This window comes from Budorcas taxicolor, chromosome X (assembly GCF_023091745.1).
Source record: "Budorcas taxicolor isolate Tak-1 chromosome X, Takin1.1, whole genome shotgun sequence".
In the NCBI taxonomy this organism is placed as follows: Eukaryota; Metazoa; Chordata; class Mammalia; order Artiodactyla; family Bovidae; genus Budorcas; species Budorcas taxicolor.
The window spans coordinates 17,417,241-17,534,194 of NC_068935.1; the positions used below are offsets into that span (position 1 = coordinate 17,417,241).

The 116,954-nt window shown below is 41.9% G+C and overlaps 1 protein-coding gene across 1 annotated transcript; it reads right to left on the reverse strand.

Annotated features, from left to right (window-relative positions):
- Positions 1-7,281: 7,281 nt before the first annotated feature.
- GUCY2F (guanylate cyclase 2F, retinal) lies at positions 7,282-105,291 on the reverse strand. The gene is made up of 18 exons (XM_052663733.1): positions 104,565-105,291; positions 91,737-92,038; positions 78,437-78,791; positions 76,978-77,062; positions 73,032-73,128; positions 65,203-65,334; positions 58,104-58,193; positions 41,996-42,172; positions 39,304-39,460; positions 33,801-33,950; positions 29,751-29,899; positions 26,395-26,558; positions 25,413-25,605; positions 20,994-21,168; positions 16,954-17,052; positions 13,933-14,027; positions 7,463-7,551; positions 7,282-7,369 (listed from the first exon to the last, which is right to left on the reverse strand). The coding sequence occupies exons 1-18, from the start codon at positions 105,289-105,291 to the stop codon at positions 7,282-7,284; spliced, it is 3,324 nt and encodes a 1,107-aa protein (XP_052519693.1).
- Between the last annotated feature and the right edge of the window lie 11,663 nt (positions 105,292-116,954).

Consider the following 116,954-nt stretch of genomic DNA (forward strand, 5'->3'; position numbering starts at 1 on the left):
CATTTATACAGTTAAGGGTCTTATCCCAGGAATTCTAAGAGGTGTTCCTAAGGGTCAGGGCTTGTCCTTGATAACTCAGATCTCTTTTTGACTTTGTAAGAATAGCCCCTCTTTTCCTAACTAGATGGAGAATTTAGGAAGATGGCTTCTCCTCTCTGGACCCTAATATACTCTTCCACATTTCAACAGGGTTGATGGTCTCCAAGGCCCTCCAGCTCTATAACTCTATGTGCACATTCGTTTGTTTGGAATTAGGTCACCTTTGAAAAATCTTTAGTGGCATCTAATTTGCAGTGAGCCAAAGTCAGAATATAGATTAGTGGTCACCTCTGCTCTCAGTGCCTCTTTGAAAGAGATTTACTATTGCTTGGCCAGGAGCAAATCCAAACTGGAAAAGAGGTAAGATAGCAGGGTTTTTACAAACCACTCCAGAGAAACCCAAACAATTCACAAATAACAGATCTATGTTTTTAAAAGTTACCTTGTATCTATGTCTGTGATCTACCTATCAATCATCTTGACCTGAGAAGATGACATGGACCAGAGAAAGGGTAAGAGAGAATCATATTGCAGATTCCATTATTTTAATGGGCTAGAAATAACCAGCCAGGTGGGAAATGTGCTTGGTTAGGTCAGCCAGCTTTGGCTACAGAGGAGGCTAAAATAAAAAGACAAATCCATTGTGGCCTTTTGTATAATTAATGCTTACTGAGTTTTCAAGTTACATTCAATGCTTGATGTCACATAGATGTGACCACCCAGTGTACGAAGTATTACCATTTGGCTGTTTGCCACCTCCCACTTCTTGCAAGTAGATTCCACTTGGATTAAGGACAAGAATGTGATGAGATGAGTAGCCAGGTAATAAAATCGTTTATACTAAGACATTGTAGGCAGAATGGGAGTCCTTGGAACAACACTTTTTGGTTGAGTAGCTTTGTGTAGTAAACCGAGTTACAGATAGGGTAGATAGCCATCTGCTATCTCCTCCTGCTTAGCTGCTGCTGCTGCTAAATCATTTCAGTGGTGTCCGACTCTGTGCGACCCCATAGACAGCAGCCCACCAGGCTCCCCCGTCCCTGGGATTCTCCAGGCAAGAACACTGGAGTGGGTTGCCATTTCCTTCTCCAATGCATGAAAGTGAAAAGTGAAAGGGAAGTTGCTCAGTTGTGTCTGTCTCTTAGCGACCCCATGGACTGCAGCCTACCAGGCTCTTCCGTCCATGGGATTTTTGAGGCAAGAGTACTGGAGTGGGGTGCCATTGCCTTCTCTGCCTGCTTAGCTACATCAAGTGAAATAAGAAACAAGTGGATCACTGAAAGCTGCCCACAATTTAAACAGATTCACTTCTACTGTCGAAAATAAGAGTAACACTGCCAGCAATAAAAGTATCACGGACAAATTTGAGAATCAGACTGACTTCAGGTATTCTTTGGATGGATGAATGTTATAATAACATGTAATAATCTATGAAGTGAGCCCACACAAGAATGATAAAATAGAATAAAGGATCTAAAGGGATTTTGAATAATTTTCATTTCCTTTGTGCCTTTCTGTGTTTTCTAAATTTTCTACAATGAACACGTATTGCTGTTGAGATCAGTAAGGAAAAGAAAAAAACCTGAATGGATTTAAATAATCCCCCTGGGATGACCATTTTGTTACGTTACATTTGTAGAGTACAGTAAAACTTCAAGTAAGCAGAGCCCAACTTGTAGTTCATCAGCATTTGGCTTTCTTTTTTAAATAATCCATCTTGAGAAGAAGCAAATCACAAGAAAACAGGCAGATATAAGAGATGTGATAAAAAACTAATTTAAATATCTATTTTAAAATCTTGTCTAAATTGTTTTCCAAGTTGTTTTGTACAAATGAATATAGGTTACTTAGAAAAACATCATTTTCAAAAAATCATTTTGGTCCCTCTTAACCACCAACTCAACCTCCTGTGTTATTAGCAACAGACGAATCGGGAAATAATTGGTTGTCTACAAGAATCAGGCTATACTCCACTAAATAAATCAAATGGTACCTGAAAGTAGAATGTTTTTCTTTTCCATGAATAATTAAAAACATGAAGGCAAATTGAAGAAAGCTTAGTTTTGGTCAATGCAGAAGGCTTTAATGAAAAAGAATCCAAGTAAGGAGGGAGTGATTTTAGATAGAGGTTCGTGATAGAATCAAGCAAAGGAAGATGTGATCACAACCAAGACAGGACTAGCAAGCTAGACAAGGTAGGCTTGGCTGGTATGCTGGATGGACTACAGAAATACCAAGGAGGGAACTAGAGGGTAGGTAGGATTAGATCCAGAGCTAGCAATCACACTCTTAATCTTATGGCTTACTAAACACCATGGCTGGTCAGTCCTCACTTTACATGTTCAGCCCAGGGACTAGACAGTTCCTAGGGTTAAAGCACTAGACCATGTCTAGGAGAATCCTCATCCATAGTGCCTACAGGTGCAGCCTCATTGCTCCTCCCTTGCCCCCCAATCTTTCCATATTCATAGAAGAGGGCAGTGCCACCTCCTCTAGAAGTCAAGTCATGTATTGAGTTGATACTTTTCTTTGAAACTTCCCTCAGGCTCTGCCTCTTTCTAGAAGCCTTAAAAGTTCAGCTTTGGACTGACCCTTCTCACCGGTAGAGGATGATATGTCATGTCTCCTCCTCCTCTGCCATGTCTAGAAAAGGGGATTAGAAACTCAGTTCAAGGAGATTGAAAGGCAACTTGAGCCTTTTCTGCATCCTCTTGAAGAGCTTTAGCATAGTAAATAGACCACCCCGAGGCTGGGAGAAGTGAGCTTCTGTGAAGAGAGAAATAGTCCAAGGGTGCTTTGACTGAAGACTAAGGGAAAACTGCTGGGAAGAGCTTTTGACTCTAACCTCAGATTCAGGGTGAGTTGATAATGGAAAAATTAAATATTAGTGAGAAAGGTATCAAATTATACCTTAGGCATTTCTTTCTTTGAAAAGGCTTGTTCTAAAAGAATTAACTGCTTTACTAGCTGATATGTTTGGGTTCAGCTGTTTTAATAAAGAGATTATTTTTTATAATAAAAGAGAGGAAAAGCTTGCTTAACTATTTTAAACATGCCTGTGACTTAAGCCTTATTGCTTCAATCCACGTGACTGTGGCAAGCCACTGCCAACAACCCCTTGAAAGTAGACTCTGGAAAACTAAAAGCAGAAAGTAAAAACAAATGTTCAGAGGGATTTATTTTAAGGGCAGGGTGGGCAGGAAAAGGAAAGGGAAGTACCACACTTTAAGGGGAATTGCTCAAGTCAGTCTATGACTTCTATATCTTTTACCCTGACAGTATCTCTTACATCTCTCTTGCTCTGTCAATGTTCAGAATGTGACCATGAGACCCAGTGAGCTACTCATCTAGCAAGGACAATTCAGTTATGTTACCTAAATTCTCCTTACTTAGACAACAAAAGAGACCATGACAGTTTTGGAAAGATTTTGAGTAATAAGGGATCAGAAAACAAAGGAACTTCTTTTTAGCCCTCAGTTATCCAAACAACACAATTAACCAGACCCTTCTCCCCACTCCTCCTGCCTATGCATTCCAGAAAACTGAGGTCACAGTGCACTGGGATTCAGATGTATGTATGTTTGCTGGAAGATTTTTTTTCCTGGCACTAATCGCATAGTATCTGAGTTATAAATTATGCTCATTAAATACTTTCTAGAGATTCAAATGAAATGAAAAAGAAAACAAAGTGCCTCCTACTTTTTTCTGTGAAAACAGAGTCCTTCTTATCTTAGTCCAAGTAGGGCCTGCTATTTTGGAATGACTAAACTTGGAGGTGGTTCTCTGCCCTTCTTTAGGGTTCATACTCATTGTATACATTCAAATGGCCTTTTGGGAATAGATGTATAGTGAGCAAAGCTTATTAATGTTATTTCCCAGGGGCCCCCTTTCAGGAGAATTAGGCTTGAGTAACCCTAGAGATTGGTCATCCTCAGAGGTAACATCGTTCACTAATTTCTTGCCCAGACAGGTCAATTTGTTGAACTGGAGCAAGCTTTTCCATTGCCTCACCAAGAGAAGATTCCAGTCATGGAGCCCTTCACTCCTGGGTGGGAGAAAGAGGAAACAGTAAGTATACCTTCCCCATCCTAGGCCTTTCATAGGATTTCAACATGAATGATTCCAACCCTGCAATACCATGCTACTCCACCAGCAGCTTGCAAATTGCTGAACTTGCCTGGATCATTGAACAAATAAACATCATTACATTTGTCAGGATTGCATAATTACAGTTGCATAATGTTGCTATTAACAAGGTTTTTTTTAATCAATTTTAACACAAAAGAGGAGGCATATTAATATATAGGTAATTCTTAATTAACTAATGAGATGTGTCCTAAACATTTATAAGTCAATGATTTGGAGTTTGGAATGCCTTGCTGCATGGAAGCTGTTACATATGTGGTGGTCAGGTTTCTAGGCCAGTCCACAAAGGCCGATTTAACCCACATGAAGCAGAGTTGTATTAGCTCTCTGGCGGAGGTCCTAGGTCTTGAGAGCAGAAGGAAAAGCATGCTTTCTTCCCACTCTTTGGGTCCAAGGAAAACCCAAAGCATAAGTTTTGAAAGTAGGGTAATCTAAACAGACTTTCCCACCCTCATACTTGTTTTCACCCTTCTTCTATCTCCTAGGGATTCACTGCTTTTGTCTCGTCCCAAGGCCTCCACTATGATCCTTCATTCTTCAAAACTGCCATCTTCTTCATTTCTCCTAGTCCACATGAAAATGAAAGTTCCCAGTCCTCCTGAGCATGAGACTCAGTTCAACTTCATTATAATATTAGATGAATTGCCCCTTCCTCTCCAAAAGGTATATCTATGGTTTATCTGGGCTTCCCTGGTGGCTCAAACGGTAAAGAATCTGCCAGCAATGCAGGAGACCCGGGTTTGATCCCTGGGTTAGGAAGATCCCCTGGAGGAGGGGCTGACTCCCCACTCCAGTATTCTTGCCTGGAGAATCCCATGGACAGAGCAGCCTGGCAGGCTGCAGTCCATGGCGTTGCAAAGAGTTTGACAAGAATGAGCAACACTTAACTAATGGTATATCTAAGAGGAGGCTTGTCAATCCCACATTAACCACAGTTGATGAAATTTAAGGGAAAGTAAACAGATAAAGTAATAACCTCGAGGAAGTTTTAGGAAATGGTAGATATTGGAGGACAAGAGGAAGGAGCTATAGTAGAGAGCAGGGCACAGACTGAAAGGCAAGTCCTGTAGTCAGTTCACCAAAGTTATACCCCCTTTCTCAGGATCTTCCTTCCCTCTCTATCTGACACCACAGTGCTCTCTAAAGGTTTTCAAGTTTCTCCTCAATGGCTCCCATTGTCTTGCAGGTCTTTAATAAGCTGGGGCTATCTCACTAAGGGTCAACCTGAAAAGTCAGAAAAAGTTGGAAACATTCTGGAATAGGGGGTGTTACTGGGTGACAGCAACATAGAATATTTAAAGAGAGGTAAGTGAAATGTCTGGGAAATCTTGGATTTAGGTCAAGCGTTCTAAAATTTATTGGGGGTGCTCTTTTTGAGGATTTTTGAGATTTGCACAACCTGCCAAGGCCATTGTGGTCAATTAACATGCTAATTAAAGCCCAAGTGCTAATGAGTGTGTGCCTGCTCAGTCACTAAGTCGTGTCCCACTCTTTGCAACCCTGTGGACTGTAGCCCACCAGGCTCCTCTGTCCATGGGATTCTCCAAGCAAGAATACTGGAGTGGGTAGCCATACCCTTCTCCAGGGGATCTTCCCAACCCAGGGATCGAACTTGTATCTCCTGCATTGCAGGCTGATTCTTAACCACTGAGCCACCCGGGAAGCCCATGCTAACGAGGCCAGTGGTCAAATTCACTTCTGAGCCAATTGGCTTCAATCTGTCCCATAGACTCACAGCCCACAGCATCTTCCCCTCTAGCAAGGCGACCCAGATGAGTGAGTGTAAATGGCCTCAGTCACACCCAGCTGCAATGCTGGGAAAGCACTACCCAGCACACAGCCAATGACGGTAAGCCTGCTGCAGTGTTTTCTGCTGCCAACTCCAACACAGTCTTAGGAATGCATAGGTTCTTGTACAGTACCTCCAATGCCCATGCCACCCTACCAAAGGGAAAACCCTTCAAGAGTTTCCAAACCCCTTTCTGCTGTGAGAGAGAGAGTAAGAGAGACAAAGACCAGTTCCTTATCTGCTTATACTGGTCAACAGAAAAGAACAGAGCCCAGGCCCAGGTAGCAGGGTGGCAGAGGGTGGTGCGGGCTGCAGGGCAGCCATGTGCTCAGTACAGAAGGTTTCTGAAGCATAAATGTTATAACTCAGAGAGGGTACCTGTGATCATCACAGAAATGAGGATACCTTGGCTTTCTTAGGAGAAAAGCAGTTATAATAGCAGACAAAGTCAACAGAGGCCACTGGGAATAGAGGAAGTATATGGCCTTTGGTCATTGTGTAGCAGCTCGAACTGTGATTATTCTGGAACATGTTAAAAAGACAAGGAAACAGGAGTGTGTGGAGACACCGTAAAATTTACTTTAGAATCTTGTGATTTCCAAGGCTATGTGGAGGAAGCGATGGTCTGAGGGTCAGTGTCTCCATGAAAGAAGGAATAAGAAAGCAAGATAAGAGAAGAGACACTGACAGGAGCCCAATAAGGCACTGGCGTCCTCTGAGAGAGATACATGGGGGAGAATCCTTGATAACTGGTCTGTTGTTTTTGCTTGGGAATGATACCCTTCTTGTCAGGGAGGAGAGACGAAGGAAACTGTCCTGAATTCAAGCCAGGCAGTTGAGAAGTTGCCAGTCTTATTTTGGTTGGTAAGACCAACCTCAGAAGCAATCGGGCAGGGCTGCCAGAGGAAAAGACATAAGCATCTTGTCGTGTGGCTTAGATAGAAGAGGATCTCTAAAGGCCTAAGGTGGCTCACCATGTGGCCCAGGTGCTGGACAGTGAAAGAGATGGGTGCACCTGCCTGAGAACTGGATAACAAGGCCAGCCTTGTTAACATTCAAACACGTTATCAGTGCAGGAGGCAAGGATCTCTCTCAGGCTGGGGCAGCCAACCTCCCTCTGAGGCAGTTCGCTCTGCAATTGGCCTCCTCACAAGGTTTTTGCACAACTCAGGGAAGCTTGGAATTTCGCCAGCTCCATCACACTCTGCCCACAGAGTGTAGGCTGACACTGGCACCCATGCCAAAGGGAGCCCCAGCTTTGAAAGTCTGGCCAGCTCCTGGGCTCTGTTTCCCTGCTGGCCATTACCTTATGGCTTGTTTCTCACCAGCTGCTTTTCTGCTTTTCTTCTTTGGAAGGCTGCAATCTCTGCTGGTTGAAGGCCATGGCCCACTTGCCTGTGGGGCAGGAGCAACACAAAAATAGTTAGCGAAGAGTATGTGGCAGAGAGGGGCATGGGAAGATGCTAATTAAGTGTGATCTCCACTTACCCATCTTTGCCCACTGGTGGGGGCACAGGAAGGGGCTTCGTGAAGCCCTTTTTCCCAACCAGCCAGAAGGTCTCTTCTGTGCCTTTGCCCTTATTAGAGAAAAGATGGAAAATCTTAAAGGTACTATAACCAATTTTTCTAAAGAAGTCTTTCTGGTCAATAGGAACGGAATGTCTACAAACATTCCATTTGGCTCAGAAACTGCCTCTGCTTTCCCCTTGTCCCCACTCCCTGGCATCTTCCTTCCAATATGGCTTCTTTGTCATATATACCCAAGGCTCAGACATGGAAATGGCAACTCAGTGTTCTTGCCTAGAGAATCCCATGGACGGGGGCAGGGGGTCCTGGTGGGCTGCCATCTATGAGGTTGCAAAGAGTTGAACATGACTGAGCAACTAACACACACACACACACACACACACACACACACACACACACACACAAGCTCCATAAGCTGCCACCGCAGCTAGATAAAAAGCAAACAGCATTTCAAGTTGTCATCCAGATGTTTCGCCTACCCGCCACCACACAGCTCCATCTTTGGGAATATGTGGCTGTTTCACTTCACAGCTGCCAAAGAGCTGTATGTTCAATTGAAGATTTTGTCTGTCATTTTTGCCCTCATCTTTTGGCATTAGTCAACCTATTGTTTTGGTACCCAGAGTACATACATTCAGAGTCCACCTCCCCCCAACCCTCCACCATCCAGTGTCTCTCACAAAAACCAAAAAGAGAATAAAAATGGAAAGCACACCATGCAACTTGGTTCTTAAGCCCAGGGCACCCTGGCTGCTTTGAGAAGTCACCATTTCTGCAGTGTTTCTTTTCTTCCTGCCAAGGGAGTCTTACAGGCAGAGAGAGACCCCAAGGGAGGCCTCCACCTACAGCCCCACTAGTCGATTATCAAGAACCACAGGTCCAAGAAGAGAAAGCAAATGTAAACTCAAGTTCATTGCCCCAGAGCCTGAGAGATGACTTCAAAAGAGCCACATTTTCTGCCCCTGCCCTACCATCCCCTCTTCTTCAATCAGTCCTCCTCAACAACATGGTTCTCTCTCCTCCTTTCAATTCTGTTTTGTCTGTCCTCTGATTTCCCCCAATCCATAAGGGGAAAATGTGTTTACTAAGACTGAAAAAAGTAATGGGATGTGTTTCCAATTCATTAATCTGAAATATGGTCTTACTCTCAGCAGATCTTATTTGGAACAGTTCTAAATTGCTTAACTTAGAAATTCCAATTAGGTTTGCCCCTTTAAATATCAAATCCATTATTCTCTATTTTATATCACATGTATTCATCCCTTAACAATCATGACAACAACCATAATAATTATTTAATAATTATTTAAATAATTAATATTTAATTGGAGAATCTCAAAACTTTTCACAAATATTTGGTTCAAGACTCTGAGCAAGCCCTCTAGGAGGAAGAGAACACCACAACAGCCCAACCTCCCTGAACAGACAGCCAGCCCACCCTAAGCCCACATAAGTGAACTATTTGGGACCAGAAGAAGTGAGCAGCTTGAAAATATGCTCATATCACTCATTCTTAAATTTGTTTCACCCTCATTGTGCCTGGGCTGAAAATACAGAGAGGGATCTGTCCTCAAGGAGCTCATAGTATAGTTAAATAAAAACAACTATCAGGCCATGTCTTGGGCCCTAAACAGAAGCTCAACTCTTCTGCCTCTTAAGCAGTTTCTTTTCCTCACAGAATCTAGTTCAGCATCTCATATAGAATAGGTGCTCAATAAACAGAGACTATTCCATTGCCTGGCATTCTAATCCCTTGAGTATTCTAATCCCCATGGTGTCACTGGACCTCGCTTTGGTACAACATACTCTCAAAACTTGATCCCAAGCCCCAGCCATAGTCGACTGTTTTTCTTGAGCTCTAGAAGCTATCAGGGCAGCATGCCAATACCCAAGGGAACTTTTGCAGATGCCAGGACTGTCCAGATATTTGGGTGAGTCCTGGGACATGCTGGGATGCCAAAACTAATGGTTGCAAAATAGAATGGGAGTGTTATGGACTCAGGCAAGCTTCCAAATCAAAGAATATGCTGGGGAGCTCCAGGGGTGCTCTGAGGTTTTGGAGCCCATCCAGGAGAATTCTTAGAATCCTAGCTCTCTGTTTACCCACCCTACTCCAAAATTCTGCTGAAAGAGAGAGTGGGGAAACAAGTAAGCAACAACTAAAGCTAAAGTGAACTCTTTGACTCAGCATCAATCCCTAGGCAGTCCCAGACACCTCCCAAATAATAGCACCTTCCTTTGGCCCGACACTTTTAAGACATCTCCTGTCTTGTTTAATCCTCATAAAAACTCTGGAAAACAGGTTTATTATTAACTTCATTCTGCAAATGGGGCCCTTGTTTATGATTATAAAATGACTTGGCATAGGTAGGACTTTGATCCCAACTCTGCTAGACTATAAACTTTATTTTTTACTATGATTTTCTATATTTTATTGAGGTGGAATTGACATATAACATAGTGAAGGACAGGGAAGCCAAGTGTGCTGCAGTCCATGGGGTCGCAAAGAGCGACTGAGCGACTGAACATCAAGCAAACAATTATGTTAGTTTCAGGATCACAACAATAAGTCTAGTTAACATGTAGTTAAACTCCGAAGTTTAAATGTTCGTCCCTCTCCATTGTATAGCTTTTCCCACACACTGGAGTCAAGGGGCAGGTCTAGTGACCAAAAAGCAACTGTTGGTAATTTTAAAGCTTGCGATTAATGAGCTTCCTGATAATCACAGGTCAGAAGAGGCCTCTATGTTGAGGAATGGAAGCACAAGGAAGATGAAGTTACTTGTCCAATGTCACACGTTGAGTCATCTATGGGACAAGAATTACAGACCAGACCTTCTGACCTTCATGACTCTGTCAATACAACTTCATTACTTCTTAGCTCAATTGCTGGTATGTAAATATCCACCTCTGGCAAAGACAACAGAAACCACCTGAGAACAACCATTTGGGAAAATCTTTTTAGAATGTAAATCCACCTGAGAGGCCCTGGCAAAAGCATGTGATAAGCCTGCTGCTGCTGCTGCTGCTGCTGCTGCTGCTGCTAAGTTGCTTCAGTCATGTCCAACTCTGTGTGACCCCATAGACACCAGCCCCCTAGGCTCCCCCGTCCCTGGGATTCTCCAGGCAAGAACACTGGGGTGGGTTGCCATTTCTTTCTCCAATGCATGAAAGTGAAAAGTGAAAGGGAAGAAGCCGAGACATATACAAAGTCTCAGCAAGGAGCTTCAAACTTGTCAGGAAAATGATAAGTGAAGCAGGACTCATTCATGTAAGAGAAGAGGTAATAAGATGATTTATCACCAGGCTACTTGGAAAAAAATACTGCAAAAAACAGAAATAGCCAGTTAAGCACTGATGATTTTTGTGCCAGTGTGGTAGCTCAGCTGGAAAAGAATCTGCCTGCAATGCAGGAGACCCTGGTTTGATTCCTGGGTCAGAAATGTCCCCTAGAGAAGTGATAGGCTACCCACTCCAGTATTCCTGGGCTTCCCTGGTAGCTCAGACAGTTAAGAATCTTCCTGCAACGCAGGAGAGCTGGGTTCGATCCCTGAGTTGGGAGGATCCCCTGGGAGGAGGGCATGGCAATCCACTCCAGTATTCTTGCCTGGAGAATCCCCATGGACAGAGGATCCTGGTAGGCTATAGTTCATGGGGTCGCAAAGAGTTGGACACAACTGAGCGACTAAGCACAATACAAGAGGGGGTTGGAGTGGACAGTGGGACAACTTCCTAGAGACCATGAGCTTCTCATCTCTCAATGTGTCTTCTTCTAACCTTCCTTATTTTGGTGTCTCTCTTTGTACCCCTCACCCACCCAATTACTCAACTGCTCTGTGTTTTCTTCTCTCAGCCAATCCAACCCACATCTTTGATCCCACTAAGAGAAACAACTTAAAGCGTCATCACTCCAATGGAGAGGGGATAGGGTTGGTGGGGGAGAGTGTTGTTGATGATGGATCCAAGCCTTGAGCTTAAGAGAAGAGGCTCAGATGGAGGAATTTTAAGCATCAGCCAGCTGGAAGGAGAGGATGTTTTTGGCCATCAACTTTGAAATCACACCTGGCTCCCCATCAAATGTGGTCCTTCTGAGCCATGTACTAGAGCAAATCCTCAAGGGACAAGGAATCCTCTGTCCCCCTACTAGGTGATAGTCAATACCTTTCCCTGGTTGGGAGGAGGAGGCTCAGAGACAGAAAAAGATCTCCCCTCTTCTTCCTTCCTTCCTTTGGGTCTTACTTCTCATCCTTATCTTTCTTCTCACTGGCCCTTCCTTTCCCCTCGGGCACTCTCACTTTTTCTCTCTCAGTATCTCCCTCTCAATCTCTCTTCCTCAGGAAGCCCCTGATAACCCGATAACCAAGGCCTGATGTGGCTGGCCTTAGGGGGCAGCCTCTCGCTGCCTCTTCCTCCAGATTCCCTGGGATAGGGGAAACTGTGAAGTTGCAAAGGGCCCTTTTGAAGCAGTCCTACTTTTGTCTGTGAACCACCCAAAGTTGTGATTACTCCTAACCAGTATGGGGGCAGGCAATAAAAATCAGTGGGGGGGGGGCGGGGAGGCGGTGAAGGCATATTTTTCCTTTTCAGTTGCATAAAGTGGCACCTCTTCAGTCCTTAAGTTCTCTCTTAAATGAAGGAATTTGTGTCTAGTAACATTAGGGAGGCAAGCACTTCAGGAAACCAAGCCACCTTTGTCCTCCTCTGCCAAGAAATGACCAAATATATAGAGGGATCACAAAAGCCTTGGGTGACTTGATTCACTGTCCATGTAATATCACCACCCCATCATATCTTTGTGTTCTCTGCAGAGGTGGGAAAGAAACCTCTGTCCCCTAATAAGTGATCCATTCCCCCTGCTAGAAGACATTAAGGATCTATTGGAAGGGACAATCTAGGATTAGCCATAGAAGGAATTAACTGATCAACTATAATCAGGCCTTTCAATCTTTGACTTCTGAAACTCCTTTATATGTAAATTGCAACCATCTGGGGAAGGCATACCAGTGACAGAAATAAATTATGCATCACTCAGTGCCCAGATTTTGCTTTGCTGGAGATTTTGGCTTCCTTGATGGCTCAGACAGTAAAGAATCCGCCTGCAATGAGGGAGAACTGGGTTCGATCCCTGGGTTGGGAAGATGCCCTGGAGGAAGGAATGGCAACCCATTACAGTATTCTTGCCTGGAGAATCCCCATGGACAGAGGAGCCTGGTAGGCTACAGTCCATGGGGTCACAAAGAGTCAGACATGACTGAGCAACTAAACACAGAGAATAATCACTGAGAAAACAATTTTCATGCACAATGGTAACATAGAAAGACTACTAGGGCTTCCCTGGTAGCTCAGTGGAAAAGAATTTGCCTGCCAATGCAGGAGACATGGGTTCGATCTCTGGTCTGGGAAGATCCCACAAGCAGAAGGGCAACTAAGCCCATGTCCCACAACTATTGAGCCTGTGTTCTAGAGCTGGGGAGCCTCAACTACTGAGCCCACATGCCCTAGATTCCATGCTACACAAGAGAAGCGACCGAAATGAAAAGCCCACATGCTGCAATGAAGAGTAGCCCCAACTCGCGACAACTAGAGAAAGTGACAAAGACCTAGCACAGCCAAAACTAAATAAATGAACATTATTATTAATGAAGGAGAAGTCAGGCTTCCTGGGTTATGGCTTGACTCTGCTATCAATTGACTATGTAACCCTGATCAAATTACTTCACTATTTTGGGCCTTGGCTCTTTATCTGAAATTTGACGGAGTTAAATGATCAAATCTCTAGAGTCTTTTACAGTTGGGACCACCAGGGGCCCTAGGGCCATCCAGAGGAAGATAAAAAGAATCCAGTGGAAATGGTGAAAAAGAAAGAGATATTAGTCTAATCCTGAATCCTAGATCAAGTGATAGTCCTCACAAAGAAAAGGTGCTATGTTTGTCTTTCATCAGAACTGACTTCATTCTTCCTGGTCCTTGGGGAAATAGATAAAGCTTCTCTGTACACAGGGGATCAATGTTGGGAATGAAAAATGCGAAAGGAGGGCCACCAAGCCAATGGACAGAAAATCCAAACTCTCCAGTAGCGTAGTTTAATGAACAACACCTGGCACTGCCAGATATTAAATGAGATGGAAGTTAGACAATGTAAATAATAATGCAAAATTCTGGGCAATTTTTTAAGAGAGAAAAATGCAACTCACAGTCTGAAAAATGCAGAGGGACTTTTAACGATCCTTCTCAAAGCAGCCATATTTTAAAGAGATGAAAATTGAGGCAAAGGGAATGATCTTTGCAGAACCACACATGGAATTGAGAATTCTGCCTGAATTACAGCTCTGAGTCTCAGACACCCAGGTAAACTCTTTCAGCAGACCATGACCTCTCCAGTAGCAGGTGTGTTCAAGTGGTTTGACTCAAAAAACAAAAGGACATTATACCTTGAGCTCTGTTCTTCCTCGAAGCTCCACTTCATAGCCTTCACCCAGGGTTCGAAGAATTGTCACTGTGCTATGACTGACGTGGATGCGATAAGCTGTAAAAGCAAGAAAGGCATGACTTTGGGTCCTTCAGGTAAAATCAGTGAGAGAATATTAATGTCGTAAATGCTCCCACTTCTAAATGGACAAGACCCTAAACAAATTCCCTGAGAGAGAGAGTACACTTTAGTTAGGGTTTCACAGGAGGAGGTAAGGGGAAGGAATGGTCTTCCTCACCAGGCCCAAATAAAGCATTAACTGTAGCACCTATCAGCCTCCTAGACACTATCTCAGATTAAAGGCCATGCAATAGAAATGATTGAGATGAAGAAAACAGCAACCACTACTTGCCCTCAGCTGAAACGTGATCTCCTCTGAGGGAAGTTACAGTCTCACAGGCTGCTGCTGGGGCTGAACCCTCAAGGTTGGCATATCCTACTTAAGAGACAAAAGGGTATCTTTTCCACACACATCCATCCAACTACCTTTCAACACTGCCGTACTTAAAATAAGACATCAATGAGAAATGTCCCAACACCTCTGCCAACATTGTGTGGTGACTACATCTATAGCTGTCTTTTCGGCAGATGCCTCTAGCTGTGTACACACATGAATGAATGATTTTCCAACTAATACCAACTTAGGATAAGAGACTGGGGAACTATGACTAAAACATCTATTCAGAAATGAAGTGTAATTCTTTGGTGAAGAGCAATCATTTAACTGAGGTAGGATCCTTAACTGTCCTGAAAACTGTCTTCCTGTGAAGTAAGATCTTGTTCAGGCTGAGCAGTAAATAAAAGTCCAAGACAGTTCCACACACACTTTGAGAAAGTATTGAGGCTGGCCAAAAAGTTCGTTCGGGTTTTTGCATACGCTCTAGTAGAAAACTTATTGGCTAACCCAATAATTATTTTTCTTTCATTTATTATTTTTTGTTGGAATATAATTGCTTTACAGTGTTCCCAATAATTCTTTTAGAATCTGAGTACAATCCGAGTAGCATGGCATGAGTGAAAAGAACGGCAAGAAATTTCTGCTGTCTTCTACAAGGACTTGCCTTCTCTTGACAGCTCAGTATTGTCATTTGTGTCTTCCTCACTACTTCACTCCAAATGCTTCTTAAAAGTCACCTAGTGTGTCCCTAGCTAGCACTATGTGTGACATTCCACTAGCATCTAGTCATGAGGGAATATCTCAATAGAATAATCCTACTGATGGGGAACGCACAGTTCAACACAGAAAGATAGCTGATTCCAACCACCATCCAGTCATGTGGCAAGGAAGATCACTCCAGGGCTGGGTCACTAGTCACTTCCATTTTAGAATCAGTAGATTCAACTGAGCATAAAAGAGGTGTTGATTAAACTGATTTTTTAAAAATAGACCAATGATGCATCCTAATCTCATATCCAACACGAACTTAGAAGCTACCTCCTTATAGGTCTTCAGTCAGGAGCAGCACTTAATATCACGTTTCAGTCACCGTCATTAGCTTCCAGAAAAGCACTCTAACCAGCTTCTGTAGTACAGAGACTACATATGTACACTTCTCCATATCCCTCACAATGCCTTCCTTACAGAGTCAGTGCTTCACATACATCTGCTGTGCATGACTCACTCATGATCCACTTTCCGCTCTCAGCTCTGTATTTCCAACATGAAATGTGTGGAGTTTCCCTAGTGCGGACCAGAATATGACTGCACTGTTCTACGGGCTTACATCAGTCCAGAGAACTGTGCCAGTTTCACTTCCTCCTGGGTTGCGCTTCTAGAGCAAAGTTACGCGCATGCCGCAGTTCCTGGATGACTACTCCCATGGCCTCTGCCATGTCTGCGGCATTTGAAGACTTTGCCAGATGTCAGAAAATTTATTCTGACAACAGCTTCTAAGTTCCGTGCTGCCTCCTTTATCATGGCTGCATGGGCTAGACTGACTAAGACTGGGCCTATTGTACAAGTCTGTTTCGGCACATGAGTGATGAGACGTGGGGTCAGACAGGGTACCACCCACTGTGATAGAGACCACCATATCATCAGGGACTAGGTTGCATACGCTGCTGAAGTTTAAGAAGAGCTTGTCCTGCTTAGTAGCTGTCAGAGCCAGGGCTGCTAAGGGCTTAAGTGATTTTTTCTAATATTTAATCCATGAAAACTGTATATAAAATCTATTGTTGTCTCTGTTTTTTTATACTAGCTTGAACAAATCACTTTGCCTATGATACAGGTAAAGCACATTGTGATTCTGACATTGCCTTAGGAGTGATAGGAAATAAACAAGAAAGTGTTGCCAGGCACAGACAAATGGCATAATGGTTTGTATGGTTTTCTTCTCAAAGCAATAGGGGAGAAATGGCATCTTTGATACCATACCTGGTTTGATAGAAGCTAAGAGTTTTATATACAGGCACGTTGAAATTATTTCAGAATTCCAAGCTCCTCAGATTGAAGCATTATTGCTAGCTAAATTTGAGGGTGCTTTGATGAAGCCAGAACTCCTGGGGTCCTAACTAGTTCAAAAAAGGACTAAAGCAGGAAACATCAGCTGGTTGGGAGAGAGTTGACTCTGGGTGTGTCTCTACAAACTAGTTGAAAAAACAATGTCAGTGCCTTTCCTGTTTCTTTTTTCAATATGATGCCCACACACCCATCAAGCAAGCCAATTTTTTCCTTTACCCGAAGGATTTTGTTGTTGTTGTTGTTGTTGTTTTGATCAAATTGCTGGCTGTTTCAGTGTCACCTAGCTACAGCTTCATTTCTAAAACAAGAAAGGTACATGTTCAGTCCAACATCACCCCCTACTGGTTTACCATTAGAGACAAAAACCTGTGTGTTACATCCCCTTAAGATTCTCAAATTATCTTTTAATAATTCTTTGAAACATTCAAACATCTCTCTGCTCTCTTTCCCCTCTCTTGAGGAAGAATCACTTTCCCAGTAGCAGGAGATTACCATCCCATTCATCCCTCTAGAGATACTCACGTAACCCTGTTGATTCCATCCGAGAAGCTGTGTTCACAGTGTCTCCAAACAAGCAGTATCTGGGCATGGTGAGGCCCACCACTCCAGCAACAACCGGCCCTATAGAGGAGCACAGGTAATCAGGATTATAGTCATCAGGTATGAATCCAATGCTAATAGAGGGACACTGCCAAGGGAAGGAATGTAGCTGCATGAAAGAATAAAGTTGCCACTACATAGCTCTGGGACTCTGAAGGAAATCTTATGGTGAGTAATGCATTCTTTGCCCTATAAAAAAACAAATTTATGACAATGCAGAAATGATTACCCTTCTGATTGATGTCTTTGTTCCAAGTAACAGTAACACCCAAGATGCTTATATCTGTCAATAGGGACAACCAAGCATTAAACCCAATAAGGAAAGCCTGGGCAGGGATTCAGGATCCAAGCATGTTTGTTTCAAGGGAAAAATGTGAGTCTTTCTTGTGCCTTAGGGTTGGAAGGAGGTATCCATGGGGCTATCTGTCTCCCAAATTGTGTCTATAAAGAGAATTATTGCTACGACAGTTGGAAAATCTGAAAAGAAGTATAGTTGACATTCAATCATCTGTGTAGTATATAAAGATGATCTGAGAATATTTTCTATTTGCCCTTAGAATGGTTTTTGCTTTTACATTTTAATACAACCATGCTAAATGTTCAGAGAATGAACATTACTTGAAAGAAATTTCAGCAACCATACTGAAAATCTAGTTCAAAAATATCTAGAAATGTCTCAACTTCACCTTTCTGGTCTCTAAGTGAAAATTGTTCAGCATTATCTTTTTGCTGTTTCCTGAGTTAGAGAAGGGCTTCCCTAGTTGCTCAGATGGTAAAGAATCCGCCTGCAATGCAAGAGACCTGGGTTGGGAAGATCCCCTGGAGGAGCGCATGGCAACTCACGCCAGTATTCTTGCCTGGAGAATCCCCATGGACAGAGGAGCCTGGCAGGCTACAGTCCATGGGGTCACATAGAGTCGGACACGACTGAGCAACTAAGCATGCACACACAAAATAATTTTGCTCTAAAAAATTCCTTCTGGACATTCATTTGTAAGAATAAAAGTTAAAAATTGAAACATGTATACTATCATGTAAGAATCGAATCACCAGTCTACGTCCGATGCAGGATACAGCATGCTTGGGGCTGGTGCACGGGGATGACCCAGAGGGATGTTGTGGGGAGGGAGGTGGGAGTGGGGTTCATGTTTGGGATCGCATGTACACCCGTGGTGGATTCATGTCAATGTATGGCAAAACCAATACAGTATTGTAAAGTAAAATAAAGTAAAAATAAAAATTTAAAAAAAAACTACAAAAGTTATGTTTCTCATTATAATTCATGTCTCACCCATTAAGAAGCATTCACTGAGCACTGAACTAGACACCAAGGGGAATAAAAAAGAAATGTATCATATAGCCTCAGTTCTGTAGGAATTTAGAGCTTAACTGAAGAGAGGAGACTACCAAACCAGAAGCAATTAAGCAACAATCCAAGACAATGTATGGTTGAGGCAAGATAAATGGTACAGGCAGAAGTGCTCTAATAGTTTAGAAAATGGGAGAGGGGTTGCTTATTAAGGCTTGGTTCAGTCCAAAAAGATCCAATGGAGAAGGCAGGATTTGATTTAGATCTTGATGAGTGAGTTGGATTTGAGTAGGAGAAAAGGGACAAAAATCAAAGGTTTGTGGTTGGGCTCGAGTTTGGAATTTTGGGAAACTCTTATAGAGCGCAGTCTGCTTAGTTCAGGTGCCTGGGGAGAAACTAGAGACAAGATTGGCTATTGGGTTGTACAAGATGGTGGACCTTGAACCACTAGAGAATTTTGAGCAGGGGATTACATAATGAAATTTCTTTTTCTTTTTTTCTCACATCAGTGTATAGAATGCACTGAAAGGGGAGAAAAGTAAAACCAGGGAAAACAGTTAAGAGACTATTACAGTAACTCAAGCACAAAGTTGTAAGTACTGGAAAGGAGGTGATGATAGAGGGCAAAAAGGAGGGATAAAAGAGAGACATTAGGGAAGGAGAACCAACAGACATGTTGAGTGTCTGAAAACCATGAGAAAATTAGCATGTGGGCCTGGGAACTTATGCTGGTTTGTGGGAAAAGATGACTTAAAGTTTTAGAAATGCAAGGTTTGAAGTAATGGTAAATCATCCAAGAAGAGTTGTGCTGAGGGGAGTTGTTGATGTGAAACTGAAGCAGCAATGAGATGAAGGCTCCTGTTTAAAAGAAAAGTAATGAAAATCACCTATGTGGCTAAGCATTCGGGATATAAACATGAGTAAGATCTGGTTCCTGCCATCAAGGAGCTTATAGTCTAATGGACAGACAGGCAAGCAAAGATAGATTATGATGATAACTATGAGAAGGATGGATAGAAAGAAGCAAGAGTGGAAGCAAGAAGATGCTATGGCAGTGATCCAGGCAAGAGATGCTGGTGGCCTAGACTTGAGTAGTGAGAGTCAAGAAGAGACAAGACAGAATCAAGAAATATTGAAAAGGTAAGACTTAGTTGAATGGTGAAGGTCAGGGTGAGGGCAGAGTCAAGGAGGATGACTCTCAAGACTAACTGGAATAACTAGGTGAATGGTAGTGACACCAACTGAAATAGAAAATAAATACAGGAAGGGGAGATCATTTATATAGGTAGAAAGTCATTCTGTTTTGGATGTGTTGGTCTGATGTCTGTGTGGAACATTCAAATGGAAATGCCAGCAGTAAGTCTGATATACAGGGCTAAAGCTTAAGGGAAAAGACAGGTGTTAAAGTTGAAGAGTTGGAAGTCATCAGTACATAAGTGGTAGTTAAACCACAGACATGGATGAGATCACCCAGAAGAGCATAGTAGGGGAGAGAAACAGTGGATGAAGGATAGAACCATGCCAGAAGGCTTTCCAGGTGACACACTGGTAAAGAATCTGCCTGCCAATGCAGAAGGTACAAAGGATGCAGGTTCGATCCCTGGATGCAGAAGATCCCCTGGAGAAGGAAATGGCAACCCAGTCCAGTATTCTTGCCTGGAATATTCCATGGACAGAAGAGCCTGGCGGGCTACAGTCCCTGGGGTTGCAAAGAGTCGGACACAACTGAGCATGCACACAGACAAAGACAGATGAGATTATCAGACAATGGTAGAAAATGAAAGCCAGTTTGGCATGAGTTGAGAAATGAATTCAAGGTCAGGACATACAGAGAGCAAGGAGATCACAGCTCGGAGTTTTGCAGAAAATGTGGGAGCAGTTAGACAGCAGGGATTGCTAAGGGAGCCAGTAAATGAAATGGACCAGAAGCATTCAGAGAGTGAGGAGCAGGTCATAAAAGCCAATTGGGGGGGAATTGTCAAGACTACCAAGTGCTGCAGAGATAGGGGTAGACTAGGACTGGGAAAAGTGATGAGGGCTGAAGCCAGATGGCAAAGGGTCTAAAGAGGGAGTGGATAGTGAAGAAATGGTGTGATAAATGTCAATCATCCTTCTACAAAATTTGGTAGGAAAGGGATGAAAATGATGGGAGAAGAAAAGGGGCCTAGAAGAGCAAAGATAAACAGGAGGCAAATAGAAGCTAGAAGATGAAAGGCCTGAGAAGATACCTGGGAATGTATAAAGACAGATGGAAAGGGTACAATGAGGGGGCATCCTGAAGATGTTCAAGCAAGTGAGGAGGGAGGTGGGAGAATGAATACTCCAGGAGTTGAGACTTCAACGAATTAAAGGAATGATCCTTTAAATACTACACATGCAGGCTGGTCTTGTATCATAAACACGGAGATGCTGGCTCTAACCAGAAAGGTGGACTGGAAGGGTTTGGTACTTAGAACAAGAGCTGCTGCCCACTGGGGTAGGGCAGGTGCTGGAAGGAGAGGAAACTTGGGGAGACGAAAAGGAATGAGGCAGCACTAGACACCTGGATAATCCAGCTGCCGATAATCAGGGAAGAGCTACCCTCTTCCTCCTGTTTCCAGCCTTCCCTTGAAGTGCATAATGTTTTCTCCCACTTTAGCTGCTGGTTTGTTACCTGAGTGCAGGCCTATTCGAATCCGGACTGGCACCTCTGGCATGTGCCGCATCTTGAAGGTACCCACAGAGCTGAGGATGTCTAGGGACATGTTTGCAATCTCGGCTGCATGCCTCATGCCATTCCTCTTTGGGAGGCCTGAGGCCACCATGTAAGCATCTCCAATGGTCTCTACCTGGAAATCACGGGAAATAGAATGAGCAAGTAAATACTTTGTGTGTGTGTGCGTGTGTGAGAGCATGCATACATGAGTGCACGTGTGACCTTTCATACAGGTAAAGGGTATGATGGACGCTAAGTGTTCTTGTAAAGTGAAGAAGTCAGAAAGAGGCTCTCAGTGCTTCACAGGCCTGGCTGCACAGTAGAATCACTTAAGAAACTTCATTTAAAAAATACTGATGTTTAAGTCTTACACCTATAGATTTTACAGTTACTTCTCAGGTTCCTGTCTGGCCCTAATGAACTCTCTGGCTCCAAATAATTCCTGGGGAAGGGAAAGGGGAGATTTCTGGGACTGTCCATGGATATTCATTGGGGAGCACCCTTGGAGAAGGTGCTTTCCCAGCAAGCATTTCTCTAGACCATTTGGGTCAAAGAGCTAGGGTAGCTTTAAGGCAAATATAGGGAAAAGGAAAGGAAGGAAGTGAAACAGTCTGTTCCTTCTGCTTTGCCTTGCTAATATGACAGTTTTGCAGCTTCCCCAGGTGTGAGAACTGTCTTTTCCCACCAGCTCCCCGTCCTAACACTACCTCTCTAAGGAGCAGCAGTACTAGCCCTCCACTCCTTGCAGGCGGCACTTAGAACTGGACGCCTGTGAATTAAGGTGACTCTGTGCTCCTCATCTTCCCCACAGAAGTGTATCCACTCTTTCTAGTGACTAGTAAGGTGAAGCTTTGCAAGTAAATCCAAAAGATAAGTAAGCTGAAGGGATGTCTATGAAATGGGCCAATCAGACTCTGCTAGTACAAGTTCCACTCAGTTAAAACTCTATGTTCTCCTAGATTCCCTTAAAAACTAGGAATAAAACTACCATATGACCCAGCAATCCCACTACTAAGCATATACCCTGAAGGTGAAGGTGAAGGTGAAGTCGCTCAGTCGTGTCCGGCTCTTTGCAGCCCCATGGACTGCAGCCTATCAGGCTCCTCCAGAAAACAAAACTGAAAAAGACACATGTACCCCAATGTTCACTGCAGCCCTATTTACAATAGCTAGAACATGGAAGCAACCTAGATGTCCATCGACAGATGGATGGATAAAGAAGCTGTGGTACACATAGTCATTTGAGTCAGTTCTAGTAAGGAGGATCAACCTAGAGCCTATTACACAGAGTGAAGTAAGTCAGAAAGAAAAACAAATATCATATTTTGACATATATATCTATGGAATCTAGAAAGAAGGCACTGATGAGCCTATTTGTAGGGCAGCAATGGAGACGCAGGCATAGAGAACAGACTTGTGGACACACGGTGGACAGGAGAGGGTGGGTCAAATGGAGCCAATGGGAATTTGCTGTATGACTCGGGGAACTTAACCCGGGATTCTTTAACAACCTAGAGGGGTGGGATGGGGTGGGAGATGCGAGGCAGTTTCAAGAGGGAGGGGACACAAGTATACTTATGGCTGATTCATGTTGATGTGTGGCAGAAACCAACACAATATTGTAAAGCAATTATCCTTTAATTAAAATGAATAAATGTTTTAAATGGCCCCAAAAATCTATGTTCTCCTAAATAACTGCACTCACAGGGCGCCATGGTTAAGAGCATGAAACTCTGAAGTCACACAGCCTTGTTTAGAATCCCAGATGCACCTTTTACAAATTGTGTGGCCTTAGTCACATGACTTTTCCCCTCTGTGCTTCAGTATCCTTATCTGTAAAATAGGGATAATGAGAGCACCCACCTCATACAGCGTTTTAAGGACAAAATAACTTAATAAATGTCAAAGCAATTAAAACCTGCCTGGGGGATAAGTGCCAGCCATTACCATCATCATCATCACCATCATCATCATAGCCAAACTGCCGTGTCTTGAAATAAACCATAGGACTGTGCCTATGACTCAGTTCCAGATAAAATTTAGTACTTGGCAATCGGCTCCACATTATGACTTTCTATAGTGATCCTTCACACCTATGGGGCTTTGTACCTCAGGATGCTTCCATTCAGGGCCTCTCTTACCTAATACAATTTGAGAAAAGGATTCCTGCTCTCAGATAAATAAGCATACCTGCTCACACAGAAGACGGCAATGGTACAATGCAAATACTATATGCACGGGAGGGAGAAACTCACTGGCTGGCTATTATCATTGACTGGTGGTTGATCCTTCAGCTTTACCGAGTCAGTCACCCAGGAGACCCCAGGGATATGGGTGAGAAAATTAGAAGGACAGGGAACATGGGTGCTTCTTGGCCTTGGTGTGACACTGGTGTGGGGAATATGGGTTGCATAAATCAGAACAAGGGCACAGAAAGGGTAGATAAGGCATAGAAAAGGTCTGGTTAAGATGGAGTGGTAGTAGGAAAACTGAAACTGAAAACAAGTCACCAACTTCATAATTCTGCAGCAGCCTTCTTACTTCCACTTCAGATTATCAAGTGCCAGGGGAGGCGATTCCAATTTTATAGGTAAAGAAAATGAAAACACAAACGGATTTGGTGATCCGCCACTGGTTCAATTTTTATTTCCTCTGTACTGTGTTGTTTTTATTAAAAAGGACTGACTACTTAGATGTAATTTTTGGATTCATATAGCCCTACTCTGTCCTGAAAACAGCCCGCTAGCTTCCTACTGCAGCCATGAAGTATCAAAATACCTAACAGCCTCATTCCCAAGACCCCCAACAATTGTCTGAACAGTATCAGCTGGATTGATTAAACTCGTGGCTGTGTTACCGCCCACACTGAATCATCTTTGATTTTAATTTCAACTGAATTAGCTTTCAGTGATTTGTTTTTCTCTTCAGGCTGCTTGAATTCAACAAGTTAAGACAGGTAGTCTGATTCCATGGATTTTTCCTGCACCATGGTTTCCACGTGTGCTTCTTGATTAGTTTGCAGCTCCTGCTGATTGACAGGCATGATGCCTGTTTCTGAGCCCTATTTAGGCAGCTTGGCCTAGCCCTGAGGCTCTCTACTTGACCTGAAAGAGCCCTGTCTAATCTGAGATAGACACACTGCCCTGTGTGTGATTTGAGAGTTGGAACCTTTCAGGCTACTGTGAAGGATCCAATGAATGGAGCTACTCATTCTCCAGCTCCAGCTGGGTTCCTGGGACAGAGGAGCTGTCTAAAGTGTGGGATGCCTGGGGCATCTTTTTCCATCACTAAAACAAGTTTCGATGTTGCAGACAACATGGACATGTTCCTGCGCAGCTATGAGATTTTTAGTCATTTTTCTGCCTAGAGACAGGGCAACACATACAATCAAGAGGAAAAAAGCATGGCACCAAAATGAGTGAATATAGTCATCTGTTCTCCACTCATCTTCTGCCACCTTTGACAGAAATAGTGGAAAGTGACACGCTGGAGGGATCAGGGGAAGTGGGAGCAGCAGGTTGCTGCTGCTGCTAAGTCGCTTCAGTCGTGTCCGACTCTGTGCGACCCCATAGACGGCAGCCCACCAGGCTCCCCTGTCCCTGGGATTCTCCAGGCAAGAACACTGGAGTGGGTTGCCATTTCCTTCTCCAATGCATGAAAGTGAAAAGTGAAAGTGAAGCCGCTCAGTCGTGTCCGACTCTTCGAGATCCCATGGACTGTAGCCCACCAGGCTCCTCCGACCATGGGATTTTCCAGGCAAGAGTACTGGAGTGGGGTGCCATTGCCTTCTCCGGGGAGCAGCAGGTTACAACCTCACAATTAATCACTTCTTGAGACCTCAGACCACTAGGTGGGCTTTAGGTTACCCTGTAGCAATCCCAGAGAGCCTCAGGTCCAAAGTTGAGTTTCCTCCTGTATAAAAACAGTACCTAAAGGAGGGAACCAAATTTTAATAGCATGTATTATATATACACAAAATTTCCCAAGATGAACTTAGTCATCAACTATGGGCCAAACACTAACACTTCTGTATGCCCTTCCATGCCTGCCCTGTGGGTACTTGGAAACTGAAGAACAACAATACTTATTGGTCTCAACCTCTTTTTAGTCCCAGTTCTAGAAAACAGCTCAAAAGAAATCTGACCAGCAATCTCTTGCTGTGTTGAGCTTGTTATTTTGAAAAATGTGACATTATATGCATTTTATTTGGCCTTCGTTTTCAATGGAGACCAATGGAAGTGGTATACTATTTAAATTTTAATTCCTAAATAACAGCATTCGATAAAATTGCATCCCTCCTTCAATTTTGGAGTACACACAGGTGGGCCTCATATCAAAATTGCTCTCTGGAACATATTGTCCTGCTAAGTAATGTACCTTGTAGACATCATGACTGCCAATGATGGCATCAAAGAGGGTGTACAGGTCATTGAGAAGATCCACCACCTCAATGGGCTCACTCATGGCTGAGATGGTTGTGAAGCCCACAATGTCGCTGAAGTACAAGGTGACCAAGTCAAAGCCCTCCGGTTCAACTGTGCAGCCCTTTTTGAGAGATTCAGCAACTGATCTGAAAAGCAGACACAGACATTCCTCAGAGGACACAGGCCTCCCTCCAGGCCACATCTGCTAGAACACAATTTCTCCAAAATTCACTGCCAAGTAGGTAAGAAGGAAGAAAATGTCACTGGGATGCAAACACTCTTTCTTTCATTTATTTCACAAACAGATATTGAGTGCTTACAATGTGCCAGGCAATGTGCCAGGTGCTGGAATACGTCATTGAGCAGAGAGTCCTGGTTTGTTCCTTTGTGGACTTTTTCCAACTCTCTATCCTTCTTTCTCTGCTTCCCCCAACCCACCCACTCCACCCCACCTGGGGGCACGAAATGTTCCCAGGAGGTTGCCTTTGCAGGAGACTAACTTCCCTGATTATCTCCTAGCAGATCATGATAAGGTGACTTGAAAAATTTGGAAATGGTAGCAACACATAAGGCTCCCACTCTAAGGAAGGAAAAGCCTAGAAAAACAACCCAGCTACTTCCCTCTAGGAGCTCAAAAAACTGTCTCCTTTTAATTGGTCAACTTCCAGGCAAAGTCATGAAATGACAAATAGAAAAACCAAGGCATCAAAAATGTAAATGACTAGCATGATCCACAAGAAGTGGAAAATTAGGAAGTGTGCTCTGCTCCCTGGGTTTTCCAATTCTTTGATTTGAAGGTGTGACTCAAACCTACTGGGAATAGAGAGGGTACAGGACATGGGGAGGGAGCAGTTAGCTGATTGGCACTTTTTTTTTTCTATTTTTAATAGAACACACTGCTACAAGCATTCACACTCCTCAGGTTTCACACATACGGTGGTAGCATCTGTGTCAGGAGCTTTTCCGTTTTCTGCTTTTCAATTTCCAGCTCTTCAGTTCGCTCCTGGATCAAATCTTCCAAGTTGCTAGAATATTGCTCCAGCATCCGAAGCATAGAGTCAATAATATTAGTCTTCTTCCCTTTATTGAAAGTTTTAAACTGGAAGTAAAGCAGAAAGAGAGCCAGAGAATTCTTACTCCTTAAACTTAGAGGTGATGGAGCAAGACCCTTTATCACACATCCCTTCCTCTAAAATGCCAAGGCAAGAGAGGTAAAGCCATGTATAAATAAGAAAAGTCACTTCTCACTCTTTTGTCACCCTGGCCCATTCACAGAGCTCTTTTTCCCTGAGTAGTTCTTCCCCTACCCTTCTGGTTCTTTCAAGTCTAAGCAAAGGTGCTCTCTGGTCAGTATCCCTCAGTTCTGAGATGCTAACACATAAGCAGTGAAGTGAAGTCGCTCAGTCGTGTCTGACTCTTTGCGACCCCATGGGGTGTAGCCTATCAGGCTCCTCCATCCATGGGATTTTCCAGGCAAGAGTGCTGGAGGAGATTGCCATTTCCTTTTCCAGGGGACCTTCCCAACCGAGGAATCGAACCCAGGTCTCCCGCATTGTGGGCAGACGCTTTACCATCTGAGCCACCAGGGGCCACTTCAAAGGCAAGAAGATTTGGTCTGGAGCTCAGGCCAGTCGTGAAGTGGGATAAGGGAAAGAGGAGGGCTCTTTTACTCTTCTAGATCATCAACCTACAAAACTATACTTATCTTCTAATGCCACCATGTTACCAGTACTTGGACAGCTGGAGGTTCCTTGACCTCTTAAATGTGACCCAAGATCTACATTTTTTTTTTAAATGTTTGTTAGTCACCCAGTCATGTCTGACTCTTTGTGATCCCATGGATTGTAGCCCGGCAGGCTCCTCTGTCTACGGAATTCTCCAGGCAAGGAGGCTGGAGTGGGTTGCCAGGGGATCTTCCCAACCCAGGGATCGAGCCCAGGGCTCCTGCATTGCAGGCAGATTCCTTACCATCTGAGCCACCAGGAAAGCCTGGTAAGATCTACATGGTAAGATCTATCTTTATTTCTTACCATGGGGCCCAAGAGTAATGGTGTCTCCTAAGACTTGGCCTTCATGTCAGGGTCATGTAGAAATTCCACTGGTCTTGCCCCTGATCCTTTAGACGTGGCTGCATGCCACAGATTTGCAATGTGCCCTCCTGGGACCCTGTTCATCTACAGGGACAAGGAGTTTGTCATAACATTGGTTCAGTTCAGCCACTCAATCGTGTCCGACTCTTTGCAACCCCATGGACTGCAGCACACCAGGCTTCCCTGTCCATCACCAACTCCTGGAACTTGCTTAAATTCATGTCCATTGAGTCAGTGAGGCCATCCAACCATCTCATCCTCTGTCATCCCCTTCTCCTGCCTTCAATCTTCATGAAGGGTAGCCCCTCCTTACTGCTGTATTCAGCAGGCAAAAGGCTGGGTTGACACCAAGAGACGACTGGTGGTAATTTTGCTCAACAAACACCTAGGAATCTGTCCCAGTGAACCCTTTTATACACATAAGGGTTCACATGTGTTCTACATAGCACTCAATGCCCCAAGGCTAAGCTTCCTTCTGAGCCTGGTCTGCATCTGCCTGTCCACCGAGGTCCTGTTGGTAATCACAAGAGCAAACTCAGATGCTTTGGTGCTCAGATGTTCAGTTGTGTCTGACTCCGTGCAACCCCATGGACTGTAGTGTACCAGGCTCCTCTGTCCATGGGATTCTCCAGGCAAGAAGACTGGAGTGGGTGGCTGTGCCCCGCTACAGGGGATCTTTCCAATTCCCCTATTGCCTAACCCAGGGAGCCTCCTCCTCTCCCCATTTCAGTTGGATTAGCTGCAGGGATTGGGGTGGCATTTCAGTGAGGGCAGCCCCAAGCCATCCTGTTTGAAAGTCATTTACATTTTTGATGCCTTGGTTTTACTATTTGTCATTTCATGACTTTGCCTGGAAGTTGACCAATTAAAAGGAGACAGTTTTTTGAGCTCCTAGATGTGCACTCCTTCTATCTTTCACCAGCTTCTCTGCTGCCTTCTGAAATAACATCTCTAGCATCAACACCAGGGTGAATGCTTTTCTTCCTGCCTCATGGTAAGTTTTCAGAAATTTGACCTCCATAATTCTGTGCCTTTCCCCTGCTACTATTGAACACCTGTCTGAGTGTCCTCAAGAAACTCAGCCAGGCTAATGGAGGCATTCTGAGCTGGGGACATGGATGACTTAATATTCAGGGCCCCCCAGGCTTTCAATCCAACTCTTTCTGTTTTCCACCTCAGATACCTGCCACTCACTGAGCATCTCAGTGCGGTACACCAGCCAGGTTCAAAAGCCTCTCCGCCACCGCTGACAGAGCACTCCCTCAGTTTCGGTATCCTGTCATTTGAACAAAGCCCTCAAGTGCATGCTCTGACATAGGAACTGCACCTTAGCAGGGCTCTCTCTCCGCTCCTCATATTCCCTGTGGAATCCCGACTTCTAGGGCAAGAGTCAAGCTCTTTAGAAACTCAGTATCTTAAGGAGGGAACTTATCACTTTTCATGTACTTTATTGCCTCAAGTAGGGCTTCCCAGGTGGCTAAATGGTAAAGAATTTGCCTGCCAATGCAGGAGACACAGGCTTGATCCCTGGGTAGGTCCCCTGGAGAAGCAAATGGCAACCCACTCCAGTATTCTTGCCTTGGAGATTCCATACACAGAGGAGCCTGGCAGGTGACAGTCCATGGGGTCAAAAGAGTCAGACATGACTGAGCACATGGGGCTTATTGCCTCAAGCAGTTTCCTAGGAACCAAAGGAATCTCCTGCTTTTGTACTCCATGTTTGCACTTCCTTCCATCCTGAAAACCCTTTCAAACTCCTCATATTTTTCCATACCCTCCCAAAACAATCTGGCTTCACTTAAATGAGATACGCATCAGAGTTCTCTGGAGTTTCCAAAGCATCTACTCCAGGATCCACCTACTCCTTCTACTAATGGTCTCAATGACAGTGCCTTGCAAATGCTTGGTGGTTCAAGTTCATCTTTGAAAGGTCAGTTAGGTCAGATTGTGGATGGTATGGAGCAGAGGTTCAGATACAGGAGAGACCAAAATGAATCCTAATGCACTTGGGGGATGTACTGGAGATGATCCAGCACCAAAGGGCCTTCAAATAGCCAGTTCCATGCTTCATCCCCATGATGAATGCCTTCTTCTCTTGCAAGAGGGTCCTTCCACAGTATGATGAGAACCGAAGGAGTTCGTCTTGGTAGGCTGGCTTCAAGATGGCTTCTGGGCAGTGCTAAGCTTCACAGAGTCCTTACCTGGTTAAATATTTCATCAAATGTTGGTCGTTGTTCTGCAGCCTCAGCCCAGCACTGCTTCATCAGCTGGAGACATTCTGGGGGTGCATGCTCAGGAGGAACCACTGGTCTGTACACTGGAGGAGGCTTCTTAAGTCTTTCTATGATTTCTGTCAGGAAGCAAAAAAACAAAAAAGGTCTACAAATTGTGGGGAAAGCACCAAGATTTGGTAAAGATAATTGAGTTTTAAACAAGAACGACGTCGGGCAAGAGAAATCACAAAAAGGCCATCTATTTCACTTTCTCCTTAGGTGGCCTGAATATAAATTATATCTGAGCAAAGGCTCTATCAATCAGTCAAGAAAGGGAGTGAGAAACTATTAATAATTAACTGAGGTATTTGGTATCATTTAAGCAGGCTTCCCTGGTGGCTCAATGCCTGCCAATACAGGAGATGCAGGTTTCATCCCTGGGTCGGGAAGATCCCTTGGAGGAGGAAATGGCAACCCATTCCAGCATTTTTGCCTGGGATAGCCCATGGACATAGGGCCCTGGTGGCCTACATTCCATAGGGTCGCAAAGACATGACTTAATGACAAAACAACAAAAATCATTTAAGCACAGCTTTGTTCTGCTTCTGCTACATATTATTTATGTTTTGATATACAGTTGATTTACAATGTTGTGTTAATTTCTGGTATCAGTTCAGTTCAGTTCAGTCGCTCAGTCGTGTCCGACTCTTTGCGACCCCATGAATCGCAGCACGCCAGGCCTCCCTATCCATCACCAACTCCCAGAGTTCACTCAGACTCACAGCCATCGAGTCGGTGATGCCATCCAGCCATCTCATCCTCTGTTGTCCCCTTCTCCTCCTGCCCCCAATCCCTCCCAGCATCAGTCTTTTCCAATGAGTCAACTCTTCGCATGAGGTGGCCAAAGTACCGGACTTTCAGCTTTAGCATCATTCTTTCCAAAGAACACCTAGGACTGATCTCCTTCAGAATGGACTGGTTGGATCTCCTTGCAGTCCAAGGGACTCTCAAGAGTCTTCTCTAACACCACAGTTCAAAAGCATTTAGTTCTTTGGTGCTCAGCTTTCTTCACAGTCCAACTCTCACATCCATACATGACTACTGGAAAAACCATAGCCTTGACTAGATGGACCTTTGTTGAAAAGTAATGTCTCTGCTTTTCAATATGGTATCTAGGTCGGTCATAACTTTTCTTCCTAGGGGTAAGTGTCTTTTAATTTCATGGCTGCAGTCACCATCTGCAGTGATTTTGGAGCCCCCAAAATAAAGTCAGCCACTGTTTCCACTGTTTCCCCATCTATTTCCCATGAAGTGATGGGACCAGATGCCATGATCTTCATTTTCTGAATGTTGAGCTTTAAGCCAACTTTTTCACTCTCCTCTTTCACTTTCATCAGGAAGCTTTTTAGTTCCTCTCCACTTTCTGCCATAAGGGTGGTGTCATCTGCATATCTGAGGTTATTGATATTTCCCCCGGCAATCTTGATTCCAGCTTGTGCATTAGTCCCTCAGTTGTGTCTGACTCTTTGTGACCTCATGGACTGGAGCCCACCAGACTCCTCTGTCCATGGAATTCTTCAGGCAAGAATATTGGAGAGGGTTGTCATTCCCTTCTCCAGGGGATCTTCCTGACCCAGGGATCAAATCCATGGAGATCAAATCTCCTGCATTGGCAAGCGGATTCTTTACCACTAAGCCACCAGGGAAGCCTGTGCTATACAGTAGGACCTTGTTATTTATCCATTGCTTCAATGATCTAGCTCCTTTCACCCATCCCCAAATATCTAAGCCTTTCAATCCCCACAGTAGACCCGATTAGCCCCCACTGAAGGCCCAGGTTATGGGCCCTGCCTGGTCTCTAGGGGAAGGGAATTAAGAACACCATTAAATCATTCAGGGGCTCATTGGGATCCTCCTGGCTGCTAGTACTTGACTTCCACTCTGAGTGCAACATTTACTATGTATCAGACTTTGCATGGTCTCTCTGCTTCCACCTCAGCCTTCTCCAAACCATTCTGAAAACATGAATTTGGCCATGTCGCTTTTTTGCTTGAAATCTCTTTATGGATTTTTATCACCCACAGGATAAACATCCAAGCCCTGACTATCTCTTCAGCTCATTGCTTATCCCTAGTCCCCTCTTCACACCCTTGACTCTCACATCCTCATCATGAACCAAACCTTGCTGGCACCACCAGTGTGTCTTTCCTACCTTTGCCTTGGCTATAACCCTCCAGCAGTATGGCTTTATACCACATAAGAAATATCACCTAGCCTCCATTAAAGAATTTCAGTTGTTGCCTCTGCTCCTTGTGACATGACACTTTCTGCTCTGCTAACTCAGGCTGGCCCATACAGTGATGGTTTCTCCATCACATCTCTTACCCTGGCCCCAGTGCAATAGATTCCATGGAAATTGACCCTATGGAGTGCAACTGCCCCACCCAACTCACTAGTACAGGAGTCTCTTTCTCAGAATACCATCAAGTTCCCTTGTCCCTGTGTCAGAACACTGACAAGTGAACTAGGTCACCTCTGTCCTTAGGCCCAGCATGGTTCATGTCCTTGAGGAGCTCACAGTTCAATTGGAAAGATAAAGAAGGACCAGCGATATAAGTGCTCTAGCAGGCATACGCACAGGAGAGCACAGAGGGGACATCCATCCCACACTTAAAAGGTCAGAGAAGGTTTCCCAGTGAAGGTGACGTGAGTTGGATGAGGCAAACAGGCAACACATGTGGAGGCACCAAGGTGGGAGAGAGAGTGATTTCAAGGCACTGCCAGTCACATAGCTTAGCTGGAGTATGAGGAATGATAGAAGATAAGCCTAGAGATGCAGCTAGGGACCAGATTGTGTGTGTTACGTGAGGAGACTGGGCTTCATTTAACTTGTGATGAGGAACTGTTGGGGAGGGAGTTTAGGTAGAAATAAAGCTTTGAGTGGGGCAAAATACTACTAAGTATTTTAGGTTTGGTTTGATTTTGCATTTTTAAAATCTTGTATTTTGAAATACATTTAGACTTCCAGAAAAGTTGTAAAAAACTAAAAGTACAATAATTGCCTATATCTCCTTTACTCAGCTTCCCCCTAATGTTAGCAACTTATAAAATCACAGTACAGAGGAAGTTAATATCAGTACAATGCTTATTACTAATCTAGAGTCTTTATTTGAATTTCATTATTTTCCCCCTAATATCCTTTTGTGTTTGTTTCACAACCCAATTCAACATCCATATCATATTTCATTGTTCTGTCTCAGTCTCCTCCAGTTTGTGATGGTGCCTCATTCTCTCCCTGTCTTTCATGACTTTGATACTTCTGATGAGTACTGGCCAGTCAGAATGCCTCTCAGTTGGGCTATGTCTGATGTTTTCTCATGGTAAGATTGAGCTTATGCATTTGGGGGCAAGAAGACCACAAGGGTGGTACTGTGCCCTTCTCAGTGCATTATGGCAGGGGAGACACGATGTTCCTCGATCACTTTAAAGCAATGTCGTCAGGGTCCTCCACTAATAAACTTACTATTTTTCCATTCCTAATTATTTAATATCTAGTGAGCTCATACTTTTAGAATATGTCAGCATCCTGCTTCCCCTCAAACTTTTGCCTGGTAGCCAAAGATTCTGATGGGAGATAAGGATGAAAGACTACAGCAGGTCACAAGGAAAAGGGAGGATTCTGACATCCAGGAGCATCATGGAGGGGGCACTGAAATCTCTGGCAGGGGGTATCTGAAAGGAATGGTAGGGGGCTGCTAAAAAAAAAAAAAAAGCTAACATAAAAGTCCTTTAGGCTCTTGGCTTATGTCAGTTCGGAAAAGGACCAGCTTCTTGGGTGGGGGGAATTCCTTCCAAATGCCTAAAGCGTTCTGGCTCCAAGTGCCACCTGCACACAACACAGGCTGCTTGCAGACCAGCAGGCAGTTAGCACAAACACAGGACCGTGTTCACGCTTTTGGCAAATCACAACAGCCTAGGTTGCCCTGACGACCTGGATCATGGTGGGGTCCTGGTACCTTTTTCACATCTCCTGCTTACCTTTGGCAGGCAGATCCATCATGCAGAATGGAGTGCCCCGGACCATCACTTCCTGCATGATGATGGCAAAGCTATAGACGTCTCCTGCAAAAGAACGTAACCTGCTGCCCCTTGGGGCTCTCAACAGTTCAGGGGCTGTCCACAGCAACTCTGAAAAGAAAGCGTTGTGTAATGAATCTAGGGAGAATTAACTGACAGCATTTGCAATGCCCTCGAGGGCTCCAAGGGTGCTGTTTTATTGACTGCTTTATATTTTTATGAAGACAGACTGGCATGCTAGTGCTGCCCTCCCGCCCCCAGGGTCTAAATGTATGAATCTAGGAATTACTCACAGCAAAAGCATACTACTTTCCCCACCCCCAGGAGCATACAGGCAGACACAGCAGAGGTGTGGGGAAGGGCACAGACGCTCGAAATAGAAAAACTATCTGGTGCTGGCTTTCTTGCTCTGTTGAGCCTGCAAGTAGCAGTTGGCCAGCTTCCAGGGAAAGGCGAATGCACTGCCAGACTGGTTGCCATGGATTTGCTGTGTGCTGAGATCTACATGTGTCTGGTAATTTGAATGTGCTGGGGCTCAGGGATTCACAAGTTGATTTCTCCAGGTCTTAACTGAGGATTAGAGGATCCCCAAGCCTCCTCTGTTCCTTGCAGAGCAAAAGGGTGCAGCAATTCCTTCAACTCAGTTCCACAATTATTTACTGAGGATTTACTATGTACGAGGCACCGTGCTAGGGATGGGGCAGTGGCAGAGATGAATTAGACTTTGCCTTTGCCCTTGCAGAGTTCACAGACCAGTTGGCAAGACACACATGTGTACCCCTAATTGCAATACAACAGCGATGGTGATGTGGGCCACTGTAGTGTATGCATAGTCACTCAGTCATATCTGACTCTTTGTGACCCCATGGGCTGTAGCCCATCAGGCTCAGCTGTCCACGGGATTTCCCAGGCAAGAATACTGGAGTTGGTCACCATTTCCTTTTCCAAGGGATCTTCCTAACCCAGGGATCGAACCCACATCTCCTGTGGCTCCTGCATTGGCAGGCAGATTCTTTACCACTGAGCCACCTGGGAACCTCTATAGTGTAAGGAAGGAAATCTATTAAAAGCCAATATTAAGCACACATTAAAAAAATATAATCTCTGCAGGTGATGCTAGTGGTAAAGAACCTGACTACCAATGCAGGAGTTATGAGACTCAGGTTTGATCCCCGGGTCAGAAAGATCCCTTGGAGGGCATGGCAATCCACCTCCTGTATGCTTGCCTGGAGAATCCCATGGACCGAGGAGCCTGGCAAGCTACAGTCCATAGGGTTGCACAGAGTCGGACATGACTGAAGAGACTTAGCATACACATGCATGGGAATCAGAGACTCAGAAATTTGGGGGCAAGTTTCCTTAAGCAACATATAAAGAAATACCGATTAATAATGGGAATGTTTTACATTGAACGATATGAAATTGCTGTTTCTGTAGCTCAAAAAATGGTTCAATATTGGCAAGTCCATGAGATTCGAGCTAATAAAAAAAAAAAAAAACTGAGCTGATCAAATTATTCCAGGAAGGCTTCCTGGAAAAGTTAAATCTTAAAGGAGCTTGTTAAGAAGGTCAAGGATGCAGTTTCCTAGAGCTGAGAGGGTAAGGGCTTTGCAGGGAGAAAGAACAGTGCGTGCAAAAGAACAAGAGGTAGAAAGGAGCAAATTGTGGATGGGAGTGATGATAAGCAGATTAGCTTGGCTGAAGAGAAGGGCTCTGTTAAGGAATAATGAGAAATGAGAAATGAGGTTGATGAAGTGGGGGAGGGAGGGTGGCTGGAAGAATGAGGGCAGGAGGTGAGAGGCCCCGAGAGCCAAATGAAGGCATCTGGAGTGAATACAAAAGGCAGTAGGGGTGCTGGAGCTGGAGAGGGATTTGATGAAAGTTGTGTTTGGGAAGATTAATCTGGCAACCTGCACAAACTGGATTGAAGGAGGAGAGAGGCTGGAATCAGGGAAACCAGCTAGAAATTATTACAGCAAGAGCCAGAGGTGAGGTGCAAGGGGTGACAGCAGCAGGATGAGGACCGAGATATATACGAAGGTTAAAATGGACAAGGAAGGGACAGGGCGCTCCTCCACGGGAGAGAAGTGGAATAAACAACAGGCTGACAACCAGACAGGGAGGCTGGAGAAGACTGTCTGTTGAGGGTGGGGGTGGCGGGGAAAAACACTGGCTAACTTTTCAGCTTGTCAAATTTGGGGCATTGGGAAGAGAGTCCAAAGGACAAGGCCCTAGGAAGCAAGGAGGAGGATAAAAGGTCAGATTATTTTGGTTTGTTGCTGAAACCCAGGAAAGAGAAACTCACCCTGGAAATTCTTATTTGGAGCCCATTCTGATCTAAATGGTGGTCCAGGAAATTCTAGCCTCACCCCAAGCACATACTCATCTCATTTTGTCTTCCAGGTGTCCCCAGCCATTGTCCCCCAACTCCCCCGCCCAAAATCGGAGAGTTTTGCCCATCAGTCACCTTGCCTAGGTGAACTGATGCTTGCAAATAAAACGGAAAAAACCGAATAATACTTTAGTCAAAGGAATACATTACTGACCGTAGGGTTTCAGGCATATGTTTGTTGGGGGGGGGCAGGGAAAATGGTATGCAGCTGCTTGTTCCTGGCATCCTCTCCCTCTGCACACTTAACAGCACAAGAAGGGAAAAGAGGACACAACTCTCGGTTAAAAAGCTGGGTGATTAAATACAATCATTACCAAACAGTATTTTCAGAGAGCACTTACATGTATGTTGTTAATGGCTAAAATGATTTTTTTGCACTATACTTATGTAATTGAGAGTAGGCAGTAATGAATCCACTTACAACATGCCCCCATCTCCCCCTTCCCACTCTAGAGCCCAGTAAGAGCCACTGCCTATCATTAGACTTGAACTCTCAGAAAAAAAAAAAAAAATCACTTTGGCTTGTTTTGTGTTTACTGGAACCAGGGCTAACTCATAGCCCTGCTATGGTGATAAAATCAACCTTGGAGAGCCAGTGATACGATACAAGAGAACACAGAGCAAAAGTTAAGAATCCTGGGTTCACAATCTCATCTGGGTCACTAATCAGCTCACCTTCCTAAACCTTGGCTTCCCCATCTGTAAAATACAGATTGAGCCAGACGATCTACAAGGCCTTCCAACTGTAAGATTCGATTAGCCCTGTCGTCTAAGGTAGGGAGCAGCAAGTTTCTTTATTTCTTCCATTCATTGATTCAACAAACATTTATTCCACCAGGTATGGTGAAAGGCACTGTGGGAGGCAAACTTATTTCTTACCTTCACAAGACTTATAGTTTAGGGAGGGAGAGAAGACAGCTAATTAAACATGTATTACCAACAAAATGTGGTATTAAAACAAAGTTCAAAGCCTTAAAGGATCATAAAGAGGATAATTTCACCAAGCCTAAGGAAGCCTCTTGAATCATTTGAGCCTATTGGAAGGAGTAGAATTTAGCCAGACTCAGAAGAGTGGGTAAAAGTGGGAAGGGAAGAGTGTTCCAAGCAATGAACAAGGTATATGTAAAGTTCTGGAAGTAAGAGAGAACCTAGTGCAAATAAACAACTGGAAGGCGGTCAGCACTGCTGGAATATAGAGACAGTGGTTAAGCATGAGAGGTCCTCACGCCAAACCACGACAGACTTGTAAGCCATGTCAAGGAGTTTGAACTTTATCCTAAGAGCAATGGGAAGCCATTCAATGAGTTTTGGCACAGCTGTAACATGATCAGATTTGCAGTTCAGGAAACTCCCTCTGGCTTCGGTGTGTGAAGAAGGGATTGAGCATCCAGATTGCCCTTGCAATTTGGAGAATGGAATGAAAGTGTAAGAGGGAGAAACAGGTAAAGAGACAGACACAGTACACCAAAAAAAAAAAAACAAACAAACAAACAAAAAACCACTGCAGGTACCCTGTCCTTACTCTAAAACTAGAGTTTCGTAAGTTTGAAAGTTGCCAATCTGTGAGTTAAATGGAATTCTAGGAAGCTGGACATTGTGTTTTATTTAATAGGTGAGTAATTCTGATAGGAAGATAAGTACTTCCCACTCGGCAGCTGTCATCCAAACATCCTAGTCCTAACACCGGGCAACTACTCCAAGATTTCAAATTGGGATTAGCCAGATAATAACCACATGATTCAGTTGTCAACAAGAACAGGTCCACAGAGAGAAACAGAGGGAACAAGAGACAGAGACAGAGAGAGACATAAAGAAAGACAATAGCACGTGTTTCTATTGTGATTACCAAGAGCTTCAAGTCCTTTAAAGTACTGATGGTCAGAGAAAGAGGAAATTGTTATTAAATGTTTTCATTTAGCTGGGTACAGGAGCTAGTCTTCAGAAGATCTGAACTGATGCTGCTAAGTAGGTGCACGATTTGTGCAAATCTTGAGACTCAGTTATCTCATTTGTAAAATGGGCGAGTTGGACCAGATGACTCCCTAAAGGCTCATATTCCACTGGCTTTATTAGGCGCAAAAATGACATCACTGATGACTGGACTGCGTCTCTATCTGTGCATGTGTCACTGTGTGTCCTTCAGTCTTCATTTCTCCTATAAAGTCAGCAATTTTAAAAGTTTTAACACCAAAGATTCTTTTAAGAGTATGAGTATATGTTGTCATTTTGCATCTCTTTCTGTCTCTTTTGGGTTGTCTGCTTTTCCATTTTTGTGTTATCATTTCCCCTCTTCCCCTTTGCAATACTGCTTAAAACATTGAATGTGCTACTTTCCTATATTTATTTAACCCTATTCATTTTCTTTCCTTACGTCTTTCTCTTCCTTCCTTCTTCCTTTCCATCAGTTCATTCCCTCCTAGCTCTCACTCACTCACTCCTAAGCCCTGAAGTCTCAGATTTCTCCTGTTTCTTTGATCTGTTATGACCCCTACAGGCATTGTCTGGTGCTGCTAAGGGTGCACCAAATAGAAGACAAAAACACAATATGGGCATTACAGCCAAGCCTACTGATTTCCTAGAAGGCCATAGTTCGGTCTGACGCCATCCCACACAAGCCCTGGAGCATTTACTTGCTGGGGGGCCCCCTCTTTGCTTCTTCTCTCTAGAGAGAGACAGTGAGGGTAGGCTTTAGTGACATCCCATTCCAGAATGGGCTTTGTGGGAGTCCAACTACCAAATTACCATCCATTCAATCTGACAAGTATTTATTGAGCACCTACTGTGTGCCTAGCACTCAGCAAGTTCCTCCAGGGACACCTAGGGTCTCCAGACAATATAACCTAATCCTGCCACAGCAGGAATTCAACATTATTGCACTGGCTTTGTTCAGAAGGCTGGGCTGTGTGGAGATTACGGCCTGCAGATTTCATTCAACTCCTTTGGCTTGGAAATGAGGCTGATTTTCAACAAAAGTGAGGAGTTGAATCAGCCTGAGGCTTTAATCCAAGGCATGCTCTCATGTGAACTTCGGAGTACCTTGTGTGCGTCACAAGGGCACAATACATTGCGTACCTTCTGCGGAAGGTTCCTCTTGGGAGAGTCTTAGGGTTTCCAAGATGTCATTAAAGCCATAATCTGTCACTTTGAGTACAAAACGCCCATCCACCACACAGTTCCGAGACTTCAGCCTCCCATGAGCAAACTCTCTGTGGTGTAAGTACTTCATGCCCTGCAGATTATACAAACAAGATTTATTTAGCAATTTATTTAACTGTTTTGTGCTTCTAGAGCCACTTTCTGAGATTGTTCACAGCTACTATGTTCTAGAATTCAGCTCTTTTCTCTTATATGCAGGCAAAGCCAAACTTTTGACAACAAGAATTGTTTCCAGGTCCCTTTTATCGCTAAAATTTTACACTTTGATGAAGAATCATATTTTGTGGAAGTAAAGAACTGTACATTATGGCAAGATTTATTGGCATTTCAAACACAGGATGGATCTATACACATATAATTGCCAAGAAATTAAAGATTCTGATCTTCCCCCCAAAGGTCTAGCCCAACTCTCATCCACTACTGGCAGGAATGGAAACTGACACAGCCTTTTGGGTGGGTAATTTGGAAACAGCAATCAAAATTGAAAGTATGCACACATACCCTGTGACCTGGGAATTTTACTTCTCCAAATGCTTGCGCATGTACACAAGGAGACACACACAAGAACGTTCTTTGCATCTCTGTTTTATATTATATAATTGGATATATAATAAATAGCTATCAAGAAGGGATGTCCAAATTGTGGTACATCCAAACTATGAAATATTTTGCAACAGCTAAAAAAATAACAAGATAAACCTGTATGTACTAATAGGGAACCATATCTAAGCCACAAAGTAAGTGAAAAAGAGGAAGTTGCAGAACTATGTGACAGTATGTATTTTAAAGAGCAAACAAAATCTATAATGATGTAAATACACACAAAATGAATTGCAAGGCTCATCACCAAACTGCGATTAGCAGTGATGAAGTTGGAGGGAGGATATGAAAGAGGGTTGAGTAATTGTCAATACTTTTCCCATATATATTTATATCATTTGACTTTCCAATTTAATTGAATATGTTTTTTATAAATAGACTTGTTTTATGTTCATAATTTATATAAAATATATAACTTTCATAAAATATGTAAGCATATAAAATATATGCAATTTATTTTATGTGTCTTTATAATTTAAAATAGACAATAAATAAGAAAGCCGAATACTACGCAGTTTGTTCAGCAATCTTATATGACATTCAAATGTGATGTACTGGGACTTTTTCAGATGACTTTAATCATTCAAATACAAATTCACCCATATTCTAGTGCAGTAATCTCAGAATTGTTTATGCTGAGTCCTTTTCAGTATCTGGCTCTATTTTGCAACTTGACACTCCTTTGTATGTATACATTTTACATCTTGCACCCTGGAAATTCTGTAGTCCCCAGTACTTCCAAGCAGAGTCTACAGTGGGTGAGATTTCTCCCAAGATGCTTGGGTTTCATTCATCATGGGCCTCAGAGGACTCATTCAGAGAACTCTCCCTTAACTCATGGGATTTTGCTTACGGAGTGAGTGGACAAAGTATTAGAATAGGAATTAGGAGATTTAAATTATATTATCAGCTCTGCCACTTAATAGCTGGTTGATAAATATTTATTGAGCACTATGTATGGTAGATACTATATTTTTTTAAAAAAAAAAACCTCATTTTGCTTCTCAGAGCCTCCATAAAAGGAGGCTAATCACAATTCTTTTATGCAAAATCGGAACAAAATAATGTCTATAAAGCTACCTTAAAAAGGGTTAGGCCACAATACAAGGGTCAAGACTTTGGTTAACATACAGAAAGCTCAACCAATCATTGATTATCCAGATCAGCTCACTACAGGTGCACATAGACACAATTTTCATATCATTCCAGGGATTTCATGGATTCCACTGAATTGCACACATGGACCCATTTGTGAACCCCACTGGCTGTTAACAGTCCTGGCCTCTGAGAATGGAAGTGCTGCCTGAGAGAATCAATGGTCTTTTTGGCTCTTGGTCATGCTGAGTTCCACATCTGTAACTATGGCATAGACCTATGTAAAGACCTATCACCTATTTCTAAACTGAACCACCTTCTAGAAGGTGAAAGCCAGGAGATGGGGCTAAGTAGAACTAAAGAGCCCAGGAATGAGCCCACCCCCACATCCAGAAAGCAGAGGAATGGGAAGGAAGAGGAGTGCTTAAGGCAGAAGAGTGCTCAATGGCTATAGGCGTGCGTGCTCAGTCACTTCAGTCATATCTGACTCTTTGCGACCTCATGGACTCTAACCCACCAGGCTCCTCTGTCCGGGTCTCCCAGTAAGAATACTGAAATGGAGTGCTTCTCCAGGGGATATTCTCCACCCATGGATCAAACCCACATCTCTTGCGTCCCCTACACTGGAGGCAGATTCTTTACCCACTGAGAAGCCCAATGGCTATAGAAGTACAGATAAATCTGGCCCTCAAATTGGTAGTGGGGGGAACAAACAAATTTTTTCTTTATCAGGACCTTATAATAGATATATAAAACAAATAACAAAGGTGCTGTGAGAAGAGGTGGGGGCCAACACAGGGAAGGAAGGTGGAGGGGTGATCCAAGGAAAATGACCAAAGGAAAATAAAACATCCCAAAATATTGAAGCTTTAATCTATGGGGAAAATCTTGGATTTTCAGTCTTTCCATTAACCTTGATGAGATCCAGCAGGAGTGATGATTTAAACATCCAATCTAGTTTCACATCCTGATTCATCAGTATGTCTTCCAGGCTCCTTCGGGAACAGAATTCTGTCACAATGGCAAACATCCCCGAATCATAGAAGAAGCCCACCAAAGGGTTAATATTCTCATGACGCAGGTCCTTCATCTGGAAACAGAGGGAGAGAAGAGAGTCACAGCTGTTCTGTCTCAGTTGGAGTTGGGGCCTTCTTCCTGTTTCTTTAGGGACTCTTGACAGAGTGCAGTTCAGTGACCTAGAAATACTAAAAAAGGTTAGAACAGTAAGAGGTGGAATAGATTGCTTTTCTGTGAATATTCATCCAGTCAGCATCTATTAAAATAAATAGCTTCTATAAACATCAGGCCAAAGCTTATAAAATTTGTTTCAGAAGAAATATTTAGAATTTGGACAACATTTTGCCTTTGTATCCATTCATTTTTTTCACTAACATGAGAAACATTTAGGGTGTCCTAACAATGTCCAAGGCATAGAATGCATGCTAGTGATACAAAGATAAACAAACTGAAATCAATGCCCTGAAAGGGGTCATATTCAAAGAGAGGTGATAGACACACAAACTGACTGACGCATTTCCATGTGAAATGACTTTTATCGAAGGGAGAGCAGGATGCTAGTGGAGCTCAGATGGGAAGTGTTTAATTCAGCCTTGGAGGTCAGAGAAGACTTGCCTGAGGAGGTAATGTCTGAACCATCATGAAGGGCAAGTAAGAGCTGACCACACGAAGGTAACGTGGTGGCAGGGGGCGGGGCACCCAAGAGGAAGAGCATGTTATGCTGAGGAAACTGCAACAGGTTTAGGGTGGCCAGAACACAGTGTACAGGAAAGAATATGAGGCATGAGGCTGGAGAGAGAGACAGGAGCCACATCCTGTGCAGCTTTGAGAACTCTACTATAGAATTCAAAATTAATATTATGGGCACTAAACGATTAGTATCTATTATTATTAATATTTAATGGGGGATGAGACAGAAAAGCGCTCCATGATTACTTCTAGATTTCTTCTTGGATTCCTGGATAGATGGCTGTGATATACCTCAATATAAGGAATTCAGGAGGTTTCATAGTGAATATGTTGGTACCCCACCCATATTCCCTTTACCGTGCATCTCCCAGCTGCTGTAAATGTTAGCTGATCATTCACAGTTGCTCCATTCTCTTGAAAATTGTCCTAGAGCCCAACACAAAGGGGAGCTATCTTACTTGAAATGTTAGAGCCCACCCACAGATCCCAGGTAATGACTGACTGACTGGGAGTGGTACAAAAGTTCAACTCCCTAGCCTCAAAGGGGAACTCATGGTATAACTTGTGTGGCAGTATTTCTCCCATAGGATCATAGTGAAGCTAGTCTCAAGCTGAGATCACATACTTGCTGAGCTTTTACTTCTGCCTTATCCTGCATTCCTCTCCCTTTAACTGCCTTACTCTGCATTCCACTCCCTTTCTCTTGAGAGCATTCTTTCAATGAGTAATTTGAACAAGAATTCCCATCTCAGGCTCAGCTTTTAGAGAATCTGACCTAAGAGAGTGGGAAACAAATTTTGGGTGATGAGAAGACTGATTAATTCAGTTTGAGACATGTTAAGAATGAAGGGCCTGTGGAACATCAAGTTGGAAACATTTCAAAGATGGCTAGAGATAATCAGAGTTTGAAGCTCAGGAGAAAAGTGTATTCTGGATAAATAGACCTGGGAATTGTAAACATGTAAATGGTAGATGAAATTAATGGGAGTGAATGAGATAACCCAAGGAAGTATATAGAATAAAAAGAAAAGGGAGGAATTTCAACATTTAAAGGATGAGGAAAGGAAGAACATCCCACATAAACACTTAGAAATGGGACTAAAGAGAAAGGCTTATTTAGAACATTATGAACACCACAAGAAGAGTTTCAGGAAGGTGAGATAAATGCTGGAAGGAATTTCAGGAAAATGTGATAAATACCAGAGAGGTCAAGTAAGATGAGAACAACTACACCTAGACACATCATCAGAGAAGGCAATGGCACCCCACTCCAGTACTCTTGCCTGGAAAATCCCATGGATGGAGGAGCCTGGAAGGCTGCAGTCCATGGGGTCGCTAAGAGACACACACAACCGAGCGACTTCCCTTTCACTTTTCACTTTCATGCACTGGAGAAGGAAATGGCAACTCACTCCAGTGTTCTTGCCTGGAGAATCTGAGGGACGGGGGAGCCTGGTGGGCTGCCGTCTATGGGGTCGCACAGAGTCGGACACGACTGAAGCGACTTAGCAGCAGCAGCAGAAGAAACATCATAATCAAACTCCTAAAATCTAAAGATAAATTTTTGCAGGCAGTCAGAGAATATACAAAAACCTCTTCATCATTAAAAAAAAAAAAGTTAGAGTCAAAAGGACATGTGTGAAAAAACCTTCAGGTAATATGAAATCCAATAGTAAAACATTTAATTCTTTCCCTTTAGAGTCAAAAGTAAGACAAGGATGTCTTCCTTCACCATTTCTACTCAATATTGTATAATAGTATCAAAACATTGGTGAGAAAATTTAAAGAAAACTTAAACAAAGATCTGTACCACATTAATGGACTGGAAGACTCAATATTGTTAAGATATCCATTTTCCCTAAATTGATTTATAAATTCATATAATCCCCCATGAAAAATTCCAGAAGCGTTTATTAAAGTAATAGACTAGTAGATTTAAGAACTTATTGAAAATTAAAATGAACTACCCTAACAAAAACAATCTTGCAAAAGAACAATTTGCAGAGCTTACACAACCTAACTACAGGACTTACTCTAGAGCTATGATAATCAAGACAGTGTGATATTGGCAGTAGGATACACTGATGAGTTAATGAAACAGAGTAGAAAGTCCAAAAACATACCCACACATATATAGTCAGTTAATTTTTCATCAAGTTGAAAAGTTAATTAAATGGAGACAGGAAAGCCTTTTGTAAACAATTGTTACTGGAACACTGGATATCTCTATGGAAAAAAAATTAACTGTGACCACTACTCTCAGTCCATATACAAAACGAATTCAAAATGAATCATAACTCTATATCTAAAATCTTGGAATAGGCAAAGATTTCTGAGCCACAAAATACAATAAAATAATAACTTGGATTTCCTCAAAATTAAAGTTTGCTCATCAACAGATACCATTAAATGAATAGGTCACAGATTGAGAAAAAATATTGTAAAACATATATCTGACCAAAAGCAGGATATATAAAAGAATATCTACATGTCAACAATTAAAAGACAAAACTCTCAATTTTTTAAAAATGGGCAAAAACATAAAAAGACAAGTAACAAAAGAAGATATAGAAATGAATTATAAGCACTTGAAAGGGTGCTCAATAACTTTAGTTATCATGAAAATGCAAATTAAAATCACAACAATAAAACATTTTCTACACACTGGAAAGTTTTGCAGTATCAGAAATCTGTATCAAAAAGACAAATGTTACTGAGAATTTAAAGCAACTGGAACATTTGTACATTTCTAACAGGAGAGTAAAATTTTATAACCAATTTGGAGAACTGTTTGTGCATTTCATGTAAGTTATACTTACATCTACTCTATGACTCAGACTATTAAGTATTTACCCAAGAGAAGTGAAAATATATGTTCACAAAAATACTTGCACAAAAATGTTTATAGTTGCTTATGAAAAGACAACCCAACACACGAATCATCAGAAAAATGCAAATCTAAATTAAAATGCAGTATCATCTCCCACCCACTAGGATGGCTACTATACAATTTTTAAAAAATAGTTAATAAGTGTCAGCAAGGAAATTAGAACTCATGTGCACTGTTGGTAGGACTGTAAAATGGTGCAACTGCTATGGAAAACAGTATGGAGGTTACTCAAAAAATTAAAATTAGAACTACAATATGATCCAGAAATTCCACTCCCTGGTATGTATACAAAGAATTGAAAGGTGGATTTCAGAGAGATATTTGCATATACATATTCATAGCAACCCAAATGTCCATCAAGAAATGAATGAACAACATAAAATGGAATATTATTCAGCCTTTAAAAGGAAAACTATTCACAAGTTACCACATGGACGAATCTTGAAGACATTATCCTAAGTGAAATACACCAGTCACAGAAAGACAAATACCATATTATTCCACTTATATAAGGTGTCTAAAGTAGTCAAATCCATGGAAATAGAAAGTAGAATAATGGCTATCCAGAAATACAAGGAGGGGAAAAAGGTGAGTTGCTATATAATGGGAACAGAGTTTTATGTTTGCAAGATGAAAAAGTTCTAGAGATGTGTTTCACAGCAATTCGAGTATATTTAACACTGCCAAACTGTACATTTAAAAATTGTTAAGATGGTAAAATTTACATAATGTGTTTTTCATAATTAAACAAATATATGTGGTTGCCTTAATCATAATGCCAGAAAAAACGAGAAACAAGCCAAATTTTCATCAAGAAAATTATAAACAAACTGTGATACATTCATAAAATGAAATACTACTCAGCCTTTTTTTAAAATGAACTGATACCGATACATGTAAAAACATGCATTTATCTTAAAACGTGCTGTATTGAGAGAAAAAAGGAGTGTACATTCTATCATTCCACTTACATGAAATTCAACAACAGAAATAAAACACTAAGTCATGGTGATAGATATCAGAAAAATTGTTGCCTCTGGACCAAAAAAAAATTGACTGATAAGGGAAATGGGATTTTCTGGGGTGATGAACATATTCTGTATCTTGTTTTGAGGAATGGTTGCATAGATAAATGCAGTTATCAAAATTCATTGCACAGACCATCTAATTATTCCTAAATAAAAAATATATTGGAAAAGACCCTGATGCTGGGAAAAATTAAAGGCAAAAGGAGAAGGGGGCGGCAGAGGATGAGACTGTTAGATGGTATCACCAACTGACTCAATGGACATGAATTTGAGCAAACTCCAGGAGATAGTGGAGAACAGGAAAGCCTGGCATGCTGCAGTTCATGGAGTCACAGAGTCGGGCATACTTTAGCAACTGAACAACGACAAAAAAATGTATTTTCAAAACACAATGAGACATTCAGTTCAGTTCAGTTCAGTCGCTCATTCGCGTCCAACTCTTTGCGACCCAATGAATCACAGCACGCCAGGCCTCCCTGTCCATCACCATCTCCTGGAGTTCACTCAGACTCAACGTTCCTCGAGTCCGTGATGCCATCCATCCATCTCATCCTCTGTCGTCCCCTTCCCCTCCTGCCCCCAATACTTCCCAGCATCAGAGTCTTTTCTAATGAGTCAACTCTTCGTATGAGGTGGCCAAAGTACTGGAGCTTCAGCTTTACCATCATCCCTTCCAAAGTAATCCCAGGGTTGATCTCCTTCAGAATGGACTGGTTGGATCTCCTTGCAGTCCAAGGGACTCTCAAGAGTCTTCTCCAACACCACAGTTCAAAAGCATCAATTCTTCAGCACTCAACCTTCTTCACAGTCCAACTCTCACATCCATACATGACCACTGGAAAAACCATAGCCTTGACTAGACGGACCTTAGTCGGCAAAGTAATGTCTCTGCTTTTGAATATACTATCTAGGTTGGTCATAACTTTTCTTCCAAGGAGTAAGCGTCTTTTAATTTCATGGCTGCAGTCACCATCTGCAGTGATTTTGGAGCCCCCCAAAATAAAGTCTGACACTGTTTCCACTGTTTCCCCACCTATTTCCCATGAAGTGATGGGACCAGATGCCATGATCTTCGTTTTCTGAATGTTGAGCTTTAAGCCAACTTTTTCACTCTCCTCTTTCACTTTTATCAAGAGGCTTTTTAGTCCTCTTCACTTTCTGCAATAACGGTGGTGTCATCTGCATATCTGAGGTTATTGATATTTCTCCCAGCAATCTTGATTCCAGCTCGTGTTTCTTCCAGTCCAGCGTTTCTCATGATGTACTCTCCATATAAGTTAAATAAGCAGGGTGACAATATACAGCCTTGACACACTCCTTTTCCTATTTGGAACCAGTCTGTTGTTCCATGTCCAGTTCTAACTGTTGGTTCCTGACCTGCATACAGATTTCTCAAGAGGCAGGTTAGGTGGTCTTGTATTCCCATCTCTTTCAGAATTTTCCACAGTTTATTGTGATCCACACAGTCAAAGGCTTTGGCATAGTCAATAAAGCAGAAATAGATGTTTTTCTGGAACTCTCTACAAGACCTTTTAGAACTAACACCCAAAAAAGATGTCCTTTTCATTACAGGGGACTGGAATGCTAAAGTAGGAAGTCAAGAAACACCTGGAGTAACAGGCTAATTTGGCCTTGGAAGGTGGAATGAAGCAGGGCAAAGACTAATAGAGTTTTGCCAAGAAAATGCACTGGTCAGAGCAAACACCCCCTTCCAACAACACAAGAGAAGACTCTACACATGGACATCACCAGATGGTCAACACCGAAATCAGATTGATTATATTCTTTGCAGCCAAAGATGGAGAAGCTCTATAGAGTCAATAAAAACAAGACCAGGAGCTGACTGTGGCTCAGATCATGAACTCCTTATTACCAAATTCAGACTCAAATTGAAGAAAGTAGGGAAAACCGCTAGACCATTCAAGTATGACCTAAATCAAATCCCTTATGATTATACAGTGGAAGTGAGAAATAGATTTAAGTGTCTAGATCTGATAGATAGAGTGCCTGATGAACTATGGAATGAGGTTCATGACATTGTACAGGAGACAGGGATCAAGACCATCCCCATGGAAAAGAAATGCAAAAAAGCAAAATGGCTGTCTGGGGAGGCCTTACAAATAGCTGTGAAAAGAAGAGAGGCGAAAAGCAAAGGAGAAAAGGAAAGATATAAGCATCTGAATGCAGACTTCCAAAGAATAGCAAGAAGAGATAAGAAAGCCTTCTTCAGCGATCAACGCAAAGAAATAGAGGAAAACAACAGAATGGGAAAGACTAGAGATCTCTTCAAGAAAATTAGAGATACCAAGAGAACATTTCATGCAATGAGACATTACAGGGAATGAAATAAGCCAGTGACACAAAGACAACTACTGTATGATTCTGCTTCTGTATAGTATCTAAAGTAGTCATATTCATAGAGACAGAATATAGACTGGTGGCTACCAGGTATTGACGGTGAGTAGGGAAAAGAAAAGTTTTGTTTAGTGGGTACAGAGTTTCAGTTTTACAACATGTAAAGCTGTGATGATCTGTTGTAAAATAATGTGAATATACTTAACACCTAGAGATGGTAATTTTTGTTGTTTCTATCTAATTAAAATAAAAATTTTGAAAACCACAATGAGATACCCATAGAAACCAATTATGCCTAAAACCAGATAAACTGACAATATGAAACATTGGTGATGAGGCAGAGTAAAAGGGAGCTCTCATAACTTGTGTGCAAGAAATGAAAATAGTAAAGGTTTGGTAGTGCCTTATAAAGTTAAACATGTACTATATTATAACATCCCTAGAGGAGGGCACGGCAACCCACTCCATTATTCTTGCCTAGAGAATCCCATGGACAGAGGAGCCTGGCAGTTTACCGTTCATAGGGTTACAAAGAGTCAGACACGACTGAAGCAACTTAGCACACACACACATATTTTAACATAGAAATTCCACTCCTAGGTATTTACCCAAGAGAAATTAAAATATGTGTCCATAAAACGACTTATCAAAAGCACATTCATATCAGTTTTATTCACAATAGCCCAAATTGGAACCAGCCTAAATGCCCATCAGTAGGAAAAATACATGGAGAAGGCAATGGCACCCCACTCCAGTACTATTGCCTGGAAAATCCCATGGACGGAGGAGCCTGGTGGGCTGCAGTCCATGGGGTCGCTAAGAGTCAGATACAACTGAGCGACTTCCCTTTCACTTTTCACTTTCATGCATTGGAGAAGGAAATGGCAACCCACACCAGTGTTCTTGCCTGGAGAATCCCAGAGACGGGGGAGCCTGGTGGGCTGCCGTCTATGGGGTCGCACAGAGTTGGACACGACTGAAGTGACTTAGCAGTAGCAGTAGCAGCAGGAAAAATACATACATTGTGTTATATCCATACAATTGACTACTACTCAGCAATGATGAGAACAAGCTATTTATACATGTAACATGAATGAATCAGTTAGTATGCTGTATGATTCCACTTACATAAGGTTATAGGATAAGCAAAATTAATTCAAGATAGGCCAAAAACCCAGAACAGTGGTTTCCTTTGTGGTATGGCAAGCGTGGGAGGGAGCATGAAATAATTTATTGATGAACACAAGGGAACTTTATTGAGAAAAAGAAATGTTTTCTATCAGAGGTCAGTGATCTTCTTCTGTCAATGTAAATATAGTAAATATTTTAGGCTTTGCAGATTATATATGATTTCTGCTGCAATAATCTTTGTTTTCATTTTTTACAACCTTAAAAAATGTAAAACACATTCTTAGCTCCCAGGATGTAAAAAACAGGCCAGGGACCCTATTCTATATCATAACAGAAGTCTAGATTATATGGGCATATCCTTTCATCAAAATTATATATCTATGATATGAGCATTTCAATGTATGTAATTTTACCTCAAAGATACAGAACTAAAAAATAACAACAATAATAATAACCAAGTAAGAGATGTGGGAAGTGAGTGGAGGTATAGATGAAATAATAATTGTAGTGTTGATAATTGTTGAAGTTGGGTGCTGGGCATATGGAGTTTAGTTAATCTGTTTACTTTGTATGTGTTTGTTATTTTCCATAATAAACATCTTTAAAAAGAAACACTTCTAGGATGTAGCTGAAGCAGTACTTAAATGGAAATTTCTAGCTTTAAGTGACTGTATTAGAAATTAAGAATCAATTATAAAAACTTCCAGCTCAAAAAAAAATTAGAAAAAAACAGCAAATTAAAAACAAAGAAACTAAGGGAAAGAAATAATCAGAATACAAATCAATGAAATAGAAAGCAGACATACAAAAGAGAAAAATCAACAAAGCCAAGTTTATTTCTGGGAAAGATTAATAAAATTGATAATCTTCTAGCAAAACTGATCAAGAAAGAGAAAATACAAATTATCAGTATCAGAAATGAAAATGGGAGCATCACTACAGATCCTAAAGCTATTTAAAAGATTGGATAAACATATTATATACAATTTTATGCCAGTAAAATTGACAAAATATATGAAATGGACAGCTTCCTTGTAAGCTGTAACTTACTAAAACAGGTACAGGAATAAATAGAAAGTTTGAATAGTCCAATATCTATTCAAGAAATTGAACCTGTAATTTAAAATCTCCACACAAAAAGAAGAACAACAGCAATATATTTAAAGAGATTTAAACAGAGAACTGACAAAATCAGGTTCGATTTTGATTCAGACTGCAGTGTGGAGAAAAGATATCACCAGTGGTGAAAATGGATGTGCATAGCATTAAAAAAAAAAAACTGCCAGTGGTTGCCAGTGGTTAGGGGGAGAAAGATGTGAATAGACAGAACATAGAGGATTTTTAGGGCACTGAAACTATCCTATATGTTACTGTCAATATAATGGTAGATATGTCATTATGCCTTTGTCAAAACTCACAGGATATACTACCTTATATGAACCCTAATGTAAGCTATGGACTTGGAGTGATAATGATGTGTCAATGCATGCTCATGGGTTATAATAAATGTACCATTCTGGTTCAGGATGTTGAATAGTGTGGGAGGCTGTGTACATGAGTGGGGGCAGGGGGTGATAGAAACTCTCTCTACTCTGCTCAGTTTTGTTGTGAACCTAAAACTGTTCCCCCAAAATTCTCTCTTTAAAAAGAAAGACAGTAGCAGTAGCTCTAGTGGGTGATGAAGGGGGCTTGGACCAGGATGATAACAGTAAAAATAAAGGAAGAGAGGAACATAGGAGGTTTAAGGAAAATGGAGAAGCTTTGAAAGATGGGTTGTAGAAACCAATAAAGTACTGTAATGGACTTAAAGGACAATGTTAAGGTGCATTTTAAGATGAGAGACATGAATTTATAGTGGAAACAATATACTTTGCATGACTTTCTGCCATAATGCTTGGTTGTTCAAGTGTAGGCACAAAGAAAGTCAAGAGTTAGGGTCATCCAGAATATGAGTTTTACAAATTTACCTGACCAAAAAGACAGATATAATGTTTTCAAATGATCAATTATGTAATCTAAGGTGGACCTGGAAGAAGATGAAAGAAGGGCTTATGCAGTGGGTGACAGTAGAGGTCTGGAAGACCCAATGAAAGTATAGGTACAGTTCAAAGAAGAGAAGGCTATAGTCAGAGAGTGTGATGTTTGAATCTATGATTTTGGAAGTAAAGCATTTTCAGTAGCAATTATAGATAACGACAAAGCCCAAGGTATAATGATAGCAGTGGGTAGCTAAAGTGAAATGGAAGAGAAGATGATCAGAGATGTAATCTCTGGAACTAAGGCAAGGAACTAAGTAGCCAGGGTATTAGATGATACAGGGAGTATGCTGCTCAGTTCCACATAATGGGAAAGAACATGAGACTGAGAGACAGATAGGGCTTGATTTTCCTACATACACCTTTGCAGAAGTTGGGACCCTAAAAGATGTTGGAAGTCATCAGTCCTTTGGCTTCTGACTCCAGCTATTTCTCTTTCAGGAACATCGATCTGACTGTATAGGACTCCCTTCTGTAGCTGGCTCACCAAGATGTGTTTTCCAGTCTGGCGCCTGGCACCCAGACCTCAACATTTCAAGGTCATGAAAGCACAGAAGTAGTCAAAGCAGTGTTGGACTCACAATGATAGCATCGTCAGAACACCTTCCTGTTTCACAGAAGTACTGCTGCTGCTCTTAAGTCATTTCAGTCATCTCCGACTCCGTGCGACCCCATAGACGGCAGCCCACCAGACTCCTCCATCCCTGGGATTCTCCAGGCAAGAATATTGGAGTGGGTTGCCATTTACTCCTCCAATGCATGCATGCGACCCCATAGATGGCAGCCCACCAGGCTCCTCCATCCACGGGATTCTCCAGGCAAAAATACTGGAGTGGGTTGCCATTTCCTTCTCCACATAGAAGTACTACAAAGGAATTAAGACTTTTTACAAGGTAAATTCTGAAAAACTGTTCTGTACCCTCAGTTCAGTTCAGTCGCTCAGTCGTGTCCGACTCTTTGCGACCCCATGAATCACTGCACGCCAGGCCTCCCTGTCCATCACCAACTCCCGGAGTTCACTCAAACTCACGTCCATTGAGTCGGTGATGCCATCCAGCCATCTCATCCTCTGTCGTCCCCTTCTCCTCCTGCCCCCAGTCCCTCCCAGCATCAGAGTCTTTTCCAATCAGTCAACTCTTTGCATGAGGTGGCCAAAGTACTGGACTTTCAGCTGTAGCATCATTCCTTCCAAAGAACACCCAGGGCTGATCTCCTTCAGAATGGACTGGTTGGATCTCCTTGCAGTCCAAGGGACTCTCAAGAGTCTTCTCCAACACCACAGTTCAAAAGCATCAATTCTTCAGTGCTCAGCTTTCTTCACAGTCCAACTCTCACATCCATACATGACCACTGGAAAAACCACAGCCTTGACTAGATGGACCTTAGTCGGCAAAGTAATGTCTCTGCTTTTGAATATGCTATCTAGGTTGGTGACAACTTTCCTTCCAAGGAGCAAGTGTCTTTTAATTTCATGGCTGCAGTCACCATCTGCAGTGATTTTGGAGCCCCCCAAAATAAAGTCTGACACTGTTTCCACTGTTTCCCCATCTATTTCCCATGAAGTGATGGGACCAGATGCCATGATCTTCGTTTTCTGAATGTAGAGCTTTAAGCCAACTTTTTCACTCTCCTCTTTCACTCTCATCAAGAGGCTTTTTAGTTCCTCTTCACTTTCTGCCATAAGGGTGATGTCATCTGAATATCTGAGTTTATGATAATTTTCCCGGCAATCTTGATTCCAGCTTGTGCTTCTTCCAGCCCAGTGTTTCTCATGATGTACTCTGCATAAAAGTTAAATACACCCTTCTGCTGCTGCTAAGTCACTTCAGTCATGTCCAACTCTGTGCGACCTCATAGATGGCAGCCCACCAGGCTCCCCTGTCCCTGGGATTCTCTAGGCAAGAACACTGGAGTGGGTTGCCATTTCCTTCTCCAGTACACGAAAGGGAAAAGAGAAGGGGAAGTCGCTCAGTCGTATCCGACTCTGTGCAACCCCATGGACTGCAGCCTACCAGGCTCCTCTGCCCGTGGGATTTCCCAGGCAAGAATACTGGAGTGGGGTGCCATTGCCTTCTCTAGGACTGAGTTAATACCTGCACTGACATGGCAACACAAGTCAGTAAGGGAGCACAAAAAGATGTCATAAGGATAATTGAGCTGTTTCAAACCCTGAAAGATGATGCTGTGAAAGTGCTGCACTCAATATGCCACCAAATTTGGAAAACTCAGCAGTGGCCACAGGACTGGAAAAGGTCAGCTTTCATTCCAATCCCAAAGAAAGGCAATGCCGAAGAATGCTCAAACTACCACACAACTGCACTCATCTCACATGCTAGTAAAGTAATGCTCAAAATTCTCCAAGCCAGGCTTCAGCATTACATGAACCATGAACTTCCTGATGTTCCAGCTGGTTTTAGAAAAGGCAGAGGAACCAGAGATCAAACTGCCAACATCCATTGGATCATGGAAAAAGCAAGAGAGTTCCAGAAAAACATCTATTTCTGCTTTATTGATAATGCCAAAGCCTTTGACTGTGTGGATCACAATAAACTGTGGAAAATCCTGAAAGACATGGGAATACCAGACCACCTGACCTGCCTCTTGAGAAATCTGTATGCAGGTCAGGAACCAACAGTTAGACCTGGACATGAAACAATAGACCGGTTCCAAACAGGAAAAGCAGTGCGTCAAGGCTGTATACTGTCACCCTGCTTATTTAACTTATATGGAGAGTACATCATGAGAAACGCTGGGCTGGAAGAAGCACAAGCTGGAATCAAGATTGCTGGGAGAAATATCAATAACTTCAGATATGCAGATGACACCACCCTTATGGCAGAAAGTGAAGAGGAACTAAAAAGCCTCTTGATGAGAGTGAAAGAGGAGAGTGAAAAAGTTGGCTTAAAGCTCAACATTCAGAAAACGAAGATCATGGCATCTGGTCCCATCACTTCATGGGAAATAGATGGGGAAACAGTGGAAACAGTGTCAGACTTTATTTTGGGGGGCTCCAAAATCACTGCAGATGGTGACTGCAGCCATGAAATTAAAAGACACTTGCTCCTTGGAAGGAAAGTTGTCACCAACCTAGATAGCATATTCAAAAGCAGAGACATTACTTTGCCGACTAAGGTCCATCTAGTCAAGGCTATGGTTTTTCCTGTGGTCATGTATGGATGTGAGAGTTGGACTGTGAAGAAAGCTGAGCACTGAAGAATTGATGCTTTTGAACTGTGGTGTTGGAGAAGACTCTTGAGAGTCCCTTGGACTGCAAGGAGATCCAACCAGTCCATTCTAAAGGAGATCAGCCCTGGGATTTCTTTGGAAGGAATGATGCTACAGCTGAAAGTCCAGTACTTTGGCCACCTCATGCGAAGAGTTGACTCATTGGAAAAGACTCTGATGCTGGGAGGGATTGAGGGCAGGAGGAGAAGGCGATGACAGAGGATGAGATGGCTGGATGGCATCACCGACTCGATGGATGTGAGTTTGAGTGAACTCCGGGAGTTGGTGATGGACAGGGAGGCCTGGTGTGCTGCAACTCATGAGGTCACAAAGAGTCAGACAAGACTGAGCAACTGAACTGAACTGAAGGATAATAGGAGCCAGTTTTCTAACTGTTGGATAATGGAGTTACAAATATGAAAAGGAAAAGAAAAGAATGAACTCTGTGGCATTCATTTATAATGCGAAGTATTAGATATAATAGACACATAGATATATACATAGATAAATAGATATATAGATAGACTGAATGAAACTAAAACCACTGATTTAAATGTATGAATAAATGGTAAAGAAGGTAAGGCTCTTTCTTACTGTACAATCCCAACAAATAAACATAGAAAGAATGCTAGAGTTAGAGGGTCATTAATGGATGATAAAATTAGTAGTAAAAATTTGATGAAAAACAGGATATTTATACAGACTCAAAGTATTAATTACAATGGAGAAAAATAACAGTAGCCTTACAGTGGCAAAATCTGATAGACACCACCTAAACCAAGTGATCACAATGAATATCATGCACATCCAAATAAGAATGTCTTTGTTTTCAGGAAATAAACACTGATGTATTTAGAGGTAAAAGGGTGTGATGTCTACACCTCACACTCAAATGGTTCAGAAAAGAAGAATATATAGTCATCCCTCGGTATCCACTGGGGATTGATTCCAGGACCTGTGATGATACCAAAACCCATGGATGTTGAAGTCCCTTATATAAAATAGTATGATGGACCCTCCATATCCTTGTGTTTTACACCTGCATATTCAATCAGTTCAAGGTTGGTTAAATTGGGGTAGTGGAACCTGTGGATTCTGAAGGCCAACTGTACATAAATTTATAAACAGAGAATCAAAAGCACTAGGTAAAATATAAACAACCTGGGTGGGGTGTACAGGAGTTCCTTGAGTTATTTTTGTAGCTTCTCTGTAAGTTTGAAATTATATCAAAATTTTAAATTACCCAAAAAAGATATCATGGATGCACTCTACCTTGGACCTTCTTATTTCCACATTTCTAGCGTAGTAGTTCCCCTAGGTCTGGCTGTTTTGGCTCCATACTTTGGATCTAGCTCTTTGTTTGGCATTCCAGATCATCAAGCCAGTGTGCAACTACCTATTCTAGCTCTGATCTTGGTCTCCCTTCTGGATTCATCCTCATTATTTTTCCTTCAGCTCCAGGTATCAGAACCACATGCAGGGCTTCCCTGGTGGCTCAGTGGTAAAGAATCCACCTGCCAATGCAGGAGACACAGTTTCGATCCCTGATCCCAGAAGATCCCACATGCTGAGGAGCAACTAAGCCCATACACCACAACTATTGCGCCTGTGCTGTAGAGCCCACAAGGCACAAGTATTGAAGCCCACATACCCTAGAGTCCATACTCCATGACGGGAGAAGCCACTGTAATGAGAAGCCTGAGCACTGCAACTAGAGAAAAGCCCAAGCAGCAACAAAGACCCAGAACAGTGAAAAATGAATAAACAATTTCTTAAAAAACAACTACATGTAAGGGAAACACCAAATCATAACATCTCATTGGGATCCATGGGTCATAGCTGGTCTCCCATAGGCCACACCTCTTCCATGTCCCCATGTCCTTTGTTTTCTCACTAGTTCTGAATATAGCATGTGCCTCATTCAAACCTAATGGATTGATTTGAACTTGCCTGATTCAGAAATGTGAAGGAATCCATCATTATCTTCTAGGAATCCCATTTTCATGAGTCTGATGGAACCAGACGGTCTCCACAAATCTTTTATGAACTCAAAGTTCAAGGAGCTGATCTTAAATGGTTTGAGAGGGAGCATCATCATCTCTGCCTCATCTATAGGCTGCTTCTTTAAACAACCCATCCAAGGACTTTCTGAATATAATTGGTGGGATTGGGAAGTCACCATTTGTCTTATATAAATAGAAATTACCAGATGACTTTTCTAGGTATAGCAGCTAGAGATTATGAAAGATTATGGGATATGTACTTAATAATAATCATAATAGCTACCATTTTACAAAGAAGCTGTATGTCAGGAAATGTGCAAGACACTATATATGTATCATCTTAACCCTGGGAAGCAGACATTAATATACTCCTTTCACAACTAAGGAAAGTAAAGCTCAGTGTTTAGGTGATTTGCTCAAGTTAATATGCCTCTTAAGTGGCAGAGCTGGGATTGAATCCTTCACATCTTCTTGACTCCGGACCCCATACTTTTGCCATTCCATCATATTGTCATAACAAGTCAGTCACCTCCCTGTAGTTTCCCTGTACTGATTTGTTAAAAGATCTTCCTAACAGTTGGTATTTGTTACTTTGGAGAAATGATTGGTTTCAGCGGGAATATGTTTAAGAGAGCGTTTTTCATACCATTTCAAATATGTCACTTGCACTTGATTCGACAGATTTAATGTCTCCGAAATTTCCAGAGGGGAATTTTTTCAGCCATACCCAATCACCCTAGAAAGAAAAGATAAAGAGTGTTGAGGAGCCTTAGTTGCCAACAGCTTTAGAGCAACTCTTCCCTTCCACACTAAGAGTTTATAGTTAGACCATCAACACACACAAGCTCTGTTCCTCTTTCTCACCCTCCACCCCATGGATATTCTGCGTTCCAAGCTAAAAAGGATGCCATACAGAGAAGTTACGTTTAAAATTCCAGTTAATTAAAGACAAGGAAACAATTGCAGGAATGCAGACCCCAGAAAAGGAATGCTACAACAGCCTGAATTCACTGCAGGAAGTGCTGGGTCATTTTGCTCATTCATGGCTAAGTGATGTAGCACCAGGTTTCCTGCAATGAATGGATATGGTTAGTGGTGCAATTCTGACTGCCTCAAGGCGTCTGTGGTGAGAGATGTAGGGCAGGAGATGCAGTGCAGCAAATGTTGCCTGCATTTACTTTGATCCATTTTTCTCTCATGGGACAGGCCATTTGGGGGCCTTTTATGCTTTAATCATAAACCAATTGGCTTCAACACCAATTAAACATTTTTTACCTGGATGTACAAGTGTACGACCACAGTAATATGAGTAATCTAGACTCTTTCAGAAGTCTATTTCTGAATTTTTAAGCACAAAACAGTGATTTTCTAAGGCTGCCTGTCAAGCCAAAAACAACAGTTATTTTATTGTCTTCACTTTAACACAGGTGCCTGCTAGATAATTTTCTCCTACATGCACAGCCTCGAGGATTCATCAGTTACCAAGCCCTATTTAGTTTCTGTCCAACCTAAATTTGAAAAGAAGCAATACATATATAGATATCTTTTTCTCTGTAATAATAATAATGCCTGACATTTGCACAGCGCTCTCTCCTCTTCCAAGTGCTTTCACATCTATTACCTATAGCCTGGAGATTCCATTTCAGGCTGCACCAATTTGTCATCAAGTAGAGATAATAAAGCAGAGAGCTCTATACAGTCAAATTCCAAGAATAAGAGAGTGTAGCCAGTCTCTTATTAAGGAATATATCCAGCTGTGGCATTGCATCTGGAGATGAGCCGGAGGCAAAGGCTAATAACAGGAGCTGCGGGCATCTGAGTTACTTGCCTCTACTGTGTGTCAGAGGGCACCTTCTAGCCAAGGAACTCAAAACTCTTTTAACTAGGAACTTGCTTTCAGGGGCCTTCAGCAGCTGAATAGAACTAGGCCAATCAGGCTCATGCTCACAAAGTTCAGAAAGGTAGTCTAGGAATAGTGCCTGTCTGCACTAGAATGGTGAAAGTACCAATTCCTGGTCTCTTGCCTAGCAACTCCCTGTATGTGGCCCCATACCAGCTACATCACAGTCACCAAGGAACTGATTATACAAAGATATAGACTGGCTGGCCAGATGAAAACATATGCATGTATGCACTTACCACATCGCTCTACTTAACCCCCCCAAATTGTATGCAATTATTTTATATTGTTAGGTTAATCATGCTTCCATTATGGCTTACAATTATAAAGGTATTTTATTTAAAAAAATAAAAGGTACTGGTTACAAAGGCCCATTCTCAGGCCCCACACTTACTCACTTAGTCATGGGAGTCATGAGGGCCTGACACCTCAAAGCTTTAGCCTTCAGAGGACTTTGTATTTTGTGCATTTGTGCTCAGTCGATCAGTTCTGCTCAACACTTTGCGGCCCTGTGGACTGTAGCCCTCAGTGTTCTTGCCTGGAGAATCCCAGGGACGGGGGAGCCTGGTGGGCTGCTGTCTATGGGGTCGCACAGAGTCGGACACGACTGAAGGGACTTAGCAGCAGCAGCAGCAGCAGCAGCAGCAGCAGGCTCCTCTGTCCATGGGATCTTCCAGGAAAGAATACTGGTCTGGGGTGCCATTTCTTCCTCCAGGGGATCTTCCTGGCCCAGGGATCAAACCCATGTCTTCTGTGTCTCCTGCATTGGCAGAAGGATTCTTTACCACTGAGCTACCTGCTCCTTTTCAGAGGACTCTGCCCAGGATCAAAGGCTGAAGTTTAAGCTGAAAGCATAAACTCTAACGAGAATTTACAAACTCAGCCCATGTGTGGGTTAAACACTGATGGTCATTAATGCCTTCCAGCACCTTTGCCATTCTATTACTTGCATCATGGTCACTGCTAGCTTCTATGGCACCTTTGTGTTAACTAGCAAAGGGTGCTTTCCTCAAGTTAAAATAGTAATTGTGAGGCTTCCCTGGTGGCTCAGAGGTTAAAGCGTCTGCCTCCAATGTGGGAGACCCGGGTTCGATCCCTGGGTCGGGAAGATCCCCTGGAGAAGGAAATGGCAACCCACTCCAGTATTCTTGCCTGGAGAATCCCATGGATGGAGGACCCTGGTAGGCTACAGTCCACAGGGTTGCAAAGAGTCAGACACGACTGAGCAACTTCACCTCACCTTGAGACTATTTATTACTTTGCAGCCTACGGAACCCCAGTGATGCTGGGCAGCAGCCCCAGCTGTATGTATCTATGCATATACCACATTCTCATTGACTCATACATCCTCCAGATGCCAGAAAACACACTCCCCCAGCAGCTTCAATACTCTGGCTACCACCAAACACTGCCTGCCAGGTAAGGCCTCTTTGCAGGTTTGGAGTCAGGCTGTAGAGGTGCTGGTGAGAAGCTGAAATTTGGCCTATAAAAATATTAGGCAGGAGAAAGAAGTACTCTCAAGAAACTCCAGGGGTATTGTCAAGGTAGCACAAAGTCAGGTGCATATTTGTTTACCAGTGACTATGTGCATAGTCGGCTATGCTGGTATACATGTAGATACGTGTGCAAGTTGCCCCACCACCTCATTCCAGAACTAGGCTGGGAGACCAGAATCCCTCTGCTCACTCATGCACCACTCTCATATAAGTTAGTATATGTCTACAATGTGAATAGTACCCTTTTAGATGTGGCCCCCTTGTGCAGTGTACAACCTGAGCATCAGTACTGGCAGCCCTGACTCTGCCTATAGCCAGTGCCTGTTACCTTCTTCCTGGAATCAGCCCTATTACAGACATGGCTTAGCTGTCTCTCTTGCTTATTAAGTTTTAATAAGTAGTTAAGCAGAGCTTTTTTCCTGCCAAATCACCAAATTTGAGAGCTTCACAGTTAAAGAAATTAAAGCCTGAAGTGATTAAATGACTGGCCCAAGGTCAGAAGGCTAGGTAGTAACAGAAGCAAGATCTTCCATCTCCCACTTTGTTGCTCTTTCTTCCCATGGGCTTTCTTTAGTTTGGGGGCTTTGTGTGTTTGTTTTAAGATTTAAAGACTTCTCACGAATATTATAAGCAAAATTTTATTGAGTCTGTGTGTGTCCTACTTTATTAATAATGAGGAAAAGGGAGGATATGGGCAGGTTTTATTTTTGCCACACATGCACCATTTGTTTTGTTTTGTTCTTTTGAGAGAAAGTGTGATAAAATATCAATACTTCACTCATCATTCATTTTTTAATTAAGAGGAAGAAACATCAAACTCTATCCACTAAAGTTTTTAAAGTCCATAAATTTTGCATTAAGGCCATGTTGTATTAACTAAGAGCCAAGAGAACTAGGTTCTACACCTGGCTTTGTCTCAAATTCAAGGGTGGCCTCCTACCAATGCAGGAGACATAAGAGACACAGGTTCAATCCCTGGGTCAGGAAGGTCCCATCCCTGGGTCAGGAAGGTCCCCTGGAGGAGGGCATGGCAACCCGCTCCAGTATTCTTGCCTGGAGAATCCCATGGACAAAGGAGCCTGGCAGGCCACAGACTATGGGGTTGCAAAGAGTCGGACACAAATGAAGTGACTTAGCATGCAGACATGCACGCTTAGGGTAGTCACCTCATTGGCCTGAGTCTCAGTTTCCACACCCACAGAGCTGGACTACTTGGATGATTTCTAAGCTCCTTTTCAGCTTTGATGATCTGATTCTGTGATGAGAGAGAGAGAAGATGGCTATGGAAAGGAAAGGGGTGGAAAGAGAGCTGCATGGGATCTAGAAGGTGGGAAGATAGAAAAAAAGGCTCTGGGAAAGAGAGATGGATGTGGAGGATGTGTGAAGGAGAGACAGAAATGGGACAAAGAGAAAAACACAGGGAAAAGTGGAGAGGCACAAGGAGTCAGAGAATGAAGAGGGAGAAACAGTTCAGTGGGTTCTCTCTGAGTGTGTCAGGGTGGCACTATCACTAGCCTCACCCTTCTTCCCTATACAGTGGCTATTAGAACAGATCCTGACATGTTCTCTTTGCATCTGCCATTCACAGCTCTTTCTCCCAAGCAGCCTGCTCAGCTAGCTTTCCTTTCACATCTTTGAGTGTATGTCTGAGATAAGGGCTGAGTTTCCTGTACAATTCCGGAGGATATGCACCCGTGCATCCCATCAAAGTGTGACTGTTTCAGTGTATTACAATGACTAGAAAGGCACGTCCTAGAGAAGCCTGTCCTTTGTTGTTAGGTATCTGCTACTCCAGGCACATCGTCTGGAGGTTCCATATCTTCCAGTAAAAAATCTTATGAAAAATCTCTTTAAACAGAAACTAGATAATGAATCTTCTTTAAAATATGCCTAATAGAGGGCCCTTTCAGAAGGCATACTGGACCTCTTTGTTTGGTCTGTTGATTTGATTGACTTCTGCTCTTACCCAAAGTCCTCCTCAACTCTAGCTAGACAGTTTTCTAGCTTCAGCTGTCTTCCTTTGCATGCTGACCTCATGGGGTGGTATTATTCTCACTAATACCCTCCTTTGTGCAGATAAACTTCCCCTATGGACTATGCAGTTCAGAAATACCCATGATCTGAATGACCAACAACAGTCATTATGGCAACTAACTCAACTGTCTGCCTCCTTCCAAATGCGGAAATATCTGACAGATTCTTAAAGGCCAATTATATACAGATGTTTATTTTTTTTCTCCTTCTTCATTCTATACTAAAACCTTCCAGCTCCACCAAATAAAACATACCACAATTCAACACATAAATTCTTCTGCAGAATCAGAGAATCATAGAACATTTGAGCCAGAAGAGGCCCCAGAGTTCTCTCAGTTCAGCAATTCTCAACCCTGGCTGCACATATAGGGGGACTTAAAAAAAAAAAAATAACACTGCCTGGGCCCACCCCAAACCAAGTGAACCAGAGTTAATAGGGGTGGAGCCTCATAGGTATTTTTTTGTTTCCCACAGTGCTTCCCAGGTGGTACTAGAGGTAAAGAACCTGCCTGCCAATGCAGGAGACATAAGACACACAGATTCCATCCCTGCGTCTAAAAGAACCCCTGGAGAAAGGGATGGCTACCCATTCCAGTATTCCTGCCTGAAGAATCCCATGGACAGAGGAGCCCGGTGGGCTACAGTCCATGGGGTTGCAAAGAGTTGGACATGAATGAAGCGACTGAGCATGTACACACAAGAGATTCTAATGAGCAGCCAAGATTAAGAATTTAGTTCAACCTCTCAATTTACAGATGAAAAACCAAGAGACTGCCTTAGCTGTCGAGATTTACTTCAGAATCAGAGGCATCAATACATTTTTAAAGCCAGCAGCCCCATTCCATTTGACGTTCAAAAGAGTGTCTTGAGATTACTTTGTCTTTGGTCTTTGAGAGTGTAGAATTTTTAATTCCCCAATAACTCAAGTTTACATTTGAATCAGATCTCCTCTTTGATTAAATTAAGTTCAAGGCAAGACCCAGAGGTTTCCTGCTCCAAATTTAAGTCAACACACTTCCCGTAAACTGAGCGAAGATATACCATACTAACCTTGGTGTTTTAAGTAGCTATAAATTATTTATCAAATGGATGAGAGCATTCAACTTGGATAATCCAGTGATGGAGAACCTAAAAATTCATTCTGACCTGTTTTGAACTTTCTTTGCAGTTACTATTAAAGTTGCGAGTGTTTGCTGCTTTGGGGAGTATCTTCAAACAAAACAAGGAAACCACACTGGAAAGGCCTCACTTTGGAGGGACAGAAAGGCAGTCTTGTTTCCCTTTTATCCACTGCTTAACTCTTTCCTGGGTTTCCCTGATAGCTCAGTTGGTAAAGAATCTGCCTGCAATGCAGGACCCCGGTTCAATTCCTGGGTGGGGAAGATCCCCTGGAGAAGGAATAGGCTACCCACTCCAGTGTTCTTGGGCTTCCCTTGTGGCTCAGCTGATAAAGAGTTCACCTGCAATGAGGGAGACCTGGGTTCGATCCCTGGGTTAGGAAGATCCCCTGGAGAAGGGAAAGGCTACCCACTCCCGTATTCTGGCCTAGAGAATTCCATGGACTGCACAGTCCATGGGGTTGCAAAAAGTCGGACACGACTGAGCAACTTTCACTTTAACTCTTTCCTGCTGAGAAAAAACAGTTCATCTCTCCAACCAATGTGAGATTTGTTTTGGTCACCAAATGCCAGTATTTTAGATAAGGGTTGGATTTGGGGTTGGATGTGGTCTTTTAAAGCTTGAAAGACAGAAATGTAAGTGAAATTAAAAGGATTTCTATTTTAGACAGCAGAAGGTAACCTGTTACTCCAAGAGTCAGTACAGACTGAGAAAAGAAATGAATAATTTTTAAAATATTTCCGTAATATCAGAGGATAACGGGTATAGGAAGAAGAACCAGAATATGAAGAGAAGAGCTTGTCCCAACCCTTACTCTATATAAAGCATATCTCTAGACATCACATCACAAACAGTTTGTTTAGGAAATCATTTCTTCTATTATTATACCTATGTCTTCTGGAATGAGTGACATGGTTAAGTGTTAAGACTGAGTCTCACAGACTTTTCTCCACATTCCTAGTAAGTAAATAGTGTGGAAAGATCAGTGAAGTTGTAAGTTAAGTAGGTTAGTTGCCGAGGAAAATCATGGTCAGCAGAATGAGTCTGTAAGGGGATAATGGATAAAAAAAACTTACCAAAAGGAAAGACGTACCAAAGCTTCAACATTTTTGCACAAAGACTAAGCAAGTTCTAAGTCACTGCCTCGTTTTAAAACCCAAGAAGCCAGCAGATTAGACAGCTGTTGAATATCCTACCTCATAAATCGCTATGTTGGAGTTTTCACAGGTAGCTGGAGTTAGACTCCCTGAAGAAAAGGAGAGTCTTGGGGACCTTCCACTCTGGACCTCCGACGTGATCTGAAAACTTACACTGGCATGACTTCCTCTCTGTGAAAGGATTAGGAAAGACAGTTTATGAACAAAATTATCACGATTAAGGACAGAGCACACAGCTATGTAGGTACTATGTTCATCTGGTATTTTTTTTTCTTTTTTTATTCCTAAGAAAGTAACTTTCCGAGTTGAGCTCTATAAACATGACATTTATTAATTTTTCCTATTGCCAGCATTTTTCTATGCTAGAATTGGTTCTTTGCTTCACCTCCATATGCCATAAAAGAAAGGCAAAGCTTTGCAGATATTTTCATCTCCTAGAGAAGTTAGAGTGATTCAGAGGGACAAGAAAGAACACCAGTCATAATTCAGTGTGGCACTCTCATTTACAGACAAAAATGAGAAAAAGATGAAAATCTAATGTTTTGAAAAAATCAGGCACAGAACTAGGACAGAACCCCACCCTTCTGGCTGTTAGGCCTAACTCTTTATGTTACACCATCTTGCGTGCATGCTCAGTCACTCAGTCGTGTCCAACTCTTTGTGACCTCATGGACTGTAGCCTGCCAGGTTCCTCTGTCCATGGAATTTTCCAGGCAAGAATACTGGAGTGGGTTGCCATTTCCTTCTCCAAGGGATCTTACCAACCCAGGGATCAAACCCACATCTGCAGTGGCAGGCAGATTCTTTACCACTGAACCACCTGGGAAGCCCATACCATCTTGAATGACATCCTTTTTCTATGCAGGCAAGCTTCATGACACAAGGTATCTCAGAAAGCAATAAGATGGTAGAGAGTAGATCATCTACCCATGATTTATAAGTCTGATGCTTTATAAGTCCAGGTGGTGCTAGTGGTAAAGAACTTGCTTGCTAATACAGGAGATGTAAGAGATGCAGGCTCAATCCCTGGGTTGGGAAGATGCCCTGAAGGAGGGCATGGCAACCCACTCCAGTATTCTTGCCTGGAGGATCCCATGGACAGAGGAGACTGGTGGGCTACAGTCCATATGGTCACAAAGAGTCAGACACAGCTGATGCAACTTAGCACACACATAAGTCTGATAAAAGAGGGCTAGGAAGTGCAGTTAAATGACAAAAGGAAGGATTGTCTGAAACCTTTGTTAACTTTTAAAATTGAACATCTTCAACTGAACTTAATATCTTCACCTGAACCAGCAAACTTATTTTATATGAAGAAATATCTTCTGACCCAGGGATCGAACCCTTGTCTCTTACATCTCCTGCATTGGCAGGCGGGTTCTTTACCACTAGTGCCACCTGGGAAGCCCAATAAATCAACAGTTTCCTCATATTCTTCTCCATGTCTCCAAATATGCCTTTTCAGAATTATAGCAATGCAGACTTAGTAGTCACAGTTGGTATTGCCTAGGCTATTCCCCACCCCCAATTCCAACACTCTTATTTTACAGTGAAGAAACAGAGACCTAGGGACTGGAAGAAGAATGTGGATGTTATATTTCTGGTCCTGTGTGTTCTTTCTGCCACATCATGCTTTGTTTCACTCTTGTTTGCCAATAAAAATTAATCTTAAGTACTGTCACACACTCTGCCCTTAACAGTCTTTGATAAACTAAAAATTACCAGTTGATTTAGCCCTGAGCTCAGTTCATTCTACCAAGACAAGACTATCACAAAGCTCCAAAGCAATGGTAAACTACACCCAGCCCTTAATGTGTTGAAATCCCAATAGCTCAAGATTCAGACAAGATGGAAAACTTGACTCTTCACATAACCCTTGCATCAACCTGAATCTTCCTCAAGAGAGCAAGGCCAGAGGAGAAACTACTTATCTTTCAGTCTTTATTTGCCTATCTCAGCAGGAGCACGTAGATTAGTATATTGAGTTATAGACCTCTTCATGAAGGCCAAAGGAGAAAGCAAGAGAATCTGCCAAAATCCACATACATTTGGACTTCAGCTTCACTTTCTTCTAAAAATTTCCTTTCTGACCTGACTTCTCCTGACCTACCAATTTTTCTAGGCTGAATTAATTTTATATTCACCAAGAGTTTATACTTTCAGACATTCCATTTGGATGGAATTCTTGACTTGGCTTTGACCAATTAGACCCAGCCAGCTGCAAGTTTGTGACTATACAACATTTAAGGAAAATGTATGCTTCCCCATCTTTTCCCATCACAACCCCTGATACAAGCCAAGTGCCAAAAAGGATGTGGAGGTTAAGAGCTATGTTCTCCTATGGTAATGCCATCCCTTTCTACCTGGGTCAATATAGTCAAGAAGAAGAAGAACACTCCCTCTGAGGCTATCTATTTCTGTTGCTATTCATTTTTATCACAAATATGGTGAAAAGTGATGATGACTGTTTATTATTTAACTCTCATTATGTCAAAATTTATGCACAAGTGAAAGAAAAGATCTGTTATCATGAACAAGATTTTAAAACCTTAGGTACTTTGTTCATTCTGCTATTTATGGTGGTTTTCTGAGGACTAGTATGAAAGCCAAACATGTTTTGTGTCTTCGTAGGAAAGAGAGAATGGGCTTCCAGGGGACTCAATGGTAAAGAATCCACCTGCAATGCAGGAGACCCAGGAGATGCAAGTTCGATCCCTGGGTCAGGAAGATCCCCTGGAAGAGGAAATGGCAACCCACTTCAATATCCTTGCTTAGGAAATCCCATGGACAGAGGAGCCTGGCAGGCTATAGTCCATGGGGTTACAAAGGGTTGGATATGACTGAGCACGAATGCATGCACGGGAAAGAAAGAAGGCATAGGTGAAGGGGGTTTTATATTTACTGGACCATCGCAAGGCCTATACAAAGGAAAGGATAATTCAGTTCAACATTGTTTATTGTTTTGATACTTTAGACCCAAAATATCTAGGCAATTGACATGAATTGTCATTTTGACATTTCAAATGTCAAATGAACATGGAACAATGGACTGGTTGCAAATTGGGAAAGGAGTATGTCAAGGCTGTATATTGTCACTCTGCTTACTTAACTTACATGCAGGCCAGGCTGGATGAAGTACAAGCTGGAATCAAGATTGCTGGGAGAAATATCAACAACCTCAGATATGCAGATGACACACTCTTTGCAGAAAGCAAAGAGGAACTAAAGAGCCTCTTGACGAAAGTGAAAGAGGAGAGTGAAAACGCTGGCTTAAAACTCAACATTCTAAAAACAAAGATCATGGGATCCAGTCCCATCATTTCATGGTAAATAGATGGGGAAACAATGGAAACAGTGAGAGACTTTATTTTGGGGGGCTCCAAAATCACTGCAGATGGTGACTGCAGCCATGAAATTAAAAGACGCTTGCTCATTTGAAGAAAAGCTATGACAAACCTAGACAGTGTATTAAAAAGCAGAGATATTACTTTACTGACAAAGGTCTATCTAATCAAAGCTGTGGTTTTTCCAGTAACCATGTACAGATATTAGAGTTGAACCATAAAGAAATCTGAGGACCAAGGAACTGATGCTTTTGAACTGTGGTGTTGGAGAAGACTCTTGAGAATTCCTCAGACTGCAAGGAGATCCAACCAGTCAATCCTAAGGGAAATCAGTCCTGAAAATTCATTGGAAGGACTGATGCTGAAGCTGAAGCTCCAATACTTTGGCCACCTGATGCGAAGAACTGACTCACTGGAAAAGACTTTGATGCTGGGAAAAATTGAAGGCAGGAGGAGAAGGGGACGACAGAGGATGAGATGCTTGGATGGCATCACTGACTCAATGGACATGAGTTTGAGCAAGCTCATGGGAGTTGGTGAAGGACAGGGAAGCCTGGCGTGCTGCAGTCCATGGGGTCACAAAGAGTCAGACATGACTGAGCAACTGAACTGACTGACCAATAAACAAGTAAGGCTTTTAAAAATAGGTTTATTTCCTTTGACCAAAACTTTACTATATATTGCTTCATTTGGACAATAACTACTAGCCATCTGCTCTTATTATTGACCACTCATTTCAGGATAAAATACTTTGTCACAGAATTGAATACTTGTTCTGTTAGTACTGGGTTATCTAGTTGGCTTGGTTTAGAGCTTGTACTTCAGTATCTACCCTTTCTAATTGAGGTGGGAAATTTTCATACAAGCTATGTTGAATATGACAAATCTAGACAAGTTACACCACATGAGTTCCAGGGTCCTTTAGTGGCTTCAAAATTAGAAACTAACATCAATATGCTTTGATGGCATAAGAATAGAATGTACCTTTCAGCCACTGTGATCATTTTGGCATTCAGCAATACACTTCCAGGAACATGATGTCAACCTTACAAAAGGATCCGGTGATTTACACACGTAAAGGTTAGGGTTGTAATTGAGACTTAAAGCAAACAGCTGAACATTTCATTTGATTCCAGATGCACAAGGTATTATCCTGTAAAGCCATTCTCACCCAGACAACTAGTTAAAGCACCCTTTTTAGTGTCACATTTAAGCAAATGATCAGTTCTGTCACAGAGATAATTATTTCTCAGATCTTGTATGCTGGTGTAGCAAAAATAGCACATGGGGACAATGTGAGGTGTTTGCATCCTCTCCGGACACCCTGCCACCACCATACTAGAATTTGCAAAGACTACTGTCTTTATTTCAACCACACGGACTGGGCACAAAGAGTTACGTGCATGCTTATGTGCTAAGTCACTTCAGTGACGGACTCTTTGTGACCCCATGGACTGTAGCCTGCCAGGATCCTCTGTCCATTGGATTCTCCAGGCAAGAATACTAGAGTGGGTTGTCATGCCCCCCTTCCCAATCCAGGGATCGAACTTGTGTCTCTTAGGTCTCCTGCTTTGGCAGGTGGGTTCTTTACCACTAGCACCACCTGGAAAGCCCTACAAAGGCACACTCTCCCACTACTAGCTAAATTCAACAAAACTCTTCCCTACACATCCTCTTCCCAAACTCTTTTTTATGCGGTTTTCTCTGCCTAGGATGCCTATAGGAGCCAGGCAGGTAATATATATTAATGAAATAACCTGAGTGCATGCATGCTTAATGGCTCCATCGTGTCTGACTCTTTCTGACCCTATGAACCATAGCCTGCGAGGCTCCTCTGTCCATGGGATTCTCCAGGCAAGAATACGGGAGTGGGTTGCCATTTCCTCCTCCAAGGGGTCTTGCTGACCCAGGGATTGAACCCGCACCTCCTGTGTATCCTGCATCACAGATGGACTCTACCCGCTGAGCCATCAGGGAAGCCCCAATAAGCTGAGCAGAAGACAATGGAGAGCGATGGAAACTGTGTCAAACAGCAGACACTGTTTTTACAAATTTTTCCAAAATGGAAAACTACTGCAGAATTCTAGCCAATAGCCACAATGATACCCAAAGTTGATAGATCATCCAACTTGTAAGGAATATCCAGAAATCCAAGACTTTATGTGTAACTTCATGATTCCAAAATTCTGGCTATAATTTTTATAATCATAAAGATCAAACAGACAGATGTATAGAACAGTCTTTTGGACTCTGTGGGAGAGGGAGAGGGTGGGATGATTTGGGAGAATGGCATTGAAACATGTATAATATCATGTAAGAAACAAATCGCCAGTCTAGGTTCGATGCAGGATACAGGATGCTTGGGGCTGGTGCACTGGGATGACCCAGAGAGATGGTATGGGGAGGGAGGTGGGAGGGGGGTTCAGGTTGGGAACACGTGTACACCCATGGCGGATTCATGTTGATGTATGGCAAAACCAATACAGTATTGTAAAGTAAAATTTAAAAAGAAAAAAGATCAAACAAAAGTGGTTACCAGTTTGTGACCTGGGACCTAGACAAAGCCCATCCTTCCTTCTTTAAGACCCAGATTTGGTTCTGGGTCTCTGAGAAGTCTTCCTCCAGTAATCTATCTCCTCTGAAGTTCTACTATACGTCTGGTGTCCTTTGTGCAACATGGCATCTACTTACTCTTCTGTATGGTATAACTTGTCTCTCTGACTGTAATCCATGAAATTAAAAGACGCTTACTCCTTGGCAGGAAAGTTATGACCAACCTAGATAGCATATTGAAAAGCAGAGACATTACTTTGAGAACAAAGGTCCATCTAGTCAAGGCTATGCTTTTTCCAGTGATCATGAATGGATGTGAGAGTTGGACTGTGAAGAAAGCTGAGTGCCGAAGAATTGATGCTTTTGAACTGTGGTGTTGGAGAAGACTCTTGAGAGTCCCTTGGACTGCAAGGAGATCCAACCAGTCCATTCTGAAGGAGATCAGCCCTGGGTGTTCTTTGGAAGGAATGATGCTAAAGCTGAAAGTCCAGTACTTTGGCCACCTCATGTGAAGAGTTGACTCATTGGAAAAGACTCTGATGCTGGGAGGGATTGGGGTCAGGAGAAAAAGGGGACGACAGAGGATGAGATAGCTGGATGGCATCACTGACTTGATGGACGTGAGTTTGAGTGAACTCCGGGAGTTGGTGATGGACAGGGAGGCCTGGTGTACTGCGATTCACGGGGTCACAAAAAGTCAGACACGACTGAGCGACTGAACTGAACTGAACTGACTGTAATTTCCATGTAGGCAGGGACTATGTGCCATCTCTTACAAAACCTAGCCCAAGGCCAGGACATAGTAGCAAGCATTAAGTGCAAATAACCAATACAACACAATCACAATCAGAACACCATCCTGTGACACTTAAATCTCTTTCACTAGTTGATTGATCCACCAAGCTTTTAAAAGCACCTATTACACTATCAGCACCACATCAGGTCCTATGGCTGACATTAAACACAAAAGATGTACCTCCGCCCTTGGGGAATTAGCAATCACATGTTGAGTCCAAATGTAAAAAGAAGGGCTATATAAAGTCATTGCTACCCTATTGTTCAAAGTACTTCACTTTCTCAAAACTGTTCTAAGCCAGTACTATCCAACAGAAATGTAATATGAACCACATGTGTACTTTTAAATTTTCTAGTAGTCACATTTAAAAAACCTAAAAAGAAACAGATGAGATTAATTTCAGTAATGTTGTTGTTGAGTTGGTCGCTCAATCATATCTGACTCTTTGAAACCCCATGCAGCACTCCACGCTTCCCTGTCCTTCACTATCTCCCAGAGTTTGCTCAAACTCGCATCCATTGAGTCAGTGATGCTATCCAACCATCTCGTCCTCTGTCACCCGCTTCTCCTCCTGCTCTCAATCTTTCCCAGCACCAAGGTCTTTTCCAATGAGTTGACTCTTTGCATCAGGTGGCCAAAGTATTGGAGCTTAAGCTTTAGCAATAGTCCTTCCAATGAGTATTCAGGGTTGATTTCCTCTAGGATTAACTGTTTTGATCTCCTTACAGTCTAAGGAACTCTCAAGAGTCTTCTCCAGCACCACAATTTGAAAGCATCAGTTCTTTGGTACTCAGCCTTCTTTATGGTCCAACTCTCACATCTGTATGTTACTGGGAAAACCATAGCTTTGACTATTTGGACCTTTGTCGGCAAAGTGATTCTCTGCTTTTTAATACTCTGTTCAGGTTTGTCATAGCTTTCCTTCCAAGTAATATAGTAATACACTTTATTTAACCCAATATATCCAAAGTATTATCATTTTGACGTCATTAATATTTTGAAATATTAGAACGAAATACTTTACATGTTTCTGGACTATCCTCTAAATCCAACATGTATTTTACTCTTACAGCACATTTCAATTCAGCCTAGCCACATGCAAAGTGCCTGAAAGTCACCTGTGGCTTGTGGATACCACCAGGGGCCACACAGTAAGAGAAAGGGATGCTCCTTACCTTACTGCCAAAGTGGGGATTGATAAATGTCACATCCTCCAAAGTCAGTAGAATTCTGTTGGGTCCTTTAATCAACTGGATTTTATTTATACGATGTCTGAAACAAGCATAAAGTCAGAAGGTCACGGGGGTTGGATATTTTGCAAACCAAGGGGTAAATTTGCCCTATGATAGAAGTTTAAAAAATATACAAGATAATTGAGAGAGTAAACACACAGGGATGTTTACCACAGTATCCACAGCAAAGAAAGAGAGCAAGTCTGGGCCTCATAACTTGCAATATTATAAAGACCAAAAGAGAAAAGTGAGAATGCTATTAAAGAAGTATCAGAAGGGGGGGTACAGCATAGGGATGGGTATCTCAGACTATTAAAACAGTGATTCCATATCAAGGGCACATTCAAAACAACACCTCTGAATACTTTTAAAAGAATACAACACCTTTTCTCATTTACCATAGTATATATTCTAATAATACCAGGGCCAAGAATCATTAATCTCAATTTTACAAATACAAAAAATATTAAAGAAACAAAACAGAATAAAGCAAATTGTGTGGGATACCATTGCCTGAGGCAGAGCTGGAGCTTGAATCCTGGGTGTTTGGCTGTGGGCCCAGATTCCTGCCCACAAGACCACTTGTCTTGCAAAGTTGCCAAAGCAACAGGTTGAAAAGTGGAAAAATTCAATCAGTTGGCTGCTTTGTCTACATGATTCCAAACAAATGGGCTGACTGTTTTTTTTTTTCCTTTGACTGAATTGGTCTCTTGTCTGAGCATTACATAGACACAGTTTAAACCTGATTCTCTCCAAACATGCCCATTAATTTGCGGTGGATGCAATTATTTCTTACAAATCAATTAGTAGACACAGAAGTTTATGATGTCTACCCACACAGTCAGGTAGGTCCTCAGCTGAGCTAACTGGGCAACCTGAGGATCTCGAGGGAATCTTGGAATTAGTTCATGTGGTTGTTTTGTTCTGTTTCATCTTGGGGGCTCTGATAGCTAGTTTGGATTCACTTTTTCCATAATCCCTTAACGATCACCCTGTGGAATGTACTAAAGCAGACAGCCAGAATAGGGGGAATCAAAATGCTTTGTCAGAAAGAAAAAAAAATGCTTTGTCAGGTTGCTTTAAGAAGTCTAAGGTGTCACTGTAGCTTTAAGTACCAACAACCCAGACAGTTTTTCTCAGGGATTCCACTGATTTGTAAACAAACAATTAATGTGTTTCTAATTGTCTGCCAACAAATATGTCCCTTATCATTGTGGGAGCTGCTGCCCTGCAGAGAAAATTAAAAGAGCCCTGTAGTGAATTCTTGGGTAGAGCGCATTAATCTTTTGGCAAAGTAAAGCCTCACTCCCTAACTTGTCTATTTCATATATGCAATGAATTGTCTTAAGGCAGGCACACCTGTAAAAATAATCATGCTACAGAATACACTCTAGTAGAAAGAAAAGCGGACCCCCCAATCCAGAGATCTGAGATGCAGTGCAGATTCTGTCATTAATTAACCAGATAACCTTGGATAAATAATTTAACCTCTTCATGCACCAGTGTCCTCATCTCTTCAGCAGGATAATAGTCCTTGCATTACTCGCTTTATAGAGTTGTTTTGAAAACCAAATGAGATAATATATGTGAAAGTGCTCTGAAAAGCATGAAGCACTATGAAAGTATAAGAGCTCATTATTACCATTATCATCATTAGTATTACAAAGCACGGGAGAGCTTTATAGAAAAGCTAGGCAATCTGGTTCGGAGTAGAGAGAAAGGAGGAGTTCAAAGAATCCTTTGTTTTGGGGTGGTTGGGTTCTTTGCACGTTTTTCTTTTTGAAAAGAAAAAAAAAAACTTAAACAATCAAAACACAGAGAAAAGGAAGGTACAGAGAGCCACTCTCCTGCAAGTAATCACCATCTATTACCGAAACTCATCAGCCGCTCAGCTCTTCTGATTGCAGCCGTGGTGGGCAGAAAGAGGGAGGAAGGCAGTGAAGAGAGGGCATCTTTTGTGCTTTGTTAGCTGAAGAACCAAGACCCAAGTGACTCTGGGAAATGATGTGCCTCTCTCCCATCTCTGAGTTTTCTGTGACCACTTGAAGTACCAATTGTCTCAAACTCATTTTCCTCTCCAATCATTTTCCTCTCTAATCATGTCCCTCTCCAATCATCTCCCTCTCCAGTCTTCTTTGCCCTTCAGCCCACAAGCTCCAAACAAATCCCCCCTCCATGATTTTTTTTTCTTTTTTTCTTCCCTCCCTAAGAATTACAGGTCAGGCTCCCTCTGAGCCCAAAGAACAGTCCATTTCATGGGAAAGACCAGTCAGATCAGTCATTTGCTGGGGGCGGGGGGCAGTTGTCAAATAACATAAGCAGCTGAGTGACTCCATTTTCCACCCTGCCATGGTATCTTTTGCCATTGGGGAGCCAGAGCCTACTCCTCTTCAAATCTCTCTAGAGGAGGAAGATTTTGATTGGAGGGCATTTACATTCACTAAAAGTAGCTCATGATGTTAATTAAATACTTTATTCCTTGGCAGCAGCTAAACATTAAATTTCTGTTCTGAGTAGGGGCATGTCACAGTTACAGAAATCAAAAGAAAAACTTTAAACTATCATCTTTATCCAGTGTGCTTTAACAATTCATAAGCTACCTACAACTTTGTTTGCCTTTATCAAGTCTCTAATACTGCGGAGACTGGATAATAGTGGTTTTTCACAGTGATGCTAACATACTAAACACTAGGAATAACACCTGTCAGTTTCAACCCAGGATTTTACATACTTGTTAGAATACCAGAGCTGGAAGGGCTCTTAAAGATCATCTAATCCAATTCCTTAATTATACAAATGAGAAAATTCTGGCCAACAGAAATTCAGTGTCTTGTCCAAATTTACACAGATACTTAAGACACTCTATAGACACATTTTTTCTTGAAATTTGCCCAGAGAGCTCCACCCCATTCCCCACCAAGTTCTTGTCATATTGTTGTTAGGACCACCCTTACAAAGAGATAGCAAAGGTGCGGTTTGCAGAGTAGAAAGAGTAATGTGGAAGAGTTGTGGTTGATTTAATTTTCCAAAATCATCCTACTGTGGGGAGGAACCAGCTGTTAAAGTGTGAAGATTATAAGAACAGGGTGTCATATCATAAAGCCAGCTTCAGCCATTTATCCCTGATCCTGAATTAGTTCATCAGAGTAGCTGGTCAGGAAGTTAAAGATCTGAAGAAGAAAGATAAAGACCTGATGGTAATGATGATGGTGATGATTAGCTAGGACAGATTTTGTCCAAACAAGAATGATAGTAAAAATCTGCAATAGGATGCCCTGGGCAAAAGTGATGACTCTTAAAGCAAGGATTCTGGGTTCCTAACAATCAGCAGGAGAGTTCCATGTGCTTGAGAAGGAGTTGAGATTTACCATTTCTTGGGCACCTACTGTGAGGCAGGTATTGTTCTAGGTACTTTATTGGCTTTGGTTTATTTAATCCCCTCTACAGTCCTGTGAATTTATACCATTATTCCTGAATCTTAGATTCTAGCCAAAGTTTGCCTAATTCTTGGAAGCTGTTAAAATATCCCAGTCCATACCACTTGCAGAGGGAAATGTTTCTAGGAGACTCTGCCAGTGGAAAAGGGAGCACAGATGGGGGGTAGGCAGTCCCTAAAGTACTAGCTCTCTTATTTCATGATAGTGTTGAGAGCCAAATCTACTTATAGGCAACAACACTGACAACACAGCTGAGGAAGTTATTCTTGGCATCATGAAAACACTTCACTCTAAATGGAGCCAGTAGGGATGGTAAATCACTATGGAAAAAAAAAAATCAGTGGGTCATGTAATGAGGCAATTGTACTGAAACATGACTTCCTGGAAATCAATATTAACAAGGCTATTATGGGCTTGTAGTTTTATATACAAAAAGAAAAAAAAAAGAGTACCTTATAAAGTAAGCAAATCCATTAATACACAGCAGGGCTATAAGCAAAGCAAGGCAGACCATCACAGCAAAGGTAGGGTTGATGCCTGCAGAGAGGAAGAGGAAGGGGAAGAATGGCATCAGAAAGAGGCTGTAAATAAAGGGCACCACAGAGCGACTCCTCGTGCTTTCTGGTGACTCTAAAATCAAGCTACATCTACCTAACTTATTTCTATTCTTTTCCAATACAGTCTGTCTTGTTGACTTTATGGACACAGAAAGCAATTTCACTGTTCTGAAGCAAAACTATTCACCACTCTGACAACAACAAATCACATGAATGAAGGCTGACCCAGGTGTTTCTTTGGAGAAAAAAGTTCACGAATGGAAAACTTTGAGTACCTTAATTTAAGTTGAACAGCGATACAGTTCTTTAGAATAAATATGTTATCTCACCTGTGAAAGGTATTATGTTGCCTTCATAAAATAAAAGATCTTTTTAATCCACCCAAGCCCACAGACCTCGTGAGTTATAGATGAAAAACGTAGCACTCGTCCTTCAAGGGTGAGCCTGGTTTTGATCATTAGTGTTTTCACTAGGATGTAAATTGTGCTCTGCAAAAGCTAAGTGTTTGGATGGATTACTAAGATTTCAGAGGGAAATGATGCAAGTGAAGAGGTAGCGAGGTGCTAAAGAAAAAGAGAAGTTGAAGTCTAATTCAAATAGATGCGTTTGGTTTTAGAAAGGTGTGGGGTATACCTGCATAGGAATAATATAGATCCTTCCAAATTTCTCCTCTGGCTCTCAGAGATTTGATGGAGTGTCCCCATTTCCACAAACCAGAGGGTTTCCATCTGTCAATCAAACTGCCAGTATTATGGGATGCCGACCGTGTTGGGTGGTTGGGGGTGGGGCATAAGAATTCTTAGCTCTGGTCCCTGCCCTCCAGGAGCAGTCCATTTGGGAGGAAGAGACACAATCAATACACAAGAAACAATTGGAGAGCAATTTTGTGCTAAGCTGTGAGGTACAGACTTTTAGTTCAATGGGAGTTCAGAGAGGAGAGGGTGGAGAAATTGTATTTCCGTGGTGGAACCTGATTGACAGGATTTGGATACATCAAGGGAAGGACAGGTAAATTTTCTAGCAAGGGAAACAATTGTAGATCATAGCATACAAAAGACCAAGATAAAGCGTCATGCCTTCCTCTTACTAGAAAAACCTCTTTGGGAGTGGGATCCTTTTAAAAGCCGACTGCAGGCGGCTTTTAAATTGTGGATGGTTATTCAAGGCTGCAAAGTACCTCTCATTGTCCTTATTATTTTAAATTAACTACATAGAGTTCCAAGCTGTTTATGTCACCTGACTGCAAATGATTGATTCTGTAAGTGTCCCAACATTAAAACATGCCTTCCCCTAAACAGGTTCCCTGTAACCCAAGCTGAGCCAAATTGACTACCTGTGATTTTCCATTCCTTACCTCCTCGACAGATCTTCCCATCTGCAAACCAGCATTTTGCATCTGCTCGAGGGGGCCTGCCACCAGGAAAGTGAATAGGGGTCTCTCCGAATTGTAGCAGCTCCGTTTCCATGTCCACAGTGTAGGTACTATGGAGTTCCCATTCTTTCCAGTTGGTGTCCAGGATTACATATTCTGAAATTCCATTTCCATTTGAATCTGTCTTTATCAACTGGTTGAATCCATAAAACTGCATGTTTCTGGAATGCTGAACCAGGCTGGCAGCACTAGCCCATCCATTTTCTTTCATAGCATTATTCATGGCTTGTGCGATAAAGTAAATTGAATTGTAGATGGTTCCAAACAACGGCGAAACCTATTTTTAAAAATTACAATTATCTTGAGCCCTAGGTGCCCTAGAGCAATCTCAGAGTGTATTCCAAGCCTGTGTTCATTATTATGGGCTGCACGTCTGAGTGGAGGTGAGCTATGAAGACCCAGAGGGGGAAAAAAAAAACAATTGTTTCTTAGGACTTGCTTGGTTTCTCCCCTGATTTTTTCTGTTTTTCTCCCCCAGGCCTTCACATCTTTAAATATATCAAATATGACGATTTTATGAGCAAACCAAGTCATACACAATATATTTTTATGCTTCTAAACTAAGAAAGTGATTTAGAGTTATAAAGGGGCTAAAAAAAAGTATGAAATAAACAAGAGGCACTCAAAAGAAATTTACCAGGTTAATTACTGGGGCATTATGCATGGTAAAATCATTTGGTTGGGACTACTAGACTGGTTGGTATATGTGGTAAGACTGTAAATAATGTGTCTCCATAGTCCATGTCTCTGTCCCCACTTTGTTCAAAATGGTTATTCTCTTACATACATGCACTCCAGAGAAAGTTAACACTACAATACAGTTTTAAACATGTACCCCCACAAGTACACATGCAGATACGCATATTGACACATACACACCCACAAATTCAGAGCCGAATGTTGTTGTGTTTGGCGAAGGTGGTTTTTAATCAAGAAACCCCATAACCTATTGCTGTGCAAAGTGGCAAAGCTTTGATGAGAAACCATTGTAAAGCAGTAAGGCTGCTACAGTGAACAACATGATTCTTCCTCCTACATAAATATGATAAAAGAAAAAACATTTGTTTATTGTGTCTGATACCTCACTCATTAACCTTGAAAGTTTATTTTTGAAACAAACCTTGTATCCTTTTTCAAAAAAGGTAGATAAGAGTGAATGATCCCCCCCACCCATCTTGCCCCAACACTGGCTTCATGGTTTTTCATAACATTTCACTTCTAGGATGGAGTTCAAGAAAGCTATGGTCATGCCATTTTACTGAGCTTCAGGGAAAGCCAATACTTGCTGCTTCGGTTTCACAAAGTCCAGAAAGCTATCCTCCTGTAACAATCTTCATCTGAAGAAAAGGGCTTAAAATTGAGTGAATTAGTTTTTTTGTTAGAAATATAAATGAAGATGCAGAGAGGTGTGGCAGCTAGCAAAACACTGTCATGTCTTGAAAATGTAGAGCAGGGGGTTTTCAACCCTGGCTACACATTAGCATTACCCAAGGAATGTCAAAAATACTGATGCCAAACCCAACCCAGCTAACAAAACCAAACACTTTAGATTAGGAACCCAGTAATTAGAGTTATGAAAAGCTCCCCAGAAATTTTAATATTCACACAGGACTCAAGACCAACAGTACAGAAGAAGACACACTGGCCCGTGGGTCTTTTCCTAATGCCATATGTTGCACAAGTCACTGTTCCCTCTCTCTGGGCTTCAATCTCTTCCTCTGTAAATTGAGGATACATAATCATGAATGGAGTCATCCTGTCTAACTATCTTACTTCCTAGATATGAAAAGGAGTCCCAAAGAAGTTAAGTGATTGGTCAAGGTTGACTAGCAAACATTTGGTTTGCTGTTCAAGACAGTCATATGGGCTTCCCAGGTGGCTCAGTGGTAAAGATTGAACCTAGGGTTCAATCCCTAGGTCGGGTAGATCCCCTGGAGAAAGAAATGGCAACCCATTCCAGTATTCTTGCCTGGGAAATCCCATAGACAGAGCAACCTGGCTGGCTACAGTCCATGGGGTTGCCAAGAGTCAGACACGACTTAGTAACTAAAACAACAAACAAAAACAGCAAAACAGTCATAAGATTTTGGTCCACATCAAAAGCTCTTTGATATTTGCAAGACCATTTGTTCCTATCCAAAGTGTCCATGAGCATATTCTGTCCATGTCAAATGGTTCTGGAGACCAAATATCAAGGACCATTTGGCAAGGACCAAATGTATTATGAACCAAATGTAGATAGATGTTTTGGTCATGACCAAATATCAAGGACATTTTGGTGCAGACCAAATTTCTTACAGATATTTGGGACAGGATCAAATGTCCTGCAAGGGTCATGGTCACTCACCTAGGCATAAAATCAGGACTAGAACCCAAGTCTGTTGATTCTGTTTATTTCAGCATTCTTGATTGAAATACATATTCTCCGTGGTCTCTTCTAGTTCTGAACTCCTGTGAAACTTCCCAAATCGTGATTTAGTCCAGAGAGCAAATTTAGCTTGCAGACTTTTTTGTTTGGCTTGTTTATAGGTTCTTCTTAATTCCTCTGACCTTCTATCATTGATGTGCCCTACAGCTCAGTCCTTGGTCCTTGGTCTTCTCTATCTAAACTCACTCCCTTGGTGATCTCTTCTGCTCTCCTGGCTTTAAATATCACTCTATGCCATAAATCTGATTTACACTTCCAGTTAAGACCTGTTTCCTAAATTCTAGACTCTTACAGTTAACTGCTTACTTGGTATCTCTCCCAAATCAAACTCCTGATCTTTACCTCAAATCTTTGTGCTCCATTTACAACAAGGCTTTCCTATTTTTGTTAAAAGCCACTCCATTTTTCCAGTTGTTCAGGCCAAAGACCTTGCCCCAGCAACAGAGCTAATAGCAGAGAAGAAACCAACATCTCAATCTCCTGAGCTTTATTCCAATGATCCCCCTTCACCACCCTACCTTAACACACACTATAGAAATAAGCACGGTGAATGGATGACATCTGCTGCCACTAAGGCATCCACACTTAGTTGCCTAGCACACACTGAGGTCCCTTTAGGGGGCTGCACTAACTCTCCCTCCTGACATTCTCAGATGCTCCAGTTAATTGTATTTAGGGTTTCTGCCAGAGTCTGCCTGTTCCCTGGGGCTTGGGTAGGTTATGACAATAAGTGAAGGCTGGAAGGTAGACGATAAAATCAATACTAGTAAAACAAATGAGTAAAAACCCACAGGGCAGCAAGTCCCTGAAAGCAGGGAGAATGCTAGTATTCTGTTTTGAAAGGTACAAAGCCTTCTGGGAAAGGGACTGCATCTAACCTACCACCAAAAGCAAAGATCTGAACTCTTAAAAACAATATCCTTACCTCTAGGCTGACCCATCCCATGGGGTTTTCAGCTGATCTCTCGGATTGACCCCTGTTAAAGCTCACTGACAGTAACTCCCCAAGATGAATGAAACCTGAAGCTTATCCTGCAGGATTCTCTAGCTTCCACCACATATCACACACATATACACACATATGCATATACTCATACACAAAGAGCCACAAAAAGTATGGTAGGGGGACTTGAAGCTAAGGGAAAGAACACAGCTGTGACAACAGCATTCATTTGCAAAAGAGGGGCTGTCACTAAGACCCACTCTCGCTGTGAGGGCTTAGATTTGTGTTCTAGCTGGTTTATGTTGCCATTTTACCTGCTGTGCCCTTCAACAATGGTAACTGCCCCTTCCCATAAGCCAAAGGCATACTCTGATAGTAGCAAAAGCTCTGTAGTTGCAGCTGTTGCACATAATGAGGAAAAGAAGAAGTAGAGGATGGGACAAGGGAAGTAAGAACACTCTTTACAACCCTCTGTGTTGGCTTCTGACTATAGTTCCAAAGAAGCAAGACAGGATTAGCAGGACCTACTGTCAGGCAGATGACCTTGTTATATCACAGATCAGAATGGTGACACCACTCAGCCTATTGGTTTTGACTACTGTATAGACCTGAATCAGAATGAATGAACTGTGAATAAATGAATGATAATTGAGATTTAATCTTTCACTGTTACTCAGAGATTTTGGTCTTCCCTTGTGGCTCAGCTGGTAATCCGCCTGCAATGCAGGAGACCTGGGTTCGATCCCCAGGTTGGGAAGATCCCCTGGAGAATGGAAAGGCTACCCACTCCAGTATTCTGGCCTAGAGAATTCCATGGAATGTATATAGTCCATGGGGTCGCAAAGACTTGGACACGACTGAGTGACTTTCAATGATTTTAGCTACCCTAGGCATTCTGGAGCTTGTGTCCAGGAAATCAAGGTCTGGGTCAGGAGCAGTGATATTTGAATTTGTTCAGTGTAATGATTCTTGCTGTAATTAATTTGACTATTATCAGTTCAGATTTACTGTGCTTAAAAGACACAAAACACTTCAAAAGAATTTTGACTTTGGAAGTACATTTATATATATATATATATATATATATATATATATATATATATATATACACACCTGGCTTGGAAAGCACCATTTGAAGGACAAAATAGCAACATTACCTTTGAACAAAAAGACAGGTACATACAGAGATCAAGAAACCAAAAGGTAACTTAATTCTTGTTATTAAAGGCGGTACCTCAAATAATGAATTTCCTGAACTTAGCCAAGAAATGGCTAATAGCCTAATCTGTTTGGCATGATACTCATGAACATCACACTCTTATTTTATATAGAATAAAGCACAAAGACAATTGTAGCCACTATGAGTGGCAGGCAACCTTTTCGGACAACCTGTCTGGTAGGCCCCATCCTGGAAAGCTCTAGTCTTAACCACATCCCCATCAGCCTAGCAGCCCTCTGCTAACCACCCATATCTATAGCAATGGAAAACAATACGTGTAGGAGCTTCAGGTCCCCCAGGCTTGCTGAGAAATCCAGAGGACTTCTTTTGCTTAGCCAAATAAGGTCACATTTGGAAAAAATATTCAAAATATGTGTTCTAGCAACATGCATTTGTAGCCAATAGAATTTCATTGAAAACGAGGATTGGGAATACAATGAAAGTGAAGGAGGCAAGAACTAAAACCCTATTTCAGAAGTCTTTTTATGCCAACATATAAAGGTACAAAGTGTAATCCTTGTCCAGTCATGCTGAGACCAAGTTAGAAAGTTTGTCACTGATATCCCACCCCCTAATCTCTCCATTCAGATTTATTTTTCTCTTTTCACAGGTTGCCATAATGTCCTATCACCTCCTCTATTAGAGGAAAACAATCCAATGTGTCTGTGTCTGTGTGTGTGTGTGCTCAGTCTTGACCAACTCCATCGACCCCATGGACTGCGACCCCACCAGGCTCCGCTGTCCATGGGATTTTCCCAGCAAGAATCAAGAGTGGATTGCCATTTCCTCCTCCAGGGGGTCTTTCCAACCCATTGATCAAACCCATGTCTCCTGCGTCTCCTGCACTGCAGGCAGATTCTTTACCACTGAGCCACCAAGAGAGCCCCAAACGATCCAATAAATCCATTCAAATCAAAGTATTAGTCACTCAGTAATGTTACTTTGAGTAAAGTACTAGACATGGGAAATGATCTAATTTTTTAAAAGGCTATTGTGTGGTTGAATAGTCAGGTTCTGGTACTTCTGGTATGAGACTTGGGTTGGAATCCTAGCTCTGACACTTGCCAGCTGTATGACAGTGGACAAGTTACCTTGAGCCTCAGTTGCATCACCCATAATATGGAGTTCAATCAGTTTACTCGCTCAGTTGTGTCCAACTCGTTGCCACCCCATACACTTGATAATACCTAATTTGTAGGCTTGGACTGAGGATTCAATGAGACCATTTATGTAAATTACCTGGTACAAAATAAGCATGGACTACATGATAGCTGCTATTGTTTGCATTTCAGAAGAGGAGCATAGGGCTCTGGTAATATCATCCTAGAAGTTAGTATTCAAGATCCTTGTTCCAGTCTTGAATTCATCACCAATAAATAACACAGTCCCAGTTTTAGACCCAGTGTCCTTAGCATCCTGAAATGGTAAACCTGTTCACCTTATTGGGGGAAATATCTTGTTTCTATTTTGCTTTCCATTACACTACCTGCAGAATGCCTAGGCCATCATCATCATAAAAATAATAACATTAATAATAACAAAACATTTGTTGAGGAGTCATTAGGTGCCAGGCAAAGTCTTTTATGTGTATTAACTCATTTAATCTTCACAACAATTGTATGAGGTAGGTACTGTTATTATTCCCAATTTAAAATTAGTGAAGATACAGTGAGCTTAAGTAAATTTGCAGTACTCTGCCCTCAGAGCCCATGCTCTTACTTACCATGTTACAAGTGAGCTTAATAAATACATGCTAAATTAATTAATGGATGGTAAACTCACCAATAAAAGAGTATCATGTATACCTTTTGTAACTTCTCTTTTTCCTTTCATGGCTTCCTTATTAAAGACAGAAAAATCAAATTTTTTTCTTCTCTCTCTTCCCCTTCACAAACATCACTCCAAAACACCAAGGAGAACAAGAAGCAGAAACAGTAAACTTCCACATCTAATGGTATTAGGAGACATCTATAATCTTGAACCACAGAATATGAAGATAGAAACCTGCTACAGGAGTGGTAACTGATTTAGCAGAGTGGAGGGTGATTAAATTTAAGTACCTGAAGAGGGGAATATCGGTAAGCAACAAGGAGATATGCCCCTGTGAATCCTGGAAGGCTTAGGAGTTAGAGGTGCTATGCACAGAAGTGGGGGTTAGGCAGAGCACTAAAAGAGGGGTAGCTCTGAATGTGTGTGTACAGAACAGTTAGATTTCTGCCATCTACCTGTACCAAGGAGAGCCAAATCCCTGCAGGAAACAGGTTAAACTGATTCAGAGCAGCTCCAGAGCTGGAACACTTGACCCAAAGGACAGTGAAAATGAGGTGAGCCATAAAAAAATGAATGATGAAGCTAAAGTGTTCATACTTAATGATGAAAATCCCAGTCTACTTCTCCCAACATGGCTCCTAGAATAGTGACAACCAGGATTACAACTCCCAGGAAGGAGATAGAAGCATTCTTCTCTGAAGAAAGTGACTAGCCCAAGAGGCAAGATCTACAGATATTGACATGCACACAAAAAAAAACAGCTGGCAAGTCAATTCCCTGATACTGAAACCTACAGGTCAACATGCCCACCATGGACATAAACCTTCAAATCCTTCTTTTAAAGCTTCATTGTTAAATATGACCAGACAGCCAGGATCATCACTTAAGGAAAGCTTCCAAGATTAAATACAGAGACCAAAACAAAGAAGCATGAAAAATTAGGAACTGAGGGAGACACAAAGAGCAAAGGAAAACTTCAAAGAAACTATGAGTATCTTCAGAGAAATAAGAGAAAATTATATATTCTTGAAACAAAAGCAGGATGCTATAACAAAATAGAATCAAACAAGAATTAATTCTTAGAAATTAACAACATGATAGCAAAAAAAATTTAATCAGTAAAAGAGTCAGAACACAAAATTGAAGAACTCTTTCAGGAAAAAACACTAAAAACAAAGATATGAGTGATACAAGGGAACTAAGAAAACAATTTAAAAATCCAACCCCCCCAAAAAAAATCAACCCAGGCAATCTTATATCAACTAGTGGTATTTCCAAAAAGTACAAAGACAATGTTGTTGAGGAAATTATCCAAAAAAAAAAGAAAGAAAGAAAATTTTCTAGGCAGAAAGAGCTTCTAAATTGAAAGGCCCTACCAAATGTACAGCATAATACATGTCAAAAATCCAGGCATAATCATGAAATTTCACTACATAGGGAATAAAGAGAGAACCTTAAAAGTTTCCAGGGAAGATAAGGAGGAGTGAAAACACGTTGCATCAAAGGATCAGGAATAAGAATGACACTGGAGTTCTCAACACCAATGATGGAAATAAGACAAAGTGCCGTGTCTTCAAAGTGCTAATAGAAAATAATTTTCAATCTATACTTATGCCATGCTGTGCTAAGTCACTTCAGTTGTGTCTGACTCTTTGCGACTCTATGGACTGTAGCCTGCTAGGCCCCTCTGTTCATGGGGATTCTCCAGGCAAGAATACTGGAGTGGGTTACCTCCAAGGGATCTTCCCATCCCAGTGATTGAACCCGTGTCTCTTAAGTCTCCTGCATTGGCAGGTAGATTCTTTACCACTAGCATCACCTGGGAAGCCAACCTATATTTATGACAAGCTTAGTCAAACTATCAATCAATAGTGAAGCTAGAATAAAAGTTCACAGTGTAAAATTTTGAAAGTTTAACTCCTGTATATCTTTCTCATAATCTGCTAAAGGATGTGCTCCACCAAAATGAGACCGTAAACAAGAAAACGGGAGTCATTAGAGTCATGAAGAGTGAATCCAACACAGAAGAAAGAGAACAAGGAATTTTCAGAGTGGCAAAAAGGAAGATCCTATCATAGTAGTTGTACAGCAACCTTAGGGGGCAACAAGTTTAGATTGGAATAGGACAGAGAGCCTCAGGAAAAACAAATGAAATTGATAAGGGATTTAACAGACTTTGCCATGTATAAAATTGTTTTGAAAGGATTCTATAGTTTTATCAGACAGTGCAGAAAGACTTGGAAATCCAAATTAAGGAAAAAAATAAAAATAAAGCAATTATTAACTCCAGTAAAAATCAAAAGTTGTAATTGAAATGAATTCTTACTATAGTATACCACATGGATTATATATGAGTGATATTTAGACAGGTAAAATATTAAAAACATAAAATATGAATTTAACTAAAAGGTGTGACATAATTGTATTGAGAGTCTGAAGGAGGGTAAGAAAGTATATAAGAGCTAACGATCTTTAACTATAATAGGAAATGAGCAAATAATATCCAAGGTGGAGTAATCAAGAAATCAGTAGCAGTATGATATTTAGAAATATAAATACCACAATAGAGAACTAAAAGACATGAAAGTGGTTGTTTCTGATGAAGAGTGAGAGGAAGGCCTAGGGACTGCCTTGTTGATACAAAACATTCTAGTATTTCTTGACTTTTAAAACTATGTGCATGCATTGCTTTGATAGTTTTGGGTTTTTTTTTTAATTTTTTGAAGACGCAATTGTATAAACTAAAAGGATGCAAACCATTGCTACAAGCAATATAGCTTCTATATTCAGAATTTTCAACTCCACTGGAAGTTATTGGGCAAGGGAAAAATATAGCCATCTTTCTCATATGTTTATTTACTCATTTACAATCTCTCTTTCATTAGAATTTAGGCCCCATAAGATTGGGAACAATTAATGTGCTAGTAAATATTAGCAATAGCTCTAAGAGAAGGGAAAAACCTCTTATTTGTAGCATTTACCTCTTATTTGTAGCAGTTATCAATTTATGTGGCATAAATATTCTCAACACCTGATTCAATCTACCAATATGATGCCACTGAACACAGTGGTGGGAAAAGAGGCACACAATTGGCTTTTATGAACTGGCTCCAATTCTACTGACAAAAATCCTGTCTTGTTTACTCTTCTATCTGAAGTTCAGCATAGTGCATGGCACATGGTATGTGCTTAATAAATAGCTGTTGATCTGTTGACTGAAAAAAAAAAAAAAAAAAAAAAAAACAGGAGTCCAGGGGTAAGCAAAGGGACTATTGAGCAATTCTTTGCCAATAATCATAAAACTTCAAGAGAGTAGGAAGCTGAGGTCAGACTGTCACTTAGAGGCTAGGTCATCATCAACCAATAAGGTCATTAACCAAAATCAAAAGGCGAAAAGGAAGTAGCTGTAAGTCAAGCACTCTGCTAGTCACTTCACCCATATTGCTTTGTTTAATCTTCCCGACAATCCTAAAAGCTGTAGATTACTAACCCACTTAACAGATGGTAAAATTGAGACTCAAAAATCTAAGTAATTTGCCCAAGGGTAGACAGCTAGCAAAAGGAAAAGCTGAGATTTAAACCAAGTTTGTCTAACTCTTTACCATATGCTCTTTCTGCTATACTGCTGCTAAGTCGCTTCAGTCGTGTTCGACTCTGTGCGACCCCATAGAAGGCAGCCCACCAGGCTCCCCCGTCCCTGGGATTCTCCAGGAAAGAACACTGGAGTGGGTTGCCGTTTCCTTCTCCAATTCATGAAAGTGAAAAGTGAAAGTGAAGTCAGTCAGTCGTGTCTGACTCTCAGCGACCCCATGGACTGCAGCCTTCCAGGCTCCTCTGTCCATGGGATTTTCCAGGCAAGAGTACTGGAGTGGGGTGCCATTGCCTTCTCCATTCTGCTATACTAGCTGCCTTTAAAAATACCTTTTAGCAAGGTAATTTAAGGGAAAGGGGGTTTTTGTTTTTCAGAGATGCAAAAATAATTATCTTACACTTCTATCACTCTTTGGTTGTGAAGGTAAAGCCAAGGCACCTGCAAAGTGGGGGCAGAAATGCATCTAAACAAGCTTTCTTTATATATAAGCTTTAGAGTCTTTGTTTTCGCTCTATTTCCTTGTCTAAAGCAGAGTACAGGCTGCCTAGCAACCAAACTAATGGTGTCTTTTTTTACCTTAATTACCTTATGTTTTCCACAGCTCAGAGAGACTGGATCAACTATTAAAAGGTCTGAAATTTTTGTATCAAAATATCTGCTCACATACACATATTACACACACAGATACACACACCCATGTGCGTGTACACACACACACACACACACACACACACACTTCTTTATATTTCCCTCAATCCTGTGATTAAAGTAAAAAAAAATGATTTAGTCTTGTATCTATATGATACCATATCATTGGATAAAAAGTACAAAAATTCACCATCTGGTTGCTCGCCTGTGAATACATCAAACAACTGGTTTGAGCAACCATTCTTGGCAATCTGCAGGATTCTTGCCACTCTTGACCAAATCAATGAATTGTTTTTAATAAATATATGTGTGTCTCCTAAAAGAAAATATTTATTATAAACATATCAGTGGCAATAAAGTTCAAATCCAAAACTGTTAATATCTATGCTAGTTACTTTTTTTATTAGAACAAGAATCAGCAAAATCTTTGCTATCAATACTCAGGACAGAAAGAGATAAGAAAATCTAAGGTTGACCTGAATCATTTATTCAGATAGAAAGGCAATGCACAGAATAAAGGAATAAATAATATACACAAAAGAGAAGATCATGGAGAATGTGTCAGGCACAATCAATTGCCTACAGGACAGCCTTCTTCCTTGCTAATGGAATCACAATTTTAATTGTGCATACTCTTCCAGCAACCATAGGGTCAGTCACAATGGTCTCATTCTTCTTTCTAAATTATTTAATTTAGCATGAGTATGGGACATGACTGATCAGGAAAGTGTGGGGAGAAGTCTGCTTGAAGAGATTCTTGGCAAGATTTCCTCACTTTTAAAAAGAGACACAAGAAAGGGACATTTCTCACTGTGTTGTAGACAGTTCCACTTGGATGTGCTGTCCGGAACTGTAGCAGTCATCTTGGGACCAGGAGAGTAACCAGATTATGAGGGCAAGCCAGCATGCTATGGTTGTAAAGTAAAAAAGTGAAAATAACCTGGTTCACTGATAATGTCATTGAACAGCTGAATTAACTGACCCTAAAGTCCCCATATCTTAAAAAAAAAAAAAATTACTTGGGTTATTTTGTGTTGAGCTCTCTGTTAGTTACAGCCAGAACATTATAACTAATACAATATGCTAGCAAAGGCTAGAACTTTTCAACTTATTTTTGTGCCACTCTAAATACTTCTCGGAGAAGGCAATGGCACCCCACTCCAGTACTCCTGCCTGGGAAATCCCATGGGTGCAGGAGCCTGGTAGGCTGCAGTCCATGGGGTCGCTAAGAGTCGGACACGACTGAGCGACTTCACTTTCGCTTTTCACTTTCATGCATTGGAGAAGGAAATGGCAACCCACTCCAGTGTTCTTTCCTGGAGAATCCCAGGGACGGGGGAGCCTGGTGGGCTACCGTCTATGGGGTCGCACAGAGTCGGACACAACTGAAGTGACTTAGCAGCTAAATACTTCTAAAAATGAGTGCCTTCTATGTCTGGCCTCTAACCTACAAACAAAAACTCCCTCTGTATTTTTTCTCATGTAACTATCTTTGGCCTCCCCATCTTCCTCTCATATTCCTTGTCTTCTTTTTATTTCTCCCTCTTTGTTTTCGTCTTGTATCCATTTTTTGATCCATTTTGTTTTTGTCCATTCATTTCTCTGCTTTCTTCCCGTCTCCACTATTTTTTCTAGTCCCTCTGGCTGTGATTTGAATCTGCAATATTTTTTTACATATACTCATCTACACATATATATCTATATATTATTTCTTATATATTGTTAGGGAGGAATTCTTCCCCATTCCCAAAGATTCCTTTCATATACAGACAGCCCTACTAGCAAAAAAAAAAAAAAAAAAAACACCTAACTTCTTCACCACCTTACTCATTCCTTCCCACAAAGGAGTGACTTTGGTCCATTTGGAAAGAGAATTAAACATGTATATCCCAGGCCATCCTAACTTCTTTCTCTTAGGAGTGAGCTCCCTATAGGGAGTACATACTCCACTATGCTCTTCTAGGTTACACATTTAAATCAAAGGCATGCCATCATGGGGCAGGAATATAGGGGTCTGGAGTCGGACATGACTGAGCGACTGAACTGACTGAACTGAACTGAATGCTGGTTACTAGATGGAGAAGGCTGATCAATCTTCAGATTCAATAGTGGGAAACTCAAATGCACATAGACAGAAGCTGTATTCCCCAATACCAGCTTTATCAATAATAAAGCCAGTATCTTCTTACATACCAGCTCTTATTGTTGAATTCATCAGAACTTGGGTCAGAAATAGGATTCATTTTTACTAGGCTCCTTTGAACAGCACTTATATGTATGTGTGTGTGTATATATATATATATATATATATAAAATATGTATTTTAGCATAGTATATATTAAAGTTTTGTGTCCCTATTCTTAAACACATTTTGTTTCTTTTTCATGGTTGTATGTTGTCATTGTGGGTAGCTTGAAGATAAAAAAAATAAAAATAAAAACTCCAATAATGTGTCTTTGTTTTACAAAAGTTTTTTGCAAACAAAAGGTGTTTTTAACTTGTGTGCAGTTACCTGTTATTGACTGAGTTTCCTCAGGAATAGAAGCACTTGATAGGAAAAATATTTACCTTCCTGATGTTTGAGTTTTTCTGATCATGATTAATTTGTGAATCTGCACTTACTTGATCTGACTCCAGCTTCTCAGGAACTTCACCTCTAGCTGCTGCCTCCGCAAAGGCTTGATAGAAGGTCTTTTCTTGGGACTCTACTGTGATGGTCAACACAGCATCATAGGCTTCCCGGAGTTTTGGGTTGTTCCTTAGAACCTGGTAGGGGGTATGCTTATAAGGTAAACTGTAGAGCAGGGTGTCATAGGGAACAAAGACATAGGTGCCATCAGTCATTTGCAGATCATGAGCCCATTCCAAGAGATGCGTCTGAGTCTCTCCCCCAATCAAAGTCGAATGCATACACATGATGATTACTGAAACCAACAAAGCAGGGAGGTTATGGTGGCAATATGTTAGTAAGATACAGAACTAAACACTACAGATTGGGAGAAACAAATAAATGTACTATAACCAATTTGTAAATGATATCTATCTTATGTCTTCAAGATGAGCAAGATGTTGAAACCTTGAGCTGAGGCTGAGGTCTTTTCAGGGACTCTGATTAGGCAATAGGGAAAAATCAGATATGTCTACAGGCTGCAGTGTCTAACACTAGATGGGAATAAGAACAAAGATACCAAGTGGGAGGTGGCATAATGAAAGGCTTTGGAGTTGGAAGACCTAGGTTTATATCCTAATGTCACCACTTACTAGCTGTATGCCCACCCTTAGGTAAGTTACTTAACCTCTCTCTGCCAAAATATTTACTTCAGGGGATGATAGTGATGACTGAAGGAGGAATCCATATAATGGGCTTAACACACAGTGCTCAATAAATGGTGTTTGTGTGTGTTAGTCTCTGAGTCATGTCCAACTCTTCGCGATCCCATGGATTGTAGCCAACCAGGCTCCTCTGTCCACAGGAATTCTCCAGGCAAGAATACTGGAGTGGGTAGCCATTCCCTTCTCCAGGGGATCTTCCCAGCCCAAGGATCGAAACGGAATCTCCTGATTGCAAGCAGATTCTTTAGTGGCTGAGCCACCAGGAAGCCCTCAATAAATGGTAACTATTAGTATACCTAAGAATAAGACACCTAGAAGAAGATGGGAGATTTTCCCATAGGCACTGTTGCTTTTTATTGCCTACCTCCTACAAACATACATTCTAACAGATGTTGACCAAGTGTTCCCACACTTACCAAGGCCATTATAGAAAATGAATGGCACTAACTCATACTCTGCTATAATAATATTACAGGTGATCTGTTCAATTTTTGAAAATCCCACTTCCTTATAATTGGAATTACTCTGCATTCACTCCAATTCTTCCTAGACTTATGAAACTATGTTGTTTGGCAAGGCTATGCTAGAATAGAGTGGATTGGCCACGGTTGAAGAATGGCAGCTAGATAATGAGACTGAAAGTCTTATATCCAATTTCGCCCTTGGCATGCTAAATGAGTTTAGTTTAAGTCCACTTGTGCTTCAGCGCCCACATCTTTAAAATGTAGATTCCAATGCATTTCACAGGTACATTGAGTGGTTTAATTAGATAATGCCTGGCAAGTACTCCGAGCTCCTCGAAGAAAGGCAAAGACCCTACTGCCATTGGTAAATATTAATTATACATGCTTACACGGAAACTTTAATCTCAAGAACTGAGTAGGCTTAAACTACGTTCAATGACTGATGTTGGGCATTTACATATTGCTCCCTCTATTTTCAAAAACCTTCTTTGCAGTTGTTAAGTACACCCAGAAAATTTCTTCTTTGAGGCAGAGCTAGTATCCTTTATTTTTTAAGGCATACCTAGTAAGTTATGAAGTTGATTTAAACACCACACACACACATCCACACACACACACACCATAACTTGAATTTTCAAATGACCTTTAGCTCCTTCAATATTATTATCCTGAGAGGTTCTACATATATTCTGATGCACAAACTTTCCATTGAATACTCTAGGGATATCTCGGGAGCTAGTTCATGAGCCACGCAAGGAATTCAACCTCCCTGATTCATAATCACACATTGTATAATGGGGAAATTGAGTGAAAGGGAGGTCTGACAAGGCAATGATGGGATTTAGAAGAAAAAATAGGACCGAAGGTCCGGAGCTCCCTAAATTTGGCTCCACCTTTAAATACGAATCACTGTGGTCAAGTTAGTACAGTCACATGTCCATTGAGGGGGAAAACTGAGTTTTCTCAGGTGCTTCGGGTAGCTGGCCAGTTCTTCCAACAGTATCTCTGGCAAGTAGGTTAGTATTGGCATCTTTCTTCTACAAAGACAGATTAGTTGATGAGACCAAGGTTACCCAAGAGAGATAAAATTCATTTAATTCACTTGTGCATGCGTGCTGAGCTAAGTCTACTGCTTCAGTCGTGTCTGACTCTTTGTGACCTTATGGACGTAGCCCACCAGGCTCCTCTGTCCATGGGCTTCTCCAGGCAAGAATACTGGAGTGGGTTGCCATTTCCTCCTCCAGGGGATCTTCCCGACCCATGGATCGAACGGAGGTCTGTTATGTCTACCTGCATTGGCAGGCAGGTTCTTGACTACTAGCGCCACCTGGGAAAGGAATATTAAAATTACTTCACTGAATGGAAAACATATAAAACTAAGTGCTTCGTGTTGGTTAAAATACAACAAATATTTTAATGTACACTATGTGTACCGGGTGCTGTGGTGTGCCAGGCAGATGCAACCTTCAGTAATGAAACATTCTTTCTCCTAGCTTTTGGGAATGTTTGGAGATAATAACTGATACCTCCCTGGGAACTGGCCTCAGGTGAGGAGAACCACCTTTCCCAAAATTGTATCCCCTCAGTAGTGTACTAGAGCTGGCTCATGCTGGTTCACAAGAGCCAATGGTTATATTTTCAGGGATTTTCTGAGCTAGTTAATGTCATGTTGGTAGCTTGAAATTGGCCATGGTGGGCATTACAAAACCATGGGAATCAGCAAATGCTACAAATCAGGGCTTTTCCCTCCTCCCCCATAAACTGGCTGTTAAACAATTATTATCACACTGTGAAATGAAAATATCTCTTGCCATATTAATCAGCAAGAAATGTCACAGCCATCGGCGATTTCTGGCCTCCAAATGTGAGTGAGGGTTCCCAAAACTGCAATCCACCGGATGCTGCCGCCCCCCACCGTGATTGCTGAGGAGCTGGGAGAATGCAAGAAGCAAGGTGAACAAGGAAACAGGATTGCCCCAGAAGGCTGAGGTGCATATGAAAGGAGTGAATTCAGCGAGCCCAGAGGCATGCATCTTCCCATACACAGAACCCTAAATTCCTTCACCTGATAACCTGATCTTTGAAGATCAGACTGCCTGCTCCCCTTGTTGCAAACTTGTATATAGCCTGACTTCCCCTCCTGCAAACTCCTCTGAGCAGTTTTGTCAGAGCTACTGAGATGCTGTCTCCCAGGCTCAGAGTCCTAAACATTCCCACCAAATAAAATAACTCTCTACTTTCAGGTTGTGACTGTCTTTTTTAAGTCAACAACACTGCATGCCTTTCTCTGCATCAGCCTGTGCCCAGTTACTGGTCAATATGGAGGCATAAAGACCAACACTCCTTAATTCTGGACAATTCTGAAAGGCCATCCCAGCTCCAGAGTTCCCACTGGGACTGGCTGGGACCTTTGTTGTGGCTGCATGACAGTTTAATTTCTCTCTTTCCAACCCTACTGCTGTCTCTCCTTCACAGACGTTGTCCTTGAAAGCAATCACCCAATAAGCTTCCTGCAGACAAGTCTCCATCTGCCATACTTTTTTTTTTCCCAGGGTACCAACTTATGACACTGGTTTAGATCCCCACTGTACACTGAACTGACGTCCATCATGGCACTTACAAGATGCATTGCCCTTATTTATTATGTCAGCCTCTACTATGAAACCATGAGTTCCCTGAAGCAAAAAAAAAAAAAAAAAACCTGTATTTTATTTATTTCTGTATCCTGGTACGTAATTATGCACCAAGTATACAATGAATATCTGAAAATTTCAGAAGGAGAAGTTATGAACTGGGTATCTTTTGTGGGTTCCTTGAGATGTGAGACATGGGCATTTCAGATCGTTAGTATGGAGGAACAATTCAAAGGGATATTTGCTGGGCAGGTAGATACTAACATGCCTGTCTTTAATGCTTGTGCCATTAACTATGCTCAAGACCTTACCCTCAACCTGAACCTCTACTTTTAATTTTCCTTTCATTGGCCCACACGGAGGTCATTTCAGGCAAAGAGTCAGAATTTTTATGACTGGAAAGACTCTTTGAGACCATCTACCTCCTCTTACTCCCTCATTATTTTACAGATGATGAAATGGAAGACTCAAGAGGGAATGATCACATTATACTCTATTTTTTGCAAGGTAAGACTTTGCTACTGAACATGATTAAAACAGAAAGCATAAATACTGAATTCAAACAACACCATCTTAATTTAATAGATTGTGTGCTACGTGAATAAGGATTTATGGATGCATCTGTTCTACATGATTATTTTACTAAATAGCTTTATTATCTCAAAATGACATTCATTAAAATGGGATTCTACCTGTAAGTTGTCAGGAAAGGATTAGTAGACAGAAACCTTAAATCCTTGGCAAGGTCTAGGTCAACAGGTAATCATTGAATAATATTAATCTGTAAGTTTCCGTCCTGATTGTTAACTGTCAAGCCACTCTATCGCCTAAACAAGGACCAGAAAATACATCCTCCTGAGATCCCATCTCACCAGGATATGATACTAGCACTTTCTCTGAGCCACCTGAACCCCACTTGAGTTGTCTAACAGCTATGTCTTCATACTGTGGTACCCACTATGGCAGGGTGCTCAAAACCCTTCAATGCAGCAGCAGGAAATGTCATGAAACTCTAGAAGCTAATTCCCAAGTCACTCAACTCCTACTTCTCTTCCTATATTAAAATACTCTATTTAATATTTCCTTGAGATATAGGAACTGTGTTTCTCCTAAAGCAAAGTTTATTTCTCCCAGATTCCTGGCTATAGAGTGCTTGGTGGAGGAACCTAAGCCCAGTTTCACACCTTGTGAGATGAAAATGTTTTCACTAGCTAGTGCTGAAGAAGTTCTTAGAAGTCCTATTCACACTGTGAATAGCCTAGAACACTGAACCTACAACACTGCTCCCAATCCACAGAAACCCTCCGTTCTACTGTCCTTGATTTTCATTTTAACCTTTTGTGACATTTCCTACCACTAGCATTCATCTTAATCTATTTCATGTTAACAGATATTGAGAGAGATGGGAGAGAATAAGCAGTCAGAGTGGGAAGGGGGTATCCAGTGTGATTTATCCCAGGTCTCACATTCCCCCAGGATTCATACCCATGGGGCCACAGCCTGATGGAAGTAGGTTCACACCATTCTCCTCTCAGCTCTCCCCCACCCACTCTATAAAATGGATACATAACTAGAATCTGCATGTATCCCAACCACCACCCCAAAGTATGATTCAGTGCAGGATGCCCTCAAAAACCATACTTTTAGAACACCACAGTACATGATGTATGGCTATTTCTATCAATTGAGGACGCCACACACATTTTTAGCCTTAAGTCCTGAGACCACCACTTACATATCTGCCACCAGCGTTGAACTGGTTCAAGTAGCTTAGCATGCTGTCAGACACATATTACATTCAATGGCCATTCTGTCTGTATTAGATCATGCTTTTTCATACCCAGTAAAACTGGTATCACAAGTACTTTTACTGCCTTCACATTACTGCCCAGCTTACATTTTTAATATTCCTTCATATCTTGCAACATATGTTTTTTTCAACTTTTCCTAAACTGCTATGCAGATTTGTGTATGTGTGTGTGTATGTTCAGACACACATAAGAGTTGTGTCCGACTCTTTTGAGCCCCATGGACTGTAGACCCCCAGGCTCCTCTGTCCATTGGATTTTCCAGGCAAGAATACTGGAGTCGGTTGCCATTTCCTTCTCCAGGGAATCTTCCTGACCCAGGCATCAAACCCTTGTCTCCTGCATTGGAAGGCAGATTCTTTACCACTGAGCCACCAAGGAAGCCCAAAAGAGGGCTTTTAAATGCAGGAAGCCTAGATGTTTATAGATTTTTCTCTTGGGCTGGGTCTTCAATAATTATATCATCACTGACAGTGGACCCATTCATGAGAGCAAGCTGTCCATTCACCATTCACATTGATTAACATTTAACTATACCAAATTCCCTATCAACACTAAGGTTCTTGGTCATAGTATTATACTATCACTATTGTTACTACTTTAGGAAAAATGGGATAATGTTTATCACTTTGAGGCACTTAAAAGAATTTCATCAGTGGGCACAAAAGTTAAGAGAGAAAAATGGAAGGGCTGAATTATATACCATGGAACACAGGATCTCAAGTGAGTATGCCTTAGGGGCATTCCTCAAGTACACAAGAGGCAGTGGAGCTTAAGTCTTTTATTAAACCAGTGATTCTCAAAGTATGATCCCCGAACCATCAGCATCAGCACTACCTTGAGCTGATTAGAAATGCAAATGCTGGGGCCCTATTCCTGGAGAAGGCAATGGCAACCCACTCCAGTACTCTTGCCTGGAAAATCCCATGGACAGAGGAGCCTGGTGGGCTGCAGTCCATGGGGTCGCTAGGAGTCAGACACTATTGAGCGACTTCACTTTCACTTTTCACTTTCATGCACTGGAGAAGGAAATGGCAACCCACTCCAGTATTCTTACCTGGAGAATCCCAGGGATGGGGGAGCCTGGTGGGCTGCCATCCCTGGGGTCACACAGAGTCGGACACGACTGAAGCGACTTAGCAGCAGCAGGGCCCTATTCCAGCCCCACCAAGTCAGAAACTCTGGAAGAGGGATATAAGCCTTCCAGGGAATTCTGCCCACACTTAGGTTTGAGAGGCACTACTTTAGATCAACCTGAGTATGTAGCCTAGTCCTCCTACTCACTAGTTACTGATATTGGGCAACTATTTAACCTCTCTTAGCCTCCAAATCAGAGACTGCAATGGCACCCCACTCCAGTACTCTTGCCTGGAAAATCCCACGGATGGAGGAGCCTGGTAGGCTGCAGTACATGGGGTCGCGAAGAGTCGGACACGACTGAGCAACTTCACTTTCAATTTTCACTTTCGTGCACTAGAAAAGGAAATGGCAACCCACTCCAGTATTCTTGCCTGGAGAATCCCAGGGACAGAGGAGCCTGGTGGGCTTCTGTCTATGGGGTCACACAGAGTCAGACACGACTGAAGCGACTTAGCAGCAGCAGCAGCCTCCAAATCGCATCCATGAAAGTGAAAGTGTTAGTCACTAAGTCCTGTCCAACTCTTTGCAACCCCATGAACTGTAGCCCATCAGGCTCCTCTGTCCATGGGATTCTCCAGGCAAGAATATTGGCGTGGGGAGCCATTCCCTTCTTCAGGGGATCTTTCTGACCCAGGGATCAAACCTGGGTCTCCTGCATTGCAGGCAGATTCTTTACCAGCCTTCGTCCACTCACTAGTTACGTGGTATTGGGCAAGTATTTAATCTTAGACTCCAAAATCTCACCCATAAAGTGCATTTAATAGTAATTGGCCTTACTTTACAGGGCTTTGCAAAAATTGAATGAGATGGTCCATATAAAACCCTTGCAAAATGACCAACATATAATAAATACTCAATAAATATTAGCTTTTATCATTGTTGTCATTATTACTGGTGTGTTGTTGTTTTTTTTTTTTTTTGGTGTGTGTGTGTATGTCAAGAATCTTCAACAGATGGTAGAGGCTGGCCAGATCCCTGACAATGAGGTAGTAATAAGGTATCTGATTTTGGAAGAACAAGAGAAGGACATTCTGACAGTGTCCTAGTTACTGAACATCATATTGTAACTAAGCATTCCCAATTTGGAAGGATTTAAAGGAATCCCCAAATGGTTCAACAGCCTGGTAAACCCAAATTGAAAGGATTTCACAATCAGCCAAGCATTGATAGGCAAAAAGGTGAGGAGAAGGGAGGAGGGATTGAAATAGCCATTTGAAAAGTTCTCTAAAGAGCTTTTCAGTGGGGCCTCCTGCTAGTCTTTGTGAGAATTAGCAAAAGAACTTCTGGGTAATTGCAATTCCACAGGTGCTCAGCCTGTGAGAGATGCTTTTTCCTGCCACTGGATCAAAACCTCCAACAGGACTCATGGTTTAAGGAGTGGAGAGTGAACGAATTTTGGCCTTTATGTCCACTCAGCTAGGTCCCCTTGTGTAGGGCACAACTTCCATAACCACACACAGCAGCCCTGACCATAAGTTGAGGCCTTTGTCTTTGAACAATCTCTCTCCTTTTTGACTTTTTTGGAAACAAAGATAATTGGTAATTGCCTCTGAAGCTTAAAGGAAACGAGCTGACAATCTGGGAGAAACAGAATACCGACTCCTCTAGGACTTCATTTACCCCATTCTTTGATTTTAGTGATGTCTGTATCTACCTACTTGTTATGTGAGGTCCACAGGTGTTGTAAAACTTAAAAGAGAATACCTTTCTCCTGGATAACCCAGAGGATTAAATGACATTATCTATATGCAAATACCTTGTAAACGGTAGAGTTTTCATTGTCTCAGTGGAAGCCTCTAATAACGCCCCCACTGTTTCCCCTTACGAAAGCCCATAACAATTATTATTGTTATGATCATCTTTACAATTAAATTTTATCATTGTCTTGCTTTCGTTTAAGCACAATTTAGGCCGGTTTCTAAGAAAGCCACTCCTTCTGATTCCAGTAAGGTGCCAGTGAGCACTCATGCTTATGCTCATGTTTAGTCACTCAGTTGTGTCTGACTCCTTGCAACCCTGTGGACTGCAGCCCACCAGGCTCCTCCGTCCATGGGATTCTCCAGGCAAGAGTACTGGAGTGGGCAGCCATTTCCTTCTCCAGGGGATCTTCCCAACCCAGGGATTGAACCCATGTCTCCTGCCTTAGCAAGCAGATTCTTTACAACTGAGCCACCCAGAAGCCCAGTAAGCACCAGAAACATAAATTTATGTGAAAGAGAAGTGGCATAACAGCCAGTTATAAGCTAGCTTTCTCTACCCTCCCTCCCCACCACTATGTCTCACCGCCGCCACCACTGCCACTGTCCCGTGGGGCTGTGGTCACTGTTATTGTGAGCAGGTCAGATGAAATCAGTCTTCCAACTATATCCATTACTTCCAAACATTGCCAGTCCTCTCCAAAGGAAGGGATCCCTTTCTACTATATTTTGTACATCCCAAAAGGTCCTACCCTGAAGGTTTGTTTGGGGCTCCATAGTGTTAAGAAGTAGCTTCATATCCAGCAGAATAAGGAAGAAGCCAGGTCCTGCCTTGCTCAGTCCTTCTCAGCTGAGGTCACCACGAAAACCTTAGTGCTTTTTCAGTTACGATAGTTAACAGCTAGGCATACTATTACAGTATTATGCTATACTGTATAAATACTATATACAGTATTACCATATTTCTAGTCCCAGTCAAAAGGTGCTAGAAAATCAGCTAGAAATGTCAACCACAAATTGGCACTTGTCATGGGTGCTTGCCATCTACCTCTACAAGGATTGAATCATGTGCCCCTCCAGCTGCTGACCTTCAACACCCCTTGAAGGAGTTCAGGGTGGAGAGCAGAGATGAGGCACTCTGTGCTCCAGGAAACTGGCAGGACAGGTCCTCAGATAGTTTGATATTTTTAGGAAGCTAACTTTATGAGCTCAATTCTTTTATCTCATATCTAGAAAAGCACTAAAATCATTCATGGTGATGGCTGTTTCTTAAGACTAGCAGAGGCTTCCCAAGACCAGCAGAAACTTTCTACAAAAAAATATGTGCTTGATTGCATGTACTCCTCCTTCACCAAAATCACAGATACATTGTCCTTTCCCCCTGCCTCTTTGGAGCAGTTTCTCAGAGATATCTGAGGTCCTGTCTCCCGGGCTGCTGTCCTCATATTGCCCCAGATAAAACTTAACTCGCAACTCTCACACTGTGTGTGTGTGTGTGTGTGTGTTTTTTTTTAAGTCAACAGAGATTTGATCTAGGATGTGCTGAATCTGGTGTACTGTAACTGTTCTCCCTTGTTCTGTTGGCCCAATCCATACTCATTGGGGCTTCCCTCATAGCTCAGTCAGTAAAGAATCTGCCTGCAATGCAGGAGACCTGGGTTCAATTCCTGGGTCAGGAAGATCCCGTGGAGATGAAAATGGCAACCCACTCCAGTATTCTTGCCTAGAGAATCCCATGGACAGAGGAACCTGGCAGGCTACAGTCCATGGGGTCGCAAGAGTTAGACACAACTTAGTGACTAAATCACCATCATACTCATTAGCTTCCAACTCAGTTTCTCACCAGGTCTCCCATTCTCTGATGGGACCAGAGATGTGCCCTGAACCTCAGGCTTCCTGCTAAAGTCCCAATACTCAATTTACATTCATACTCTGAATCCTGCTTCTCATGCTCCTATTGGCTGGTGCACTACTCTCAATGATCAAGTGGACACTAAGTTTACCTTCAAACTCACTCCTCTTCTGCAAATCCTTCTACCATATCCCACCCACCACTCAGGTCGCCCTGAGATACCAACAACTAGCTGTGCCAAGTGTGAGTACCACACACTCTTGGCTACTGCACACCGAACTGCCAGAGGTCATACTCAGACCACAGATCAACCAATGGCTCAGTTTCCCTGCATCCACTCCCAACCTACCCACATTCTGATTCATGTTGCTGAGGTCCCAGCATGCCTCATCTGAATCTGCCTATGTTTTGTCAGGAACCCAGGATAAAATCCTTGCAAGCACAGCTTTGTCTTCACTCACTCTGTCTTTCTGAGTCCTTATTGCACTTTCTGTTGCTTCTCTCCCTATTCAGGGTCTTCCTTTGCTCCATAACCACATACCGTCCTCTCTAGGTTTCCTGGATCCCACCTCCATTCTGCCCCCATCTACTCTCTCACCCCCATCTTAAAATTTTCATTCCCTTAGTGAGCTGATCCACACTGTTATACAGAAAACAATCTGATTAAACAAAGTCATATTAAGAAAAAATACCTGGTAACTTAAAGTGGGGAAAGTTTATTTGCATTTTCATGAACTTGAAGCAATGGTTCTTGACTCTAGCTTTATATTGCAAGCACCTGGGAAGCTACTTAAAGTATCTTTGCTGGGCCCTCAACCACCAGAACATCAGGATATCCAGAGGTGGTACTCTGGCTCTACTCATTTTGAATAGATGTCCAGGTATTTCCAGTGTGCAACCGAAGTGAGAACCATTGACCTAAGGGAACCAATCTCTAATAGCAGGGCAATAATAAGCATATTTGCTACCTCCCTGCCTCAAAAGAGTTGTGGGTGCTGAGCACTCAATCCTGACTTCTCTCAGTCTGAAAACCCAAAGAGCTTTGGGGCCTGGATTTATTTAACATTTCATGGTAGGGAACAAAATGTCATTTTAAAGAGTATACTATTTAGAATGGGTGGGATGTGAAATGCTCATGGAATGTAAACTTGCAGGAGACACTGGGCTTCATGAGGATTTGTAACATATTATAAAGTTATGATATTAAATATGTTAGCTTGTTTCTGGCATGACTGCTCCCTGGAAATGGTTTTATATCTTTGAAAATAATTTTGTGCTCTACTTTGAAAGTATCAGGCCCTATTACGAAGTAATCAGAGCCACACTGATTGCTTAACATTTATAGGATCTTGTAGACTGGAGCTAGAAGCAGACTACTGTAGTTCCTGGAACTAAATATTCTTGCCCTCATCCTCCCAAAATGATCATAATTAAGGTCCAATACTGGAGACACTCAAAACTTAAACTGAGCTTCTGGGTTATAGGCCAGCCCCAAGCTGGACCATTCTCTAACAAGTGCATTGTTATGTTAAGGAAATGACTGGGACCAGGACTAATCCTAGAAGTAATCAGTTTGACAAGTAGTTTCTGAGCTATCTGTCTTAAAGTGATGGAATGACTGTAATAGAGGATGAGCAGTGTTCCCACAAATCACTGCTACTTTCCAGAAAAAGGTAAGATAGAGATTAAACAATTAGAATAGAAAAAAAAAAATCAAGACCCAGTGTCACAAGGGCTTGCAGTAAGTATATGTAAAACACATCCATCTGATTTAAGAGGACCAGGAATTATCCTCCCCTTCCCCAAAATGCACCCAACTCGCCCTCAGTCAGTGGGTCAGTCCTCTGCTTCACAGTTGCTCCATGGTCTCTGCAAGAATCAGCTTTGAACAGAAAACTTCTCTTGGAAGGGGAATGGTTACAATTTGGGTAGGTTTCTCACTTTAATATGCTTTCTTTTATCAGCCAGGTCCCTCCATATCAGCTCACTGTATGCTGCAGAGAGAGAAAAACCCTGTTTTCAAGGACTTGAAAGCAAGAAGGGGTGGGTGTGCATTTTGGAGTCCACAGAAGACACATTCTAAGTTAGAGGTGATGACCCAGGGGCACTGGGCACCTATAAGGGAAAGTACCCAGAAGGGAATCAAAGGTAAATCTCACTTCAGTGACTAGATTGGACAAAAATAAAGCTCTAAGAACACCCCGTCTCGGCTGATCTGAAACTGCCAAGGTCCTAAGAGCATGGAGGGTGTGTGGCCACGGCTGCTCTGGATGCTCTTTCAGCCCCACTGAGGCGCTGAAAGAGGCACTGGCACCCAAGGGCATTTGAACCACAGAGGTCTTTGTACTTGGACTCAGTTCATAAAATAGGCTCTGTTGAAGCAGGACAGTCTTGGGGCCTGAGTGTCATTTAAAGGGGGCAAATGCATGAAGAACTGGGGAGTAATGTGCTATCCTAGGCTGTGAGGGTCAGAAACCTTTCACTGAAGCCACATTGAAAGCTGAGCCCCAAGAAAGCACTCACTGCGAATTCTATCTGCCTGGCGAATCTGCTGGAGAGCTTTCTGGATGCTTTGGCTGTCTTGTCCTGTGGTCAGGACGACCCCTACTGGTAGGCCGCGGCTCCGAAGAGCACTTGCAACTCGATAGGCTGTGTGCACCCAAATGTCTTCATCTGAGGAAATGACTCCAGCGTGAGCCCACTGGAAATATTTCATGACAGTTAGCAGCACCTGGATGGGAGAAGGGAGGGTCCGAGAAAAAGTCGGGTGGCTCTTTTTACTGTCTAATTCATAATTCACGCAAGCCCAAGAGAAAATCCCTTTGTCCCAGCTGTTTCCCAGGAGCGAGGCTGCCTCGCAGTAGCCAGGGTTGGCAGGTCCAATAAACCCTGAGGCCATCTGGTGGTGGGAAATGAAACTGGTGAGAGCTCTGGAAGCCTGGCAGTCTTCATTGAAAATCACATACTCAAGAGAGTGACCCAGGTCAAAGGCTGGGTCCTTGTTGATCCGCTCAGTGGCTAACTGAGCAGCAATCTCAGGCAGGGCCTTTGAGAACAATGGATCACAAGTCCAAGGGCCAACCACCCCTATCTTGTAGGGTGGTGCCCACACCTGCAGTGGGAGAGACATAAGGACCAAGAGCCACAAACACCACAGGAGCTTGAAAGATGCAAGGCCATGTTGTCCTCGCTGTCTTCGAGTCACGAACGAGAGCATAAGGTGGGAGAAAGGCCAGGGTCCCAAGAACATAGCCCTCCTGCTTCCAGCAGGCTAATGAAGAAATACTGCAAGGTGATTCTGTTGTTCCGAGACGGACAGTGGGGTGTCCAAGTGCCTGTCAATCAGAAGAAAAGGTATATTACTCCCATTATTCCTGAAGCTTCTGGAAATAAAAATTATGAAAGGAATGTGTGTGTTAGTTGCTCAGTCATGTCCAGCCTTTTGCGACCCATGGACTGCAGCCTGCCAGGCTCCTCTGTCCATGGGATTTTTCAGGCAAGAATACTGGAGTGGGTTGCCATTTCCTCCTCCAGGGCATCTTCCCAACCCAGGAATCGATCCCGTGTCTCCTGTGTCTCTTGCATTGCAGGCCAATTCTTTACCCGCTGAGCCATGAAAAGAATGGCAGTCCCTAAACTGTAAGTTTCCCTCCCCGACCCTGATCAAACTCTTCTGTTCCTCTAGTTCTTGTAATCCTTATCTCAGGAGATGACACCTCCATCTATACTTGCTCTGGTCAGAAACCTGGCAATCAGCTGAGATTCTTTCTTCTTCTGCCTCTCACTCAATCCATCCCCAATTACTGTTGATTCAACGTCAGCAATAGTTGCTCATCTCATAGGATTACATAAGGATTACATGGATTAAAACATACAGCAAATGCTTTTAACATTTAATATTTTAACATAATAACACATCATTAATGTTATTTTAGTGATATTATTACTACTAGAGTTTCAAGTATGTCCATTTTTCTTGACCACACTGCCCTCTTGGGGCCAGATGCAGATGTTAATAGATAATGGCAAAGCAGAGTAAAACGTGCTATGATTGAAGTAGCCCAGACAGAGGAAGATAGAGAGGGTCATCTAAGCCCAAATTTCAGGGGAGTAGAACAGGGACTGCCATTCCTTTCATGGCTCAGTGGGTAAAGAATCCTCCTGCAATGCAAGAGACACAGGAGACACGGGCTCGATTCCTGGGTTGGGAAGATCCCCTGGAGGAGGGCATGGCAACCCACTCCACTATTCTTGCCTGGAGAATCCCATGGACAGAGGAGCCTGGCGGGCTGCAGTCCATGGGTCGCAAAGGGTTGGACATGACTGAGCAACTAACACACCCAGAAGAGGGAGGAGGAGGGAAGTCTCTCTGAGTTGAGCTTCAAAGAAAAGTTAGCTAGGTGAATGGGGTTGCCAGGGGGTTGGTGCTAAGAGCCTTCCAGGAAGAAGCAACAATATGCAGTAAGGACCAGAGGTGGAAAAAGGAAAAGGATATATTGATATTAGATTCTCAGAATTCCAAGATATTTGTTCTGCTCAGGTCTGTGGTGTCAACCAAGGCAGGGGCCAGATCACCAAGAGTCCTATATATCATTTATAAGCTTTTAGATTTAATCATATAGATAATAGCTTTAAGCAGAGAAATGGTATAATAAGATTCCTATTTTTTAAAGATTACTCAAATAACAGGGCAGAGAATGGGTTGAAAGGGGGCAAGGAGCCCGGTTTTGAAGCTATTGTAGTAATCCATATGAGAAAAGATGGCAGAGATTTCCCTGGTGGTCCAGTGGTTAAGAATCTGCTTGCCAATGCAGGGGATGCACATTTGATTCCTGGTTGGGGAACTAAGATAGCACATTTCTCAGGGCTATGGAGCCCACATGCCACAACTAGAGACTAGCTGGTGTGCCACAACGAAGATCCCGCATGCCTCAATTAAGACCCAATGCAGCCAAATAAATAACTATTTTTTAAGCCTTAAAAAATATCACTCACCTAGAGCCAGACATTCTGGAATGCGAAGTCAAGTGGGCCTAGGAAGCATCACTACAAACAAAGCTAGTGGAGGTGATGGAATTCCAGCTGAACTATTTCAAATCCTGAAAGATGATGCTGTGAAAGTGCTGCACTCAATATGCCACCAAATTTGGAAAACTCAGCAGTGGCCACAGGACTGGAAAAGGTCAGTTTTCATTCCAATCCCAAAGAAAGGCAACACTAAAGAATGTTCAAATTACCGCACAATTGCACTCATCTCACACGCTAGCAAAATAATGCTCAAAATTCTCCAAGCCATACTTCAATAATACTTGAACCATGAACATCCAGATGTTCAAGCTGGTTTCAGAAAAGGCAGAGGAACCAGAGATCAAATTACCAACGTCTGCTGGATCATGGAGAAAGGAAGAGAGTTCCAGAAAAACATCTATTTCTGCTTTATTGACTATGCCAAAGCCTTTGACTGTGTGGATCACAATAAACTGTGGAAAATTCTGAGAGAGATGGGAATACCAGACCACCTGACCTGTCTCCTGAGAAATATGTATGCAAGTCAGGAAGCAACAGTTAGAACTGGACATGGAACAACAGACTGGTTCCAAATAGGAAAAGGAGTACGTCAAGGCTGTATATTGTCACCCTGCTTATTTAACTTCTATGCAGAGTACATCCTGAGAAATGCTCGGCTGGATGAAGCACAGGCTGGAATCAAGATTGCCAGGAGAAATATCAGTAACCTCAGATATGCAGATGACACCACCCTTATGGCAGAAAGTGAAAAACTAAAGAGCCTCTTGATGAAAGTGAAAGAGGAGACTGAAAAACTTGGCTTAAAACTCAACATTCAGAAAACTAAGATCATGGCATCCAGTCCTATCACTCCATGGCAAATAAATGGGGAAACAGTGGAAACAGTGTCAGACTTTATTCTTTTGGGCTCCAAAATCACTGCAGATGATGACTGCAGCCATGAAATTAAAAGATGCTTATTCCTTGGAAGGAAAGTTATGACCAACCTAGACAGCATATTCAAAAGCAGAGACATTACTTTGCCAACAAAGGTCCATCTAGTCAAGGCTACGGTTTTTCCAGTGGTCATGTATGGATGTGAGAGTTGGACTGTGAAGAAAGCTGAGCACTGAAGAATTGATGCTTTAGAACTGTGGTGTTGGAGAAGACTCTCGAGAGTCCCTTGGACTGCAAGGAGATCCAACCAGTCCATTCTAAAGGAGATCAATCCTGGGTGTTCTTTGGAAGGACTGATGCTAAAGCTGAAACCCAATACTTTGGCCACCTCATGCAAAGAGTTGACTCATTGGAAAAGACTCTGATGCTGGGAGGGATTGGGGGCAGGAGGAGAAGGGGACGACGGAGGATGAGATGGCTGGATGGCATCACCGACTCAATGGACGTGAATTTGAGTGAACTCCGGGAGTTGGTGACGGACAGGGAGGCCTGGCGTGCTGCGATTCATGGGGTCTCAAAGAGTTGGACACGACTGAGCGACTGAACTGAACTGAAGACATGGCAGTGTATAAGATCAACAAAAGAGAGTTGCAGAGTAAAGTAAGAAGTCAGAGGACAAAGCCCTGAGAACCCACAACACAAAGTTCAGACAGAGAAAAGGGAGGTCATAATGAAAACTTCCATGAACAGTATGGAGAAACAGCAAAGTCCAGGAGCTAGTGGTGTCTTACAATCCAAGGAAGATGACGCTTTCGGGATGAAAAGTGTTTATCACATCTCACATTCTGTTGAGAAGTCAGGTAAGCTAGAAAGGTATCTGTCTATTAGATTTGGATTCAGAGAGTAAGGCTGCAAGTGGAAGGACCCACAATGAGTCAAAAATGAATGGGAAATTTTTTATAATGTATTTTAAAATATTTATTTATTTTTATTTATTTGGCTGCTCCAGGCCTTAGCGTTGGCCCCAAGGATCGTTGATCTTCATTAAGGCATGTGGAATCTTTCAGTTGCAGCACATGGGACCTTTTTAGTTGTGGCATATGCAATCCAGTTTCTTGACCAGGGATCAAACCTGGGCACCCTGCATTGGGAGCTTTGGAGTCTTAGCCACTGGACCACCAGGGAAGTCCCACTGAATGGGAATTAATGTGTGGAGTCAGTAAATGTGGAGAACTCTTTCAACACAATGCATGCAAAGCCTTTCTCCATTTGACCCTTGTTTTTCTCTACACCCCATCTCCCTGTTCTCATCTGATGCTATAGTAAATTTTTTACAGTTCTACAGACATGTATCACATAGTTTGTCAAGCATAGGATTTGGAAAATGCCATTTCTTCTGCCTGGAATGTCCTCCTCCTTCTTCCCATACTCCACTTTCAGATTCTCCTGATGAACCTTCTACCAGCAAAACCCAAATGCAGTGTTCACCACTCTGTTCAGCCTTAGTTAACACCCTCAGGTTGAGTTCATTTTTTTTCCACCTGTGCCTCATACTTACACCCATGAGGAAAGGTGTTCCTTTGATTTATAAACAGTCCCTATTTCTGGTCTATGTTGTGACAAGGATACTGAACTGTTTGATATCTCTGTATTTCAAGACCTCACACTTTCAAGTATAAGGGGTGGGCAATGAGGGCAACTTTCTATGGGGAGCAGAGCCCTCTGTAATGGGATTTCCTAGCGATCTTCTCCGTCTCCTTAATACCTAGCCAAAGCAGAGTAGATACCAGATAAATGTTTGTGAAATCAATTAATAAAACATTAAATTTGGTCTAAGGTCAAGAATAGCCTCACTGGATATAAAAAGAAAAAGAACTACTTGCTTGAGAGTGACATTAATGAGGAAAATCCTTAGTGAATTATTAATTCCAAACAAAGATCAAAATAATGGTATGGCACTCTTCATGGCTAATAATCAGCACTGGTATGAACTGGGCAAACACAACTGGTTGCTTATTGCCAGCAACAATTCTGCCTGTGCTAGGTCTGTTGGTTATCATGTTGACTTTCATCCCTCATTTTATGAGAAAATTTGACTGTTCAAGAAACCAGCCAGAGGAACATCTGCTGGATCTTACAGACCTATCACAATAGTATGCTCCATCATCAGTGAGCAGATGAAAGCTCATCAAAAGGACAGCCAAGAATGACAGTTGAGGAGACAGCTCAAAAAACAGCATGAACTGGGGGTATGTAGGTTTGAGGGGGAAACTTCCAACTTTGCTTTGGAGGTGGTGGAAAGGTAGTTCTGCACTGCTTATATGCATAAAGACATCAAATTTATTCCTAGACTTTCAAAAGTGATCTAGTGCAACCTTCTTCCCCTGAAATAGATGCATTCTGTGTGCTCTGGTGAAAGCATCTGGGTGAGATTGATGATGGACAAGGTGTTGAGATGGGGACTTAGCCTCCAAAGAGCTCTCAGTCTAGCACTACAAAGTGAGCTCTAGTCAGCAGCCACATACTTCTCCCTCCATCCTCCCCTGGCCCTGCTCCCTTATTTGGCATGACAAAACTTGGGAGCCAGGTCAGTCTAGGAGCAGACCCTTCTCTGGAGTAGCATGGGAGAGGTCCCTATTTTTGTACTGGGACAACGACACTGAGCTGTATGATCTGTCTTTTTAGGAACCTCGCTCTTTCAACCACTAGGATTCCGCAGAATGAAGGCCATTCTATATGGGGAGCAGAGCTCTGTTGACAGCAGCAGAGCCAGGAGGCCAATTAACTGCCTCTTCTTCCCCAAACATACCTAGTTTGATGGGTTATCTCCCAGAAGTTGTACATTTAAATCAGAAAATAGCACTAGGAGATAAAAGGCTAAGACTTACTGAGTTCTTGCTATGTATCAAACACTGGGCTAAATTATGCATGTATTACCTTATTTTTAAAACTCAATATCCATCAACAGATTAATGGATAAAGAAGATGTAGTGTGTGTGTGATATATATACATACACATATATGTGTGTGTATACATATATGTAATGGAATACTACTCAGCCATAAAAAAGAATGAAATAATTTCATTTGCAGCAACATGGGTGCAACTAGCTGGAGGAGGAAATGGAACCCACTCCAGTATTCTTGCCTGGGAAATCCCATAGACAGAGGAGCCTGGTGGGTTATATATAGTCCATGGAATCACAAAAGAGCCAGATACAATTAAGTGACTAAGCACTCACGCATGGGAACAACCAGAGATGATCATACTAAGAAAAGAAAGTCACAAAGAAAGACAAACACCATATGGTATCACTTATATGTGGAATCTAAAGTATGCAAAAATGAACCTATCTAAAAAACAGAAACAGACTCACAGACATAGAGAACAGACTTGTGGTTGTCAAGAGGGTGGGTGGGGAGGAAAGGACTGGGAGTTTGGGGTTAGCAGATTTAAACTATTTTATATAGGATGGACAGGCAATAAGGTCCTACTACATAGCACATGGTACTATATTTAATATACTGTGATAAACCATACTGGAAAAGAATATAAAAAAGAATGTATATATGTATACAACTGAGTCACTTTGCTGTACAACAGACATTGGTACAGCATTGTAAATAAACTATTCTTCAATGAAAAGTAAAATTATGATAGTGATAACTAAGTAAAAACAAACAAAAAATAAAATCAACTCATCACAACCTTTTGAGGTACAGTTCAGTTCAGTCGCTCAGTCGTGTCCGACTCTTTGCGACCCCATGAATCGCAGCACGCCAGGCCTCCCTGTCCATCACCATCTCCCAGAGTTCACTCAGACTCACGTCCATCGAGTCTGTGATGCCATCCAGCCATCTCATCCTCTGTCGTGCCCTTCTCCTCCTGCCCCCAATCCCTCCCAGCATCAGGGTCTTTTCCAATGAGTCAACTCTTCTCATGAGGTGGCCAAAGTACTGGACTTTCAGCTTTAGCATCATTCCTTCCAAAGAAATGCCAGGGTTGACCTCCTTCAGAATGGACTGGTTATTACCCTCATTTACAGAAGACTGACTCGAAGGACGTGAATCTGAGTGAACTCCGGGAGTTGATGATGGACAGGGAGGCCCGGCGTGCTGCGATTCATGGGGTCGCAAAGAATCAGACATGACTGAGCGACTGAACTGAACTGACAGATGATGAAACTAAGGCTCAGAAAGGGTAACTTTCCTAAGAGCACATAGTACCAGGATGGGGATTTGTACCCCAGTTCATCAAGCACTACCTGCCAACAGCCTCTAATTTATGAAATCACTGAGACCATACTTATTGTACCTTCTATGCTACCCAGATTGAACTTGAATGATTCATTGGTGGTTTTTTTAAAATCTCTTGTTCCCCTTGAAATAATAAATTATGTAATGAGAGGGACGGATGGAGTAAACTGGGAGGGATGAACAGAAATTTATCATCCAACCAGAAGAAATTTGCCACCGGTGTTCCAGCCAAACCTGGGGACCCCTCACTCAGGGTGCAGTATTGCACAACTGGGGGAATGGGTCTCCAATCACATTGTACTCTATATGAAGCTAATACTAGTCTTTGAGAGTGGAAGTCTTGGGAGTATGTCCTTTGGCACATTAGTTCTGCTTCTTAACTGCCTCATCTACAAAATAAGAGGTAAATTTAATGCCTTTGAGGTAAGGGATTAAATAAGATAGAATGTTGAGCATGCAGCTGTCCTTCAGTAAATACTAGTTCTTCCTTGCTGTTTGGGAAGAGGACTGCATTAGGAATTGGAAGACGTGGATCCTTAACCCAGGACTGCCACTGACTCACCATATGACACTGAAGATATCATTACCCCTTCTAGGTTTCTCTTTTAATCCCTCAGTTGAACTAGAGGATCTTCAAGTCCTTTTCTTCTCTGACCTACATTGATCCTGGGATTCTGTACTTCTTCCAAGCAGTACTTGGAAGAGGTTTTCTAAACCTCTGCACTATTAAACTGCTTTCTGAATTCATTCAACATTCCCTAGGCTTTGCTGTTCTAATTAGATTTTGCTGAAGTGTTTAGCACTTGCTTCTGTCTGGCAGATCCAGTTCCTGATCATTTTAAATTTTGGTCTAGAATCCTCTATCAAGTACTTACAATGTGAAGTTCCCCCCACCCTTGCTGGAGTTATGCCACACTGAAAATCTGGACTCCTAGAACCATTCACTATCATATCATCATTATGAGGAAGGATACATTGAGAACCTGGTTTGTCCTAGGCGTGTGTGAGTGCTCCGTGGTTCAGTAGTGTCTGACTCTTTGTGACCTAATGGACTGTAGCCTGCCAGGCTCCTTTGTCCATGGACTTTTCCAGGCAAGAATAGTGGAGAAGGTTTGCCATTTTCTCCTCCAGGGGATCTTCCCAACCCAGGGATTGAATCCATGTCTCTTGTGTCTCCTGCATTAGCAGGAGGATATGCCACTGTGCCACCTGGCAAGCCAGGCCTGTAGCTACAAGAAAAAAAAGTGGGAGCATATAAGGCTTGGCCAAGAAATTTTACCAGGAAAAGAAACTATACACACATCAGGAGGAAAGGGGCAATAATGTCCATCAACATGGTTCTATGTAAAGTCAAATTTGTAAGTTCCCTGCTTGTTTTTGCTCACTATGGTATCTCCAGGGCCGTGCCCAGCCTGAAACATTATAGGTATTCAGTAAATATACGTTGAATAAAATAGTGAAGAGGAGACATGGAGTACAAGTAAAATGTTTTATATTACCATGTTCTTGAAAAGGCTCTATTTTAGACCTTGGTTAGGAACGACCTTTGGCAAATTATCCAGTAAGCAAAGTTTGTGTTCAAACTTCCAGTTGGACTTTTCTTTGCTCCCTCTATTAATGGAGAGGAAAAGCAACTCTACAGAAAGAAACTCTTTAAGTGATTTTTCACTGATATGTAAAATAACATTTGATACTTTCCCCTTCTCCTCCCCAACAAATGGTGTTTGTTTTTAAACATGGGGTGGGGAGAAGTTTATGACAAAGGAATTAATCTATAATATTATCATTTCAATTTCAGGCATCAGTAGCAGGTAGGCAAAGGGGGATGGGCCACTATTTGAATAGAAAAATAAAGGGAGTTTTGGCACTTCTCAGATCAAAGTGATTAGCTGTCTATTCTAGTTGTAAGGTTGGCATTTTTAAGTTATAAATCAGGTCATTCCACCTAAGCAGACTGCTTACCCATTCCAAGTTCTAAAAAGTTTGTTTTTCAAAAGCACTTTAAAGATTTATATATCATGATCAAATTGGATTTATCCCTGGGATGTAAGGATGGTTGAAATTCATAAATCAATAAATATGATACTGCATGAACAAAATGAAGGATTAAAATCACATTATCATCTCAATAAAAGCAGAAAAAGCATTAGGCAAAATTCAACACCCTTTCATGATAAAAACTCTCAACAAAATAGGTAGAGAAGGAAGGTACCTCAAAACAATAAAGGCCATATATAATAAGCTCACAGTTCACATCATACTCAAGGGTAAAAAACTAAAAGCTTTTCCTCTAGATCATAAACAGGACAGGGATGCCCTTTCTTACCACTCCTATTCAACTTAGTACTGGAAGTCCTAGCCAGAGCAATTAGGCAAGAAAAAGAAATAAAAGACATCAAAATTGGAAATTAAGAAGTAAAGTTATCCCAGTTCCTAGGTTACTTGACCTTATACACAGAAAACCCTAATGACTCAAAATAAACAAAAACCCCACCTATTAGAACTTAAAAGTGAACTCAAAAAAGTTGCAGGAATAAAATCAACATACAAAAATTAGTCACATTTCTATATACTAACAATGAACTATACAAAAAAGTAAATTTAAAATGCAATCCTATTTACAATAGCATCAAAAAATAATAAACTACTTAGGAATAAATTTGGCAAAGGAAGTGAAAGACTTTCACACTGAAAATTATAAGACAATGATGAAAGAAATTAAGGAATACTCTCAAATAAATGGAAGGATATCCCAAAAAATGGATTGGAAGAATTAATATTCTAAAGATGTCCTTACTACACAAAGCAATCTATAGATTCAGTATTATTCCCATCAAAATTCCAATATTTTTTATAGAAACAGGAAAATAATCCTAAAATTCATATTGAACCACAAAAAATCTGAATAGCCAAAGCAATCCTGATAAAGCTGGAAGTATCACACTCCTGATATCAAAATACATTACAAAGCTACAGTAATCAAAACAGTGTGGTGTTGGCGTAATGACAGACACATAGATCAATGGAGCAGAATAGAGAACATAGAAATAAACCCATGCATATAGAGTCAACTGATCTTTAGTAAGGGAGCCAAGAATATACTGTCCTCACTGTCCTGTGAGGAAAGGACAATTTTTTCAACAAATGATAATGGGAAAACTGAAAAGGGATGAGTTGGACTCTTACTTTACACTATATACAAAAATTAACTTGAATGGATCAAAAATCTAAATATGTAAGAGCTAGAACTATTAAACTCCTAGAAGAAAACAAGCAGAAATCTTCCTGGCATTAGTCTTGGCAATGACTTCTTGGATTTGATGCCAACAGCACAGTAAACAAAAGCAAAAACAGAAAGTAGGACTACATCAAACGAAAAGCTCTGCACAGCAAAGGAAATAATCAACAGGATGAAAAGGCAACCTATAGAGTGGCAGAAAATATTTGTGAATTCTAAATCTGATAAGTGATTTATATTCAAAATATATAAGGAACTCCTACAACTCAACAGCAAATAATAATAATGTGATTTAAAAATGGGCAAGGGACATTAATAGATATTTCTCTGAATAAGACATACAAATGCTGTCTATGAATATAGACAGATGGTAGATGAAGAGGTGCTCAGTATTACTAATCATCAGGGAAATGCAACTCAAAACCTTAATGAGATACCCCTCACACTTGTCAAGATGGCTATTATTTTTTAAAAAGTGATATCAAATGTTGATAAGCAAGCAGAGAAATTGGAATCCTTGCATACTGTTGGTGAGAATGTAAAATGGTGTAGCAGCTGTGGAAGACAGTATGGACATTCCTCAAAACATTAAAAAAAGATCTACAGTATAATCTAGTAGTCCACCTTCTGGATATATATCTAACGAATTGAAACTAGGTTCTCAAAGAGATATCTGAACTCCCATGTTTGTTTCAGCATTATTCACAAGAGCCAAGATACAGAAACAACCTAAATGTACATCGATGGATAAATAGAAAAGAAAATGTGGTATATACATAAAATGGAATATTATTAAGCTTTAAAAAAAAAAAAAGGAAATCCTGCCATATGCAATTACATGGATTAACCTGGAGGATATTATGCTAAGTGAAATAAGCCATGACAAATATTGCATAATTCTACTTATGTGAGCTATCTAACATAGTCAAATGCATTAAAGCAGAGAATAGAATAGTCGTTGCTGAGGGCTATGGAGAGAGGGAAATGGTGAGTTGTTGTTCAATGAATATAAAGTTTCAGTTAATCAAGTTGAAAAAGATCTAGTGATTTACTGTACAACACAGTGCCTAAAGTTAACAGTATATATTTTGCACTGAAAAATTTGTTAAGAGAGTAGATCTCATGTTAAGTGTTCTTATAATAAAAATTTAAATTAAAATTTTGCTCTTTCTGTGTAGCATTTTTCAATTTTACACATTTACAACATGGATCCTTCCTCAAAGCACATGTCAGAAAATACCTTTCTATTTGTATTTGTCTAGGTGTTGCCCTTTGTTAAACAACTTCCAAGCTAAAGATTTGTCCCTCCATTCTTCCTGGGCTCTATTTCATGCCTTGGGTGGTATTTCTAACTCTTCTAGGACTCACTTGGAGACCAGAAAGTTCTGTGTTACTCTAGAATTTAGTCTTGATCCCTGATCCCAGAATTCTTCAGAAGTAAACTTAGTCTGAAAAACCACGTGGGAAGACAGAAAAGAGAGGAAGACAAGGAAGGTAGGAGGGAAGGGAAAAAA

Bases quoted from the DNA above. Each gene is read 5' to 3' on its own strand.
- GUCY2F (XM_052663733.1), bottom strand. From the start codon at position 105,291: ATGTTCTTGGGACCCTGGCCTTTCTCCCACCTTATGCTCTCGTTCGTG. The intron at 78,792-91,736 runs GTAAGTGCAGAT...TTTTAAAAATAG, and splicing joins AGAAGCTGGAGTCAGATCAA to GTTTCGCCGTTGTTTGGAAC. The intron at 26,559-29,750 runs GTAAGGACTCTG...CTTTACTTCCAG, and splicing joins TTGATGAAATATTTAACCAG to TTTAAAACTTTCAATAAAGG.